The 144,179-nt window shown below is 47.4% G+C and overlaps 1 protein-coding gene across 3 annotated transcripts; it reads left to right on the forward strand.

Moving 5' to 3' along the window:
• Positions 1-26,575: 26,575 nt before the first annotated feature.
• ZBTB40 (zinc finger and BTB domain containing 40) lies at positions 26,576-112,170 on the forward strand. 3 transcript variants are annotated; one of them, XM_077837172.1, is made up of 18 exons: positions 26,576-26,693; positions 45,397-46,203; positions 46,823-46,956; positions 65,288-65,483; positions 66,080-66,222; positions 82,339-82,531; positions 87,408-87,544; positions 88,041-88,239; positions 89,711-89,844; positions 93,448-93,616; positions 97,388-97,804; positions 98,467-98,673; positions 100,790-100,954; positions 101,576-101,790; positions 102,573-102,735; positions 103,377-103,463; positions 106,650-106,876; positions 110,152-112,170. In XM_077837172.1, the coding sequence occupies exons 2-18, from the start codon at positions 45,459-45,461 to the stop codon at positions 110,344-110,346; spliced, it is 3,726 nt and encodes a 1,241-aa protein (XP_077693298.1). In that variant the 5' UTR covers positions 26,576-26,693; positions 45,397-45,458; the 3' UTR covers positions 110,347-112,170. The 3 variants fall into 3 exon arrangements, with proteins under 3 accessions (XP_077693298.1, XP_077693299.1, XP_077693300.1); XM_077837173.1 differs by lacking the exon at positions 103,377-103,463; XM_077837174.1 differs by lacking the exons at positions 103,377-103,463; positions 106,650-106,876 and having other exon boundaries at positions 110,152-110,326.
• The last annotated feature ends 32,009 nt before the right edge of the window (positions 112,171-144,179 follow it).

A 144,179-nucleotide genomic window follows, 5' to 3' on the forward strand; every position in this document is an offset into this window, starting at 1 on the left:
GATTTAACTATCTTAAATAATTTTGTATCATCTGTGAACTTTGCTACTTCACTGTTCACTCCCTTTTCCAGATAGTTTATGAATATATTGGACTGCACAGGTCCCAGTATAGATCCTTGGGGACAGGCCCACTGACAGCAATTCCGGGCCCCAGGGCAGAACAGTCAATTACCCACCTAGAAAGTAGCTGTCCGGCCCCCCTACCCAGGGAATATCCCCATGGTGAGATCTCTGAGCCACTCCTCCCACACAGGATCACCTGGTGCGGGGCCAAGCAAGACGACACTCTGGTAAGCTGCAGCCGAGGAGTAAGAGACTATGCATGGTGTAAGGCAGGAGCGAGGCCAGGGGCAAGGAGGAACTCACCAAAAGGGCCATAAAGCCCCACCCCAACCCAAAATACTCCCAACACAGGGGCCTCTGTGGCAGGTACAGAGCCAGTTATAGCAGCTCTGTGCTTCCCTCACTGGATCCCAGAGACAAGGGAGCAGAACCAGGGTGTTCCGAAGGGGGGCAGGAGGGGAGGTGGTCCAGGTCAGCCTATGTCCTGGCTATTCCCAGCTGCCTCCAGGCCCATGGGGCCACGGCAGCCAGAGCAGAAGAGAGGGCAGTCCTCAGGGCTCCAACCACCAACACTGAGGGCTGAATTGCCGGAAGGGACAGGCATCACCCCTCAGACCCTGCACGGATCTGAAGTGACCCAAAGGACCCGTGTCCCCAAAAGTGGGTGGATCTGAGTCCCAGAGGCTGTACTCCCCACCTGCGCCATAGCAGGTGCCTCTGAGGCTGGAGCGCAGTGCCCCTCCTGCGTAGCGGGTGCTGCTGGCAGACTGTGCCCCCTTCTGCTCCCAGCGGGGAGATGGATAAGTGGAGCCATGATTCAGCGACACGGAATAATGACTGGGACAGAGACAGTGGCTGGGCAGGAACTGGGGCCATGCAAGCAACTGGGAAGGAGGATGGCAGGAAATCCTCATCCACACAATGGCCTGTTTCAGCGCTGGGGTATATACGATGAAGTGAGCTGTAGCTCACGAAAGCTTATGCTCAAATAAATGTGTTAGTCTCTAAGGTGCCACAAGTACTCCTTTTCTTTTTGCGAATACAGACTAACACGGCTGTTACTCTGAAAACTATAGTTAGTAGTACCCTAGCTCGTTCTGGGGACATCACTGCTTAATTTATCAGTTTGTTCCCAAACCTCTTCTACTGACACTTCAATCTGGGCCAGAACTTCCGATTTATTGCTCAGAAACAATAGATCTGATGTGGGTGTGTCCCCAACACCCTCTGCAGCGGAGACTGAAGTACTTGCTCCCTCTTTAATGCCAGCCCCAGTAAACAACACTCCTTAGTTCATAGATGGGTGCGTGTGAGGGTTTATTGGGAACTGGCTACACAGCAGAGGGTCAATAGTTAATTACCCTCTCTGAGACTACAAAGAGGATAGATAGACAGACAGATAGATAGATGGATCTATGTTGTATATAAAAGATAGCTAGATCTGTGTATATGGAGACAGTTCGAATAAAGAGCGCTATCTACAGGCTCGTATGACTGCAGACATGCCAAGTCTGATGAATTGCTTGTGAGAGTCACGATTTTTAGGTAAAGTTAGGCCTGTCTCATGGTAGAACTCTCAAAATGTTGGGATTTTTTTTCCAGACATGGCACATTCTTAAAATGTGTTTCCAGTCAAACAGGGGTTACCCCACCCTAAACAAAGGAATGTGGTTTCTCCATGGGGCAGTGACTTCCAGAGACAATGAGAATTCATTTACATGTCAGATAAACAAAGCTATCAGGCTAACAAGTGGGGAGAGAGGCAGCATAGCTACACCCCAGCAGGGAAGAAAAGCTTCATCTGAGAGGTAAAGAGGTGAGGGAAGGCCAAACCTTAAATAAGCAGTGGAATCAACTGATTGCATACAGTAATACTGTACCATGTAACATAAACAGTGAGTTATATGGGCCCATGGTGCTCGTGCTCCACCAATATTCAGGAATGTGGGCCCAGCTCCACCAATGTTTGGGCTTATATTTAATCAGAGCTGTCCTGTCCATGGGACAGACCGGGACAACTGCCCTGGGCTCCACGCTTCAGGGGGACACGGGGCCAGGGCAGCCTGAGGGGTTAGTGGGGAGTCTGGCGCCGGCAGCAGCGAGCTACCCAGCCCCAGCCTGCCCCGCTCTGCTCTGCCGAACCCTGCCCTGCTTCTTCCCACCCCTGCTCGGCCCCCACCCCACCCCACCCCCACTCCACCCCCTTCCCCCAGTCCCCTCCCTGCCTCTTCCTGCCCCTGCTCCACCCCCATTCCACCCCTTTCCCCAAGCCCCTGCCTGTCTCTTTTTGGCTTCCACCCCCTCCCCCAAGTGACACTGGGAGCCGGCGGGGTGGGATGGGGCTGGGTCTCTCACTGCTGCTGACGCCAGACCCCCCGCTAACCGCTCAGGCTGCCCTGGACCCCGTGTCCCCATGAAGCATGGGGCCCGGGGCGGTTCCCTGCCAGTCTGGGAAATGGGAGAGAGGGGACTCCACTGCAGCCCCCCAGGCCTGGGGAGGGTGAATCATAGAATCATAGAATATCAGGGTTGGAAGGGACCTCAGGAGGTCATCTAGTCCCACCCCCTGCTCAAAAGCAGGACCCATCCCCAATTAAATCATCCCAGCCAGGGCTTTGTCAAGCCTGACCTTAAAAACTTCTAAGGAAGGAGATTCCACCACCTCCCTAGGCAACGCATTCCAGTGTTTCACCACCCTCCTAGTGAAAAAGTTTTTCCTAATATCCAACCTAAACCTCCCCCACTGCAACTTGAGACCATTACTCCTTGTCCTGTCCTCTTCCACCACTGAGAATAGTCTAGAACCATCCTCTCTGGAACCACCTCTCAGGTAGTTGAAAGCAGCTATCAAATCCCCCCTCATTCTTCTCTTCCGCAGACTAAACAATCCCTGTTCCCTCAGCCTCTCCTCATAAGTCATGTGTTCCAGACCCCTAATCATTTTTGTTGCCCTTCGCTGGACTCTCTCCAATTTATCCACATCCTTCTTGTAGTGTGGGGCCCAAAACTGGACACAGTACTCCAGATGAGGCCTCACCAATGTCGAATAGAGGGGGACGATCACGTCCCTCGATCTGCTCGCTATGCCCCTACTTATACATCCCAAAATGCCATTGGCCTTCTTGGCAACAAGGGCACACTGCTGACTCATATCCAGCTTCTCATCCACTGTCCACCCCTAGGTCCTTTTCCGCAGAACTGCTGCCTAGCCATTCGGCCCCTAGTCTGTAGCTGTGCATTGGGTTCTTCCGTCCTAAGTGCAGGACCCTGCACTTATCCTTATTGAACCTCATCAGATTTCTTTTGGCCCAATCCTCCAATTTGTCTAGGTCCCTCTGTATCCTATCCCTGCCCTCCAGCGTATCTACCACTCCTCCCAGTTTAGTATCATCCGCAAATTTGCTGAAAGTGCAATCCACACCATCCTCCAGATCATTTATGAAGATATTGAACAAAACCGGCCCCAGGACCGACCCCTGGGGCACTCCACTTGACACCGGCTGCCAACTAGACATGGAGCCATTGATCACTACCCGTTGACCCCGACAATCTAGCCAACTTTCTACCCACCTTATAGTGCATTCATCCAGCCCATACTTCTTTAACTTGCTGACAAGAATACTTGAAGAACCCTACGGAGCTGAGGTGAAGCTGTGGGCTGCAGTGGGGCTGAAATGAGGAGGGTGAAGGCTGATGGGGTGGGGGGGCTGTATTGATGGTGGGTTGTGAGCAGATGGGGCTGTGCTGGGAGGGTGAACTGAGGGCGGTGGGAGTCGATGGGGTGGTGATGATGGGGGCTGGGGGACTGAACTGAGGGGCAGCTGAATTGAGGGGGGTTGGGTGGGGAGAGATGGGGACCTTGGGGGACAGGGTTAATTGCTGGGAAGGAGAGGACCACATATGGGGGTGAGAGTCCCTGCAGCAGGGGGCAAAATCACCTTACCCAGTACATGTGGGAGAGTGGGCAGCACCAAATGTAACTTGCCCACTCCAGGAGATGGGCAGGGGAAGTCCAAATATCAAACGACTGACCGAAAAAACACACTATGAACTTTTCACATGTTGTGAGTTTAGGGCCAGTCACATGATGGCTGGGGGAGGGGTCCGACTCCTGATTGTTGATCTCTTGAAGCTGGCAATCCTGTGACTGTGTAGCATTGTTCATAGATGTGTAGGTTCAATAAACTTGCTGTGTATTGTAAGTGCAACTCTTAGCAATCTAGGGAGTGGGTTTTAAGTGCTGTCCTGGTCAGATGAACAACCCGCTCACTGGCCCATCCGGAGGGGTCCAATGCTCTGATCCCTTTCTACCCCTCCTTTGTCTGTCTCCCTCTGCATTCCCCAGTCCCATGTGTGCACAGGGGCTGGTGGTTCCTGAAGTATCAGCCCCGTGAGCCGGTGGGAGAAGTTGTTCCAGGGGCTGTGATTACCCAGGATAACACACACACCAGTCCAGGGCACACAGGGCAGGCCAGCCCAGAGGCACTAACACAGGCTGCTTACACAGCTGGGGGTGGGCAGTGGCGTGTATTCAGGGAATGCCCCTTTCACTGAGCGGTGAACTCAGCAGGCCAGGCAGAAACACTTTCCTTTCCTTTCAATGGGCTCCTGTGAGAGACGGACTCTTTCCAGGTCCCTGCCCAGAGAGACCCCAGAATAAATATCCCAGCGGCGTGGAACAGCTGCTGAGACACTGGCGGAGTGAGGAAGAGTTGCCAGGAGCCGGGCACTGGCTCACACGCGCCAGCCCCACACACAGGCCATTCACACAGATCCACACTGTTGACAGAGCCAAAAATAACTCAAGCAGCTCCATTGAAAAACCCTCCCTCGCTGAAAGGGGGAGCTTCCCCGAGGACAATATCAATATTGATAAACGCTGTGACTTCCGTGACCCCGTGATTTATACGGGAACTAGGCTGTCAGGCTAATTCCTGCAGAGTCCGCCCGGTAGCTATTAATAACCTCAGTCAGGCTTGCTGCCTGCAGGGGCGGTCTGCTGGGCATTGGTGGGGAATGGGGCTCTGCAAAGGCTGACGCTCGGGTGCGGGGGCAGCAAGGGAGGGAGGGGAGTCACAAGCCAGCTGTGATTCCGTACTGGGAGGCAGGCAGGAGCTGCACTCACACACTGGCCTCCTCAGCTTGCAGGTGTCTTGCCACTGGCCTCTGGGCACAGGCTGGAAAGAAGGCAGGACAAGGACGATGCCTGACTAATCGAATCGCCTTCTACGACGAGATAACTGGCTCTGTGGGTGAGGGGAAAGCGGTGGACGTGTTGTTCCTTGACTTTAGCAAAGCTTTTGACACGGTCTCTCACAGTATTCTTGCCAGCAAGTTAAAGAAGTATGGGCTGGATGAATGCACTATAAGGTGGATAGAAAGCTGGCTAGATTGTCGGGCTCAACGGGTAGTGATCAATGGCTCCGTGTCTCGTTGGCAGCCGGTATCAAGTGAAGTGTCCCAAGGGTTGGTCCTCGGGCCGGTTTTGTTCAATATCTTCATTAATGATCTGGAGGATGGCGTGGATTGCACCCTCAGCAAGTCTGCAGATGACGCTAAACTGGGAGGAGAGGTAGATACGCTGGAGGGTAGGGATAGGATACAGAGGGCCCTAGATAGATTAGAGGATTGGGCCTAAAGAAATCTGATGAGGTTCAACAAGGACAAGTGCAGAGTCCTGCACTTGGGACGGAAGAATCCCATGCACCGCTACAGACTAGGGACTGAATGGCTAGATAGCAGTTCTGCAGAAAAGGACCTAGGGGTTACAGTGGACAAGAAGCTGGATGTGAATCAACAGTGTGCCCTTGTTGCCAAGAAGGCCAATGGCATTTTGGGATGTATAAGTAGGGGCATTGCCAGCAGATCGAGGGACGTGATCATTCCCCTCTATTCGACATTGGTGGGGCCTCATCTGGAGTACTGTGTCCAGTTTTGGGCCCTACACTACAAGAAGGATGTGGAAAAATTGGAAAACGTCCAGCAGAGGGCAACAAAAATGATTAGGGGACTGGAACACATGACTTACCAGGAGAGGCTGAGGGAACTGGGATTGTTTAGTCTGCGGAAGAGAAGAATGAAAGGGGATTTGATAGCTGCTTTCAACTACCTGAAAGGGAGTTCCAAAGAGGATGGATCTAGACTGTTCTCAGTGGGAGCAGATGACAGAACGAGGAGTAATGGTCTCAAGTTGCAGTGGGGGAGGTTTAGGTTGGATATTAGGAAAAACTTTTTCACTAGGAGAGTGGTGAAGCACTGGAATGCGTTACCTAGGGAGGTGGTGGAATCTCCTTCCTTAGCAGTTTTTAAGGTCAGGCTTGACAAAGTCCTGGCTGGGGTGATTTCGTTGGGGAATTGGTCCTGCTTTGAGCAGGAGGTTGGACTAGATGACCTCCTGAGGTCCCTTCCAACGCTGAGATTCTATGATTCTATGATTGCTGGGTGCTCTGCCTCCTGTTCTGCTGGACCGAGCCTGCAAGATGGAGGTGTTGAGTGTGCTCCACTCCCATTGGGACTGGGCACTGTGCCGGGCCAGGAGGGCATCTCCTCACATCCTCAGGTCTCCCTCCCACTCCTGAACTGTCTTCGAAGAAACTCACATCACAAACATGCGCACCATCCACAGCCAAGAACCTTGCTCTGTGTGGTGTTATTTCACAGAATTCTGGAGCCTTTGTGGGTACATTCTCGGAGCAATTGAACAGCCCATGGGACCTTTTCTGCACAGGGAGCTGTCTGTTGCTCAGCCCTGGTCGCTGTGTGTGGTTAGTTATTTGTCAGCTGGATCCTTGGCCCACCCTCTGGCTGCTCTGCACCAACAGGGCGGCTGGAACATCCCCAGCACAGAAAGGGTCAGGGCGGGGTGGGAGGTGACTGGGATAAAGACAGTTGCCCAGGTGTTCCTGACTGGTTGAGCAGCCTCTAGGGCAGTGTTCCCTGTACTTTTCACTATCCCTGTCTGCCCCCCTACCCCGGAGGCAGGAGCGTGGTCGTGGCTCGGGGTCGGGGGGGAGTGGCTCAGACATGAGTAAGGCGGAGGAGGCTGGGGCCAGAGCTGTGGCTGGGTTGGGAGCCAGGGTGGGTGCGGGTCTGAGGCCAGGATTGGGGCTGGGGCAGGAGCGGAGCTGCGGTCAGGGGCCGAGGCTGGGCGTGGGTCTGAGGCCAGGATGAGGGCTGGGCCAGGAGCGGAGCTGCAGTCAGGGGCCGAGGCTGGGCGCGGGTCTGAGACCAGGATGGGGGCTGGGCCAGGAGCGGAGCTGCGGTCAGGGGCCGAGGCTGGGCGCGGGTCTGAGGCCAGGATGGGGGCTGGGCCAGGAGCGGAGCTGCAGTTAGGGGCCGAGGCTGGGGGGGTGCTGGGGCCGGGAGCAAAGCTACAGCCAGGCTGTGGTTGGGGCCAGCATCCATGGCCACAGTCAGGGGTCAGGGTCGAAGCAGTGCTGGGGACAGAGCAGGGATGGGTGGCGCTCCCTCTCTGCCCCTCGTGGGGGCTGGCCTGGGCCCCCCCAGGCTCCACCGCATGTTCCTCCATGCCCCTATAGGGGGGCATGCCCCACAGTTTGGGGACCGCTGCTCTAGTGGACTGTTCCTGACAATGTAATTTAGTTACACTTGAGGCTGGAATGGCCCTTGGCCAGGATTGGGAAAGAACAGCTAAGCCAGACTCAAGGATCTGGCCCCAAGGAAGCAAATGTTGGCTGTGACTATTCACTATTTTTAATGTGAAATTTCTCACCCAAGTCACATGATATTGCTTCTACTCCCTCATTGGATGACTGAGGCATTTAAATGCTGAGTGGCGATAGCGAAGAACGCACGCATCATCAGTTAGACTCAAACACATGGATCTCTTGGGATCAGTGACAAATTTCAAGCACACCCCCAGTATGAACAACAAACAACATGAGCCAGCAAGTACCGGGGAGAGAGCTTGCTATGTGGGCAGTCACAAAGCATGCTTCCTATTCACTGACTAGCTCTAGTTATACCCACACAGCAGTGCCTGCAGGGTGAGCTCTAAAGAGGTGACTTGGCTCAAGCCTTTGGCCTCTTGAGAGCTGGGATCCATGTAGCAACCTGCATGGAACTTGGAGGGAGGAGCACAGGTTGCAGGAGAGCAGAGTTTGGTGGAGGCCCCACGAAGTCAGCCTGTGTGCATGTGGCTGGAATGCTAGCTGCAGTTGCAGCATCTCTGTCAACAATTCTCTTAATAAAGAGCCAATTTAGTTTTAAAAACATGGAATTGTCTCATGTTATTACCCATCACATAGTACATGAAACATGGAAGCAGTAGCCAGTCAAGTCAGTAGTGTAGTCAAGGGTAAACTTTTTATTTGGGGAGTTAGGACTTTAGGTTAAGTTAATTTACCCACTTCTTTTTTTTTTTTTTTTACCTCTACAATCCTGAATCTAGTGAGACCCACAGCCAGGAAGAGAGCGGGATTAACAGGCAAAAAAGCAGCAGCTAGAAACAGAACAAACAGGCAGTAAGGATGACCCAGACCACCAGGAACAGACAAAAAAGCCCTGCCCAAGCATGGAAGCAAGAACTGTGTCTGGCTACAGAGCTGACAATGGGGGATAGAGATAAGAAAATGAAGATAATTTTCTTTTACTATCCATTGAGAGAAAAGGACAAGAAATGAGTGAGACGCAGTTGCCAGGAATAATGCCCCAAACCCTGGAACAGCTAATAAACGTGTCTCTCGAGAACTGTGACCCCAGAAACAATGAGATTGTAGAGACAGTCTGGTTTCTTCCCCGCCCAACCCAAGAAGCAGGTATTCTACCAGAAAAGAAGGACATACTTCTAGGACATGGACAGCTGGAGGCCAAGCTGAAGTTAGAAACAGACCCCAGGTGCAGCCCAGGAGATGAGTGACACACAAATTCTACATTACATTAAAGAGATGAGAGCTCTGGCAACCACATGTAGCTTTGGAGACACTGAAGATTCTTTAGTAAGAGGCTCGTTTGTGGGACCCAAGATTCCAGCTTACAAGTGAGATTGTTGAGAGAAACAGTTCTAACCCTAAAGAAATGCCTCCAAACGGCAACAGTCGCTGAACTGTCCAAAAAAACCCCCAATGAGGAGTCACTACCCATCGGTCACTACAAAAAGTAATTTTCCCTCTGCTGATACTCACACCTTCTTGTCAACTGTTGGAAATGGGCCATCCTGATTGCATTGGCCTCATTAGCACTACAAAAGTAATTTTCCCTCCTTTGGTAGTCACCCCTTCTTGTCAACTGTTGAGAATAGACCACTTCCACCTTAACTGGATTGGCTTGTTAGCACTGACCCCCCCACTTGGTAAGGTAACTCCCATCTTTTCATGTGCTATGATATATTCTGCTTACTGTATTTTTCACTCCATGCATCTGATTAAGTAGGTTTTAGCCTACGAAAGCTTATGCCCAAATAAATATGTTAGTCTCTAGCGTGCCACAAGGACTCCTTGTTGTTTTTGCTGATACAGACTAACATGGGTACCACTCTGAAACCTGGCCAAGGAAAGAGCAAACCAATGACAACCATTGATGCCTACAAGTACACAGGGTACAACTAAAAAAACCCAGGTGGCAGGATAGAGACAGATTGACCGAGAATGCGGGCTTCATGGTCCAAGGTATGTGCCGTGGGAAGTGACAGGAAAGATCGAAAAAAATGCCCAGCCTATGTGTGAGGGACGTGGGTAACAGAACCACTTTACGTCCCATTGCCATGACTACCTGGAAAGAAAAAAGGAGCAGAACATGCTGTGACTGAGGATGTAGAGACTTGCACTGAGGAGGAGGATATCTGCAGATCCAAAGACTCTCTGTGTACACACACTGCAGACGAAGGCTGCCAGCCATTCAACTGCTGGTTTTGCAACTCTGTTATTAGATCAATTGCAGCTGCACTGTGGAACCAGCTCCAACGTAATCCCAGCAACACGGATAAGCAACAATGTTAGACTGGAGAAATGTGACCACATGCTGGTGATGTACAATAAAACCATTCTGAGGCCACTGGACAAATACAGAACATTGAAAAGAAATCCATGAAAAAAGAGATGTAATCACTTGGAGTTTAGAGCAGCTGACACACGGGAGAACCAACAACTGCTGAGTAGCTGCAGTGCAAGTCATAGATTTGATCACAGCTCAACACCAGAATATCCTCAACAAGAGAGAGGAGGGAGAAGAGTCACCGTGGGCCTAATCCAGCATTCTGCCAGAATAGAAGGACATACTGCAAAGAGATGGACACCTGGAGGCCAAGCTGAAGTTAGAAACAGACCCCCACATGCAGCCCAGGAGACGAGTGACACACACAGTTCAATTAGCCCTGACGGAGCCGCTGAAGGAACTGGCAAGCCTGACATTCTTATTGCAGGAGAAGGAGATGTCTCGGAAGAGGCAATGCAGGACTCAGAGACGTTAAGGACAGAAGGAACCATCATGATCATGCCAAGCTGCAGCAACTCTGAAACTGTTGCTGGGAGAGGAATATTAGGCTGAATGTAGACGAGCTGAAGCTGAGAAAGACCGTGGTCCCTTGCATTGAATATCTGTTGACTTCACAGGGACTCCAGCCAGATCCTGAGGCACAGAAAGGGGATATGCTCAGGCAAGAGCTCCTGGCTGGGCTCTTTGGAACAGAATGATGCCATCGGCTCTCTCTGGGCACCAGCTTGACGTGCATTCTGAACACAAGCCATTAGAAAACAGCATGAAGAAGTCGCTACTTTGGTGCACCCAGCAGCTACAACACATCCTTGCAGCTCTGGTGCAATGAGAGGAGGATAAGGCACAGCCCTGGAAAGTCACTGCTGGTGGCAGATACCCGGAGCAGGCCAGGCCTTCCTGAGTCCAACACAGAGGGCTCTGCAGGACCAGAGATAGAGTCAGTCAACATCCTGCAATACCACTGCATCTCTGCTAGGAAGCTCCAGGAATCCAGCCAAGCCCCACACAGGATAGGGTGCCATGGACAGTGGACAATTCACACTGCAGGGCCAGCCAGATCACAAGAAGCAAGTGCCCCAGGAGGTTCCCCCTACTGCCAGGGGAGGGATGAAGTGTGTGCACAAGATGGGGTTTTGTTTCAAGGGGACTGAGCAGTAAGCTGACTAGAAACGGATACATGCCTCACACCTGGGGACAGAGCCTGCCTGAGACCAGCCAGGGAGCATATCTACTGGCCAGACATGACAGCCCAATTGAGAGTGTATATGGAAGAGAGCGAGGGGTGCCAAGAGTGTAGGGATAGACAGAAAACTTTACAGCCCCATGAAATTCCAGCCTGATCTGGGAAAAGATCAGAACAGATCTATTCACTTTTAGTGTCAGGAACTATCTGGTCCCAATGCATCACTGCTCCAGCTTCCAGGTGGTGGACTATCTGGAGGACACTTAGGCAAGATCTGTGATCAGGAAACTGAAGGCACATTTTGCTGGCATACCTGACACACTCTGCTCAGATAATGGACACAGTATATAGCAGCAGAATTCAATGATTCGATGGCACATGGGGATCTGAGGAAGTTGTCCCTGGGGAACTCACAAAGCAACAGGAAGTCAGAATCAGCAGTAGAGACAGCCAAGAAACCGATGGCAAAGTAGACAGGAAGAGATCCCTACCCAGCAATGTTGGACCATCAACAGTAGCCCAGCACAGGGACTGATGGACTTGAGAACCAAGACTCTGCTTCCCAGGAGGGGTAATCTACTGCAGCCCAGGTGAGGAACAACAGACAGCATACAGAAGGAGCTAAGAGAACACCAGCTACAACAAAGGAGGGAAGGACCTGAGGCCACTCTGCACAGGTAAGCAAGTCGGGTTCCAATCACCAAATAGTCACACAAAGCAATGGCAAAAAGCAACAGCCCCAGCTGCAGTGGGACACAGCTCAGAAGTGGTAGCGACAGACTCAGGACAGCAATGGAGATGAAACCAAATACAACTGTGGAATAGCGGCAGACAGCCGGCACTCCCGGGCAGACGGGGCGATGGTCAGGACCAGAAGGACTTAGAAAGAGCCTCAGCATCAGCTGGCCCAATGTAGGACAGTCAAAGACACCAGGTATATGAGCAACACAAAGGGCCAACAGAACACCACCCAAATAGAATGAAGGCAGCGACTGGGTGGAAGCAAGTCACTCTCCACACAGCGATAACACAAACAAGAAGTGGGAGACGGGTTCGAAGTCCAGCACACTTAAAGGATTATAAGGCCTAACAGGACCCACTTGACGGGCAGCACAGGCCATGTCCCTAGAGTGGGCCTTAAACTAGTAACCTCTGGCCTGCCCTCCAGCAAATCAGCAAATGCTGGCACTGCATGGAACTTGGAGAGAGGAGCACAGATTGCAGAAGGGAAATGTTTAGAGGAGGCACCTGGAAGTTGGTCTGTGTGCACATGGCTGGAATGTGAGCTGCAGTTGTAGCATCTCTGTAAATAGTTTTCTTAATAAAGAGCCAGTGGGGTTTTAGAAATGTGGCATCTTCACATATTATTACATAGCACATGGTACGTGGAACAATCCAAACCAGTTAAGTTCACAAATGAAAATAAAGGTAATGGTCCCAGATCCCTTCGTATGAATGGTTTCAGAGTAGCAGCTGTGTTAGTCTGTATTCGCAAAAAGATAAATTGGTTAGTCTCTAAGGTGCCACAAATACTCCTTTTCTTTCTTCGTATGAATATTTGTCCATCCCACAAACTACCTCATAGCTTAGCACTGATTGAAACCTTTGCTCAGCAGAATGCCAGCGCTGGACTAAATGGGCTGCTGTGGGCCAAGACTGAGACCCGTAAGCACAGCTTGAGAGAGCGGTGGCAGGCAAGGGCAGAGCCAGGGATGCTGCAGGTTGGGTTTGGGGGGCATTGGCCAGATTTGAGAGTGCAGGGAGGCAGAACTAGAGAAAAACAAGTGGTGATGCAGAATTATTACGCATAAGGCAAGCTGCCAAAGCAGGGGTAATATGGGCTAGAGCTGAGGTCCGTGATGCAATGCTCTCAACCCTCTGTTCTTAGGAATCACGCTTTGATTGTTTTGATCCTAAATCAGATCGCTGGGGCTGGAGATGAAAATGTCACAGACCTGGAAGGGGAGTCTGCTTCTAGTCCATTAGCAGAGGTGTGAGTGACTAAATCTGGATTTTGGTACATGGAGAAGCATGGAACATGCACTTTACTTGGCAACCCAGAGTGTCTCTTTGGATCCATTTGGAGGGCTTGTTCCTGGTGTTCCACTCCATTAGTAGTTGTGTTATGCCAGCGCATGTAAATAATTATTCTGGCACTGCTTCCCCAATGGAGTGTTGTGTGAGAATCTTTCTGCGCTGTCGCAGAACTGACCTTAGAGCAGCCTGCACTGCTCCCCTGCTTCAAGCGGAGTCTGTTCTCAGCACTGCTGATGTACTAATTCCCCAGGGCTACTGGCTTTGCTGCCCCATGGGAACTACACTGAGACAGATTGCTGGGTGTTCTCAGAAAAAGCACATTTCCAAGAGACCAAGCATGGGGCCTTTTCAGATCTGACCCCCAAGAAACTGATAGTGGAAAAAAAATCTGAATCTCATGAAACTCCTCTTTTTTGTCTGAAAAATGGAGACACTTTGAAAACAAACAAACCAGTGTCACTGAGATTTTCTTTGCAGAGATTTGCGTAAGAATGAATGCTCATGTCTGCGCCATAAACCCTTGGAAACAGAGAGGTTTACAGTGGAAAGCTGAACCATTAAAAGGCTGAATGTCCCCCAGAATATGGGGCTGCATAACCTGTGTGGTATAAATGAAACAGACCTCTCACAAAGTCATAGAAATACCCAATTTGTTCAAACTCCAACAGTGCCCTCCAGCGTTGCAAATGGGGTATTACAACCTAGTGATGGGTTTCAGAGATGGGAATTATGTGTGCGGGATGAGCTAGCTGGACCCAGCAGTCACCCAGATCCTCACTTAGCGTATGTATATGCTTTGAGCTGGGGGCACGACTCCCAACTGGAGGAGACATACCCTCGCTAGCTGAGGTCAAGCTACTGCACTAAAAATAGCAGTGCATCCACAGTGAAGCTAGGGGCTAACCGCCCCAAGTACAGACCTAGTGTGTTGAACAGAATCGTACTCAGGTGACTAGCCCTCCCATTTCTTGCTCTGAAATAGCGACACTATTTTCAGCACACTAGCTCGATCAGAGCTAGCTCGGGCATCTACTGAGATGTGAGCTTCAGTGTAGACAAATCCTTAGCGTGATGATCTGACAGAATGTTGCAGTGACCAAAGCCTCTGCTGGGTGAAATGTATATCCGTGCCAGCAGAGCAGTAGTCAAAACAGGAATGCTCTAAAGGCATGAATGTAGAAAGCTTGACACAACAGGGCCAGCTCCAGTCATTCAAACATCCTGCGTCTGCCCCGCTAAAATCTTGAGATTGGCTTAATGTCATGAGAGTTCAACAAATCATGCATTTGAGGGGTTTTTTATTTTCCTTCTGGGTTCTGAGTCTTCAAGGTGTACTTGTGTCTTACCTGAAACCATAAGGGTACAAGGAAAGCTCAAATTCCCATACCACCGTGTGAGTCCAGGAGCTGGGGCTTCAAGAAGATAAGCTTTCTGTGCTTATCAACACCTAGGAGATTATCTGAACCTCTAGGACCTGGATAATGGGGCAGGAATGATACAAGATCAGCTATGCCCCCCATGCCTCGCCGGACTCCAACAAAACAGGGGCAGGGGGCTAGGACGAGAGCAGGCTCACATCCCCAGACCTACTTTCTGAGTCGCCCTGTGGCCTGTGTACATGCTAAGCTCTGCAGGCAAAGCCTGCCAGGGCCAGCAAGAAGGTGGGTAGGGTGTCAGTGGGGAAGGGCATTGCCTGCATCTGGATCTTGGGGGAGGAGGGAGATCCTGAGAGAATGGGGCGGGGATGGAGAAGGGGAGTCCCGGGGGAATGGGATAGATCATGAAGTGGTGGGGGGACAGGTAGTTCCCGAGGAAGGGTGGAGATGCTGAGGTCTCATGTCTGGCTGCACCAGGCCCCGTGGAGGGTGAGGGGGTGCGTCATGGGGAGGGCCCCTGCTGTGGTGAACAAGAGCCAATGGGTCACAGCAGGGAGCTGGGTCCAGCCCTGCAGGACAGGAGCCGCCACCAGAGGGTGATTGTGGGGCAGGCTCAGTGCCCCTAGGAATGTTTCACCAGCTGCCTGTGCCCAGCAGCGAGTGAAAAGTGTCCTGGTTAGAGTCTGGTAAGAGCTTGGGGCAAAGGGTCTGGTTTCAGCACAACCAGTTCAGACCAATCTCTGGGCCTGCTCCTGCTCCCAGGGACAGCAGCAGAATCTGGCTGGGGCAAGTGGTTTCCAGCTTGTCTATTTTGTGTGATACAATAGTGACACCTAGTGGTCAATCTGCAAATACATCCTTATAAATGGCTACACTGAAAACTGGTCCCATTTTCTTAGCTGGGCGGCCTGAAAGCTCCCAGCATGGAGCAGCAGGTGGGTCTCTGGCATTACCAAATCTGCAAGTTCTAAACTCCTGTGACAGGTCCAAAGGCTCAAGAGAGTGACATATACAGCAGATGTATTTAAAATGTCGCGGCCCCTTGTGGGTCCATCTTCTGATGGTCTAACTCTCTGACCTAAGCCCCCACCCTTGTGCGTGTGTGTGTTTTCCCAGCGGATACACAGACTGAAATGCATGCATCATGCCCCTCTTCCCCCTGGTGGTGAGTGGGGGACCTCTTCCTCCTCCCTCAGCATCCTTCTAGGCACTGCAGGTTCCCTCAAAGCAGTGTCCCCTATCTTGCCTGGATATGTTCCCATCTGCTTCTTCCAACCACCGTCCCCTGAACCCCTCCCCATGGGCCATTGCCCCTGGTGTTCACGGGAACTACCTTCGGCCCCCTATGCACAGTCCAGCAGTTGTAGGGGGCAAAGCGCATCTGGGCTGGCAGAGAGCTACTCCTCTAAAGTCTGGAGAAGCAGGGAGATTTAGGAATGATGGAGCTGGGAGACTGGATCTGGGAGCAGGGTGAGACTAAGACTTCCTGACCAAGGAGACTGGGAATAGACTGAGAAATCTGAGGAGTGGAAACTGGGACTGGCTACGTGAGGAAAATGAGACTGGAACAAGGAACTGGAGTGGGGAAGAGTCAGGACTGGGGCAGGGACAGGTTGGAGCTAGTGCATGGGGTCCTGCTGACAAAACAGCCTGTGATCATGTAATTAAATATGGTATCATAATGCAGATATGCAAGGGGGCAGAATTAGGATCGCACAGGCAACCTTAATTCTGGCATTTCCTAACTTTTCAATGCTTGACTTTGCAACCTTAGTAATGTTCTTTTAACATTGTTTTATGCAAGAATATAAGAATGGCCATAATGGCTTCCAGTGGTTCTCAAAATAATTTGATTGGGCCCCCTTTTTTGTGTCTGTAGTCATTTATGCCCCCACCCCCAAGTACCTACACTGCCGCCCAGCTCTGAAGGCAGAGCGGAGAGCAACGACTGCTGGCTGGGCGCCCAGCTCTGAAGACAGAGCGGAGAGCAGCGACTGCTGGCTGGGCGCCCAGCTCTGAAGGCAGAGCGGAGAGCAGCGACTGCTGGCTGGGCGCCCAGCTCTGAAGGCAGAGCGGAGAGCAGCGACTGCTGGCTGGGCACCCAGCTCTGAAGGCAGAGCGGAGAGCAGCGACTGCTGGCTGGGCGCCCAGCTCTGAAGGCAGAGCGGAGAGCAGCGACTGCTGGCTGGACGCCCAGCTCTGAAGGCAGAGCGGAGAGCAGCGACTGCTGGCTGGGCGCCCAGCTCTGAAGGCAGAGCGGAGAGCAGCGACTGCTGGCTGGGCGCCCAGCTCTGAAGGCAGAGCGGAGAGCAGCGACTGCTGGCTGGGCGCCCAGCTCTGAAGGCAGCGCTGTGCCAACAGCAGTGCAGAAGTAAGGGTGGCAATGTGAAAAGTGATATTTGAGATGGCAGTGCTGCAATCCAAACCTCTTGTGGCAAAGATGGTGGCAGGGTGTTGGAAAGGAGGGGACTACGCTCAAAAGAAAGAAGATTAAATAAGGGGAAGTTCAGTAGAGAAATTTGTGCCAGCAGCACAGGATAAGTGTCTGTAAATAGATTTGGCATGAGCTGATGAGAGTGGAGAGAAGGCCAGCCAAAATAGATTTGTGGATGGTGCAGATGGATAAACTGTATGTGAAAGAAAGCATAGAGTCAAATATAGTAAACATCTTAAATGAATCACATGGTACTATAGAATCTGTATGGATAGAAATTCCACGCTTGACTAATAAGAGTCTAGCAGTAGGAATATGCTACCAACCACCTGACCAGGATGGTGACAATGACTGTGAAATGCTTAGGGAGATTAGAGAGGCTACAAAAAACTGAAAACCCAATAATAATAGGGGATCTCAACTATCCCCATATTGACCGGGACCATGTCACCTCAGGACGGGATGCATGGATAAAATTTCTAGAAACAATTAATAACTGCTTCTTGGAACAGCTAGTCCTGGAACCCACAACAGGAAAGGCAATTCTTGATTTAGTCCTAAGTGGCGCACAGGATCTGGTCCAAGAGGGGAATAGAGCTGAACTGCTCAGTAATAGCGACCAAAATGTAGTTAAATGTTACATCCTTCTGGGGGGGAATACCAAAGAAACCAACCCAAGTAGCATTTAACTTAAAAAAAGGAACTATACAAAAATGAGGAGGCTAGTTCAATGGAAATTGAAAGGAACAGTCACAGAAGTGCAATGCCTGCAAGCTGCACGGAAACTATTTAAAATCCATAATAGAGGCTCAAATTAAATGCATACCCCCCCCCCCAAATACAGTAAGAGGACCAAAAACAAAAAATGCCACCATGGCTAAACCGCAGAGTAATAGAGGCTGTTAGAAACACAAAGGCAAACTTTAAAAACTGGAAATCAGATCCTACTGTGGAATATAAACTCTGGCAAGTCAAGTGTAAAAGGATAATTAGTCAGGTCAAAAAAGAAGTTGAAGAGCACCAACTAGCAAAAGACACAAAAACTAACAGCATTTAAAAAAAAATACATCAGAAGCAAGAAGCTGCCTAACTATCAGCGGGGCCACTGGATGATTGAGGTGCTAAAGGAGCACTCAGGGAAAACAAGGCCATTGCAGAGAAGCTAAATGAATTCTTTGCATCCGTTTTCACTGCAGAGGATGTGAGGAAGATTCCCATATCTAAGCCATTCTTTTTAGGTGACAAATCTGAGGAATTGTCCCAGATTGAGGTGTCAATAGAGGAGGTTTTGGAAAAATGGATAAATTAAACAGTAATAAAGCACCAGGACTTATTCACCCAAGAGTTCTGAAGGAACTCATATATGAAATTACAGAAATACTAACTGTGGTACATATACAGAGGCTGATTTAAGCGATAGGTGTAGATGGCTAAAGGTAGCTAATGTGACACCAATTTTTAAAAAAGACTCCAGATGCGATCATGGTAATTACAAGCCAGGAACACATGCCTGGCTGTTACTTGTTGGGGTCACTATGTCTCAAACTCATTTTGAACCTGTTACATCCAAAAGGGGCTTCTGGGTATGAGACAGGAGATACACCTGTGTGACCACAACCAGAGCACGTCAGAGATGGCTCGACAAAGCCAAATCATTCCATGGAGATGGTCTGATTAAGTTTGAGGGGAAGACTGTCTCCTGCCCTATTACAGGAGTCTAGAGTTTAGTCAGGAGGAGAGGATGGAAGAGGCTAAAGTATGGGCCAGATCAGATGAGAAATATTCACATAAAAAAGAATCTGACACATCAGAAAAGGGAAGACAAATAAACGGTGATAAGTTTTTGAAGTGCTTGTACACAAATGATAGAAGTCTAAATAATAAGAGGGGTGAACTGAAGTGCCTTGTGTTAAAGGAGGATATTGACATAATAGGCATCACAGAAACCTGGTGGAGTGAGGACAATCAATAGGGCACAATCATTCCAGGGTATAAAATATATCGGAAGGACAGAACAGTCGTTTTAGTGGCACTATATGTGAAAGAAAATGTAGAATCGAATGAAGTAAAAATCTTAAATGAATCCACATGTTCCATAGAATCTCTATGGATAGTAATTCCATGCTCTAATAAGAATATAACAGTAGGGATCTATTATCGACCATCTGACCAGGACGGTGATAGTGACAATGAAATGCTAAGGGAGATTAGAGAGGTCATCAAAACAAAAAACTCAATAACAGTGAAAAGAAAAGGAGTAATTGTGGCACCTTACAGACTAACAAATTTATTTGAGCATAAGCTTTCGTGAGCTACTGATGAAGTGAGCTGTAGCTCACGAAAGCTTATGCTCAAATAATTTTGTTAGTCTCTAAGGTCCACAAGGACTCCTTTTCTTTTTGCGGATACAGACTAACACGGCTGCTACTCTGAAACCTGTCAATAATAGTGGGGGATTTCAATTATCCCCATATTGGTTGGGTACATGTCACCTCAGGACGAAATGCAGAGACAAAATTTCTCGATACTTTAAATGATTGCTTCTTGGAGCAGCTGGTTCAGGAACCCACAAGGGGAGAGGCAACTCTCGATCTAGTCCTGAGCGGAGTGCAGGACCTGGTCCAAGAGGTAACTATAACGGGATCGCTTGGAAATAGTGACCAAAATATAATAACATTTAACATTCCTGTGGTGGGAAGAACACCTCAGCAGCCCAACACTGTGGCATTTAATTTCAGAAAGGGGAACTATGCAAAAATGAGGAGGTTAGTTAAACAGAAGTTAAAAGGTACAGTGACTAGAGTGAAATCCCTGCAAGCTGCATGGACACTTTTCAAAGACACCATAATAGAGGCCCAACTTAAATGTATACCCCAAATTAAAAAACACAGTAAAAGAACTAAAAAAGAGCCACTGTGGCTTAACAACCATGTAAAAGAAGCAGTGAGAGATAAAAAGACATCTTTTAAAAAGTGGAAGTCAAATCCTAGTGAGGTAAATAGAAAGGAGCATAAACACTGTCAAATTAAGTGTAAAAATGTAATAAGAAAAGCCAAAAAGGAGTTTGAAGAACAGCTACCCAAAAACTCAAAAGGTAATACCAAAATGTGTTTTAAGTACATCAGAAGCAGGAAGCCTGCTGAACAACCAGTGGGGTCCCTGGACAATCGAGATACAAAAGGAGCACCTAAAGACGACAAAGTCATTGAGGAGAAACTAAATTAATTCTTTGCTTCAGTCTTCACAGCTGAGGATGTTAGGGAGATTCCCAAACCTGAGCCATCCTTTGTAGGTGACAAATCTGAGGAATTGTCACAGATTGATGTGTCATTAGAGGAGGTTTTGGAATTAATTGAGAAACTTAACAGTAGCAAGTCACCGGGACCAGATGGCATTCACCCAAGAGTTCTGAAAGAACTCACATGTGAAATTGCGGAACTATTAACTATGATTTGTAACCTGTCCTTTAAATCAGCTTCTGTACCCAATGACTGGAAGATAGCTAATGTAACGCCAATATTTAAGAAGGGCTCTAGAGGTGATCCTGGCAATTACAGACCTGTAAGTCTAACGTCAGTATCGAGCAAATTAGTTGAAACAATAGTAAAGAATAAACTTGTCAGACACACAGAAGAACATAAATTGCTGCGCAAAAGTCAACATGGTTTCTGTAAAGGGAAATCATGTCTTACTAATCTATTAGAGTTCTTTGAAAGGGTCAACAAACATGTGGACAAGGGGGATCCAGTGGACATAGAGTACTTAGATTTCCAGAAAGCCTTAGACAAGGTCCCTTACCAAAGGCTCTTACATAAATTAAGTTGTCATGGGATAAGAGGGAGGATCCTTTCATGGATTGAGAACTGGTTAAAAGACAGGGAACAAAGGGTAGGAATAAATGGTAAATTTTCAGAATGGAGAGGGGTAACTAGTGGTGTTCCCCAAGGGTCTGTCCTAGGACCAATCCTAGTCAACTTATTCATAAATGATCTGGAGAAAGGGGTAAACTGTGAGGTGGCAAAGTTTGCAGATGATACTAAACTGCTCAAGATAGTTAAGACCAAAGCAGACTGTGAAGAACTTCAAAAAGATCTCACAAAACTAAGTGATTGGGCAACAAAATGGAAATGAAATTTTATGTGGATAAATGTAAAGTAATGCACATTGGAAAAAATAACCCCAAGCATACATACAATATGATGGGGGCTAATTTAGCTACAACTAATCAGGAAAGAGATCTTGGCATCATCGTGGATAGTTGTCTGAAGACGTCCACACAGTGTTCAGCGGCAGTCAAAAAAGTGAATAGGATGTTAGGAATCATTAAAAAAGGGATAGAGAATAAGATGGAGAATATCTTCTTGCCCTTATATAAATCCATGGTACGCCCACATCTTGAATACTGCGTACAGATGTGGTCTCCTCATCTCAAAAAGGATATATTGGCATTAGAAAAGGTTCAGAGAAGGGCAACTAAAATGATTAGGGGTTTGGAATGGGTCCCATATGAGGAGAGATTAAAGAGAATAGGACTTTTCAGCTTGGAAAAGAGGAGACTAAGGGGGGATATGATAGAGGTCTATAAAATCATGAGTGGTGTGGAGAAAGTGAATAAGGAAAAGTTATTTACTGGTTCCCATAATATAAGAACTAGGGGCCACCAAATGAAATTAATGGGTAGCAGGTTTAAAACAAATAAAAGGAAGGTCTTCTTCACATGGTGCACAGTCAACCTGTGGAACTCCTGGCCTGAGGAGTTTGTGAAGGCTAGGACTATAACAGGGTTTAAAAGAGAACTAGATAAATTCATGGAGGTTAAGTCCATAAATGACTATTAGCCAGGATGGGTAAGGAATGGTGTCCCTAGCCTGTTTGTCAGAGGGTGGAGATGGATGGCAGGAAAGAGATCTGTATCATAGAATATCAGGGGTGGAAGGGACCTCTTGATCTCTGTTAGGTTCACTCTGTCTGGGGCACCTGGCATTGGCCACTGTCAGTAGACAGGATACTGGGCTGGATGGACCTTTGGTCTGACCCATTATGGCCGTTCTTATGGCACTACAGAATATTTTGATTAAAAGACTAGAATGATATAAAGTCAACATTACATACATTAAATGGATTAAAAACTGGTTAAATGACAGGTCTCAAAATGTAATTGTAAATGGGGAATCGTCACTAAGCAGATGTGTTTCTAGTGGGATCCTGCAGCAATCAGTTCTTGGCCCTACACTGTTTAACTGTATTTGCACTGTATTTTTATCAATGACCTGGAAATAAATATAAAATCATCACTGATAAAGTTTGCAGGTGACACATAGATTGGAGGAGTGGTACATAATGAAGAGGACAGGTCACTGATACAGAGCAATATGTATCATTTGGTAAGATGGACTCAGGAAAACAATATGTGTTTTAATACAACCAAATGTAAGGTCATACATCTAGAAACAAAGAATGTAGGCCATGCTCACAGGATAGGGACTCAAGGGTCACGATGGAGCTCCCAGTGTGACATGGAGGCCAAAAGGGCTCATGTGATCCTTGGATGTATTTGGCACTGGTGCAACTGCTGCTGGAATTCTGTGACCAGTTCTGGTTGACAAATTGGAGAGGGTTCAGAGAAGAGCCACAAGAATGATTAAAAAACTGAAAAACATGCCTTATAGGGAAAGACTCAAGGATCTTAATCTAGTTATCTTATCAAAGAGAAGGTTAAGGGGTGACTTGACCACAGTCTGTAAGTATCTACAGGGGGAACAGAAATTTGATGATAAAGGGCTCTTTAATCTAGCAGAGAAAGTTACACAATGAACTAATGGCTGGAAGTTGGAATTAATCAAATTCTAACTAGAAATAAGGTATGCACTTTTAATGGCCAGGGTAACTAATCATGGGAAGAATTTACCAAGGGTTGTGGTGGATTCTCTATCACTGGCAATTTAAGATTGGATGTTTTTCTAAAAGATCTGCTCTGGTTTGATCCCAGCTATGCGACTTGAAGCAGGAATTAATTCAGGGAAGTTCCGTGGCCTGTGCTATGCAGGAGGTCCGACCAGACAATCAAAATAGTCCCTTCTGGCCTTAAAATTTATGAATTCTCATTCAAAGCCAACAGCCTGAGAGATTTCCCAACATCCTGGCCAGACTCCCTCACAGGGTCTTGCTTCCCACTCAGGCTGTCAAGAGAGCAGGTCATTTGGTGAGATGGGGGGGGCCAAGTGAGATCCAGGGTATAGCTCAGCTCCAGCAGTGGTAGTAGGGTAGACAGCATCATCCATTGGGAAGAGAGTGGAGAAATTGTAGGGAGATAAGGCTGCACCCAAGGCCAGATCATGACCTACATGAGGTGGGGATGGCATGACCCATTGGGAGGAACGTGAGGGATGCTGAGGCTCCATTCCTGTCCTGGGTGATCCGTTCAGATGCACATAAGATGGCGAAAGAGGCCAGAGGGTGCATTGGGAAGTTGGAATGGTACAAAGGAGGGTGGTTAAGCACTGGAATGGGTTACCTAGTGAGGTGGTGGAATCTCCATCTGTCAGGGTTCCCTCCCCACTCTGAACTCTAGGGTACAGATGTGGGGACCCGCATGAAAGACCCCCTAAGCCTACTTCTACCAGCTTAGGTTAAAAACTTCCCCAAGGCACAAATTATTCCTTGTCCTTGGACAATATCGCTGCCACCACCAAGTGAGTTAGACAAAGATTTAGGAAAAGGACCACTTGGAGTTCCTGTTTCCCCAAAATATCCCCCCAAGCCCCTTCACCCCCTTTCCTGGGGAGGCTTGAGAGTAAACAAGGTGAACACAGACCAGACCCTTGAGTTTTTAGGACACTAAAACCCCAATCAGATTCTTAAAAACAGAACTTTATTATAAAGAAAAAAAAAGTAAAAGAAGCACCTCTGTAAAATCAGGATGGAAGGTAATTTTACAGGGTAATAAGATTTAAAACACAGAAGATTCCCTTCTAGGCAAAACTTTAAAGTTACAAAAAAGAGGGCTAAATCTTCTTCTTAGCATAGGAAAAATTCACAAACTAAAATAAAAGATATTCGAACACATTTCCTTGCTATTACTTACTATTTCTGTAATTTTAGATGTATCATTCAGTAGGAGCTGGATTACTTGCTTGGTCTCTCTCTTTGTCTTGGAGAGAACAACAAAGAGAGCACAAACAAAAACCTTTCCCCCCCAGATTTGAAAGTATCTTCTTTCCCCATTGGTCCTTCTGGTCAGGTGCCAAGTAGCTTAATGGAACTGATTAACCCTTTACAGGTAAAGGAGGGATTTTATGCTACCCTTAGCTGTATGTTTATGACACCATCGTTAGAGGTTTTTAAGGTCTAGCTTGACAAAGCCCTGACTGGGATGATTTAGTTGGGGTTGATCCTGCTTTGAGCAGGAGGTTGGACTAGATGACCTCCTGAGGTCTCTTCCAACCCTAATCGTCTATGATTCTATGAAAGTGGCAGAGCCCTTCATACAGAGGGCCGTACAGAGACACTAGAGGTTGCATTGCTCAGCTGCATCTGAGGAACCAGCAGAGCCCTTGGGAAGAAGGGAGTCGGATGTTTGGGTGTGTAGGTTGAGGGACTTCATCAGAAAGCAGGAGTGTTTAAAACAGGTAGGGATGAGGGGAAGTTCATGGAGATGCCCAGGTAATGCAGGGTATGTGTGAGGCAGGAGATGTAAAAAGATGACATGTACAACCCCCAGAGGTAGTTTGGTGAGGGCATATGGGATGTTCCAGGTAGTGGCAGCGTACTTGGCCTGTCAAGTGGTGTCCTCATGAGCCTAAACTGCAGGAATGAGGGGGTTTGAATTGCTTCCATAGTGTGGGGATGGATGTGGAAGAGCAGAGATGTAATTATAAATCATGTATACAGCATCAGAAATACACATGGTGCTTTACAGGACACAGGCACCTACAGGCTAAGAGCAGGCAAACAAACATTCAATAAAAAGGAGTACTTGTGGCACCTTAGAGACTAACAAATTTATTTGAGCATAAGCTTTCGTGAGCTACAGCTCACTTCATCCGATGAAGTAGCTCACTGTAGCTCATTACATCTCTGCTCTTCCACATCCATCCCCACACTATGGAAGCAATTAGTTCTTTTACTGAGCCATGGGGTTTACAGGTGGTCTCCATTCTCTCTCTGGGTCACTATACAGAATCACACCAGTACGAAGTGTGAGTAAAATGCTACCATTTCATGCTGCCTACTAGACAGTATGTTTGATTGAAGTGTTTGGGAAATTTCACTTGAGACAAGAAGGCGGGTGCATAAACATTATTTTTTGCTTGAATGTCAGACTTCATATGAACTTGGGCTACACAGTGAAAAAACTAGGAAGTACAAGACACATATCTCTGGGGTAGAAATCTGGAACTAGAAAACTTGCTGGCATTGCTCTGCAGTTTAATTCTTGAGTGTCTAGCGATAGCACTCAATACTGTATACTTGCGGGCAAATTACATGTGAGAGGCTGGGTGTGGGTGGAACCTGGAGGGGTGGCTGTTCACCAGCAAAGCACTATAAAAGGTGTCTCAGGCTGGAGAGCTGACAGGACACAGCTGTTTTGTACCCTGGGGAATGTCACAACCCTACCTACTTTTTTTTTATTCTATAAACATCAAGGTCTAATCTTCAACTGCAAACAAAAACTAATTTCTAGAAAGTTAAAGGGAAGTGATGAAAACATCAAGGTCTTTGTCACGCCTATTACTCCTAGCAGACAACAATAAGCATAAGCTTTAGTTTTATTTTGGAAGTGTAGATTTAGTGCTGGTGAAAAATATTAACCTATTTGACTTTCCATGGGCTTAATTTGGCCCTTGAGCATATGACTTAATTTACAGTTTTTAAATCTGACTGTTATATGCAATGTTGTAGCTGTGTTGTTCCCAGGATATTAGAGAGACAAACTCCTTTATCCCAGATGGCCTGTCACCAATGTGTGAACACAATCCCAAACCACTTCCACTTGGGCTAACCTAGTAACAGCAGGAGGCTGTCAGTCCATGGGGAGGTGGACTAACCCCTGGGGAAAATCTGACCCACACTTTGCCAGTGGGTTACACACATGTTGCTGGACCATAGCTCCAGCCTAAGCCATAGGCCTGGGCCCCACGCCCCAGCTCCCGGAGTCAGGCGATCACACAAGAGTCCCAGCGCTCATTCACTGGACAGGAAGGGTCCAGTCCTCCCGACTGCAGGAACTCACTGAAAACGCGAACCAAGCAACACAGCTGCGAGCCAGGCTCAAGCCTGCAGCCGCCCAGGCCCCGCGCCCCGCGCCCCGGGCTAGCAGCCCCGCCCCGCCCCGCCCAGTCCCCGGGGACAGGCCAACCCACCACCCCACCTGCCCAGGCCCAACCCCGGGGGGTTTCTCGTGTACTCCCCTCGTCACGTGATATGGGAGCCTACTGGACATGTATCACGTGACCGGACCAGCCGCTTCCGCGGTGGTACCCGCCAGACCCGCTCTCGCCACGTGACATAGGCGGCCGTGCGGGGGCGGGGGGGGGGGGAAGCTGTGGCTTCAAGATGGCGGCGCGCAGGCCGGGGCCCGGCACCGCCGGGGGGAGCCTGTTGTTGAAGCTTTATTGTTCCTGCTGCTGCCGCGCCGCTCCCAATAAAGGTAACCATGGAAACGGCCGGGCCGGGCAGTAACAGCCACAGGGAGCCGGGCGGGGCCTCAGGGGAACGGGGCATTCCCGCCGCCTTTCTCCCCGGCCGCGGCCTGAGGGCTCCACCCCACGAGCCGAGGGACCCCCCCCACGCCCCTGCTCCTCGAGCCGCTGTGGGGGCGGGGTTGTCCCTTATCACCCTCCCGCTCCCCGCGTGCCGGCTGAGGAGAGCCCCGGCGGGTGTGGGGCCCTCTGGCAGGCGATGTCCTGCTGCAGTGAGAGCGAGCCGGGCCTTGCCTTGGAGGGGCCGCAGTGCTCGGGGGACTCTTTCCCCGCTCCTCCCCGCCCGCGCAGCGGCGTCCCCGGGGCCAGGCCGTGGCCCTCCGCCGTGAGGCGGGGCGCGCCGGAGGCTCGGCTTCCAACCCAGACGCCGTTCCATGCCCGGAGGCGCTTTTGCGCTGCCCCGGTGCGCTCTGGGCCTTGGTGCCGGGTCTGGACCGCCCAGGTCTCTGGGGGACTCTGTTGAGAAGGTCCCTAGCGATTTTTCACATTTTAACTGAGAAAAATTGGATGGACATAATTAGCAAGGATCGGATTTTGTCATGGTTGTTTCTAGTAAAAGTCAGGAAGCCGTGACCTGTCTGTGACTTTTGCTGCTGTGGCTCCCTGGTTCCCCCACCACCGTGGTGGCTGGGAGCTGTGGGGTTCCCGCTCTGCCCATGGCAGCTGGAGCTGTAGGGTGACCATATTTCCCCAAGAGAAAATGGGACACCCTAACCGCTCCCCCTTTGCGAGCCTGTCACCGTCCCTGGAACCCTGAGGAGGGCCCCCTTAGGAATCTGTCACATGTCCCAGGAACTTTGCAGGGGCCCCCTGTTGCTGCTTGTCACTCCCTGCCGGGGCCCCACTGGCTGTCAGTCCCAGAGTCCTGCAATCCCTGGGGCTGGAGCAGAGAATGTCAGGGAGGTTTGTGGAAGTCAGGGATTCAGTGACTTCCATGACCTCTGTGACATAAACATAGCCTTAATAATTAGGGACATTCCCAGATCTCTTACTCTGGGCCCACGGCCCTGTCTGCTCTTCTAAAATGTTGAAAACCAGATTGTCGTATTTGTCTCATCTGACAACATGAACTGGCTTAAAAATTGCTGCACTGGTTGCTGGGCTTATAAAAATATTTTAAAACTACTTAGTGGGGTAGGAATTAAAATCCCAGTTGCTGTATGTGTGGAGTTCTTCCAAGGATTCCAATTCTTAGAATGCTATTAGGGTTCAGAATTATGCTGTACACTTTATTATGATGATCTCCTCATTCTTGAACATATATATAAGGCACACTTAAGAAAGCTGAAAAGCCTGTCCTGCGCAGTCAGGTGTGCCCAACTAATGAGTGTTACTCAGATTCTTTCTTTGCAAGATGGGGAGAGAGGTCACTTTATTTAGATTGTTAAATACAATGTTTATTTAAGCAAATAAATTAGAATGTAAATTTATGAAGAAAAAAACTAAATATCTTCTTTAGTTACTTTTCAAGTATAATTTAATTCATGATCAAGGACCCAACTTATACTTGCATTAGGATGATGTATTTTATTTTAAAAATGTTATAGATATTTTCTCCTTTCTTTATGCATTTCTTTCATAGATTCCCACCCTTGGGTTTCAGAGTAACAGCCGTGTTAGTCTGTATTCGCAAAAAGAAAAGGAGTACTTGTGGCATCTTAGAGACTAACCAATTTATTTGAGCATGAGCTTTCGTGAGCTACAGCTCACTTCATTGGATGCATACCGTGGAAACTGCAGCAGAGATTATATACACACAGAGATCATGAAACAATACCTCCTCCCACCCCACTGTCCTGCTGGTAATAGCTTATCTAAAGTGATCATCAAGTTGGGCCATTTCCAGCACAAATCCAGGTTCTCTCACCCTCCGCCCCCCTCCCCCCCCCCACAAACTCACTCTCCTGCTGGTAATAGCCCATCCAAAGTGACCACTGTCTTCACAATGTGTATGATAATCAAGGTGGGCCATTTCCAGCACACATCCAGGTTCTCCGTGAGGGGGTGAGAGAACCTGGATTTGTGCTGGAAATGGCCCAACTTGATATCACTTTAGATAAGCTATTACCAGCAGGACAGTGGGGTGGGAGGAGGTATTGTTTCATGATCTGTGTGTATATAATGTCTGCTGCAGTTTCCACGGTATGCATCCGATGAAGTGAGCTGTAGCTCATGAAAGCTCATGCTCAAATAAATTGGTTAGTCTCTAAGGTGCCACAGGTACTCCTTTTCTTTTCACCCTTGGGTTGTACATATCCCTCCCCATATAAGCTTGTGATCTGGAAAGCAGTAGCCAGTAGCGACTGCATTTATGCCTTCATATCTCGGGTGTTACAAAAATAAAAAATGAGGGTTTATAAAGAGCCATGGTCCTTAACCATCTCCCAGTTCTTTTTGCGTACCATAAAATCAGAACCCTTGCTAATCCCAATAATCTCTGCTTTATTAGCCATCTTTAGTGCTGTTTTAGCTAGTGGGAGGAAGGAATGGGCTTACGTTTAAGGCACTAGACTGGGATGCCACAGGCTTCATGTGTGACTTTGGGGATGTCACATGGGGCAGATTTTGTGGGGAAAAAAAAAAAAGTTCAGCATCCAAAAGCTTCCATTTGGACACTCAGATAAATGGCCAGATTTTCAGAAAGAGTTAATTTCCCATTTAGGCACTGTTCTCAAAGGGAGCTGATGAATATGAAGTATTTTTGGAAATTTGGCCCTTAATTGCTCTGTGCTTCAGCTTCCTGTTTGTAAAATGGAAATAGTAGTATTTCCAACTACAGAGGGGAATTGTGAGGATACATTCATTAATGACTGTGATGGTGGCCTTGTCAGTACCTAAAGAGAGAGATTTTAGGGTATAAAATCTTAGAAAATGTCTCCATGGCCAATGCAGAGAAGACAACCAGCTGTGAATCCTCTGAGGCCAAGATGCTTCTCTTGGGGATAAGTACTCCTGGGGGAATTCTGCAACAAAAAATTAAAAATTCTGCTCACAATATTTCAAAATTCAGCATATTTTTTTGTCAAAATAACACAATATAATCACAGGTTTCAGAGTAACAGCCGTGTTAGTCTGTATTCGCAAAAAGAAAAGGAGTACTTGTGGCACCTTAGAGACTAACCAGTTTATTTGAGCATGAGCTTTCGTGAGCTACAGCTCACTTCATCAGATACATACCGTGGAAACTGCAGCAGACTTTATATATACACAGAGAATATGAAACAATACCTCCTCCCACCCCACTGTCCTGCTGGTAATAGCTTATCTAAAGTAATCGTCAGGTTAGGCCATTTCCAGCACAAATCCAGGTTTTCTCACCCTCCACCCCCCCACACAAATTCACTCTCCTGCTGGTGATAGCCCATCCAAAGTGACAACTCTTTACACAATGTGCATGATAATGAAGTTAGGCCATTTCCTGCACAAATCCAGGTTCTCTCACTCCCTCACCCCCCTCCAAAAACCCACCCCCATACACACACAGACTCACTCTCCTGCTGGTAATAGCTCGTCCAAACTGACCACTCTCCAAGTTTAAATCCAAGTTAAACCAGAACATCTGGGGGGGGGGGGGGGAGGAAAAAACAAGAGGAAATAGGCTACCTTGCATAATGACTTAGCCACTCCCAGTCTCTATTTAAGCCTAAATTAATAGTATCCAGTTTGCAAATGAATTCCAATTCAGCAGTTTCTCGCTGGAGTCTGGATTTGAAGTTTTTTTGTTTTAAGATAGCGACCTTCATGTCTGTGATTGCGTGACCAGAGAGATTGAAGTGTTCTCCGACTGGTTTATGAATGTTATAATTCTTGACATCTGATTTGTGTCCATTTATTCTTTTACGTAGAGACTGTCCAGTTTGACCAATGTACATGGCAGAGGGGCATTGCTGGCACATGATGGCATAAATCACATTGGTGGATGTGCAGGTGAACGAGCCTCTGATAGTGTGGCTGATGTTATTAGGCCCTGTGATGGTGTCCCCTGAATAGATATGTGGGCACAATTGGCAACGGGCTTTGTTGCAAGGATAAGTTCCTGGGTTAGTGGTTCTGTTGTGTGGTATGTGGTTGTTGGTGAGTATTTGCTTCAGGTTGCGGGGCTGTCTGTAGGCAAGGACTGGCCTGTCTCCCAAGATTTGTGAGAGTGTTGGGTCATCCTTTAGGATAGGTTGTAGATCCTTAATAATGCGTTGGAGGGGTTTTAGTTGGGGGCTGAAGGTGACGGCTAGTGGCGTTCTGTTATTTTCTTTGTTAGGCCTGTCCTGTAGTAGGTAACTTCTGGGAACTCTTCTGGCTCTATCAATCTGTTTCTTTACTTCCGCAGGTGGGTATTGTAGTTGTAAGAAAGCTTGACAGAGATCTTGTAGGTGTTTGTCTCTGTCTGAGGGGTTGGAGCAAATGCGGTTGTATCGCAGAGCTTGGCTGTAGACGATGGATCGTGTGGTGTGGTCAGGGTGAAAGCTGGAGGCATGCAGGTAGGAATAGCGGTCAGTAGGTTTCCGGTATAGGGTGGTGTTTATGTGACCATTGTTTATTAGCACTGTAGTGTCCAGGAAGTGGATCTCTTGTGTGGACTGGACCAGGCTGAGGTTGATGGTGGGATGGAAATTGTTGAAATCATGGTGGAATTCCTCAAGGGCTTCTTTTCCATGGGTCCAGATGATGAAGATGTCATCAATATAGCGCAAGTAGAGTAGGGGCTTTAGGGGACGAGAGCTGAGGAAGCGTTGTTCTAAATCAGCCATAAAAATGTTGGCATACTGTGGGGCCATGCGGGTACCCATAGCAGTGCCGCTGATCTGAAGGTATACATTGTCCCCAAATGTGAAATAGTTATGGGTAAGGACAAAGTCACAAAGTTCAGCCACCAGGTTAGCCGTGACATTATCGGGGATAGTGTTCCTGACGGCTTGTAGTCCATCTTTGTGTGGAATGTTGGTGTAGAGGGCTTCTACATCCATAGTGGCCAGGATGGTGTTATCAGGAAGATCACCGATGGATTGAAGTTTCCTCAGGAAGTCAGTGGTGTCTCGAAGGTAGCTGGGAGTGCTGGTAGCGTAGGGCCTGAGGAGGGAGTCTACATAGCCAGACAATCCTGCTGTCAGGGTGCCAATGCCTGAAATGATGGGGCGCCCAGGAGTTCCAGGTTTATGGATCTTGGGTAGTAGATAGAATATCCCAGGTCGGGGTTCCAGGGGTGTGTCTGTGCGGATTTGATCTTGTGCTTTTTCAGGAAGTTTCTTGAGCATATGCTGTAGTTGCTTTTGGTAACTCTCAGTGGGATCATAGGGTAATGGCTTGTAGAAACTCGTGTTGGAGAGCTGCCGAGCAGCCTCTTGTTCATATTCCAACCTATTCATGATGACAACAGCACCTCCTTTGTCAGCCTTTTTGATTATGATGTCAGAGTTGTTTCTGAGGCTGTGGATGGCATTGCGTTCCGCATGGCTGAGGTTATGGGGCAAGTGATGCTGCTTTTCCACAATTTCAGCCCGCGCACGTCGGCGGAAGCACTCTATGTAGAAGTCCAGCCTGCTGTTTCGACCTTCAGGAGGAGTCCACCTAGAATCCTTCTTTCTGTAGTGTTGGTAGGGAGACCTCTGTGGATTAGTATGTTGTTCAGAGGTATTTTGGAAATATTCCTTGAGTCGGAGACGTCGAAAATAGGATTCTAGGTCACCACAGAACTGTATCATGTTCATGGGGGTGGAGGGGCAGAAGGAGAGGCCCCGAGATAGAACAGCTGCTTCTGCTGGGCTGAGAGTATAGTTGGATAGGTTAACAATATTGCTAGGTGGGTTGAGGGAGCCATTGCTGTGGCCCCTTGTAGCATGTAGTAGTTTAGAAAGTTTAGTGTCCTTTTTCTTTTGTAGAGAAGCAAAGTGTGCGTTGTAAATGGCTTGTCTAGTTTTAGTAAAATCCAGCCACGAGGAAGTTTGTGTGGAAGGTTGTTTTTTTATGAGAGTATCCAGTTCTGAGAGCTCTTTCTTAATCTTTCCCTGTTTGCTGTAGAGGATGTTGATCAGGTGATTCCGCAGTTTCTTTGAGAGCGTGTGGCACAAGCTGTCAGCATAGTCTGTGTGGTATGTAGATTGTAATGGATTCTTTACCTTCAGTCCTTTTGGTACGATGTCCATCTGTTTGCATTTGGAAAGGAAGATGATGTCTGTCTGTATCTGTGCAAGTTTTTTCATGCAGTTGATAGATTTCCACTCCATACGGCTAAATGCAGTGCCTTGCATAATGACAGGTTTCAGAGTAACAGCCGTGTTAGTCTGTATTCGCAAAAAGAAAAGGAGTACTTGTGGCACCTTAGAGACTAACCAGTTTATTTGAGCATGAGCTTTCGTGAGCTACAGCTCACTTCATCAGATACATACCGTGGAAACTGCAGCAGACTTTATATATACACAGAGAATATGAAACAATACCTCCTCCCACCCCACTGTCCTGCTGGTAATAGCTTATCTAAAGTAATCGTCAGGTTAGGCCATTTCCAGCACAAATCCAGGTTTTCTCACCCTCCACCCCCCCACACAAATTCACTCTCCTGCTGGTGATAGCCCATCCAAAGTGACAACTCTTTACACAATGTGCATGATAATGAAGTTAGGCCATTTCCTGCACAAATCCAGGTTCTCTCACTCCCTCACCCCCCTCCAAAAACCCACCCCCATACACACACAGACTCACTCTCCTGCTGGTAATAGCTCGTCCAAACTGACCACTCTCCAAGTTTAAATCCAAGTTAAACCAGAACATCTGGGGGGGGGGGGGAGGAAAAAACAAGAGGAAATAGGCTACCTTGCATAATGACTTAGCCACTCCCAGTCTCTATTTAAGCCTAAATTAATAGTATCCAGTTTGCAAATGAATTCCAATTCAGCAGTTTCTCGCTGGAGTCTGGATTTGAAGTTTTTTTGTTTTAAGATAGCGACCTTCATGTCTGTGATTGCGTGACCAGAGAGATTGAAGTGTTCTCCGACTGGTTTATGAATGTTATAATTCTTGACATCTGATTTGTGTCCATTTATTCTTTTACGTAGAGACTGTCCAGTTTGACCAATGTACATGGCAGAGGGGCATTGCTGGCACATGATGGCATAAATCACATTGGTGGATGTGCAGGTGAACGAGCCTCTGATAGTGTGGCTGATGTTATTAGGCCCTGTGATAAACTTTCTAAACTACTACATGCTACAAGGGGCCACAGCAATGGCTCCCTCAACCCACCTAGCAATATTGTTAACCTATCCAACTATACTCTCAGCCCAGCAGAAGCAGCTGTTCTATCTCGGGGCCTCTCCTTCTGCCCCTCCACCCCCATGAACATGATACAGTTCTGTGGTGACCTAGAATCCTATTTTCGACGTCTCCGACTCAAGGAATATTTCCAAAATACCTCTGAACAACATACTAATCCACAGAGGTCTCCCTACCAACACTACAGAAAGAAGGATTCTAGGTGGACTCCTCCTGAAGGTCGAAACAGCAGGCTGGACTTCTACATAGAGTGCTTCCGCCGACGTGCGCGGGCTGAAATTGTGGAAAAGCAGCATCACTTGCCCCATAACCTCAGCCATGCGGAACGCAATGCCATCCACAGCCTCAGAAACAACTCTGACATCATAATCAAAAAGGCTGACAAAGGAGGTGCTGTTGTCATCATGAATAGGTTGGAATATGAACAAGAGGCTGCTCGGCAGCTCTCCAACACGAGTTTCTACAAGCCATTACCCTATGATCCCACTGAGAGTTACCAAAAGCAACTACAGCATATGCTCAAGAAACTTCCTGAAAAAGCACAAGATCAAATCCGCACAGACACACCCCTGGAACCCCGACCTGGGATATTCTATCTACTACCCAAGATCCATAAACCTGGAACTCCTGGGCGCCCCATCATTTCAGGCATTGGCACCCTGACAGCAGGATTGTCTGGCTATGTAGACTCCCTCCTCAGGCCCTACGCTACCAGCACTCCCAGCTACCTTCGAGACACCACTGACTTCCTGAGGAAACTTCAATCCATCGGTGATCTTCCTGATAACACCATCCTGGCCACTATGGATGTAGAAGCCCTCTACACCAACATTCCACACAAAGATGGACTACAAGCCGTCAGGAACACTATCCCCGATAATGTCACGGCTAACCTGGTGGCTGAACTTTGTGACTTTGTCCTTACCCATAACTATTTCACATTTGGGGACAATGTATACCTTCAGATCAGCGGCACTGCTATGGGTACCCGCATGGCCCCACAGTATGCCAACATTTTTATGGCTGATTTAGAACAACGCTTCCTCAGCTCTCGTCCCCTAAAGCCCCTACTCTACTTGCGCTATATTGATGACATCTTCATCATCTGGACCCATGGAAAAGAAGCCCTTGAGGAATTCCACCATGATTTCAACAATTTCCATCCCACCATCAACCTCAGCCTGGTCCAGTCCACACAAGAGATCCACTTCCTGGACACTACAGTGCTAATAAACAATGGTCACATAAACACCACCCTATACCGGAAACCTACTGACTGCTATTCCTACCTGCATGCCTCCAGCTTTCACCCTGACCACACCACACGATCCATCGTCTACAGCCAAGCTCTGCGATACAACCGCATTTGCTCCAACCCCTCAGACAGAGACAAACACCTACAAGATCTCTGTCAAGCTTTCTTACAACTACAATACCCACCTGCGGAAGTAAAGAAACAGATTGATAGAGCCAGAAGAGTTCCCAGAAGTTACCTACTACAGGACAGGCCTAACAAAGAAAATAACAGAACGCCACTAGCCGTCACCTTCAGCCCCCAACTAAAACCCCTCCAACGCATTATTAAGGATCTACAACCTATCCTAAAGGATGACCCAACACTCTCACAAATCTTGGGAGACAGGCCAGTCCTTGCCTACAGACAGCCCCGCAACCTGAAGCAAATACTCACCAACAACCACATACCACACAACAGAACCACTAACCCAGGAACTTATCCTTGCAACAAAGCCCGTTGCCAATTGTGCCCACATATCTATTCAGGGGACACCATCACAGGGCCTAATAACATCAGCCACACTATCAGAGGCTCGTTCACCTGCACATCCACCAATGTGATTTATGCCATCATGTGCCAGCAATGCCCCTCTGCCATGTACATTGGTCAAACTGGACAGTCTCTACGTAAAAGAATAAATGGACACAAATCAGATGTCAAGAATTATAACATTCATAAACCAGTCGGAGAACACTTCAATCTCTCTGGTCACGCAATCACAGACATGAAGGTCGCTATCTTAAAACAAAAAAACTTCAAATCCAGACTCCAGCGAGAAACTGCTGAATTGGAATTCATTTGCAAACTGGATACTATTAATTTAGGCTTAAATAGAGACTGGGAGTGGCTAAGTCATTATGCAAGGTAGCCTATTTCCTCTTGTTTTTTCCTCCCCCCCCCCCCCCCCCAGATGTTCTGGTTTAACTTGGATTTAAACTTGGAGAGTGGTCAGTTTGGACGAGCTATTACCAGCAGGAGAGTGAGTCTGTGTGTGTATGGGGGTGGGTTTTTGGAGGGGGGTGAGGGAGTGAGAGAACCTGGATTTGTGCAGGAAATGGCCTAACTTCATTATCATGCACATTGTGTAAAGAGTTGTCACTTTGGATGGGCTATCACCAGCAGGAGAGTGAATTTGTGTGGGGGGGTGGAGGGTGAGAAAACCTGGATTTGTGCTGGAAATGGCCTAACCTGACGATTACTTTAGATAAGCTATTACCAGCAGGACAGTGGGGTGGGAGGAGGTATTGTTTCATATTCTCTGTGTATATATAAAGTCTGCTGCAGTTTCCACGGTATGTATCTGATGAAGTGAGCTGTAGCTCACGAAAGCTCATGCTCAAATAAACTGGTTAGTCTCTAAGGTGCCACAAGTACTCCTTTTCTTTTTACAATATAATCACACCACTTTCAATTATTTTTGGTCATTTATTTCAAAATACCTGTCAGCAAGTATGTCTGTAACGATACAGACAACAACAAAGATTCAGGAAATGTTTTCTGACAAATAGATTCCTTACTAGACATATTAATACAGAACTCTCAGTAATAATTCATTTAAACTACAATACAGAATCGTATTTCCCGCACTCCTCAGAAGCAGTGTAAAGGCTTGGGGGAGTCAGGGGTAACAGAGGAGCTGAGGGAGATGGAAGTAAATTGCTGGGAAGGAGCCTGAATGTGAACTTGGAGGGTTGCTGGGTATAGGTGGGAAAAGTATGGAACAGGTTTTTTGGGGGGTGGGGAGGGATTGTTAGGGAGTTCTGCCATGCAGACCCTGGGTGATCCCTAGCTTCTCTCATTCAGTCAAGAACATCTGCCCCCTGTCCAAATGTGTCCCTCCGCCCCCTGTCCAAATGTGTCCCTGCACCCTCACTCAGACACCCACTTCCCCATCCCCATGTGGTCCTGCACCCCTCCCCCCTGACCCTGTGTGGCTCTATACCCCTTCCCCCCATCACCATGTGTCTCTGTGCCCCCACCCAGACACTCCCCTGTCCCTATGTGTCCCTGTACCCCTCCTCCTGTTCCCATGTATCTCTGTGCCTCCACTCAGCCACCCCCATCCCTACATAGCTCTGCACCTCCCTCCCCACTGTGGACCTGTGCCTCCACTCCCATTCAGCTCCTGCCCCAGTCTTTCTTCCCCCACTAGCCCTTATGAGCCCCTGTCTGATCCCTCTCCCCCCACCCCCCGCACCCTAAGCTGTCTGTCTCCCCATAGCCCCTGTCTCCTGACGTGGCCTGACAGGCGCTGCAAAGAAGGCAGGTTCTTTCTCTTCCCTAGCTGGCCTGGAGCTGCTGCTTTGTTCTATCACCACAGCGCCCTCTGGTGGGCAAAAGGCAGAACTGAAGCAACATTTTGGGAGAAGCTTTTTTCTGCGCAATAAATTAAAAATATGCATGTCTCAATAATTATGCACACACACAGTAGCACAGAATTCCCCCAGGAGTAGATAAGGGAGTCTCACGTTCTGATCCATCTGGTCCCGTACCACTTCTCTTCTATTAGCTGGACATGCTGGTTGTTGTGAAGTTGCTTATGAGAGCAGAGCAGCTGGTATTGCTTTTATAGAACAGTACTGAGGGATTTGTTTTGGAATAGAATAATTCTATGGACTTTACAAACAAATTTGAGGAAAATAGGCACCATTTTGGGCTGACCATTCTTACACCATGTCCTTCCAAAAGGTTTTCCTTTAGAAGACTTTCAGTGAGGATCATTATGGACTGCTTCATGCCCTGTCTGTATCCGTCTCTGTCAAGGCTAATTCCCCACTCTGGCACTTGGAGTGCAGAAGATGCGGGGGCCTGCAAGGATTCTAAAAATTAATACTGGCCATTCCAGGCTTGTATTAAACTCCCAAGGTTACAGCTTTTCTCTGACCTTGGATTGGTAGATGCTGCCACCATCCAAGTGCAGAACCCCTTTGAGAACCAAGGAAGGCGCACTCGAGAATTCCTTCCAGTGGGGTACCCTAAAGCCCTTTCACACATACACCCCCCTCCAGGAAAGAGCTGAGAAAGAAAGAAAGAAAAAAGGGAATCAGCTGTTGCCACCAGCTAATTAAACAATGTGTACACAAACCTCTTAAGACACAAAAATCCAATTCTGTTCTTAAAAAAGGTAAATTTTATTAATAAGAAAGAAAATACATCTGGAAACTTAAGCTACTGCTAGATTTTAAAAGAGCAACTACAAGAATTAAGCACCAAGAATCGCTTTCTTGAGGTCCAGCTTAAAGGTTATAGGCAAAACAAAAACACTTGGGGTTAGCACAGAGTTGTCCACAAGCCATAACAAAATAAATAGGATAAACCAAATTGCGTCTTCCTAGACATTTCCTGACCTACTTACATATCTGGGGTTTTAAATGAGTAGTTTCTAGGTATGATACTGATGATTTTTTCATACCTGGCCCAAGCTTCTTATAGCATAGCTGTTGCCCTGTCTTTCTCTCCCCGGGGGAACAACAACAGACGGACAAAAGGGGAGTTTTTTTTCAATTTTAAAAAGTTCTAGTCTTCCCATTGGCTCTTTTGGCCAGGTGCCCACTCACTTCCTTTTACCTATCCATAGCAGTGAGACTTTTTAACCCTTTACAGGTAGAGCAATTAGAAAACAGCTACTAAGAGGGATTTTATAGCTACTAGCTGGCTGGGTGCCCATAAAAGAGAGCTACTCCCACCCCCTTTCATTTATCACAGTCTCACTGGAAGAGTATGTTCTGTGCTTTATTGAAAGCAGACTGGCACAAAGGAGCTGGTCAAAACAGTGTAAACACCACAGTGAATTACAATGTGGAATCTATATGTGTGACGTAAACATGAACAGAAATTGAAATCTGCAACTGGCATCATGTATGTATTGCAGGTGTTACTGAAAACCTGTATAATCTCAGTATTTCTCTCAGCATTTTTGGGCACAATGAGGCATGCTAGGAACAGAGTTTCAAAGCAGACTTTCTTTCAGAGTAGCAGTCGTGTTAGTCTGTATCCGCAAAAAGAAAAGGAGTACTTGTGGCACCTTAAAGACTAACAAATTTATTTGAACATAAGCTTTCGTGAGCGACAGCTCCGATGAACTGAGCTGTAGCTCACGAAAGCTTATGCTCAAATAAATTTGTTAGTCTCTAAGGTGCCACAAGTATTCCTTTTCTTAAAGCAGACTGTGACTTTGTTTTTTGTTTTTTAGATTTCGACAGGACTTCCATGATTGTAATTTTGTACTTTGATTAGGGCTACAGTGTTCCAAGTAGGATAGATGGCAACCCTTGCTTCAAAGGATAATGGAAAACTCACTGTGAAGAGCTGGGACATACCAATTTGTTTTTCAATCTATTTTATTTCCATTCAAAGCATCAGTGCAGACAGCCTAGGAAAACAAGCAATGCTTTGGCTGTATTCTGCCACGTTTAGAGATTGAGGAAGACTGAATATAGTCAAAGTGTTGCTTGTTTTCCTCTATCTGTCTGCACTGATGCTTTGAACTGAAATAAAAATAGACTGAAAAACAAATTGGTATGCTCTGGCTCATCATACTGAGTTTTGCATTATCCTCTGGGAGCATTGCCTGCTCCTGCACTTTGGATCACCCAAGAGGAAGGTAATGACCCCTCAGTTTCTTTCAACTCTTCAAAAGACTGTCACTTTTGGTGGGAGAGGAAAGATAATCCATTCATGTATGTGATGTTCTGGCTTTCCAATAACCCTTTTTCTAAGGTCATCATCTTGATAACAAGAAGACAGGAAACTGGTAACATGCACACAAAAAAGTATTTAAATTCTGAGTTAAGACAGTCACTCTGTCCTTAACTCTCACATTTACACAGCATTTGATATGGAGCCTCGCTCACTTTTCAGAGACTGCTGCAATGGCCAAGGGACAGCACAGTGAAAGAATGTGACAGAACGAACGTCGCCTTTATGTTCACTTGTGTTTATTGGTTTAGATGAGAACCTTTAAAAACATGATTTGAGCAGGTGCAACATGGGCATTGACAAGGCAAGCTCACTTCTCACTGAGAGCGGTCATCTTAGGAGAGAGAAGGACGTTTGCCCCAATGACTAATTCAGGGCTTAGCTACTGTAAGCAGAGTGCAAACAAGGGGGCCCAACTAGTGACGACAGTGATAAGATATTTCATGATGCAGGCTTTAGACTCATCAGCTGTCAGACCGAAGTGACTTTTATTTATAGCTGGCAGGCTGGATTATTCTCTTTGCTGATCAGTACACCTTCATTTTATATACTTTGCATGCTTTGTAATTTCCTATAAGCTTGAATATAAAATATTTTCCCCTAATGTTCTTACACTCAGAGTGTTTAACAGCATTCCCTTGTTTAGCCCCTTATTAGGCAGTATTATCTTCTTTTGCACATTGCTTTTATCACAAGTGTCTGCATTGTCCAGGTCTGGCAATAGCATTTGTTAGCAAAGTTCTGTCAGCGGGGGGAGCCCACAACTGTGAATCTGTAGATTGTTAGTCACTTTGGTTCTAATAATCTTTAAACACAATGTTTAAAGCAGGTTTTGGTATTTTTATCGGTATCAGCAGAGGTGTTGGTCAGAACTTTATATATGTTAGCTATGGCAGTGCCAAGGATATGAGATCTTCATGAGTGCAATGGCACTGGCCCTCTGACAATCCCTGATGTTAACAGCTTTCTAATGGCATGAGAGCACTAGGTACTCCTGAGGGAATTCTGTGCCAAAAAATTAAAAAATCTGTGCACAATATTTTAAAATTATGCAAAATTCTGCAGATTTTATTGGTCAGTAAATGAACATGGAGGCTCCAGCAGTGGGGAGCACAGGCCATTGGCTGCCTGGAGGTGGGAGATCACCCTGTAGTTCCCCCTCTCCACTCCAGAAGGATGGGGACTTGGCAATGAGGCCGTACCTGACCCTGACACAGCACAAGGTCCTGCCCATTCACGCCAGGTGTACCAGGTATGGGCAGGCAGGCTTAGCCCAGCAGGATCCAAATGTAGAGGGACGTAGTGGGGGGGATCCAGGTGTACGGTGAGAGGGTTCTGTGTGGAGAAATCTGGGTGTGGAAGGCTTGGCGACAGGTCCAGGGGGGATCTGGATGCACAGGGGCTTGGTGAGAGGTTCCAGATGCAGGGGCAATGGGACTCTGCCGGGGGGTCTAGGTGAAGGTGGTTGGGGCTCGGCAGGAGGGGGTCAGGGTTTGGGGGGCTCTAGGTGTAGGGGTTCACTGTAGGGAGGGGGTCCGGGTACTGGGGGAGTGGGGCTTGGTGGGGTGGGGAAGTTCTATATGCTTGTGTTATACAGAATGTCAGACTGGATGATTGCATTTGTCCCTTTTGGCCTTGGAATCTGTGAAAATGGTCCTCAGTTCCCCTCCAAGGCAGCAAGCTCCCTGGATGAGAAGGCATGAAATGGCCTGCTTTTCCTCATATGGTTCTTCCTCTCTTGATCCGTGAAGAAAGATTATAATTGGGGGGCTAACTCAGTTCAGCAAGTGTCTTGGCCTTCTCTCCAGGAGACTCCCTCGCACAGCCCCTTCTTTTGTTTAGATTGCCATGGAGTAGCATTGAAAATGAACAGAGGCAGCTTTCTGATCAGAAGAGGAACAATGTTCAGATGGCTCCCATGCCCCAGAGGAACCAACAACTGCACAGCTAAGCTGTGCTGTACAGAGGGTTTGAAATCCCTAAAGAAGTGAGCTCTCAAATCCTTGAGCTTGGCTCAGAAGTGGCCTCAGCGATTCAGGCTGAAAAAACAATAAAATTGCCTTTTCCTTTCAAGCAGGGATGGCAAGAGGCACAAAGAGAACATGCTGTCAGTGCTTAGTAGATAAATAACAAGTAATAATGATGACCTGAAAATATTCCCTGTACATCCCAGGCAGTAAGCCAGCTTTCCCAAAAGTCATCCATAAAGTGTCTAGAAGCTGAAGCCAGACAAATTCAAATTAGGATGAAGACACACATTTTAACAGTGAGTGTAATTAACCATTGGAAAAAACTACCTAAGGAAGAGGTAGATTCTCCATCTCTTGATGTCCTTAAGTCAAAACTAGACACCTTTCTGGAAGATATGCTTTATCCAAACATAAGTTATTGGGCTCAATCCAGAGGTAGCTGAGTGAAATTTAATGGCCTGTGATATACAGGTCAGACTAGATGATATAATGGTCCCCTTTGGCCTTAAACGTTATGAATAAAAGATATGTAATCTGCCCAGGGAGCTTATGCATCTTGGACAACAGTCCTGAGGTTGAACATAGCAGTCACCTTTAGTGTAAAGAAAATGTCCATTCTCTTTGGGATCTCAGTGGCTCTTTAGGACTCTGCAAGTGGATGACTGCAAAAGGGGCTATGACTTAGTGGCTCAGAAGCACTGGCAGCCATGGTCTATGACCCTCTGCTTCAATGTTGTCTGTCTTGGAGAAGGGGCAGGGGCCTCTGAGGCTGGTCTTGGATTTCTTGTATAATGTCTTGACCCTGCAACCTTATCTTCACTACTCCTGACCATTAGCATGGTGGGAAGAAGACTCTGACTTCAGCCTTGGCACTGTGACGTTTAAGCAAACAGGTGGAGGAGACTGACACTTTGGAAAAGATTTTGAGGATGGGGCTGAGTAGAGAAGTCTTCTTCCAGGACATAGATGCTTCCTATTCTCCTTTCACAGGGAATATCCCTTCTTTTATTCCGCACCAATCATGATCAAATCCCATTTCAGATACTAGAGATTCTTCAGCTCTAGGCAAGCAGCAGCTGGGGAAATGCTGCTGATACATTGAATCTGGGAAGAAAAATGCGCCTCCTTCTCCTCTCACATACGCCAGTGTAATTCCACTGGTGTGAGTTGTTACTCCTGATTTACAGTATTGTGGGAGGATAATTGAGCACATATGTTTAGTAAACCTGAGCCTAGATAGCCGATCTGGCACTTCCCACGCAATGGAGAAGAGTTACAGACAACCAGTGGTAATAGTGACACACCTAAGCCATGTCTACCTTTGATCCAGGGAACCAGAAGGTTGAGCTGTTCAGTGTTCAGATTTATACATATTCAGGGAAAGGAGCCTCTATGCTGTACTCTGGGCATTCCTTGACGCATTTTGAAAATGCATTTATTTCCCCGGCCCTCCTGCATCTTGTGTAGCTCAAAAGCTTGTCTCTCTCACCAACCGAAGTTGGTCCAACAAAAGATATTACCTCCCCTACCCTGTCTCTCTACTATCCTGGGAGCAACACAGCTACAACAGAACTGCAGACAACTCTGTCAGTGAATCATGCTGAACCCTAAAATGTCTGAGTCAATGAGAAGCGATGGAAACCACTACAAGCATGGTTGAGAGCTCTCCAATCATCACTACGATTCGGCGTCTGTTCTCATATGTACTGGTATACTGAGGCACATGACATTATGAATTGCACCCGTTTGACAGAATGGGCGTTCATCACCAGGCAACTGAAGACATCGGTGTGGGGTCCACAATGGGAGTTAGGTGCCTAGAAAATCACAGGAACAACACTGCAATCCACAAAGCCTGAGTTCTCACTACAAAGAATGGGGAGAGCTGGGCGCTTAATAATGTGATCCACAAAAGCCAGCACACTAGGCAGGGAGCCACGTAAGCTAGCCAGTGGAAGATGATGAGCAGAGGAGTGTGTCCTAAGCCCTTCCCCAAGTCTGGGCTACAGAGATGTGCCTATTTCTGAGAGCAATATACAAATGGGAGCTCCTCTGCTGGAGTCAGGTGGCTTAGGCACCTAATGGGTTTCTTGTGGGAATGAGTTAGATGCCAGACTTGCTCCACAGAAAACAGGGTGGGAGTGTAGCTGCTGCCCACCATATAACTTTTAGCCTAGTGATTAGAACACTTACCTGAGATATGGGAGATCCATGCTCAATTTCCCCTCTGCCAGAGGAGAAGAAAGGATTTGAATAGGGGACTTCCACCTCTCAGGAGTGTGTGTTAACCACTGAGATATAGGATATTCTGATATGGGGCTCCCTTGGTGCCTCCTGTTGAAGCTGCTCCACTGTGTATCAATAATTAAAGAATCATTGGGCCAAAAAGTAAGAGAGATATTGACTTTATAGTCAAATGGTAGGGCACTCACCTTGGAGGTGGGAGATCCAGGGTCTAGTCCCTCTGCTTCAATAATGTTTTAATTATTTGTCCAAAATGGAATGCTTCTCTTCCCCAGTATGTGGATCTCTCTGGGGTTTAGGCAGGAAATAGGCATCTGGATGCCTACAATGAGGCAGTAATGCACATGCTCACAGGCAGAAACATAGGCATCTAGGGAACTTTTACAGTGGAAGTTTAGGTGCTGAGACAGTTTAGGTGCCTGCAGTTGTTCAGTGGGAGTTTTGTGGACCACAGTGAAGCCTAAAATTGAGATTTGGGTGCTAAAGTACCTTTGTGAATCTGGGCCATAGTTTATATCTTTACAGTGTCAAAGATGCTGCACAACAGGCCTCCCACTTGCATTTCTTATCAAGGAGGCAGTAGCTAACACTAGACTCCTCACACCTTAATAATTCTGTGACTTCTGAGCCCCTTTACACTGTTGGTAAGTATTTCATAGGTGTGCTTTTCAGGAGTGAAATTCACCTGTGTGGAGTGGCCCAGCATCATGTCATGTATGCCTTCAGGCTTGCTTGAGCTCCCAAGACAAGATTTAATGGGACTCGGGTGGTGCATAGGTTTTGTGTGGGCCCTCTGCATGTGGCTAACTTCACCCTATGAGAAGATCCCTGCAAGATGTCGTGTGTAATGTTCAGATGATGGGCATAACCAGTTTTCACTAGAACTCTCTTCTCTGCACTTGTGCTATTTCTCTGCCAAATTTAAACTCTGAGCAGTTATGAGTTAAAAGCAGATTTAAAAAAGAAGTCACAGGACTGTTTTTATGTTGGGGAAAAATATGATTTTGTTTGTATTGTCTGTTCATTCTCCCCATTCTTAAATATACCTTAATTATGGTGGCCATTCCTTAGAAAATTAATGAAAATTTTAAACAAAAACAGGAAGTTTTTTTAGCTGTTTCTTTCCACCTTGCTATTGGCTGAGTAAAGTGCTAACAAGGTATTTTGTTTTATCTGTAGCTGGTTCGCATTAAAGCAGTGTGGCATCTGAAGGAGGAAGAGGCCAGTAGACCACTGGAGCAATGGAGCTTCCCAATTACAGCAGGCAGTTTCTACAGCAGCTTTACACGCTCTGCAAAGAGCAGCAGTTCTGTGACTGCACCATCTTCATTGGGACTGTGCACTTCAGAGCACACAAGCTTGTGCTGGCTGCTGCCAGTCTGCTCTTTAAGTCCTTGCTGGATAGCACAGACACCATCTCCATTGATGCTTCTGTGGTGGCTCCTGATGAGTTTGCTCTTCTGCTAGAAATGGTGTATACCGGCAAGCTACCACTTGGCAAACATAACTTTACCAAAGTTATCTCTGTGGCTGACAGTCTGCAGATGTTTGATGTGGCTGTTAGTTGCAAAAACCTTCTCAGTGACCTCATCAACTGCTCCACTCAGAATCAGGTAGTGAGGGACAGCTCCATTCAGACAGTAGATTCATCCAGAAACAATATTGACGCTAATGAGCTACCCCAGACTGAAAACCCTCCTGCTGAAGATGCTACAGATGCTCAGCTTCCTGAAAAGGCTTCAACTTCTGTTGGCTCTGAAGAACCTGAAATGGAGACAGTCACCTCCACCACAGCACAAGAAATTACTGTGACTCACGCCTTGGGCCATGAGGAGATTCTGGAGGAGGAAACCCCAATGGATTCAAAATCCCCCAACGAGGATTCAAATGCCCATGCTGACCACCATTCCCCTTCCAGGCAGGACAGCTGTGAGGAAGGGGAGGTTACTGAGCCCGTGAAGAAGAAAGGAAAAATTGGTGATCCAGGTGAGCAGTTGGGACTCCAGTCACAACCCTGTCTTTCAGCAATTTGCAACTGAGCTCCTTAATTGGTTCCTTGTGTCTGGGTGGGTGGGTGGGGTTAGTTTGTCATGTGTTCCCCTGCTAATGCCTAACTCTGAAACAAGGGTCCCCTTCTAAGAATTCAGTGGATGCCCTCTTCTCCTTTGAACCCAAACAGATCCCTTCTTGCCTTGGGCGTTACAAAGTCTGCTTCCTGATGTACTGTTATTTCACCTGAGCTGCTGTGAGCAAAGCCTGTTCTGCCTATATGTGGACTTCTGCATCTGACATACAGTAGAATCCATTTTTGGTGCAGAGGAAGGGAGGTGGCTAATAGTACTTTTAGCCTTTAAACTTCTGTTCACCATGGGAGGAAATAAAGGTTGCATTTTAAGTAAATGGTTCTAACTAGTGTTAAACACTTTCTCCCCTGCAGGCTGGATGACCTGTAAAAGGAATCTGTGAGTCAGTTTTTCCCTATTATATCAGAGGTGATATAAACCCTGTGTAAAGTGCTAGTTATAAACTGATGATTGTCCATCGTCTTATACTTTCCATGAATCCTTTCAATAAATGAGTAACTCGGCTCACTTCTTACATGCAGAAGCAGAGAGCAAAACCTGTAAACTGGATTTCCTGCTTCAGTATGAAGGTGTTTTCTCAGAGGCCTTTTCTGATACCAAGACCGTGCTGAAGAGACTGGATGAGTGCAGGGGAATTGAAGGGTCTCAGAGAGAGGTAGGTGGTTTGCCGGACAAGCAAGAGGCTTTTCCCCTTCCCTCACCCTTTTAATGGTCTCTGTGTAGGAAATCCCTTCCTGAAGTTTGCCAGAAATTCTAGTAAGTCAGGTGTATGTGTCTGTGTTCCTGAAAATTTTTGACCGCTGGTAGGCATCAGCCATAAGCTTTTGATTCCAAGATCCTCTCTCAGTAAAGTATGCTTGTTCTTCAGATGGACAACACAAAGCAACAGATCTACAAAACCAAACAGCAGGGAGATTGGAGTGGGCCTTTTGGAAACAGATTCTTGTGTCATGTTGCTTGAAGGACAACGCCCTTGAGAGAACGATGCCTGTGAGAGAAGCATGTGTGAAAGCAAGCTTGCTGGGGCATGTAATCCAGAGATTTAAATTTATGCCTGAAGGCACTTTCGTTTGTACCCTAGTCAGGGGTGAAAGTAAGTCCAGTCACTTACCGGTACTCTGGCGCCAGCTCTGGCCCCCGGAAGGGGCGGGGTTAAGGGGGTCAGAGCCAGCCCCAGCCCACCCTGTGAGGTAGGTGCCCCCCCCCCAGGGTAGCAGCAGCAGCCCAGGGCTCCGGGGGCTATTTAAAAGGCCTGGGGCTCCCCTCTTCTACCGCCCTGGTCCCTTAAATAGCCGCCGGAGCCCTGGGGAAGCGGCGGGGCTTCAGCGGCTATTTAAAGGACTGGGACGGTAGAAGCAGGGGAGCTGCGGGCCCTTTAAATAGCCCATGGAGTCCTGGGGTAGGGGGGACTCCAGGGGCTATTTAAAGGGTCGGGGCTCCAGCTGCCTCTGCCGCCCCAGTCCTTTAAATAGCCACTGGAGCCCTGGAGTAGTGGCAGCGGGGCTCTAGCAGCTATTTAAAGGGCCCGGGCGGTAGAAGCAGGGGAACCCCAGGCCCTTTAAATAGCTGCCGGAGCTCTGCAGCCACTACCCCAGGGCTCCAGCAGCGGGGCCCTGGAGGCAATTTAAAGGGCCTGGGGCTCCAGCCACTACTGGGAGCCCCAGGCCTTTTAAATTGCCCCCTGGGGAAGCTGGGCTGCCCTAGTACGGTGCACCGGCTCTTACCGGTACACCATACCGGGGCGAACCGGCTTACTTTCACCTCTGACTCTAGTCCTCACTAGTACTGGCTGCTTGCCTCCTGTTTGTGGTGTTCTCTTCAGGAACAGTATCAGTTTATTATTGTAAAGGACTGATATATGAAATGGGAAAATTAAACTTGGTATGATGGGGTATACAGACTCCTCACTTGCCAAGAAAGAGTTCATGAGAGCCTGTGGGCCCAGTCATCCTCACCCCTTTATACATGTGCAAGGTGTCAAGCCTGGAGGGAGGAGATAAAAGAGGAAAAGTCCAACTCAGTGGTGGGTGATTGGGAGAGGGAGTAGACCACTGGACAGGACTGGCAAGTCCCTGCAGAAAAACTAGTTTAGGACAGGACATTGGTAAATACTACTTTAAACTGGGGAAAATAAAATTGTTGTTTCAGTATACTAATGAAAATTACTGAAAAATGTTTAGGATTTTGATAATAGTTTTGCAATAATGTGGGGTGTTTAATTTTATAAATAAAATAAAAAAGAGCCTTAACCTAAAGTGTATGCTATTGCCTTGGCTACTTCAAACAGAAACAAAAACTTTTTAATCTAAGAATTCCTCTTCTTTGTTTAGCAATGAATATTACATGTTTGTTTAGCAAACAAAGAAGGGGAATTCCCAGATTTAGAAGTTTCAGTTTCTGTTTGAAGTAAACTGCCAAACTAACTGTCTAGTCAAGGACTCCATGTCTTAATCTGGCTGGCTGGAGTTCAACTGCTCCCATTGGACTCAGTGAGTACGGTGACTCAAGTCAAAATATTTCAGCATGAGCAAAGATGGAAACCACTTTATAGAATCATAGAATATTAGCGTTGGAAGGGATCTCAGGAGATCATCTAGTCCAACCCCCTGCTCAAAGCAGGATCAATCCCCAACTAAATCATCCCAGCCAGGGCTTTGTCAAGCCTGACCTTAAAAACCTCAAAGGAAGGAGATTCCACCACCTCCCTAGGTAACGCATTCCAGTGCTTCATCACCCTCCTCGTAAAAAAGATTTTCCTAATATCCAACCTAAACCTCCCCCACCGCAACTTGAGACCATTACTCCTCGTTCTGTCATCTGCTACCACTGAGAACAGTCTAGCTCCATCCTCTTTGGAACCCCCTTTCAGGTAGTTGAAAGCAGCTATCAAATTCCCCCTCATTCTTCTCTTCCGCAGACTAAACAATCCCAGTTCCCTCAGCTTCTCCTCATAAGTCATGTGTTCCAGTCCCCTAATCATTTTTGTTGTCCTCCGCTGGACGCTTTCCAATTTTTCTACATCCTTCCTGTAGCGTGGGGTCCAAAACTGGACACAGTACTCCAGATGAGGCCTCACCAATGTCGAATAGAGGGGAACGATCACGTCCCTCAATCTGCTGGCAATGCCCCTATGTATACATCCCAAAATGCCATTGGCCTTCTTGGCAACAAGGGCACACTGTTGACCCATATCCAACTTCTCGTCCACTGTAACTCCTAGGTCCTTTTCTGCAGAACTGCTGCCAAGCCATTCGGTCCCTAGTCTGTAGCGGTGCATGGGATTCTTCCATCCTAAGTGCAGGACTCTGCACTTGTCCTTGTTGAACCTCATCAGATTTCTTTTGTTCCAATCCTCTAATTTGTCTAGGGCGCTCTGTATCCTATCCCTACCCTCCAGCGTATCTACCTCTCCTCCCAATTTAGTGTCATCTGCAAACTTGCTGAGGGTGCAATCCACACCATCCTCCAGATCATTAATGAAGATATTGAACAAAACCGGCCCGAGGACCGATCCATGGGGCACTCCACTTGATACAGGCTGCCAACTAGACATGGAGCCATTGATCACTACCCGTTGAGCCCGATGATCTAGCCAGTTTTCTGTCCACCTTATAGTCCATTCATCCAGCCCATACTTCTTTAACTTGCTGGCAAGAATACTGTGGGAGACAGTGTCAAAAGCTTTGCTAAAGTCAAGGAACAACACGTCCACTGCTTTCCCCTCATCCACAAAGCCAGTTATCTCGTCATAGAAGGCAATTAGATTAGTCAGGCATGACTTGCCCTTGGTGAATCCATGCTGACTGTTCCTGATCACTTTCCTCTTCTCTAAGTGCTTCAGAATTGATTCCTTGAGGATCTGCTCCATGATTTTTCCAGGGACTGAGGTGAGGCTGACTGGCCTGTAGTTCCCAGAATCCTCCTTCTTCCCTTTTTTAAAGATGGGCACTACATTAGCCTTTTTCCAGTCGTCCGGGACCTCCCCGATCGCCATGAGTTTTCAAAGATAATGGCCAATGGCTCTGCAATCACATCCGCCAACTCCTTTAGCACGCTCGGATGCAGCGCATCCGGCCCCATGGACTTGTGCTCATCCAGTTTTTCTAAATAGTCCTGAGCACTTCTTTCTCCACAGAGGGCTGGTCACCTCCTCCCCATGCTGTGCTGTCCAGTGCTTGACCCAATTCAGGGCTATTCTGAGAAAGTTCACAAAGATAGCAAAGAGAGTCTTAGGTGCAGAAATTGCAAAGAAAAAGTGAGTGTAAAGGCAGACTGTATGAGGAAACATTTTGCAAAATGCAGTGGAAAGAACAAAGACACCAGAACTACTGACTTTGGCTAAACGTATGGGAGTTAGAATCAGACTCTGAGGATGAAAGTATTGATATTACTGCATTGTTATTGCCAAGAATATTTAAAAAAAAAGCCAGGGCCAGGGCCATATCCAGGGCTATGTGTGGTTTGCTATCAGGGACCAGGAAAGCATTGAAGGACCTCCTGGCTGGTTGCTAGGACTGACTAGGGACCAAGCCTGGCGAGGGCTGCGGCAAGATAGTGTCTCCAGGGAGGAAGCCCTGGGGATACAGCCCCATACAAGGGCTGGACTACTTAAACACCACAGCCCAGGGAGGGCTAGAGAGACATGCCCAACCAGAAGGGGGCACTCATGAGAGGTGGGTGCCAGCCCCGTTATGCCCCCTATGCCATGCCCAGCTGAGAGGGGGTGCGCCTGTGTGGAGCAGACTTTCATATTTCGCTGTGCTCAGTGAAGCCTCACAGTGGAACAGCTGCTCAGTTCTCTGCATCACGGATTTGTCCTGAGTCATGTTAGACTGTTATAGATGTGCATTACTCTGGCTGGTCGTTCCTGAGTACTTCTAACAAAGAAAGTTCCATTCTAAAAACAGTGGCTGTTGGTGACTTTGCTCGATGCTCCTTTTGTGTGAAAGGACGTTTCATGTCCTGAACAGCGGCAGCCGAGCACCAGCCGCCATGTGAACTCAAAAAGCCACTGAACAAACTGTGAGGTCAGTTCTAAAACAACAATACTATTATTTTCAAATATGTATCTTTCTGTTTAGCTTTTCTTTCAAATTCATTTCCTTACTGTGGGCCCAGATGTGTTTCCAATGGAGCAGTTGCTAAGACAGTTTGTCCTGTTGCATAAAGTGTCCTCTTTACATTTTCCCATGTATGAGAGTAGGAGTCTTAACTATTTTTTAACAAGGATTACTTTTTCTGCTATGCATTCCACTGGCCTCAGTGACATTCTGCCTTTCAATATGTGGCCACAGACCCACCCACCCATCCCAAATTTCCTGAGATGCTCCAGACTGCAATATTGTTCTCTTTCACATCCTGCAGGGTTGCTCTATGTAAACCTCATTACTTCCCCCCACATATGATGGAATAAGGTATCACTGTGACAGTATGACATGCTGTCCTGTGACAGTGTGACATAGCATCCTGTTATTAGGGCAGATTTCCCCCTTTTTAAAACCCAAACCAACGTGTTTACTCATTGGAAAAATCTACATTACTGAGATACTAGGGAGAAGACCTTAACAGCTCAAAAGTCAGGATATTCAAAGTTCTTCTCCAAAGATCTCGGAGCGTTCTCAATCACAGGACTGTTGCCCTCAAATGCCTCGAATTCTGGAACTCTGTGAAAAGCAGTGCTTGTTGCAGCTGCACAAGTGCTATCTGGTGGCACTGAACATTCAGCATCCCAAGTTAGAGGAAAGAAGTGAAGCTCCCATTTCTTCTCTGCAGGAGAGAGCCCAGGAACCTGCCTGTTGCACCCCCTTAGGCCATGTTGCACCCCCTGAGCACCTTCTCTCATGAAGTTTCTTGTACAGTTAGTTTCTATAGATTAGTTTGGTTTTCTAGATTCTTTCTGATTTTGGTCAGTTTTAGATTGTTTTACACACTCTGATGCCTTGCAGCTCGGCTCAGGGCCTGCACCGTGACTGGAGCAAAGTCTAATAAAGGCTTTAATGCATGTTCCTCCTGTCCTCCCTTGTGCCTGATGTGCTTGTTTGATGCCTCATCTGTGTGAAGGAGGCTCATTCATCAGTTCAGTGTTCTAAATGCTGGACTTTCATTCCTCAGATCGGCTTAGGCTTGAAGCCTGCCTTATAGTGGAGGTATTTAAGGCCAAAGCACAGCCTTCGAAGAGCACTTGGGCCACCATTCTGTGACGGACCGTGAACAGACATCCTTGGCATTAGACCTGTCACTTCCCTGTGGACTAAATCACTGGCTCCACCTTCAGCTTCTGCACTGTCGTTGAAGAGAGACCTTGTCAAGTTTCCTTCCCCACTCTGAACTCTAGGGTACAGATGTGGGGACCTGCATGAAAGACCCCCTAAGCTTATTCTTACCAGCTTAGGTTAAAAACTTCTCCAAGATATAAACTTTGCCTTGTCCTTGAACTGTATGTTGCCACCACCAAGCGTTTTAAACAAAGAACAGGGAAAGAGCCCACTTGGAGACGTCTTCCCCCATAATATCCCACCCAAGCCCTATACCCCTTTCCTGGGGAAGGCTTGATAAGCATCCTCACCAATTTGTACAGGTGAACACAGACCCAAACCGTTGCATTTTTGGAATAATGAAAAATCAATCAGGTTCTTAAAAGAATTTTAATTAAAGAAAAGGTAAAAGAATCACCTCTGTAAAATCAGGATGATAAATATTTTACAGGGTAATCAGATTCAAAACATAGAGAATCCCTCTAGGCAAAACCTTAAGTTACAAAAAGACACAAAAACTGGAATCTACATTCCACCCAGCACAGCTTATTTTACCAGCCATTAAACAAAAGGAAATCTAACGCATTTCTGGCTAGATTATTTACTAGCTTAACAGGAGTTGTAAGGCTGCATTCCTGATCTGTTCCCGCCAAATGCATCACACAGACAGACAAACCCTTTGTCCCCCTGTCCCCCCCTCCAGATTTGAAAGTATCTTGTCCCCTCGTTGGTCATTTTGGGTCAGGTGCCAGCGAGGTTATTTTAGCTTCTTAACCCTTTACAGGTGAAAGGGTTTTGCCTCTGGCCAGGAGGGATTTTATAGCACTGTATACAGAAAGGTGGTTACCCTTCCCTTTATATTTATGACAGGCCTAATTACTAGGTTTTCTAAATCTTGGGCCCTTACTAGTGCTGAATCAATGAAGAAGCCAAAAGCATTCATCTTGGTGCCTCAGCCCAGGACTTCAGTTCTTACATGAATGTCTGGTACCTTAGTGCCAAAACCTTCAAACTGGGCCTCCGCTTAGTGCAGAATTGCCCAAAAATATCCGGGGAAAGGATTACAAGCAAGGTACTGGATCACAAAGAAAGAAGTGGATCTGAGAAGTCAAAGCAGGTTCATTAATTCCTTCATCCTCACCTGTCTTGAGGAGACTGGAACATGGCTCTTGAGCTCAAGGATGCTTACATGCATGGAGCCATCACAGGAAGCCGATGTTCTGTGGGGAAGAGGCAGGGTCAGGGCAGAGTGTTGATTTTTAGTCTATCCTAGAATATCAGGGTTGGAAGGGACCTTAGGAGGTCATCTAGTCCAACCCCCTGCTCAAAGCAGGACCAATCCCCAACTAAATCATCCCAGCCAGGGCTTTGTCAAGCCTGATCTTAAAAACTTCAAAGGAAGGAGATTCCACCACCTCCCTAGGTAACACACTGATGGTGTTTGCCTCAATTCTCTGCTGCATGGACATAGTGGAGAGCTGCAGCTGCAGAGAGCCAGTTGCAGCTCCCTGTTCCTTGGCTGCTTGGCCCTAAAGGATGTTGGAGCAGCAGGGGACCTACTCGAACTTCACACTGGTGTAACGTCTGTAATAGAGCGTATGCCAGTGGAGGATCAAGCATGGTGGATCTTGGCTCTACCACATCCCCCAGCACACCTAGCCCACCTCCAGCATGCCCTCTCCTCCAACTGTCCCAGGACATTACACCATCCCTGTGGGCTGTGTCCTGCCTTCATTTTCTCTGACTTTGTAACTCTGCTCCTTTTATTTTTCAAACAAGGTGAAGTTTGCATTCCTTTGATCCTACTGTGAGTTGGTGCGCGTGGACCCCTGAGCCCATGTAGGGCCCTTTTGACTTCACTGGGGCTCCTGCAGGCACAGAATTCTGCCTGCACCAGATCAGTTTGAAATCCGCATTATTTTTTAGCTGTCTGACTGCACAACGGCACTTGGACAATTTTTCAGCAGCTATATATAAATGCCAAATAAATGAGAAATGGATTTTCTTCAAACCTTCCAGAAAATCATTTCTGGGCTGTGAACAAGCATGAAAAATTTCTGTCCCAAAGGTAATTGTGGAGGAGGAGGAACCTCAACCCATTGTAACTGAGGGCTTAGACTAAAACTCCCCACTCAGCCAGAACTATCCATTTCCTGAGCTTCCTGCTGGGATAAACAGGCTCTGTAGGCACCTACTCCAAATCCACACTTTATTTCCAGGGAGGGAGTCCTGGTGTCGTCTTCAGGGAAACATAGTGCTGTGTTTTGAAGTGATGCTTAAAGTGCAAGTTCACCTCAGAGAAATCCAGCTCAGGACATATAATTAAGGCTGTAATTGTGTCAGTGGTAGGATTGAAAGAGTTTTCTTTCCTTGGTGTTATTTTGCCAGTTGCTTGTTGGAATCTTTCATATATGCCTTCTGGCAGCAGTGGAAAACCTGGGAAACTTCTGGATTTCTATGAATATTGTGTGCCTCAGTTTGCCCACTTGTATTGCTATCTACTTGGGGCATGTCTACACTACAGCAGCTACAGTGGCACACCTATGGCTGTGCCATTACAGTACTGTGGTATAAATGCTCCCTACATTGACAGAAGGGGTTTTTCCATCAATGTGTTAATCCATCTCTGAGAGGTGATGGCTAGGTTGTGGAAGAATTCTGTCGACCTAGCCATGTCTACACTGGGATTAGGTCAACCTAATTATGGCACTGAGGGCTCAAATTTTTTCACAGTCCTGTACGATGAAGCTAAGTCGGTCTAATTTTTAAGTGTAGCCCAGGCTTTGGTTTCAAGGGGTACATCTACACTGCAAAAAACAAACACCCCACCTTGCAGCAGCAAGTCTGAAAGCCTGAGTCTATAGAGCCCTAGTCTACAATCTGTAGCTCAGGCTGAAGGTTGGGCTCTGAAACCCTTGGGCTATTTTTAGTACTGTAGCACGAGCCCTGCGAGCCCGAGTCCTGGGCTCTGAGACTCACTTGCACTCCTTATTTTATTGCCGTAGTCATACCCAAGGAATTAACATCTTTCCAGAGACACTCCTTGTGCTAAAGAGACAGGGAGGGGTGCCTGAGTCTGTACTTCTGAATCAGACAGTCCTTAAGAACTATAGCCAAGTGACTAAACTGGTCCTGGCAGAACAAAGGGGTAACTGCAACCTAGGTGAAACCAGCCCTCCAAATCTCTAGAGGAGGAAGAGTGGAAAACAGAGACAGCAGTGTTCCTAAAGGTCTTAAAACCACAGAGACTGAGATGTTGAAGAGAAAGGAAGAAAGGGACATGCTTCCTGAGTGAAGAGGAAATCTTTTTTGGTCTGGTCTACATGATAGAGATAGGTCAATGCAAGGCAGCTTATGTCAACCTAACTGTGGAAGTGTCTACATTTAAATTTCACTCCCGCAAATGTAACTACCTGGCTATGCCAACTTAATAACTCCACCTCCACGAGCAGCGTAAAGTAAAGCATGATGTAGTTAGGCCGCTGCAGTGTCAGTGTAGTCCAGTGGAGATAAGGGAAGTATTAAAGCCATTGTACAAGGCATTGGTACGACCTCATCTGGAATACTGTGTATGATTTTGCTCACCTGTGTTCAAGAAAGAATGAATTCAAACTGCAACAGGACAGAGAATGGAGAGCCTGTCTTAAGAGAGAAGTCTGAAAGAGCTTGGCTTGTTTAGCCTAGCAGCAGGGCCGGCTCTAGGAGGTGCGGGGCCTGGGATAAATCAGCCTCCCTGCTAGTCTCCTTTCCATCCGGCAGCATCTGCCTGACCGCCGCTCTTCTCCTCACTGCCGCCCAACCGCCTGCCTTCTCACCTCCCCACCTGCTGCTCGCTTCCCTGTTCATCTCCTCACCCCGCCCTCCCGCCTCACCTTCCCACCTGCCTCCTCACCTGACTATCGGGACAAATGGCGTCCCTATTATACATCAGTCGGGATGCAGGACAAAGGGCTAAATATTGGGACAGTCCCGATTTTATCAAACTGCGGGGTCCCTCAAAGTGCAGAGCCTAGGGCAGTCGCCCCAAATCACCCTACCCAAGGGACAGCTCTGCCTACCAGAAAGAAGACTGAGAGGGGATCTGATCGTTTTTTATAAATACATTGGGGGAAGACACCAGTAAGGTAGAGACCTATTTAAGCTAAAGGAAGTTGTTCACACGAAAACAAATGGGGATAAACTGGCCATGAATAAATTTAGGCTGGACATCATAAGAAGATTTCTAACCATCAGAGGTGTGGGGCTCAGAAACAGCCTCCCAATAGAATCATAGCATTGTAGGACTGGAAGGGACCTCGAGAGGTCATCCAGTCCAATCCTCTACACTTGTAAGTATTTTCTTACTAAGTATTTTCTAGACCATCCCTGACAGGTGTTTGTCTAACCTGCTCTTAAAAATCTCCAGTGATGGAGATTCCTCAACCTCCTTAGGCAGCTTATTCCAGCGCTTAACTATCCTGACAGGCAGGAAGCTTTTCCTAATGTCCAACCTAAATCTCCCTTTCTGCAATTTAAGCCTATTGTTTCTTGTCCTATCTTCAGAGGTTAACGAGAGCAATTTACCTCTCCTTGTAATACCATTTTTTTTGTACTTGAAAACTTATGTCCCCCCTCAGTTTTCTCTTCAGACTAAACAAAGCCATTTTTTTTCAGTTTTCTCTCATAGGTCATGTTTTCTAGACCTTTAATCATTTTTGTTGCTCTTCTCTGGACTCTCTCCACATCTTTGCTGAAATGTGGCACCCAGAACTGGACACGGTACTCCAGTTGAGGCCTAATCAGCTCAGAGTAGAGTGAAAGAATTACTTCTTGTGTCTTCGCAAAAAGAAAAGGAGTACTTGTGGCACCTTAGAGACTAGTACTCCTTTTCTTTTTGCGAATACAAACTAACATGGCTGCTACTCTGAAACCTGTTCTTGTGTCTTGCTTATAACACTCCTGCTAATACATCCCAGAATGATGTTTGCTTTTTTTTTTTTTGCAACAGCGTTACACTGTTGACTCATATTTAGCTTGTGATCCATTATGGCCCCAGATCCCTTTCTGCAGTACTCCTTCCTAACCAGTCGTTTCCCATTTGGTATGTGTGCAACTGATTGTTCTTTCCTAAGTGGAGTACTTTGTATTTGTCCTTATTGAACTTCATCCTATTTACTTCAGACCATTTCTCCAGTTTGTCCAGATCATTTTGAATTTTAATCTTATCCTCCAAAGTACGTGCAACCCCTCCCAGCTTGGTATCATTCACAAACTTTATAAATGTACTCTCTATGCCAAGTAGTGGTGACAAACAACCTAGTTAGTTTTAAGATAGTGTTTGATAAATTTATGAGTGGGATTGTTTGACATGGTTGCCTTCTATGATGCGGGGCGAAGGTGGGGGGCAAGGCTTGATGGCCCAAGGGATCCTTTCTGGCCCAGTCTCTTATGTCCTGAATCTCATGCTTCAGGCCTTCAGCTAGTTTCCCCTAATGGTCAGGAAGGAAACTTTTCCCTCCCTGAGATAATCTTATTTTATTTTTCTCTTTTTCATCTGAAGATTTAGAGATGGCTGTGGCTGGAGATGGGATGCTGTATGGTGTGGGCCAGTGCTCTGAATTGGTACAGAGTATTCTTTCTCAGCTGCATGGTGGTGGGTCTTGCTCACATGTTCAGGGTAAAACTGATTTCCATTCTGGGAGCTGGGAAGGAATTTTCTCCCAGGTCAGATTAGCAGGGACCTTTGAGCACAAGAAGTGGGGGTGTTTCTCCTTTCTCTGCAGCATGTAGTGCAGGTCATTTGCTAGGTTTACCTGGGTATATCTCACCAAATTAATTCCCTGCCAGTCCTGGGGCCTCAGTCATTGGTGTACTTTGGTCCCACCTGTTCTCTGCCTGTGGCATATAATAGTTTAGTCTCCAGAGGGCTGTAATAATTTGGTCCAGTCTGCATTGTTGGGCTTGGTGTGGGGATGGCTAGGTGGGATTTGATGACATGTGCCATGCAGGAGGTCAGACTACATGATCTTCTGGCCTTGAACTCTATGACTCTAAGGCCACGTCTACACTATCCGCCGAATCGGTGGGTAGTGATCGATCTATCGGGGATCGATTTATCGCATCTAGTGTAGACGCGATAAATCAATCCCTGATCGCTCTGCTGTCGACTCCGGAACTCCACCAGGGCGAGAGGTGGAAGCGGAGTCGATGGGGGAGCAGCGGCCGTCAATCCCGTGCTGTGAGGATGTGAAGTAAGTGATTCTAAGTTGATCTAAGATATGTCGACTTCAGCTACGCTATTCTCGTAGCTGAAGTTACATATCTTAGATCGATTTCGCCCCCCGCCCCCCCCCCCCCCCCATAGTGTAGACCAGGCTTAAGTGGCTGCAGAGGTCTGAGGGGAGACTGATTCAGAGGAGAAACCATGAGCTGGAGGTCCAAGAGAGGAGACTTGGAATCCTGGAAGGACTCTGTCCCACATAACACAGACCACTCAAGAATGTTGAGGAAACTGAGGCAGGGAATGGCATACATATTTTGAATGGCTCTGTATATCTCTTGTACTGTCGAAAGTGAAGAGTGATTGTTTTAGATATCCTTCACAAAGACTGTCTCTTTACTTCAATTATCATGTGTCTTTGAAAGGGTAAACTCTCTAAACCAGAGCGCTCACAAGGGTGGAGTTCTGGGAAGGGTGAGAGAGGTGTGACGGGTTCAAAACTGGTCTTGGGTCCTACAGCAGCTTCCATGAAGAGTCTGTGCCCAGGGAGTAAGTCCGGAGGCTAAAGAAGAAGAGGGTCTGGAGCCTACTCAGACCAAAGGGGATCTTTAAAAAGCACCTGGGCCCAGCATGTGGGTCCTAAAACACCAGCTGGATGAGTGTCCAGCAAGGGAGCATGACCAGGGCAGTGATAGCAGGTAATAGCCATTTTGGAGCCACTGGAGCATACTCGGAGAAGAGCAGTAACCAGGTGTGCAGGGAGCGCCTCTTTCTGCTTCACACTGCTTCATGCTAGCTACTGCTGTTAAGTCCTCCGGTCTAGGGGAGCTTTCCAACTTTTCAGAGCCGTCTTTCTCTGCTAGTGCCTCTTTTGTGAGTAACTCTTCTCTGCTGGCAAGTGAAATATGTGTATTTTTAATAACGTGTCAAGAGAGGGCAAGCAGACTCTGTACCATAGCTGGTAATTTTATGGCGATTTTGCAAGGATGCCCATTAAATCGTAGGCAACCCTGGCTTTTCAGCTCCTCAGGTTTCAGCAGTGGTTTGCCTTGGACATGGCCGGCAATTTCTCTGTTCCTTAAGCATTTCGTATTCTTTAGCTTTTTGGACCTTTTCCTCATCCATGAAGGGGTACCTGGTTCTTTACAGTGGACACATGGCACTTCTAGGAAGGTGGCTACACTATGCTCACATTTTCCCTCTGTGGTACCACTTCATTATTTCCTGGCACATCCAGTTAAGGTGTATAAAGACACAGGGTTTCTTCCTTAAGTAATCTTTTGGCTCATGGCTCAGTGGACCCATTCTCTTAAATCCATGAGAAATCTTAGGCCAGGTCTACATTAATACTTATTTTGGTATAACTTACATTGCTCAGGGGTGTGAATAAGCCACCCCCAAGCTACATAAGTTACACTGACCTGAGAGTCAGCATAGAGCGTCTTCACTAGACACACTACAGTGTCTGCGCTGATGTAGCACTTCTAGTGTAGACTAGCCCTTAGTTTCTCCAGTTTTGACTCTACAGTCTCTGCTTCTGGGGATGGAAAATATAGACATGCCCTTGATGAGTTACTTTTCTCTTTAGGGCAGAGGTGGGCCAAGTTTTTGGCCTCAGGGCCACATCTGGGTATAAAAATTGTATGGCGGGCAATGAATGCTAACGAAATTGGGGTGTCGGGGGGTGGGAGGGGGTGCGGGATCTGGGGTGGCACCAGAAAGGATGAGTTCAGGATGTGTGAGGGCACTCTGGGGTGCGGGGGGGTGGGGTGTGAGGGCTCTGGCTGGGGGTGTGGGCTCTGGGGTAGGGCTGGGGTTTGGGGTGCAGGAGGGTGCTTTGGGCTGGGACTGAGGGGTTCGGAGGGCAGGAGGGGGATTAGGGCTGGGGCAGGGGGTTGGGACGCAGGGGGGTGGGGGCTCAAGAGTGCAGGCTCCTGGCAGCGCTTACCTCAAGCAGCTCCCAGAAGCAACAGCATGTCCCTCCTCTGGCTCCTATGCCAATGGTTCCCAGCCAATGGGAAATGCGGGGTGCGGTGCTTGGGGGAGGGGCAGCATGCAAAGAGCCCCCTGGCTGGCCCTACATGTCGGAGCTGGAGGGGGGACATCATGCCGCTGCTTCTGGGAGCTGTGCAGCAAGCTTCCAATCCTGCTCCCCGGCTGGCGTGCCGGAGTGGGGCAAGCCCTTGACCCTGCTCCCCAGTGGGAGCTCAAGGGCCAGCTTAAAAGACCTGACAGGCTGGATGCGGTCTGTGGGCCGTAGTTTGTCCACCCTTGATTTAGGGAGATCTGAGGTTTTTTGGTTAGAATCTCTCTGTGTACCTCTCGTATAAACTATTCCTATATAATTTGGTTCTGGGCTTGCTGAAAACTGCTTGGAAATGAGAAGGAGACTAAAATTGCAGTAATTTGGGGAAGCATGGAAGAGCTTTGCTGGTGTCAAATCTTATCTTCCTGTGCTGTCTTAGAGAAACTCAATTCAAATTATTGCACAGCTCATTTGTTCCATTTACTGCTAGGTTCAGATGAAGCGAAAGGAGTGTTGATTTTTCCATGTAGAGTAAATGTCACTGTGCTTGTGGATCATTTCCATTATATATGAGCCTGCCCAGTTATTGCTCTCTTTTTGCAAAAGCAGGAATTTTTGAACAAAGTTATGAGGGAGTAAACTCCTTTATCCTCTGCATCCTGAATATTGGGCAATTGGCTGAAACTTTACTTTCTTTACTAAAGGCAGTGCTAGAGAAATGCTCTCTGTTGCTGGAAAAAGGATCCTGAAGTTCTGGTCTATGACAAGGCCTTTGTCCCTGGTTTTAGTTTGTCAGTTGATTGACATTTTGTGGGCTGAGGTTGAGATGGGACTTCTCTAGCGACATCACCGTTGTTTAAGGATCCACTTGTCAGTTGTCCATGAGAATGCATGTTAGAAAAACAAAAAGACCTCTGGTATCTGAATTGGCAGCATTGGAATCGGAGTGCAGATTTTCTCTATGACTTCTGTGTGCATCATGACATTTTGATTAACTTTATAATTTGGTTATAACCTGCTTGTTTTTTCTATGGTTCAGATATGTAAAACTAGTTCCTGTGCCATCCATGCTGATAACAATTCTGTCTGTATTGAGAGGGGAAGGTTCTGTGAGTCTTTTACTTTTGCTTCAGTGTGTGCACTTCAAAAATTGCTCACTAAAAAAACAACTTCCTTTCACAGAGGATTGATCATTATGTCTCTGAATTTTCCCAGCAGAAACCTTCCTTTTATAGATGGTAAGCCTTGTGTTGCAGGAGACTTTACAGCAATGCTCAGCTAGAACTCTGTGTACAGCCTGTCTCTGAGAGAATATAAATGGGATTGAATTATGGAATCAGCAACTACCTTGTTTAGGGAGACTTTGTTAACCAAGTTTCAGAGTAACAGCCGTGTTAGTCTGTATTCGCAAAAAGAAAAGGAGTACTTGTGGCACCTTAGAGACTAACCAATTTATTTGAGCATGAGCTTTCGTGAGCTACAGCTCACTTCATGAAGTGAGCTGTAGCTCACGAAAGCTCATGCTCAAATAAATTGGTTAGTCTCTAAGGTGCCACAAGTACTCCTTTTCTTTTTGTTAACCAAATATACCTTGGAGGGGGTGTGGTAGAGTGTGATGGGGGAAGTTCTACATTGAGCATGACCCTTATATCTTGTAGTTTTCCTGAGTTCCAAGGATCCATTCTGCTGTCCCTCAGATAATCACTTTCTCTGTGAAAGTGCTGTGCAGGAGCAAATCACGCAGTAATGGAGTCACGTGAGTTGCTCTGTAGCTAAGGTGTGCTTGGTATCCTGTTCTAAACTCTGGTGTGTGGTTTTTTGGGGTTTTTTGTTTTTATCACATCTCATCATAACTTTTGAGAAAATGCCCTTTTGACTTTCATTAGGTTAAGTAATCAAGCCATTTTGCAGATAGTGCAGCTGATTTTAGAGAGTACTGCTTACTGCCCCAGCTAACTCTCATAAATGTGTCAGGATTTGTCTTTCAGGAGAAGTACACGCAACCTGACTAATAACAAGACTCGGTTTAAAACCAAGGAAGTTATTAATGTTGATGCATGTTGTTGCTGTAGTACTAGTTACTAGCTGACCAAATTCAGATTTAAATAGGAATTCCAGCAGCACTTGTAAGGAATTCCTAGGGAATTTATAAGTTCTGCAGTTTCTCTTGCATGAGTTTCTGTTAAAACTCACTGGACCAACTGTTGTGTGCAGTGTTGTTTGTCATATTGGTCCCAGGAGAAGGGTTTTATGAGCATTCTAAACAATGCTGGAAAAGCACCAACTCTCTGATGCAGATGGGGTGTTTGGGAACTTAGTGTTTTATTCAGAAAAATTGGTTTGATGTGTTCAAGGCTCTTTACAATGAAAAGGGTTTAAAACGTTAATTTATAATAAGTGAAAGCTTAGATTCCATCTAAATGTGATATTTCTTAAGCTTTTCCAGGACCTGAGGCATTTTTAAAGTTTCATAGCCAATAATTGTAAGATGCACTATTGAGTCTTCCCCCAAAGTGCTGGAAGGTTCTAGTTCTCATGGAGGGCTGTGTCTGAGGGAGGCTGTTCTAGAAACACTGAGAACAGTGGGATTCTTCATCTTCAGAACACCCATCCTAACAAGTCCCAAACAAATTGGAAAAACATTCATCAATATAGAGACAAGGTGGGTGAGATAATATCTTTTATTGAACCAATTTCTGTTGGTGAGAGATAGAAGCTTTCGAGCCACACCTTGACCAGTTCCTTAGCATATGTGCTAACTACTTATGCTAAACAATCTGTTGTATCTTGCATTTTTCTGTGATGCTTGGAGTACCTTTCCCAGATCTGTGACTCAAAATCTTGTCTCTCTCACCAACAGAAACTGGTCCAATAAAAGATATTACCTGGCCCACCTTGTCTGTCTGATATCCTGGGACCTACACAGCTACAAGTGCACTGCATTCACCAAAGTAGTCCATTGAGAAAGACCTGCAATCGGGAGCTTGGGTTAGCTATTCTGTTTACCTTTTAAAAAAAAATTACGAACAATGCTACTTACTTTCTCATATAAGCAGTGAAAGTCTGATCCTGGGAAAGTGTTGAGCACTCTCAACTCCCATTCACTTAAGTGGAAGTTGAATGTGCTCTGCATCTCACAGCATCAGGCCCTTAAAGAAAGGGGCCGGGTGTGCAAAACCAGAGAATTTACTAGGTCTGGTTATCAACTTTTTATTCCAAAATGCTCTTCACATTAAAGATCTTTAAGTCAATACTCCAAACATGTCTGCATCACCATTCTTCCCACAGGTCCTTTATAACGGAACCCTTGATGTCCATGTTCCTCTCTTTGGCAGTAAAAATGCCATTAGAAGGGTAAGAGCTGGGGCTCATGCAGCTCTCCCTCTGTGGATACTCTTTGCAATAGCTCATTGCATTGTCACACAGTACTAATACATGAGCATTTATACCTGTTACAAAAAGCAAGTACACCATCCCCGATGGGGCCTAAAGCAGTTATCTTCAGTCTTTTTACCATAGAAATGAAAGTGACGATGATAGCAGAAAATGGCCATTCTCCCTGGAGCTGGGCTATGCGCTCAACTTCAAAGGTACTTTTGTAACATCCCTGGAGTCTTTAATAAAGGATGCAAAAAGAAAAGGAGTACTTGTGGCACCTTAGAGACTAACCAAAGGATGCCTGCTCTGAAGGGATGCCTTCTCTCCTTGAGAGTGAGACAGCTTGTGTCTTAAGGGGCGGTATTTACAACATTAATGGGCTCTAAGGAATGGCCATGAGAGCTCCAACTTATTTTTTTCCCCTGTTATATCCCTGATTAATAGGTTCCCTAGCAGCACAAGCACATCCACCCTATTGTGCTGGTGTGGGACATAGTGATAGACTTTAGAACCCTACATTCTGATCTTACCACTACCAGCTGAAGCTCTGTGTGCTTGGCATTGCTGAACATCAGGCACCAAACCTTTTTCGGTGTGGTGTGCCTGGTTTTCTGACTTGAGGTCAAAGGTTCCCAGATAGTCTTGCTTAAAAAAAACTTCCCTCTCTCCATGCACATAAGTGACCTCCTTGTTTTGCAGTGAAACCTAGTATTCCCCACTCCGGCCTTGAGTTGTCAAAACTGCTTTGAATGTGTTTTATTAGGTACCTCAGCACTGTTGGAATCTGGCTCATGCACAGGCTCCTGAAGAGATGTATTCAGGCCTGAAATAGGGCCACTTGCCAGCTGCAATTGTTGGACTGACAATAAATATGAAAGCTGGTCAAGTAGGCTTGTCGTTCTCCTTCCTGAAGGCTTATGGGTGAATTTAAAAAAGTGTTCTTGTAGCTGATACAGAATTTGATGTGGTTGGAGAGATGAACGTGCCCCTCCACTGGGCATCTCACCAGTCGGTGGGCTGAAGGACTCTGCTGAGCTAGGGGCTGTGGGTGGCTGACCTTTGTGTGCGTCCGCACAGGGCAGTTAACTGTGTTACTAACCCCGGCTAGCGTTTTCCTGTTGTCTTACAGATGCTAGTGGCATGCTTGGAAGACACCAAAGAGCAGTCAGCGTTCAAGAGCTTGCTCAGCAAGGTGAGGGATGAGCAGAGTCTGGATGCTGAGACTGTTGTGTCTGTACTGGAGCTGTTCCGAAACACACATGCCAAGAGAAAAGCAGCACTGCTAGAGAGAGAGCAGGACAGTGGAGAGACCCTGCAGCAAACAGGTAGGAGGGCAGGCACACCCATGGGCAGGAGAACAGCTCTTCACCGGGTCCTCCAAACCCTTCTGCCGCTCTCCCGGCACTCTTTATTCAGGCATGCGGATTTCCTTTCACTCAGGCCCTAGCTCTCTGTTGTGTGTGATATAGCCACAAACGCTAACCGAGATCTCCACGCTTTTCGGAGCAGGATTTTGCATTTCCACTCTGACTGCCTGCAGTGGAGCAATCTCAGAAATTTCTTTGCCCTTCACTCACTTTAGGTCTAAATCAATGGCTAGGTGGCCAGCGTGGGCCAGTTCTCTGACTGTGCCTCAGGATTGACTGTGCCTTTCTTATTTGAGTTTGACACAAAGCAGTGGCCTCGCAAACCTGTCATTAACCTCCAGTTTGCTTTGCGGCTTTGTGCTCTGTTAGATAAGTGAGACATTTTTCTTTCATAGAGTTTAAAGAGAATAGTGAAGTGTTTTTCTCTGCTACTTATGCTCAGGATAAGCTTTACTATTCACTTAGATCTTTCTCTCACTGGAAAATCTCTTGCTGTCACTTTTTTCAAACGTGACTTATTTTTTCTCTTGCATTTCCAAATCTTTCTTCCTCAGGGAGCACAGAAGAGGGAAAGACCCTGTCTGCTCTATTACTGGAATACAGGGAAGAGCTGATTCAGAGCGTAACACAGCTGAGCCCCATCATAGAGTTCCTAGAAACAGGAGAGGAGGGATTCCTGACTGGCTTGGAGAAGCAGGTAACAAATCTGAAATAAGGAAAGCTCTGTATGTGTGAGGTGTACATGTGGTTCCACAGCACTTATCACATGATTTGCCAGGTCACAGTTGCTTCCCTGGGCTGGTAACTACCTTATTTACCCTGCATAGCATGGAATAGAAATAGTTCAGGTCCTCCCATTAGCTTTCTAATTGAACCATGTGAATATGAGAGCTGAATTGCAAAGGCTCATCACTGAGATGAGCACTCCCAGTCCCAGGTCTATGTACCGAATGCCCCACTGGCCAAGCTGGGGGCAACTAGTGTTCTTTATAAGTTCTGTGAAAGTCCACTGTAGTGAACCCAGAGAGCAATGCACTACCACAGGGCTGTGAAGGTCAGGTCAGGAAATTAAAACACCAGTGTTGAATACCCACACCCCAGCCTAATTAGTAGGCATGTCATTCTGTATATGTTTGTCTCAGTTGTTAAGTTATCTTTCAGGTAACTCTCCAGAGCTTTTGGTTTACTTAAACTGGAAAAACAGTTGTTCATACGTGTAAAACATCACCATATGCAGAACATCCTCTTCTCAATTTTTGATATTCAGTGTTAGGGTATAGATATTCAGGCCTGTCTGCAAAGGCCTGTACTTTAAGAATTTAGGGGTATTCTTATCACTTGGCTAGTTCTAGAGGTATAAAAGAAAGAATCAAAATCACTGTCTGCTGGTGTAAGGGCCTTCTCTTACTGTGACAGTCTGAGGCCCTGTTCTTAGGCTAAGGCCTTTGGCTAAGCAGCAGAGGCAGCCATAAGCTAGGAAGCGACCAGTCACATCCTCACATTCCAAACTAGTCACATTGAAATAAGGTGCTATTGGGCTGTCAGGCGCTATCAGGACAGGATTGTATCCTATCACCTCCAGAGAAAGGGAAGTGCCTAGAAAATGTAAAAGGAAACTTAGTTTGATAGCATCCTGTCTGGCAAGAACTCACTTATCAATAGCTAAGATGTGAAATCCTCACTTCTGTATTGTTTTGTCATTATAGTTCCCACTTTGCTATTGTTTATTGGCATGGTCTCTGTCTGGTTCTGTGATTGTTTCTGTCTGCTGTATAATTAATTTTGCTGGGTGTAAACTAATTAAGGTGGTGGGATATAATTGGTTAGCTAATCATGTTACAATATGTTAGGATTGGTTAGTTAAATTTCAGTAGAATGATTGGTTAAGGTATAGCTAAGAATATTACTATATAAATTAGGGGCAAACAGGAAGTAAGTTGGGATTCGAAAATAAGGAAAAAGGAACTTGTATTTTAGCTTGCTGGAAGTTCACCCCAATAAACATCGAATTGTTTGCACCTTCGGACTTCGGGTATTGTTGCTCTCTGTTCATGCGAGAAGGACCAGGGAAGTGGGAGAGTGAAGGAATAAGCTCTCTAACATTCAGCATAGTTGAAATTTACTAATTGCAACTCTTAGTATTTCCTGGTGGATTAGCAGTGCTCACCTGTGAGTGACTGCATTGTGCACACAGACTAGCCTAGCCTAAAGGACCTTCTGTTTTATACAGTTTAGCACTTTCTGCATTGTTTGGGGAAGGCTGTTTACAATCCATCTACGTACACCAAAACTCTGAATTCTCTTGTGTGTGACCTGTGATATATTTGGTAAAGGTGCCTGCAACCTCATTTCTGTTGCAGTTAGTTGGGCCTGTTTGTTGCCCTATGACACAGTATTGCAATGAATAGAGAGTATCCGTGAGGCCATTGGTGTGAATGAAGCCTGCTTTCTGTGTGAGTGGGTTTGACTTGAGGCCACAGCACCTGAGTTGAGAATCTCTGTTCTTACCTATGATAGTCTCTTAAATTACTGTTTGTTACAGGCTCCTTTTATTAACTGCTCCCAGCAAAATGTCTCTGAGCATGAACTGTGCTGCCAGCCATTCTAGAAGGCCAGAGAAGGTGCTATTATCAGAATCCCAAGTTTACCCCTCCTGGCTTTAGAGATTAGCCCAATGTTTGGTAAACTTCCTCCATTGAAGGAGACATGATTAAATGGGAGTGGGTACATGAGAAGGAAGGGTCACACAAAGCAGTGAGCATCCACCACAGGTATTACAAAGCCTGAGGCACAGATGCTCCAAGAGGTTGCATGGATCTGAGCTCTTGGTCCTTGATGCTGCATCAGGAGTGTAGATCTGTATGCATTAAGAGCAAGTCGAGCTAGCTGAAATTTTTCAATTTTTTTTTTTTTTTGAAAAACCATCTTTTTTTGAAATCTTAAGTACTCCCCCAAAAATTCTATTGTTTTTTTTTCTTTGTAGTGGTGTTTTATTTATGAAATTGTGAAATGTAATGCAGACGACTTCGTTGAGTGATGTCCCTATGAGTGCCCCGAGCTATAATTGGAGATTTATGTTAGCAGTGCCTAGTTGGGTTGCACATATGCGGTCCCCGTCTTGTGCTGCTTTAGGCAGTCAACTGGCGTTGTGCGACCAACTGCCCTTAGTTCCTTCTTTACTGCCATTGTCTGTGAGTCAGTGCGCTTAGCAGTGCCTCAGAGCTTATTTAGTGTAGAATAACCCCAGTTAGTTCTAATACTATTAGAAATAGTCAACCTGTTTTCATTTGTTTTGTCCCTGTTTATTCCCCCTCCCTCCCCAAAATCCTATTTCCTGACTAGAAGTAGGTTTTCGTTGAACCTTTACTCCCAGTTCTTCCTTCATGGGGGGACGAAGCTCTCCTCTCAGGGGCATGCCCTGTTCCCCTGGCTTTAAACGCTGCCTCACCTGTAAGGCTATCGATACCAGTGTTGGACAGAACACATCCCTCAAAAGTGTTCGCACTGCCATAAGTTAACAACCAGGACCAGGAAAGCCAGGAACTTGTAACTAAAATTACTCCTAATGGAGAAGTCCCTCAGGCCAGCATCTGAGCTGGAAGCAAGGACACCCACCCCCTGCCTTCCCCCCCCACACACCCCCCAGACACAAATCACCTATGGCAACCTCTGACAGAGGCTCTTCTACAAAGGCTCAGACAACAGACCACTCAACTGTAAAGGCGGCTAAAAAGCATCCTGCGGCTTCGCCAACTTGGGAAACGGCCAAGAAAAGGCGTTCCCCGCACCAGCATGCTCAGACTGTACCGACCACACCATAAGCCTCTACAGCTGAGGTAGCAGCACCCTCCGGTTCCATGGATACAGCGAGAGCTAAGGACTCTAAATGAGTCAGCTCTGACACAGTAGTAAGGAGAAAATGAAACCCCATGCTTCTGCACCGCCGAAGCCAACCTGGCACCCAGCAGTTCCCCGCTAATGCAAGCCATGCTGCTACCTACTGGTGATATACTGCAGCTGGCGTGCATGCCCGTCCCGACACAATCAGCAGCACCAACCGCTACGGCCCCCGTGGCACCGCCACAGTCGGTACTGAGTCAGTTCTAGCTACAAAAGGATTTGACGGTCTCTTCAATGCCTGAATTACCCATCTTCGGCACCAGCGGTCCCCCAGCTCGCTCAGTACCAAGTCACCTTTCCACTACGCCTCAGTCAGCTCCTCCCCCCTTTCAAGCGACGATGATGATGATAATGGAGAGATTTATTTCTCCCAATACTCTTTTCCCATTCACGATCCGGCAGGGCATGCCCCATCACACAGAGGATATCATGCCGAGGCCAAAGAACCTCAGTGTTACAAGTACCCATGGATGACACCCATGCCACCTCCACCACAATGGTCATATTGGACACCACGAATGACACATCCCTCTTACCACTGCAAACCTCCCAGTCCATGGTACCGGAACCATCTCAGCCCCCTGAGGAGGTGCCTGCAGAACAGGATGAACCCTGTGACTAGGATGTTGAACCTACCCTCCACTTTTCTTCATCTTCTCCTGATGACACCATCATCCCCTCCGCCTGCCTCTTCCCCCCAAAAAAAACATTGGGGACGACTTTAAACAATTTTGAAGACCTCTATAGGAGGGTCGCAAGCTCCTTGGACATCTCACTGGAAGAAATCCAAGAAACACAACACAAACTTCTTGACATTCTATAGATGTCTACCTCATCTAAAATCTCCCTACCCATGAATGAATCCATCATGGAACCAGTTAGACTGATTTGGCAGACTCCTCCAGCAACCATTCCACCAACTTGTAAGAGCTCTGACAGAAAATATTATGTGCCATTGAAGGGCACAGAATTCCATTTTTCCCACCCCACATCAAATTCTTTGGTTGTTGATGCAGTCAACAAACAGGGCAGACAACCATTCCCCAAAAATACATCATATGACAAGGACTGGAAGAGGCTTGACCTCTTCGGCCGCAAGGCTTATTCTTTTGTGACTCTCCGTCTTCAAATTGCCAACTATGAAGCACTACTTGGAAAATATGACCACACAAATTATGTAAAATTAGCAGACTGTATTGAATTTCTCCCCGAGGAGAAAAAAGAACAATTTAGATCACTCACCTCTGAAGGACAGCTGATTGCCAGAATGGCTTTGCAGGCTGCTTTGGACTCTGCAGATATGGCAGCCCGGTCTACAGCTACTGTGATAGTCAGGAGGAGAGCTTCTTGGTTGCATCTCTCTGGGGAAGCCAGAGAGGTGCAATTGACACTGAAGATTTTCCATTAATAGACCTAAATTCTTTGCGGCCAAAACTGATGAGTCTTTACATACTCTCAAGGGCAACTCTCAAATCCCTGGGTATTTATACCCCTAGGAACACGAGAAGACAGAGCAAATATTACAATCCACAAAAGTTCCAATCTACACCATATACACAATCAAACAGGCAGTACGAACCTCAGGGTTGTAAACAAAGGTCTTTAAGGAGACAACAGTCTCCACCACAAGCTGCCACGTCCACCAACCATCCTCTAGACAGCAAGTTCGATGTGTTGGTCGAGGGCCCGAGAATGCTACGTCTTTCAACGCTGGAACCCTTTCCCATCTCAGACCTTCTCAGACCGTCTTATCCCATACTACCCAGACTTGCAGTCCATCACAACAGACGGATGTGTATTGGAGATAATCAAGATCAGATACTCCATCCCATTCACTTCCATCCACCCTCCCTCTCTATCCTCCTTAAGGGACTCCTCTCACAAACATCTACTGTAACAAGAGGTTGCCCATCTCTTGCATCTAGGAGCAGTAGAACTGGTACCATCAAAATAGCAAGGGAAGGGTTTCTATTCATGTTGTTTTCTCTCTCAGAAAAAAAAGAGGATGGAGACTCATTCTCGATCTCAGACTTCTCAACAATTTCGTAAAAACCCAACACTTCAAGATGGTCACGCTAGCCTCCATAATCCCGGCCTTAGAAAAGGGGGACTGGTCCTCTAGGATGTGTATTTTCATAAAATCATCCATACCTCATGTCGGCAGTTTCTTTGGTTGGCAATAGGACAGGATCACTTCCAATACAAGTTCCTTCCTTTTGGCCTATCCACTGCCCCTCGAGTTTCTTCAAAGGTCCTTGCTGTTGTGGCTGCCTGCCTATGCAGAAAAGGAATTATGATATTCCCATACTTGGACGATTGTCTGCTCAAAGCACTGACACAACAAGCGGCACTAGATGCCACAGCTGTAGCTCACGAAAGCTCATGCTCAAATAAATTGGTTAGTCTCTAAGGTGCCACAAGTACTCCTTTTCTTTTTGCGAATACAGACTAACACGGCTGTAACTCTGAGAACAGACATTCACGCTCTTTACGAGGTTAGGCCTCCAGATAAATGCACAAAAGTCTACACTGAAACCAGTGCAAGAAATTAAGTTCATTGGAGCGTACCTCAATTCTCCCGAGGCGATGGCCTCTCTACCACAACAACAATTCCTCACCTTAACCCACCTGATTTCCATGGTACAAATCAGTCCTCAAGTCACTGCCAAGACATGCCTGCAACTACTAGGCCACATGGCCTCCACAACGTATGTCGTCAGGCATGCAAGACTCCACATGAGATGCCCACAAGCCTGGTTCCAATTGGCTTATGTCCTCCACAGATACAATATAAACAAGTGCCTCACAATATCAAGCAAGGTAAAAGAGTCTCTACTCTGGTGGACTCAACCAGACAATGTCTGCCTAGGTATGCCATTCACACAAACTCCCCCAATGATGACCATCACGACAGATTCTTCACTTCTGGGCTGGGGAGCACATTTACACCCTCATTCTATCCAGGGCCACTGGTCCCCAATGCAAATTCTTCTGCACATAAATCTTCTAGAACGAAGAAGTGTTCGCAATGCTTGCACCAGTTCTTATTGATCATCAAAGGCAAGACCATACAGATCCTCACGGACAATGTGGCTTGCATGTTTTATATAAACAGACAAGGGGGAGCACAATCACACTCCCTCTGTGTAGAAGCCATAAGACTCTGGCAGTGGTGCATCAGACACAATATCCACATTACAGCACAATATCTACCTGGCTGCCAGAACACTATGGCAGATACATGAAGCAGGAATTTCTTCCAGGACCACAAGTGGGAACTGGACACACATGTTCTCCAGAACATCTTCAAGAATTGGGGATTCCCTATGATAGACCTGATTACAATGGCACAAAACACCAAATGCCCACTGTTCTGCTCCAGGGCAGGACTCGGTCACCGCTTTCTGGGTAACGCTTCCTTGTGAAGTGGAAAGCTCCTCTCCTTTACATAATTTGATAACATGATTTTGGCAATTAATTGATCTTTAACTATTCATGATAAATAGGACCAATGGCCTGTGATGGGATGTTAGAAGGGGTGGAATCTGAGTTACTACAGAGAATTCTTTCTTGGGTATCTGGCTGGTGAATCTTGCCCACATGCTCAGGGTTCAGCTGATCGCCATATTTGGGGTTGGGAAGGAATTTTCCTTCAGGGCAGATTGGAAGAGGCCCTGGGGGTTTTTCGCCTTCCTCTGCAGTATGGGGCACAGGTCACTTGCTGGAGGATTCTCTGCACCTTGAAGTCCTTAAACCATGATTTGAGGACTTCAGTAGCTCAGACATAGGTGAGCGGTTTATTGCAGGAGTGGGTGGGTGGGATTTGGTGGCCTGCATTGTGGAGGAGGTCAGACTAGATTATCATAATTGTCCCTTCTGACCTTAATATCTATGAATCGACACGCGTTTCCCCCAGCCCTCCTCCTAACCCCGGTGAGCCACAAGATCAGACATGAAAACACCAGGGTAATTCTGATTAGCCCGCATATGGCCTTGCCAAACTTTGTACCCTTACCTTCTCAAACTCTCGGTATGCCCATCACAGACACTCCCGCTTCTGCCTCGTCTTCTGTCTCAGAACACAGGTCACATTCTTCATCCGGATCCCCAAAGACTCCATCTCAAAGCGTGGCTACTCAGTGGCTGAAGGGATCTGAAATAAGGTGTTTGAATGAAGTACAAAACACTTCGCTACATATCTGCAGAATAAACACCCGCACCACCTACCTATACAAATGGAAACAATTTGATGCATGGCGCCAACAAAAATGAACTGCAGCAATTTCAGCCCCTTTGCCACTAATACTGGACTACTTATTACAACTTAAAAAGTTGGTTCTTTCCATGAGCTTGATTGCAGTGCATCTCTCCGCTATCACAGCGTTTCACGACAAGGTAGACGAATTATCTATATTTGCTCACCCGCTCACCAAAAGGTTCCTCAAAGGCCTCAACAACTTCTACCCTGAAGTAAGAAAAGTTACCCCACAATGGGCCCTTAATCTAATCTAGTCCTTCAAATACTCACCTGCCCTCCATTTGAACGCAGGATGACATGCTTTTTGTTGCATCTTTTCTTATGGCGATTACATCTGCTAAATGGATGGGAGAATTGGGCGCTCTCATGGCAGACCCACCATACACAGTCTTTTTCAAAGATAAAGTTTCCCTCGTAAGATTTTGCCTAAAATTGCCTCATCTTTTCACCTCAATCAACCTATCCACCTACCGATATTCTACCCCAAGCCCCACGAGGCTAGATGGCAGTCCAGACTACATACCTTGGATGTACGCAGGGCAATAGCCTTCTACGTAGACAAAACAAAAGCCTTTTGTAAGTCTCCAAAACTGTTTATTTCAATCACTGAACGATCGAAAGGGAATGCCATATCCACACAGAGGCTATCCAAATGGATTTCGAATTGCATAAAACTGTTACCATCAGCATGTCCAACAACCCCATTTGGAGATTCGCATGCATTCCACCATGGCCTTATCAACCCCCAGAGCATTCCTTAACAATGTTCCCATTACAGAAATCTGTAAGACTACAACCTGGGCCTCAGTCCATGCATTTACTCAACATTATGCTTTAGAACAACATGCAACCTCCGCTACCCTGTTTGGACTCTCTGTACTCTCATCTGCTATGACTTCAACTCTGAAGCCCCTTCCACCTATCGGAGGGCAGAAGAAGAAGAAGAGAAAGTTACTCACCTTGTGCAGTAACATAAGTTCTTCGAGATGTGTCCCCCTGTGGGTGCTCCACTACCCTCCCTCTTCCCCTGTACTTCGGAGTTTCACACTAGTGCTCTGTAGTAGAGAAGGAACAGAGAGGGGGTTGGTCGCATGGCGCCAATTAGCCTTCTGAAGTGGTGCGAGATGGGGACCACGCATGTGTGACTCAACCGGGCACTGCTACCATAAATCTCCAATTATGAGGTCGGGGCGCACAAACACCTAAAGTGGAGCACCCACACGGACACAGATCTCAAAGAACCTATGTTTATGCAAAAGGTGAGTAACTCTCTCTTCTTTTTTTTTTCTCCCCACAATGCTGATTCACCCCAAGAGCAGTTCCATCCTGTACATTGAATGAGGCAGGGGTCCCATGCAAACAATAGTATGTGATCTTGTAATTAAAAGCTATTGTTAGAGGGCTTATTCCTTCACCCACTTACTTCCCTGGTCCTTCTCGCATGAACAGAGAGCAACAATACCCGAAGTCCAAAGGTGCAAACAATTCGATGTTTATTGGGGTGAACTTCCAGCAAGCATGATTCCAGTTTCCTTCCTTAGTATCCTCCTTCCCAGCTCTGACACCACAGAGCCTTACACCTGTGTCCCTGTTCCCATTCCTACCCTTAGCTAAACATGATTCCAACTTCCTTACTCCCATTCCCTGTTCCCATTTCCCCCTTTAGCAAAACATGATTCCAATTTTCTTACCCCCATTCCCTGTTCCCATCTCACACACCCACACCCAGTCACTTCCTCATTGACTACAGATTATATAGTAAAACTTGACTTCTGCTTAGCTATACCTTAACCAATCATTTTCCTGAAATTTAACTAACCAATCCTAACATATTGTAACATGATTATGTAACCAATTATATCCCACCACCTCAATTAGTTTACACCCAGCAAAATTAATTATACAGCAGACAGGAACAATCACAGAACCAGACAGAGATTATACAGACAAACAACAGCAAAGTGGGAACTATAATGACAAAACAATACAGAAGTGAGGATTTCACATCCCAGCTATTGATAAGTGAGTTCTTGCCAGACAGGATGCTATCAAACTAAGTTTCCTTTTACATTGTCTAGGCACTTCCCTTTCTCTGGAGGTGATAGGAACTATCCTGTCCTGATAGTGCCTAACAGCCCAATAGCACCTTATTTCAGTGTGACTAGTTTGGAATGTGAGGATGTGACCGTTCGCTTCCCAGCTTATGGCTGCCTCTGCTGCTTAGCCAAAGGCCTGAGCCTAAGCACAGGGCCACAAACTGTCACAGTAAGAGAAGGCCCTTACACTGGCAGACAGTGGTTTTGATTCTTTCTTTTATACCTCTATCACTAGCCAAGTGATAAGAATACACCTAAATTCTTAGAGTATAGGCCTTTACAGACAGGCCTGAATATCTATATCCTAACACTCCACCCCTTTTTTTTTTCTTTTTCTTTTGGGATCCTCCTGCCCAGGTATCCCTGGAAAAGCATAGGACATATGGCGACACATTTCCTGATAGGGCCAGGCATCAAGGTGGAAGGTGTCGATATTCCATTTGTCCCACTGCCCCTTGTGTAGTATTGTGCCCTGCACCTTCTCTCGCACGGGCATACCACACCTATTCCAATTAGTGTTCCAGACTTCCCATTAGAGTGGGCCCGAGAAGGTTGGGTCCGGGTTGTCTAGTACACTGCAGGGTTTGGAGGGCTTACTACATTGCTTATAGATTATCTCCATATGCAACGTAACATAAGTACAGTTAACAATACAAAATCCACAGCAACACCGAGTCCTGACCACTGCAGTATGGTCCAACATCCGAGACACCCCCAAAATACTGCCTCTCCTCCTTCGATGGGGTCACGATCTTGTGTCCAGTTGCTGGCAGTTGCAACAAGCTGCTCCTGCAAGTTTTGTATGCTTTTGTCCATATCACAAGTCCATTGAATGTTCACAGAGAAATGGGATATTGTCCAAACCAGCTTGACCACTTGGTATGGAATCAGGCAGTAGGCACTGGCTTATTCACAGCAATAAGATTCACAGATCCATTTGTGCACCAAAGTCCATATAGCAGCATGTAGATGGGTGTAGTTTGGTTATGGGCCGGTGTAATTGTGCCCCCAGTAATATGTACATTCCCAGCAAAACACCTTATACACAGTACACCTAATTGTCCACCCCTTGCATAGGCCATTGATCCTGCTCCTCTATAGTCATAGGAGAGGGGCACATCCAAACATCTTCTATTGATTTACACTATTTTACACACCCCTCCGTTAATTCCCAGTGAGCTCCTCCCCTTTTCATTATTTCCATAGGGCTTGTGGGGGCCACCTTAGTTGCCATTCCATTTCCAGGTACCACGGTAGCTATTACACAGGTCCTGGCCTCCTAGTTGAGAATTTGCATTCCCATACACATCTTCCCCCCCCAAGGCCAGCCTTTTGAAGCCACCCCCCACCCATATCATGAGGTTTTCTGTTCATTAAAACACAACAATGCTAGCAACAAGACAAACACCACAGACAAACAACACAAAACATAGATCCATGGTATTCTGGGTTATTTTTCCCGCTGGCGCCAGCTTGCTTGTAGAGTGTCTGAAAAACAAAAGAAACAATTTCCTTCCCCATGGTGGGGACAGATTATTGCTTAATAATAATACCACTTTCTTTTACAAATGTCCTTGCTACTTGCAGGAAAAACAGAAGAATTACCTCCAGACTGTCCTTATTTTGTTCTATAGTCAGGCTAGTGAATTACCTCACTCACTGGTCATTTATGAAATTCATGAGATGGTGTACCTCAGTTTCCCCTCTTGTACAACAGACCGAGTTTGCAATAGTTTCTCTGCTGTACCAATCTTTAAGTTTATTCTCAGGTAATAGCTGAGACACAGCTTCAGATTTTAGCACCGTACACACACACACACACACACACACACACACACACACACACACACACACACACACCCCCTTAAGGTTAACCTGTCCCCCTTATTTTCAGGCTTGACTTGTTTTTTTCACCTCCCTTTCCTGAAGGGCCATAATCTGAGTCTTCTAGTAGCTTGTTTGCTGACCAGATGTATTCAGTTATTTGCAGCTCCTTTGTGCCCATCAGCTAGGTAATTTGCATTTACACACAGAGGCTTACTAGCTTGCTTCTGGATCCAAAGCTGTTAGCAGCTCAGACACTGTCTTAAAAGGGAAGCATTTTACTTCCACCAGAGTTCTGATTACTTTCCACTTTCATCTCCTGCTCCAAAACACACAGATCTGAAAAAGAAAGCACAACCTATTGTGGCTCCTTTTGGAGCCCTATTAGGATTTTAATGAAGTACCATGTTTTATTTGCATTTCTTTTACTCCTTTTCCAATATACACTGCACATGTCCTGGGAAAATGCAAATTCCTTCCATATAGTTTAACCTCCATAACATCATATTAGCCAAATTAATTTTACACAAGGTATAACTGCCTCCCCCATGCCTACAGAGTTTTCATGCAGAACCCACCAAAGCAACAATCTGATCCCCCAGAGCCATCCCAAGGCTCAGTGTTCCCATCATTCCTCCCCTTTTCCTTTTCTTTTACCTGTGCACACACACACACAATTCTGTTTTGCCTAACATCCCTTGCACTGTGATTACTCTTTTTTACACAACTGTACCCTGATTACACTTCCATCTTGTACAACTAGACACAACTAGGGGCAGCCAAGTTAAGTTCCAAAAGAAACCTCTTCCATCCTTTAGTGATTTTGATTACATTACCCAATAGTCAAATAATTTTGCTCAGATTCTCTCTCTGCCTGCAGCAGTCCCTTATAGACCATTTCTGTGGGAAAAGGGCCCATTTTCCCTCAGAATAGCTATAAAGGCTTCTGGGGACAGAAGCGTAGTGGTGGTAGTAGCCACTCGACCTGACCCCCTTGGATAATCTAATTACCAAGCTTCCATCCAATGTGACTGCCCAGAGTTGCACATACAGTTACATTTATATAACTGGGTTTTATCATTAAACAAAAACTTCCTTCTTGACATCTCACATAAGTATCCAAAGTACCCTCCATTAAAACTTCAGAAAAACAAAAGAGTGTGGAAAGGCAGGTTGCACTTTGAAACTTTTTTTTTTTTTTTTCTCCACTCCCCCAGGACCAAGTCTCAGATCCAGTCTCTAAAGGTGGTCTGTTAACTCTGCTTTTGACCTTAAACCCTTTTGTGCCAAATCATCTTTCACTACCCCTAACTAATTTACAACCCTTCAGCAGCCCTTGCTGAAGCAGCACCAAACTTGAAAGATTACTGGCAGCTTCCCATAATGCTGCCCTTACTTCAAACCTCTCAAGCAGACTGAAGTGCCTCTTTTCCCTGGGAGGCATTCAGTCCCCATGGGCAGGGACCTTCTTCCCCTACCCATATACCAAGGAGGGTGGGCTCCTCAGCCACCCCCCATACCTCTGGGTCCCCTAACACTTCCTCCATTTCCTTTTTAATCTTATCCCAGGTTGACCCCTGTACCTGGTATGGGCCCTGGTCCTCCCTTATCCATTCATCCAAAAAATCCTTTACCCTGGCTTGCCAGAACCCGCAACTACCATCACGAGAGTTCGCGATACCCCCTCCAAGCAGCTGCGCGGACTGTTGGGGAGGGGGACTTACAGGCTGCCACTCACCTATCCAATGCGATGCATCCGAGTCACTGGCACCAAGATGTTAGAGGGCTTATTCCTTCACCCACTTACTTCCCTGGTCCTTCTCGCATGAACAGAGAGCAACAATACCCGAAGTCCAAAGGTGCAAACAATTCGATGTTTATTGGGGTGAACTTCCAGCAAGCATGATTCCAGTTTCCTTCCTTAGTATCCTCCTTCCCAGCTCTGACACCACAGAGCCTTACACCTGTGTCCCTGTTCCCATTCCTACCCTTAGCTAAACATGATTCCAACTTCCTTACTCCCATTCCCTGTTCCCATTTCCCCCTTTAGCAAAACATGATTCCAATTTTCTTACCCCCATTCCCTGTTCCCATCTCACACACCCACATGCCCACCCCCACCCACACCCAGTCACTTCCTCATTGACTACAGATTATATAGTAAAACTTGACTTCTGCTTAGCTATACCTTAACCAATCATTTTCCTGAAATTTAACTAACCAATCCTAACATATTGTAACATGATTATGTAACCAATTATATCCCACCACCTCAATTAGTTTACACCCAGCAAAATTAATTATACAGCAGACAGGAACAATCACAGAACCAGACAGAGATTATACAGACAAACAACAGCAAAGTGGGAACTATAATGACAAAACAATACAGAAGTGAGGATTTCACATCCCAGCTATTGATAAGTGAGTTCTTGCCAGACAGGATGCTATCAAACTAAGTTTCCTTTTACATTGTCTAGGCACTTCCCTTTCTCTGGAGGTGATAGGAACTATCCTGTCCTGATAGTGCCTAACAGCCCAATAGCACCTTATTTCAGTGTGACTAGTTTGGAATGTGAGGATGTGACCGTTCGCTTCCCAGCTTATGGCTGCCTCTGCTGCTTAGCCAAAGGCCTGAGCCTAAGCACAGGGCCACAAACTGTCACAGTAAGAGAAGGCCCTTACACTGGCAGACAGTGGTTTTGATTCTTTCTTTTATACCTCTATCACTAGCCAAGTGATAAGAATACACCTAAATTCTTAGAGTATAGGCCTTTACAGACAGGCCTGAATATCTATATCCTAACAGCTATCATAATGCATACAGACAAGGGGGCTGGATTAAGGTTGCATGTGCAACCTTAACTGTGGCATTTCCTAGCTTGTGAGAGCTTGACTTTTCAATCCTAATATTCTTTTAACGTAACTTTTTGATGCAGTTTCCTAATTTAAAAAACAGATTGAAAAAATGCAAATTCCATCATGTAGAACCATGCTGACCCCCAGGCTGTGTCATTAGCAGGGTCTGGACCCTTTACAGTCACAGCACAGATCTACAACTTGAGCTAACAGAGTAATTGGTAGCAGTAGCAGAAGGAGATGAAACACACTTTTCCAGTGGGTTTCACAACTATTTGCTGACAGCAGAGCAATGTAGAGTCTGCTGTTTTTGTAAAGGGTTTTCTTGCATAGTGTCCATGCTAACCTGTGTTTGGAATGTGGTATCTGTTATTCCTTGTGAAAAGACCATCTCTTCTGCTACTGCCTGTATTTGAGAAGTGCAATCTTGTATTCAGAGTGTGTTTTTAATCTTGTGCTAAGTATTTGTTATACCATGCATAAGGGATGGTCCATGGCTGGGTCATATAAATAAATCACTGTTAACAAATAAGATATTTATTAAAATAATAAGTTTTTTCTCTCCCTTCCACCCATTTTCCAGGAGCAAAAAAAAGAAAAAAAACTGAAAAAACAAACAAAAAAAACTAAAACCAAAAAAATTTTTAAAAGGAAATTTATTTTGAATAAATCAACAATCTTTTTGGAACCTGCAGAATGAAAATAACATTGAAATTCTTTGTCAAAAATGTTTTTTCCATTTTTTGACCAACTCTAAGTGCCAGGTTCAGTGGGAAAACATAATCCCACTGAGGGGAGGGATAGCTCAGTGGTTTGAGCATTGGCCTGCTAAACCTAGGGTTGTGAGTTCAATCCTTGAGGGGGGCCACTTAGGGATCTGGGGCAAAATTTGGGGATTGGTCCTGCTTTGAGCAGGGGGTTGGACTAGATGACCTCCTGAGGTCCCTTCCAACCCTGATATTTTATGATTCTATGATCTGACCTTGTGCATAGAGGGAGGTCAATAAACTACATATACCTATGTGACGGGTTCCCCGAGGTGCCATCTGGTACTGGGTGCCACTGAGCAGTCTGTGCCACCAACCGGGGCTCCCTCTCATACTGTGATGCTGTGACAAGCTGCAAACCTTTCCAGGTACTGCACTTACACAACAGCAGTAGAGAGACTCCAGCCAATTCCCCGCAGCTTCCCAGCCTGACGCCCCAGGGCTGTACCATCTTGCCCTGGTCAGAAGCCTGAACAATGTAAGTTTATTACTCAATCTGCCACTTCCACAAAGGAAAGTGGACGTCCACCAGCCCTTACAATCTGAGCGGATTTCCTAAGCTCTTCAACCAAAAAGCACTGTTTTAGGTAATATATAAAACAGGTTTATTAACTATAGAAAGACAGATTGTAAGTGATTATAAATAATAAAGCGTACAGATCAAAGTTGGTTACATAAGAAATAAAAGTAAAATTGCAATCTGAGTTCTATAAACTAGACAGGATTTGAATCAAGCAGTGTCTCATCCTAATAGGTTACAGATCTTCCATACACAGGTTGGAAGTCTCTTTCAGCCAGAGACCACCTTCCCCAGTTCAGTCTTTATCCTCCATACGTGTTTCTTCACAACCTATTTTTCTGGTTGATGTCAGTCCACATATAGTGTGCTTATAAACCAAAGTTACAGGCACCTTATAAATACTTCAGAGTATGATGTGAAATACTGAAGCAATGGATACAGTAGGTGCAATACTAGAAAAAGTGTAAAAAGATTATACAAAACTAATAGAGCATTGTGTAATCTTATGCCATTTTAGGCCATCTTGAGTCATTCAGACATAAAAGTCATTAAGAATTTCTCATAACTGGTTGTTTGCTTGTTCCTTCAGGTGATTCTGGATTGCTGTGAAGGCAGCTCCCACAGGGAGGCAATGGAGAGTCTGCTCAGGAAGGTGGTGGAAGAGAAGACCCTGAAAGCTGAGAGCTTGGTAAAACTCCTTGGGGCTGTAAAAGCATCATTCCCTGATCTGCACCTTCTGCTAGACAATTTGGTGGCAGCAGCAGTTGTGTCTGATGGCACAGGTATTAATGGATTTAGCTCAACAAAGAAAAGCTAAGGGGTGACTTGATCACAGTCTATAAGTACCTACATGGGGAGCAAATATTTGATAATGGCTTCTGCAATCTGTCAGAGAAGGGTATAACACAATCCAGTGCCTGGAAGTTGAAGTTAGACAAAATGAGACTGGAAATAAGAGATGTAAATTTTTAACAGTGAGGGAATTAGCCACTGGAACAATTTACCAAGGCAAATTCTCATCACTGGCAATTTTTAACTCAAGATTGGATGTTATCCTAGAAGATCTGCTCTAGGAATTATTGTGGGGCAGTTCTGTGGCTTGTGTTACACAGGAGATCAGACTGGATGATCACAGTGACCCCTTCTTCCCTTAGAATCCATGAGTCTGTGAAATCTTCAAAGTGTTCAGATAATGGCCAGAAAGTTTGGATGTTTGTCTGGACTTCAGTGCACTTCTGAAAGCTTACTTTTATAAAAGCAGAAATGGAGACTATTTTCACAAAACACCAGATGAGTGAAAGAACAATGGGATAAGAGGACCTTGCCAGTGACAATGGTCTGTCCCTCCCCAGGCCCATGTTATGATACAGAGCAAGTGTTACCATATGCAAGCCCATAACTGCTTCTTGGTGAAATTTAAATATAATGATTTAAAGCTAATCTGTTAAATACAAGAGTGTTTCTGTCCACTATCTAATTACAAATAAGCTTTTCAGTTAATCACATGAACATAACAGCACTGGTATCTGCGACAAACCTAAGGTTGCATACAGTGTTCCTTTTATAGGCAAAATTGCCAAACTCCACTGTTCGATGCACTGATGTATTAGTGGCATATTTGGCTGCTGGTACAGGTGCCCCCTTATGTGAGAAAAGCAGATACCAAAATCTCGCAGATACCAAAGCATTCAAGCACAAACATCGCCTTTCATGCCCAGTATTTCATGTTAGCCAATCTCACTGCTGAGGAAAATGAGTCTCTCTCCAGAGCGCAGGATGTGACTAGCTTTCTTTTAGAAGGCTGGTTTTGAGTGCCTTTCCCCATGGCTTGGGACTCATGTGGAGATTGTGGGCTAGATTTTCAGTTTGTGTATATCCATTGAAATCAGATGCCAGCTGAGAATCTGACCCACTAAATTCCACAGGAGTCTCTTTGGTTCTGCAGAACATATAAGCCCTACAGTCTCCCAGAGCTGATGGGTGTCCCTGAGATCTCTCTCAGGATCTTACAAGGTTTTATCAGAGAGCTAGATATAATTTACAGGACTAAGGAGAGAACCAGAGCTGGAGAGTGGGCAAAGCTATAACCTCTGCAGCAGATGGGACACTTAAACAGTTACACCTTCCACATCATGAATGACCATATGAAATATAGGTTCCCACACTGAATCCAGGCCCTCCCTTGGAGCTCTTTCCGTTAATGGCTGCAATCCTGCAGTGTTTAGTTGGCATTTATACAGTTTGTTTTGTAAATTTATAATGTAGCCCTATGAAAATCCAGCTCTAATAATCTAATCTAGAATTGGTGTTTGGCCTTACCCAGGAGGGTCCCACAGATGTGTCACAGAGCAAGTTAAAAGGGAGGGGCTTTCCTGTGTCACAGGTAAATGTCGATATAGTAACATGGGAGAGTCAGTAGTTCTTTCCCAGGGACAGGACATAGGGCTGTCACATAGACTGGCACTGTTACTGTGTTTAAGCATAGTGTGTGGTAGTAATGAGACCTTTGAAGCAGTCCCTATGTGATGGCTGCTGCCGGAGTCCTTGAGTCTGCATTAATATCTGTTGAATGCAAAGTCCTTGAGTAATTGTGCTGCTGTGTTTTGCCACAGCTGCAGTTTGGAGTAGGTTGCTGGGCAGTGTCAAAGTGTAATTGCAGCTCGAGACCACGAAAGTATGGATCACCACAGCATTGGGGAGAAAAGAGTGTAACTCCCAAATAACCACTATGAATGCATTTATAGTCATTTCTGTGAAAGATTTCAGGCTCCAAATTTCAGAGTAACAGCCGTGTTAGTCTGTATTCGCAAAAAGAAAAGGAGTACTTGTGGCACCTTAGAGACTAACCAATTTATTTGAGCATGAGCTTTCGTGAGCTACAGCTCACTTCATGAGATGCATACCATGGAAACTGCAGCAGACTTTATATATACACAGAGAATATGAAACAATACCTCCTCCCACCCCACTGTCCTGCTGGTAATAGCCTATCTAAAGTAATCATCAGGCTCCAAGGCATTCAATCCCACACAGGAGACCCTGGCAGATGCCTACCTCCAGTGTGCCCAGTGCAGCCCCTATTCTGGCTCCTCTATAACCTCCAGCTGAGGTTCTGGTTGCACCTTCTCTATTTAGGCACTCCCTGTCCATGGCTGCACTGAGTCACCGCACCTCCTCCTCAGCAATGTTCCATCTAATTTCTTAGATCCATGTGTGAAATGAATTTTTTGTTATGTGCACCAATATGGAGGAGATGTGTGGCGGGGTGGGGTCGAGGGGTTCAGAGTGTGGGAGGGGGCTCAAGGTGCGGCAGAGGGTTGGGGTACAGTGGGGTAGGGGAATTGGGGTACAGGAGGGGGCTCAAGGCTAGGGCAGAGGGTTGGGGTGTAGGGGGGGCGAGGGCTGTGGCTGGCGTTGAAGGCTCTGGGGGGGGCAGGGATGAGGGGTTTGGGATGCAGGGTTTGGGATGCAGGTTGCAGCGGGGAGAGAGGACTTCCCCCAGTCCGCTCTCACTGCAGCAGCTCAGGGCTGGGGGAAGGGTGCCTCTCCCTGGCCACAGCAGCTCTGTTTTTTGAGCTCTGAGGACCATCCCTCATTTGAGTGGGGTTGGACCTTCTATCCTGTGTGGGCCTAGGTCCTCCCTCCTGGACTTCAAACAGGCCAGCATCTTTCATCAGTGCTGAAGCCACTTAAAAATTAAAAACTAAATTGAAATGCAGTGAAATGTAAATGAAAGTTTAATAGAAAGCAAATTTGTGCTCATAATACCGAGAAATCCCTCTGTGACAAACATTCCAAGTAGACAGTTTGCCTCATCATTTGTTGAGCACCATTGCTTCCCTTGATACATCAGACTACGAATATGGTTAATTATCTAATGGTAATACCCATTCCAGCAAGGAGCATTCCTTCATTACATGAGTTGCATATTCTGGAATTGAAATTGGAATAAATAGAAGCACAGTTCTTTACCATGGAAATAAAGAGCGTGGGAGAGTCCACTGATACCGTACTGCACTGTGTGTCAAATTGAACAGCTCTGGATTTGGTAGACTATTACTGTGATGTGAAATGTACCTTATTGCTATGAACAGAGTTTAAGTGACTCATACTAAGTGTGCATGCATTTTCAGGGCTAGACATGATTACAAGATTTGGAATCAATTCTAAGAATTAATGTTTGTTTAATGAAATCTTAAACATTAAATATGAGAAAAAAACCTACTAGTTCTTAGCCCAGCTCCCTGCTCAGTGCAGGATTGTTCCTTACAGCTCCAGGATGCTACATTTAACGCTAGATTGGGCAATGAGGCTTTCACGGCTTCGCTTGGGAGACCAGGCCACTGTCTCATTTAATTCACTGGCAGGAAGTTTTTTCTGATGTTCACTCTGAATCTTCCTTTTCTTAATTTCATCCATTAATTCCCATTGCCCCCTTTCACCACCCTAAAGAGTTGTGCTCTCTCTTTACAGTGTGTACATTTCCAATTCTTTGAGACTCTCTATCTATTCCCCAAAAGCCCAATAGCTCTGTAATTGTAACTCATTCCTTCCTTCAGCATCTGAATCTCATTGGTGCTCTTTCCTGATTCACTCAAGTTTTCAACTATGTTCTGGTGTTGCTGTGCCTACAGTGGAATGTGGCATTCTAGGTTCCTCATTTCTCAGGTCTTCAGAAGAGGCATTGGGGTTTTTTTGTTTGTTTGTTTTTTGGCTGCTGTTTTGCAATCCACAATTTGCTTTACTTTCCCCTAAATATTCTCATCAAAGATAACCCCGCCTACCCTGACCCAGATTATCTTGGCCATGTGGTTGTTTGGGAAATGGTGTAGTGTATTTAATATATTACTTGTACACACCTGAAGAGTTACTCACAGTCTGTGACTTATAGACCATAGGCGCCCTCAATGTAACGACAACTAAAAGTCAGCAATGGAACCTTCTAACTACAGGGGAATCGAAAGGAGAAACTGTGAAGGATCGTCTCACAATATTGTCTTCATATGCTGGACTATAAGGTCTGTTTAAGAAGCTGAGCCTTTGATCTTCTGAACTAGGAGGACTGTGACTGATGCTTTGAATAGACTAGGAATATCTATCTGCAGCCAGGAGACTTTTATGTGTATACACACACTGTACAGTTTATAATGTCTCCTTTTATATGGATAAGTTTAGAGCTCAGACAACTGAATGGCTAATAGCCTTTGGCTAGACCTCACTAAAGGGCAGGTGGACACTGCAAACTTCTGTTACACAGCTCAGCCAGTGCAGTGCACCTCACACCTGCTGCCGTCCATTCCTTCTGATCCCTGGGGCTCTGCCAGTAACACTCCATCCTGACTGGAGTATCTAACTCTGATTTTCATAGCACAGTACTACCAAGACACCTCAGACCTGTCCTGCAACCCCCTGGCCTCCAAGGCTCTTGTGAGGAGAATCTGTGCTTCCTTCAATTTTCAGTTTACAGATCCTTAGTGATTAGAACTGAAACCTATTTTTACCTTGCATCCTGTGCTTGGATTTGGACCCAGGTCTTCCAAATGAAAGGCTACTGCAGTAACCTAGTGTGCCAGTGTGGTCCCCTGTCTGCTTTATCCCCTTAGCTCTGAGCATCAGAAAGGCACAACATATTGAACTGTTGTTTTCATTTGCATTCAGCCAGAAGGACCCCAGAGGATTATGGGACCCAGTTACTGAAACGATACCAAGAAAACTTTGCAGAGCTCTTCATGGACACACAGATGCTGCTGCGAGGGATCTCAGCTGCACAAAACTTAGCTCCTGGAGAAAGAGAGGTGAGAGGATTGTCTGTCTTCATATTTGACTAGAGTATGGTGTCCTAAACCCTGATTTGTATGTGGAAGGCTAAAGAGGACCTGATTATTTCATTCATCAGTGCAACACGGTGTGGGTTTTTTTATTGCAGAAGTTGGGTTAATGTCTTGTTAGCTTTCACCAGGTGCAGCAAAACACAGCAAAAGATGGATTCATGGAGCTAAAAGTTGCCAAATAGCAACTACTCACTCCACAGCCAAGGGAATGGCTTCAGTTTCTCTTGGTACTGGCATGTCTCATCGCACACTGGTACTCCTGTAAGTACCCAGTCTGGCTGCACATTAGCTGCTGCATGGCTCAAGCATTTTGGTCACATGACACATATTCCTGGTATAGGTCGCAGCAGGGCAGTATCAAAATGCGCGTCCAGATCTCCAGCAGGCAGATGGCTAGTTGGCTAGTCTGTGGCAGATGCATAGAAGTTCCTCTTAGTGTCTTGGTGCCTGTTTCTTGAAGGTAATGGAACAGATTGTGAAGAGGGAGACTGACTCGAGTGGTTTCAGCTCACTCGTATCTGCAGCACTGGAAGAACAAACTGTGTCGGTGACTGCTGTTTGGCAGCTGCTACTGGCAGTGCGAGAGGCAGAGCTTCCTCTGAAACTACTCATTGAGGAAATCCGGAAGGAACCCGATGCAGAGTTTTTCTTCCAAACAGGTAGTGATGTTGTATTCTGGACAAAGATGCTTTCCTTCTAGATCCCACCAGATCCTCCCTGAGGTGCCTTTCTCATTGTTCCCACCCATCCGTCTCCCCCTCATCCCCGCAGACATCAGAAATGGATTATCTACAGAGCCTCCTTCCCTCAGTCAACAACAAATCTCACTCAGTCTACTTTCCTCCTATGCTTTAGAGGTGCTTTCCTCTCAGATCCCACCAGATCTTCTCACTTCCTGCACTCCCCCCTGCTGCAGATGTAGAGATGTACAACAGTTCTCACCACAATCCTGTGAAGTGGTGACTAAATGCTTCAGAGCTCAGATAAGCATCTAGAGGTTTGGCTGTGTGTCTGAATCCCTTGGGTCACCCCCCAACGTGGCTGGAAAAATGGTGAAAGCCATCTTTCTTGTATGACTTCCAGCACCCACTCTTTATAGTTGGAGCCGGAAACACCAGAACAGCTTTTCATGTGGTGTTATGCATTGCTAGAATCATGTAGCATATTGCTCATTGAAATGAGAAATAAGGGGACACAGCAGGACTGGAGAACTGATATTTACTAAACTCTTTCAAACAGCGCAGCATTTGTCTCTAGAAATCAGCAAAGTTTTTGGGGCCTGGGGAGGGTGTTTGTCTTTCCCTGACTCAGTCCCCCCTCCCTGGTGTCCTGCCAGGTAACGAAAATGCAAGTCTGTCACCTCCCTGCACCTGGTTAGCACCTTCAGTAAAAAACTGATTTGAAAGAATTCAAGAGGTACCATCAAACTGAAACCCTATCAGTTTGAAAACATAAGCTAATGGTAACTCCAAGGCCACAGCTGGTACAGGTCCACTGCCTGACCCTCTAGAACTTATTTCTGCCTCAGAGTTTCCCTGCCAACTATAATTACATTTTTCTACTTTAAAATGCTTTTCTTTCCCCACTTACTGAATAATAATCTCACACAAACAAGAGTGGCACTCAGCTGGCTGACTCGCAATGTTGGGAAAGAGTGAAGCTGACTGTACACAAACTGCTGTTAAATGTACCAGGTAAACACACTGGAAAAACTAGAGAAAATATATTTATCCTCTAATTTGTTCCACTACAGCAATCTTAGGCACTGCTGGTTACAAAAGCAGGCAGGATGCACTCAAAGAGAAGTGTGATGATTGTTTAAGTTGACTGTTTCTTTAAAGAAATTCCTTCAAAAGAATCACGAAACCTGTTCTTCTCACCCCACGCTCCAAAGTGGACAAGCATTGAACACTGTTACTCCTGCTTTATTTCTAATTGGATTAGTTGTTGAATGGTGTTTTCACAGCCATAACTAATGCCACCAAAGTCTTCACCTTAGTCCTTGACCCTCCCCCAGCTCTCAAAGGGAAGCGTTCCCACTGAGGGGAGGTGCCCCTATCTGAAATGGGGTGAATAGAGATAAAAGCCTGCAGGAACCCCCTCCATTTTTAATATATTCTTTTCCTTCAGTGGCCACCAGTGAAAGTACAGCCATCGAGATAATACTGAGACACAGCAAGCTGATCACGGAGGCCATCAAGCAGAGAGCTGGACTGGAGGGCTTGGCTCCAGGAGAAGTGGGCCTCACAGAGGCAGTGAAAGAGGTACTGATGGGGTGGTAAGGTGGCCCACAGCTGTCCTCTGCTTTAATGCAATGTACATTCCATGATATTGACGGCTCCTAGCTTGAAATGTTCCATCCTGATTCAAGTTGAAACCACTTAGATCAGAGTAGAACATGGCATACTGGCATCTGTGTTCTCGGAGCTACCCTTCTCTGAGAATGAGGGGTTGACAGACATTTTATGCAAGGTATGCATGCAGCTCTGGCTCCTGGAAGTTACCAGTAGGCCCTCATTTGAGCAAAATGTGGGTGCCCTGCCGTACAGTACCAGCTCATCTCTGCAAAGTGGCATAGATGCCTTAGGGAAAGCACAGCTATCAACTAGCATGGTGTGGACTGTCCTGTAGGTCAGCAGCCTCCAGACTGCCTGTCAAACAAGTGAAGTATTCATAGGGGACATGCTGAGAATGATATGGCTGTTGCTATGACTTGGTGGATTTTAGCTGTCTTGTAATGTTGGCGAGCCCACCTTGGCATTCACCTCTAGGAAAGGGAGACTAGGCCACATCGAGCCTGTAGAACTAAAAGAGGCAAAAGCATCTGCTGGGCTCCTCAGTGGCTGGCTGGTGGGTGAAATTTATTCACAGAGCAGCCTTCAGCTGATCAGCTCTGCTCTTCTAATTGGTGTTGCAGCCTCTCTGAGGATTTGGTGTTATTTAGACTGACTGTAAATATTTGTTAAAATGGAAAGTTCTCTCAAGCCTTGACCTGATGCAAACTCCCTAGTAACATCCTCAACTCTTCCCATGCTGTTGCTTATCTCATACACAGTTAATGCTTCTATGGCCAAGAAGAGCTACAGTGGGTATAGTGGCATGGGGTCAGAGTTGAAGGGGAGGGAAACACCCAAAGGCCATCGGAATTATGACTTTAATGTCCTATAAATCACAGCACATCAATGCTATCTCCCAATGAAAGGCTGGAGTTACCAGTTAGCTAACAATGTCATTACCCTCAAGGAAAGTGAGCTATTGGGGATTGAAATGGTCCCCACTTCCTTGGAGCAGCAGTGCTAGGTTGGCTCAGTCCAAAAGCAGCAAATTGAAATCAAGTAACCTTTTCTTTTTTTAAATCCCCAGAAGCCCTTTCAGCTGGTGCAGAGTTATAAACTAAGTAAAACACAATATGTGCCAAAGGAAAGTCAGCAATAGAGGAGGTTTTGGAACAAATTAATAAATTTAACAGTAATAAGTCACCAGGACCAGATGGTATTCACCCAAAAGTTTTGAAGGAACTCAAATATGAAATTGCAAAACTACTAACTGTGGTATGTAACCTATCATTGAAATCAGCCTCTGTTCCAGATGACTGGAGGATAGCTAATGTAACACCTATTTTTAAAAAAGGCTTCAGGGGCAATCCTGGCAATTACAGGCCAGGGAGCCTGACTTCTGTACCAGACAAATTGATTAAAACGATAGTAAAGAACAGAATTATTGGACGCGCCAATGAACACAATATGTGGGAAAGCGGGAACGTGGCTTTTGTAAAGGGAAATCATGCTTCACCAATCAATTAGAATTATTTGAGGGAGTCAACAAGCATGTACATAAGGCTGATACAGTGGATGTAGTGTAGTTTGATTTTCAGAAAGCCTTTGACAAGGACCCTCACCAAAGGCTCTTAAGCAAAGTAAGCCGTCATGCGATAAGAGGGAAGGTTTGGATCAGTAACTGGTTAAAAAATAGGAAGCCAAGAGTAGAAATAAATGGGCAGTTTTCACAATGAAGAGAGGTAAATAGCAGGGTACTCCAAGGATCATAGAATCATAGAATATCAGGGTTGGAAGGGATCTCAGGAGGTCATCTAGTCCCACCCCCTGCTCAAAGCAGGACCAATCCCCAACTAAATCATCCCAGCCAGGGCTTTGTCAAGCCTGACCTTAAAAACCTCCAAGGAAGGAGATTCCACCACCTCCCTATGTAACGCATTCCAGTGCTTCACCACCCTCCTAGTGAAAAAGTTTTTCGTAATATCCAGCCTAAACCTCCCCCCCTGCAACTTGAGACCATTACTCCTCGTTCTGTCATCTACTACCACTGAGAACAGTCTAGCTCCATCCTCTTTGGAACCCCCTTTCAGGTAGTTGAAAGCAGCTATCAAATCCCCCCTCATTCGTCTCTTCCGCAGACTAAACAATCCCAGTTCCCTCAGCCTCTCCTCAGAAGTCATGTGTTCCAGTCCCCTAATCATTTTTGTTGCCCTCCGCTGGACGCTTTCCAATTTCTTCACATCCTTCTTGTGGCGTGGGGCCCAAAACTGGATACAGTACTCCAGATGGGGCCTCACCAATGTCGAATACAGGGGAACGATCATGTCCCTCGATCTGCTGGCAATGCCCCTACTTATACATCCCAAAATGCCATTGGTCTTCTTGGCAACAAGGATCTGTACTGACACATGCTATTCAGCATATTCATAAATGATGTGGAAAAAGGGCTGAACAAAATTTGCAGACAATACTAAACTACTGAAGATAGTTAAGTCCAAAGCTGACTGCAAAGAGTTACAAAGGGATCTCACTTGACTGGGTGACAAAATGGCAGATGAAATTCAGTGTTGGAAAGTGCAAAGTAATTGGAAAAAAATAATCCAAACTATACATACGAAATGATGGGGTCTAACTTAGCTGTTACCACTCAAGAAAGCAATCTTGGAGTCATCGTGGATAGTTCTCTGAAAACGTCTGCTCAATATGCAGCGACAGTCAAAAAAGCGAACGCTGTTCGGAACCATTAGGAAAGAGACAGATAATAAGAAAGAAAACATAATAATGCCACTGTATAAATTCATGGTACACACGCATCTTGAATATTGTGTGCAGTTCTTGTTGTCTCGCCTCAAAAAAGATAAATTAGAATTGGAAAAGCAGAGAAGGGCTATGAAAACGATGAGGGGTGCGGAACAGCTTCCATAGGAGGAGAGATTAAAAAGACTGGGACTGCTCATTTTAGAAAAGAGACGACTGAGGGATCTGATAGAAGTCTATAAAATCATGAATGGTCTGGAGAAAGGGTTGTTATTTCAAGTATTCTTTACCCCTTCACATAACACAACTTAGGGTCACTGAATGAAATGAATAGGCAGCAGGTTTAAAACAAACAAGAGAAGGTACTTCTTCACACAACTCACTGTCATGCTGTAGAACTTGTTGCCTGGAGATGATGTTATGAAGGCCAAAAGTATAACTGGGTTCAAAAAAGAATTACAGAAGTTCATGCATGATAGGTCTATTGATGGCTATTAGCCAAGATGGTCAGGGATGCAACCCCATGCTCTGTGCATCCCCAAATTTTCAGTTTCCCGAAGCTGGGACTGGATGACTGGATGGATCACTCAAAATTGGCCTGGCTTGTTCATTCCCTCTGAAGTATCTGGCGCTTGCTGCTGTCAGAAATGAGTTACTGGGCTAGATGGACCATTGGTCTGACCCAGTATGACTGTTCTTATGTTCTGAGCTCTGTGGCGAAAGGCATGTTCTTCTGTTTCTCATACAGGGGTCTAAACCAAGCTAAAGCAATTACAGGAATGAAAAAAACATTGTCTGCCATGTGACTACTTCTTCTCTCTTGTGTTTCTTTAGCTACTGAGTATTTCTTCTCAGAAGGAGAGTTCAGAGGCCTCCTTGAAAGCAGCTCTGAGCGCTGCACAGGAGAAGTCTGTACCTGCCATCAAGATCTGTCAGCTGTTATGCACTGTTCATGAGTCTTTCCCAGGCCTACAACCAGTGATGCAGGAGCTGGGGCATGTGGGTAAGAAACCTGCAGGTACCACTCCAGTTCGCTTACACCAGTCTCTGGTAATTGGAGCTGTGTGTGGTTTAATGTGAGATCACAGCATGGAATTGTTGCCTGCCCAACCCCTGTATTGTACTATTAGAATGGGGCATTCACTAAAGGTGTGCTTGGGATCCTAGTGGATTCATGCATGTCCCCTAGTACTAGGAAATGTACTGTAAGGTCATTCCTACATTAGCAGGGACATGGATTGGTTGGCTTAATAGGTGTTGACCATCTCTAACTTCAGTGATTCACCCACTACCTTTATATGTGATTTCATGGGCTAGGCTTTTGCTCAGGAAACACTCAGGCTGTTTGTTAGCTGCATTGCATGTTCACTGATTTACTTTCATGTGGAGCTATCTCAGCCCTGGCTGTTCACATGATACTGGATCCATGTACGTTTCTGTGTTCATATTGTAAATATGTTAGCCATCTCATAGGTTGACCTAAGATAACGGTATTGTCCAGCACAAGTCTGTAGTGATATTACAACCCTATAGCACAAGGACTATGCAGTTTAGTGGTTGTTTGAACATTCAGGCTGTTTTTCCCAGTGTATTCTTAATTTGGCCCTATTGTACGTATGCTTACCCTCTAGTTCCATTGATTCAAAGTGAGCAGGCTGCATACAGCCAGAATGATCATGGTAGTGCCAGCATGGCTGAGGCTGTTCTGATTCTCAGACCCATCCAAACTCCAATACAGATATGATATCTCAAACAGATGGACAGATCCTCCATCCAGATTCACATTCCCTGTCTGTCATAGCATGGATACTGGCTGGCATACATCAGCACAGAGAATCTCTTCAGCTGAGATACAAAATGTTCTCCTCCACAGTAGAAAGGACTCTGAGACTTACTCTGCCAAGTGTAAAAGATTCACTATCTCGACACAATAATGCCAGTTATTGCCATCTCTGCTTCTGATACCAGGCATCCTGCAGTCCTACTGTCATTGATAAGCTCTCTGAGAGTCCACCTAGCAACCATCTCACCTTTCCACCCTACAGTTCAGGGGTATTCCACCTTTTCAGACCCTACGGTGACTAGGTGTTCCTAAAAGGCCGTATGAGGGTATAGCCTCCATACAGAAAACTTTCCCATGCTAGGGATCTAATTATTATACTGGCAGGGTTATGGGCCCACCTTCTGAGCCACCAGCTATATGTTTCCTGTTTCATCTTTCTACCAGAACAGATGTTCTAGTAGCAATAACATCAGAAGGTAAGGATGATAAAAGTACTAATGACAGGGCCCCCACATATGATTTTTAATAATGACAGGGTGTCCTCAAGACATCATCCAAAATTTATACCGAACATAGTTTCTGACTTCCACCTAAACCAGGTTATACATGACCTGTGTTTTCCCCAAAACCACATTCAAACAAAGGCAAACCTAAGTGTCACACCCTAGCTGTTCGCAGAGTGCTCCTTTTACACTGATAAAACTAAGGCATTGAGGGTATTCCCCAGTCTGTTCATAGCTTATGCAGATGAAAGGTCAGGCCATTTCAACACAGAGACTTCCTAACTGGATTTCTACTTATTCTTAGCCCACATAGACCCACCAGTGAGAGTGACAGTGCGCTCTGCTAGAGCACACGCAGCTTCTGTTGCTTCTTTGAGCAGTGTTCTGATACTAGAAATATGTCCGGCAGCAACCAGCTTTACTCAATAGTGGAAGCACCAAGATCTGATGCTCGTTCTGGTTGGTCTATCCTGTAATCATTGTTGAGGTATCTGGGTGTGGGGTTGCTCAGAGCACCTCAGAAAACAGGGGGGTTTCCTGCTTAGCTTACAGCCATGGTGGTTCTTTGAGATGTGTTGTTCACATCTATTCCAGTGTTTGGTGCAATCGAATTCAGCACCTGTTGGCCAAAGGTGGCTGTTGGGGGACTAAGTGTCCAGGTGCTCCCAACCAAGGGCAAAAGGGCAGGGTGACCCCACCTGCCCCTCAGTTCCTTCACCAGTACAGAGTCCAGGCTTAATCAGACCTCGCAGTAGCAGGAAGAAGGGCAGGTTATGGAATATATTTGAACAACCATTCTTGAGGAACTACAGTTCCTGTAATTTGAGTAATCATTTCTTCTTCATTGAGTGCTTGTCTATATACATTCGACTGCTGGTGTCTTACAAGCAGTGACCTAGATTACAGGAGGTGGGCTCTAAGAGTCTTCCTTACGCACCTGCCTCATATACACATCCTGTGCATTCTTTGGGTAGTTTATGTACTATAATAAGTATTGCAGCTCAATGGCAAGTTCAATTCAGGGGGTGAAATCCTGGTCACAGTGAAGTCAATGGCAAAACTCCCACTGACTTCAGTAGGGTCAGGATTTTCACCCAGGATGCCGTATCAGTCAGCCAGGGCCTGGGACCATCTTAAGTCCCAAGTTCCTTGCTGCTCATATCTTAGAGAATGTTCTCTGTAGCATATCCAAAAGAGTGTGTATTGTCTAATCACAAAAACCTATTTAAGATGATTTAAGGTGCTGAAGGCTACAGGGAGCCTCAATGCTGTGAGTGGGAAAAGCTTCCTGTGCTGGTGTCAGGGGAGTAGATTTGGTCTGTGGGAGGGGAGTAGAGTGGAACTTTAGTGGGGCTGAAATGGAAGAGGTGAGATATGGATGGTGCTGTCTTGGCAAGGGAGGGTGAACTGGAGGCTTATCTTAGAGTTTATTTTACACTCTCTACATTTTCAGTATGCCACAGAGTGACATCTTTAGGTTTCAGAGTTAATGATGCATTAAAATACATGGGTATTTAACATCCCTCAGCTGTTTTTCAGGCTGCCTACAAACTCAGGGTGACAACACTGCATTGATTACACTCAGTTTACATTTGCAAGGTTCACTCCATAACCACAAAAGTTAGAAACATACTTTCAAAAATGCAGCCTGGAGTTCCTGAGAACCGTGCTGTGGCAAGGGCTGAATTCTGCACTAGTTTCCATGGCCACAGATTTGCAGAATTCTACCTATAATGAAGAAGCCAAATAACTGTTTATATTTGTATTGCCTCCCCCACACTGATTACCACGGGGGGGGTTCCTGTAGGCTGGAGTCTGGTGTACATTTTCCAGTTTGTGCCTTTTGGGATTGTGCTGTTGCTGGTGCTTGAAAAATTGTTAGAATCTCTGGAAAGGGGGCACTAATGAGTGATTTTAAATCCAGTAGCGGTCTTCCCAGAAGAGCATGAAGCACCCCAGAGCGTTAGTGTGTCCTCTTAGAAACAGGCTATGATGGAGAGGGATTCCTGGGACTTACCCTGTTCAATTAAGGGATCTGTATTCACTTTAAATGGAAAATTCAATGCTGCCTTATCTCTGGTGCCACTAGGGTGCCATCATAACAAAGGCCTCAAACCTGCATATCTTTACCCACACAGTAATTTCACTCATGTGAGTAGGAGGCAGTTTCAGAAGTGCTGAGTTTCCTGCAGCTCTGGTTATTCTCATTGGTGCTGAAATGAGAGCTGAGTTCTTTTGAAATTCTGCCCAGGTGCTCTGTCGCTTTATCCAACCCTCTGTAGATATTGGCATTTTTGACAGAGAAATTCAGGCCTGATGCTCCACTTCCTTGCACCTGATATTGTCATTGCGACCTTCACAAAGTGAATGTGAAGTGCTGCCATTCAGATGTGACCATGTTCTGTACACATTCAGGCATCCATTCACACCTCTTAGTAGGAGAACCTGGAATTGTCAGTAAGCACTGAAATTGGAGTTGTGCACACAGGGCTCCTGACCGAGGGAAGTGGGGAGAAGGCTGGAATCAGGAAATGGAAGGTGAACAGTGAATCCCAGATTGAAGCTATGGACAAGGAGGAGGAGAAGGCTGGGGGTGCAAGCGCCAAGGAGCAGAAGGAGCCGCAAGAGAAAGCTCCCTCCAAGAAGAACTTTGTCTGCAAGGCCTGTGATAAGAGCTTCCATTTCTACTGCCGTCTGAAGGTGCACATAAAGCGGTGTCGTGTGGCCAAGGGGAAGCAAGTGCAGTGTAAAGAGTGCAGTGAGATCAAGACCTCCAAGAAGGAGCTGGAAAAGCATCAGCTGGAAGCCCACGGAGGGCCTGGAGCTGCAGGGACAGCCAAAAAGAAGAAGAAGCGGCTCCCAGTGACATGTGACATCTGTGGAAGAGAATTTGCTCATGCCTCAGGTAGGATTAGACCTGGGAGAGATTCCACAAGCAGCCAGGGAAGAGGTGCTTAGATACCAGGGTAATGGCCATAATGACAACACATTAAATAGCCTGAAATCAGAGCCCCTTCCCTCACTTATGCACTGGGGACTCTAGGGGAGATTGAGAAGCTCTGAACTGCACTGTGGAGAGGGAAATGCAGTTCAATTCATTTCACCTGCCCTGCTGATTGCCCCAGCTTCTTGCGTGATTGTTTTTTCCACCATTGCATGAAGCTTATGTCGGAAAAGTGGGGCTGCTGGCAATTTAAAAAGGCCTCCAGAAATAATTGCACTGCAAGATGGCCTGTTCAGTTCTTCAGCTGGTGGTAAGAAAAGGGCCAAAGCTTCTCAATGCTCTGGGTTCTTTTTCCCCTTACCCTAAGCCTCCCTGCTCTCAGCGTGGTGGATGGGGTAACACTGCTCTATGGGCAGAAGGAGTTCACTGCCATGCCATTCTTTCCTCTTATCAGCAAGTGGCAGCTAGGGAAGCAGTTTGGGACTGCTGGCTGCTAAGAAAATCAGCTCCTTGGATGTGAAGTTAGGCAGTCACCTGGTGTCACGGCTGGGATGGGGTATTGCTTTTGTACAAAATACCTTTGTGCCGGGCATTAACTGCTGCCCTTGGTCTCCTACCCCCAGGAATGCAGTACCATAAGCTAACGGAGCACTTTGACGAGAAGCCCTTCTCCTGTGAAGAGTGTGGTGCCAAGTTTGCGGCCAACTCCACCCTGAAGAACCATCTGCGGCTGCACACCGGAGACCGCCCCTTCATGTGCAAGCACTGCCTCATGACCTTTACACAGGCCTCCGCCCTGGCCTATCACACGAAGAAGAAGCACTCTGAGGGTGAGCCTGCTGGAGTCATTGTGTCCCTGTTGTGCCCCAGGGCCTGTGTGCCTTTGTGTATGCTTAGAGGAGGAGCATGGCCTGGCAGTTAAAGCACATGGCCGCACTATAGGTGCCCTGGCTGCAGAATGGGATATTAGTATTTACATATGAGGGGTCATGGCTTCATCCATCCACGCCTGGCTACCTCTACTGCTCCTGCCTTGCTGGTGGGTTGTTCCCTCAGCCTCCCTGGTAATGGCTCCTCTGCTTTTGTCCTTGGCTGGTGCCTGTCTCCCTGACTGCCTGCCTTTCTCTAACCTTATCTGCTGACAATGGTTTCAGCTACTCACATTAGCAGTTGATGCAGATCATTCCCCAGCTCCAGCTGCCTCTAACATCACCCTGTCACTGCCCAGCTGCCATCTCACTCTGTCTCTGAAACAGACCTTCCTGTGTTCCCTCTCTCTGCCTTTGTTCTCTGTGTCCACTGCCCTTCCTGTCTTCTGGGCCCACAGCTCCAGTGTCTATTGACTCCTCCCCTCAGCCCTACATTGAGTCCTTCGCTGAATCAATGCTCCTCCCTGTCTGGTAAACCTGCCCTTTCCTCTCCATCCCCACTGCTGAAACCCCAATCCCCACCCGGGTCATCTCTTGCCTTGATTATTGCTGGCTGTCCTGCTTCTCTAGTCTGTCCTAGCCACAGCTGTGAAACTCCTCTGACCTCAGTACCCACTCCTGGAATCCCTGGGTTGGCATTCTGACTTCTACAGTCTCCCATACAAGCTCCAAGACCTTGCCTGGAAGGCAGCACATACTGTTGTCCCCACCTAGTCCCTGTCTCTTTCTCCTCCTCCACTACACACCCCCCCCCCCCCATTCTCGTCCCAGGCCTCTGCCCCTCTCTTCCCCTTTTGTCTCTTCCTCCTTTTCTGAGCTTTATACCTTCTAAGCACTTCCATCTCTGCCTGGAACAGCCCTGCTGTCCTTGCCTGCCTGATGCCCTCTCTGCCTCCAATCTCACTGTTTCAAACACGATTGAATTCATGGAAGTTCTATGGCCCATGCTTTGCAGGAGGTCAGACTAGTATAGTTATCTCTTCTGGCCTCATCTATGAAAGCAGCCTGCCTTCCCCTCTTCTCTGCAATAGATTTTCCCATGGTACATTTTGATAACAAATCCAAACACAACACGTTTCCATTTTGGTTTTCGAAAACTGAAAAAGTTCCTGCTTTTAAAAAAAAAAAAAAAATTATTCCTTTTTTCTCTGTCTCTCTTCTTAAAAAAAACAAACCAAAAAGCTTCCTTCCTCTTTTTCCCTTCTGGAAAAAAGGTACAAAAAGTAGGAAATGGGGAGAAGGTGAGGGGAACCCCAAAATCAAAACCCATTTTTGGAAGGTTTTGAAAAATTAAATTAAATGAAAAAATTTTGCTTCATTTTAATTTTTGTCACTGAAAAATATAAAAATCAAACTGTTTTTCCAAAACATTTAAATTTCAAGGAAATTGCACGTTAGACTGGAAAATGTTTCAGTAGAAATATTCTACCTCACTCTACTCATCAATGCTTCCTACATCCTCCCTCACAGAATCATAGAATCATAGGACTGGAAGGGACCTCGAGCAGTCATCTAATCCAGTCCCCTGCATTCATGGCAGGACTAAGTATTTTCTAGACCATCCCTGACAGACTGCTGCCTTGGGTGTGTTTCCTTGTCTCGTGGAAGCTTGTAAGCTCCTCTGAGCAGAGAACGTGTTGCTATGTTTGTAAAGCACATTGCAAACTTGTGGCACAGCATAGATGTTTTACAATAATAAAACTGTGTCTATAGAACAGCTAGTAGTTAAACGGTCTGCATTGTAGCTGCATGTATGGTATTGTCTGTGTTTATAGTCAGAGAGAGCTCACCTTTTGCACACAAGGTTTTGTGGTTCTGATGCCAGCGTCTTTGGGAAGGACTGCTTTTGTCTGGAAGTTTGTCTTGGAACCGACACCTTGCTCACATGAGAGCTTTTGTGTTCCGTAACCTCCGGCCTCCTTTCCTGAGAAGTGAGCTTATGATGTCCAGAAATCCTGTCCCCCTTGTCAGGGCCAGCTGGAGAAGTTCCAGCCTCTGATCTTGGCTCTCACTGCAGGGAAGATGTATGCCTGCCAGTACTGTGATGCGGTATTCGCCCAGTCCATTGAGCTGTCTCGTCATGTGAGGACTCACACCGGAGATAAGCCATATGTCTGCAGGGAGTGTGGGAAAGGATTCAGGCAGGCTAATGGGCTCTCCATCCATCTGCGCACCTTCCACAGTGAGTATCTGAGTCCTGCCATGCCTCAAATAGAGTCCTTCCCATAAGGCAGAACAGAGCTGTTGGAGCTCCTTAAACAAATGGCCATCAGAATGTGACTGAGAGGCAGAGATGAAGGGGCAATGCCATGTTCAAGTGCTTGATGTTCCAGACCACAGCAGTCCTTGCTCTGCCAGGCAATGCAAGGGGCAGTCCTGGTGTCCTGGAGCTTCATGGGCGCTATGAAGGACTGCAGTCTGGTCTTTCACTGGTGCTTCCATGGTGGTACTTTCCCTCCTGGAAAGGAAAAGGCTGTTAAACTTTACATGGTGGAGGTAGGGGTGGGATCTTCTCAAGGAAACAACAGCACCGTCTAACAGCACAGGCCAAGGGAAAGTGGGGCTACAAAGAACCAACTGGGAATCTTCATCACTGTAAGTGACGGGGGAAGAAAGAGGGGAATAGTACTTACCTGCAAAGATCCTAAAACTCAAATGTTTGCTATTGCCTGGAAATAACTAGCATTTCTTTTCCTCTCTTGCTCCCCTCTTTCTTCTGCCTCTTCTCATTTCTTTTCTTCTTGATCTGTCTGTCTTCCTCTCTCCTCCCCCCCGGCTTTTCACCACCTCTTTGTGGGAGCAGATATTGAGGATCCGTATGATTGTAAGAAATGTCGGATGAGCTTCCCCACCCTGCAGGAGCATCGCAAGCACATTCATGAGGCCCACTCCAGGGAGTACCATCCCTGCACTACCTGTGGGAAAGTCTTCAGTGCTCCATCCCTCCTGGAGCGCCACATGGTGACCCATGTTGGAGGAAAGCCATTCAGCTGTGAGATTTGTGACAAAGCCTATCAGGTGGGCTGGGCTTAGTGCACATGTTACCCCAACATCCCAAGTACCCTAATGCACGTGTTATCCCACCCCTCCAGCATACCCCATTGCATGTTGCTTTTCAGAGAAACCACTCACTGACAGTGTGCAATTAGACACTCACACAGGGCAATGCCTCCATTGCAAAAGGAACAAGACGACTCGTTGTTCAGAGCAGGGGTAGTCTTGTGACCAGTAGAAAGAAAGGAGGCGTACAAACAAGGACAATAGAAATCTGTAGGCTCTGAAAATGTGCCAGTTGCAAAGATCTAGATAAACTCCTGCCCTGGACTCCCCAGAATCTGAGCTTTGGCTTCAATATAAAGTTTCTAGCCTTCTTGGCTGCTAAGATCCGTTAGAATAGAATTCCCCATTTTGCAAATGGCTCCCTAGTGAATCAGCAGGTATGAAAATTTAGCGCCAAATGGGCCTGTAGTGAGGAGGATGGGAGAGAACGAGTAGTGCTGAGCTTTTCAGAGGCTGTGGGATGAATTTTGTTAGTAGAGCTCACATGCTTTCTAAGCCCCACTCAGGATGCTGTACTGCTGATGTAAATGAGTTACAGTAACACAAGCAAAGTATCAACTGTACTGAGTGGCACAGGGTGGGTTGGGATCAGATCAGATGAGCAGTACAGTTTGCTGTGTCTCTTCCCGTGGCGCACAGCTGCTGTATCCATGTGGCCTTATTACCACAGCCTGTTGCTGTCACATTACCCTGTGGAACAGCTTTGCCATTGTAACATGGTTTGCTTTATATCTTTACAGCAATTGTCAGGGTTATGGTATCACAACCGCACCCATCACCCTGATGTCTTTGCAGCTCAGAATCACCGCTCTTCCAAGTTCTCCTCACTGCAGTGCAGCTCCTGTGACAAAACCTTCTCCAGCACTACTGCTCACAAGAAGCACGTCAAGGCAGAACATGCAGGTAAGAATCCAGCACTGTGTGCTCTGGGGAGCCAGTGCTGTGGAGTTCGAAGTGAGCTGCATGAATAGCCCTAACCTGGCAGGATTGTGCACAGCAGTCTCCTGAGACAGCACTAAAATTCACTATATCCCATCAAACCAGTCTCCTCCAGTGAGTCCCCTCTCTAGGAATGTCTACACTATAATTAAACACCCGCAGCTGGCCCGTGTTAGGTAATTCAGGCTTGCAGGGCTCGGGTTACGGGACTGTTTAATTGCAGGGTAGACATTCGGGCTTGGGCTGGAGCTAGGGCCTCATGAGCAGGGAGGGTCCCAGAGCCTGGGCTCCAGATCAGGTCTGGACATCTACACCACAGTTAAACAGCTCCACAGCCCGAGCCCAAGTCAGCTGACACAGGCAAGCCGTGGATGTTTAATTGCAGTGTAGACATACCTTCTGTGTGATTAACTCGTTCTGTAACAACTTCCCTTTGCTAAGTCATCTCTCCTAAGATGCTTCTTGTTACTGTAGTGAGATGGGCTCTTGCTGCCATGGCCCCTTGAGAAATGGTGTCTGTCTAGGTCGGGAGCCCTGGTCCACAGTGACTGTCTGATCTGGAAGGAACTTTGAGCCCACACCTCTCCCCATGCTCTTCTTTTCAGATGTGAAGTTCCATGAGTGTGAGAAGTGTAATGAGCTTTTCCCCACGCTGGCTCTGCTGCAGGTCCATGTCAAGTGCAGGCACTCAGGTCTTTTTTTATTGTTATTTGTATTCCCATAGCACCTAGGGAACCTGTGTCATGGACCAGGCCCCCATTGTGCTAGGTACTGTACAAACCCAGAACAAATAGCCCTTGCCCCAGAGCGCTTGCAATCTAAATATAAGACAACAGATGGCTACTGAACAGAAGGGGGAGTACAAGGAAACAGTCAGACACTACTGGTCAGCACCAGCGGACTCAGCTCACCAGCAGCCTAACTGTTGTCGAGTGTTTTGTAGGCATCATGGCAAAGGCGAGTTTGAAGGAGGGATGTGAAGAAGGCTAATGAAGTGGCTTTGTTGGTGTTTATGGGGAGCGCCTCCCAGACATGAGGGGCAGTGTAGGAGAAAGCACAAAGGTTCTTGTTTGAAAATTTAACAAGTGGGTGATGGAGGCTGGCATCACGAGCCAATTAGAGGTGGGAGTCAACATCTCAATAGTGAATGAGAGATGATAGGTAGAGTGGGGATAGGCTGTGAAGGGTCTCGAAAGTGAATACAAATAGCTTATGTATGGTACGGTAGAGAAGAGGGAGCCCGTGGAGGGACCCAAAAGGCAGGGGGGATGTCATGGTCCGTGTAGCGAGCTAAGAGAATGATCCTTGCAGCAGCATTCTGAATGGATAGGAGTGAGGCAAGGTTGCCTTTGTCAAGGCCCAAGAGAGAAGCATCTTGCAGTAATCAAGACATGAGATGAGAGCCCGGAGGAGAGATGTAGCTGTGTGGATGGATAGGAAAGGCCGTATCTTAAGGATGTGATGGAAGAAGAATCTGCAAGATTTAGACATAGCTTGGATGTGAGGCCCTAGAGTGCATTCAAAGTCACAGATGATGCCCAAGTTATGGGCCTGTGTGACAAGCTAGGTTGGATAGTTGTCCACAGTAATCAAGAAAGGAGGTAGGGGAAAGGTTTGGAGGGCTGGGGAGATTAAGAGCTCTGTTTGAGCCTCAGTTAATGGCTAGACATCCATAAGGGGATGTAAGAGAGGCAGGCCAAGATTTTAGTTAGGACAGAAGGAGACCGGTCTGGAGTAGCGAAGTAGATCTGTGAGCCCTCAACATAGAGATGGTAGTTGAATTTGTGTTTGCAGATGAGATTATCCACAGATGAGTTGTAAAGGGAGAGGAGAAGGGGATAAAGACAGAGCCTTGTGATAGCACCACAAGACAGCTGGGGTGGGGTATGAGGAGGATCCTCCTAGGACATGCTGAAGGAGGAATTAGAGAAGTACAAGGAGAACCAGGAGAGGACAGTCAGGGAAGCCAAGGGAGAAGATGATTTCAAGAAGAATAGCATGGTCAGTGGTGTCAAAGGTAACTGGCAGGTCAGGGAGGATGAGGATAGAGGACTGGTTCTGAGATTTGGCTAAAAGGGGGACACTGGAGACTTTGATGAGAGCAGTTTCAGTAGAGCTGAAGGGGAGGAAGCTACTGTGGAGAGGTTCTGGAGTGGAGTTCCACTTTTCCAGTTCCATACAGTGATTGTAGAGAGCAAGGAGGGAGATGGGGCACTAGTTTGTGAGGTAGGTGGGATCAAGGGTGTGTTTTTAAGATGGGAGAAACTAAAGCATGTTTGTCTTGTGAGGGGAATGAGAGAGGAGAATGAGAGTTTAAGGAGAAGAATAAGGGAGGGTGTGAGGGAGATCAGGAAATGGGATGGAGTCAGTGGGGCAAGTCGAGGGGTTGGAGGAGGAGAGCAGATGAGAAACTTCTGTGTCTGTGAGCAGAGGAGGAGAATGTTGTAGTTGGGGAGGCGGGAAGGGAAGGCAAGCTGAGGGGAGGGGGAAGGTCACTGTCATATTTTGTCAATTTTCTCATGGAAGAAATCAGCAAGTTCCCATGTAGAAACTGAAGTGGAGGCAGGACAAGGAGGGAGGAATGAGTCAAAGGTGACAGAAAACGCGGCTGGGATAGAGGACATGGTGTTCAGTTAGGTTGGAGAAGGAATGTGTTTAGCTAGGAAGATGGCGGAATTGACGGAGGAGAGAACAAATATGTAGTGGAGAAAGTCACTTTGGTTGCAGGAATTTGGCCCAAGACACGCTGGAGCAGAAGTGGAGGAAGCAGATGTTGGGGGTGAGCTGGGGCTGAGCGTTGTGAAGGCAGATCTTGCAATGGTCTTTTTAAATCAAAATTGGAAGTTTTTTCTAAGTGATCTGCTCTAGTTCAAACAGGAATTAATTCAGGGCAGTCCTATGGCCCGTGTTGTGCAGGAGGTCAGACTACCTGATCACAGTGGTCCCTTCTGGCCCTATGTTCTATGAATGTATGAGTTGAGATTGGAGAGGAAGGCTGGTAGATCATAGATGACAGCAGCGTGGCAGGGGAGAGGAGAGAAGGGTCGGATGCAGGACTGCTCAAATGAGGAGAAGGAGTGAGGAGGGAGAGGTTGGCAGCAGTAGTAATGGGAGAGGAGAAGCCCAACAGCCCCACCACAGTCTGATACAGGGCAAGGAGTATGAGAGAAAGAGGGCAGCTGTAGAGGCAGTATCAAGTTGAAGGGATCCAGGTCTGTGTGAGAGCCAGGAGCTGGAGAGAGCGAGGTAAAAAGAGGTCATGGATGGCTGAGATCTTGGTGGAGTTGGAGTGGGTGTTCCAGAGACAGCAAGAGAAGGGGGAAAGCGAGAGATGGGTATGAGGGGTGGAGGTGGTGGCAGGGATGGGGTTGGCAGGTAGAGAGGTTGGGGGATGGAGGGAGGGCCAAGTTTGGGGCAAATATCTCCCGAGGTGAGAAGGGGAGTGTGGATATAGGATCTGGATTTGAACTGGTGGAAGGAGATGGGAAGAGAAGGCGGGAGCTGGTGGGAGCTGTAGAGGGGTGAGGGTAACAGGAAGAGGCAATTGAATCAGTGCAGGGGAGAGCGGGATGGAGGCTGTGATGCAGAAGGGGGTGGAGAGAGCTGTGGGTGAGAGGCAGATGGGCAAGATAAAACCAAACCCCCACAACAATCCACGCCTTAGTGCATCACAAAGTGCGGGCAGGATCCCTCACCATCGTATTCAGTGTCCCACCCCTGCACACACCACTGTGCGGCTCATTGCAGAGCCTCTCACACACTGCTCCTCATTGTCTCCAGCATCACACTCCTTCCTCCCATGCCTACCCCAGCCCTGGCTCTCTGCTCCTCCAGTATGTTCCACTCAGAGTGATGCTTTCTCCATGTCTCTTACACAGGGACCCAGCCATTTCGCTGCTTGTACTGCATGGCCTCCTTCCGCTTCCCGGGGGCCCTGCAGCACCATATCACCACAGAGCACTTTAAGCAGATAGAGAGCACCTTCACTTGTGGGCTGTGTGGGGAGCTTTTCACTACTCGGGAGCAGCTGCAGAGTCATTACAGCGCTGAGCACCCAAAGGTGACGTTCACGGAATGCCAGGCCACCACTGCCCAGCTTGTGCAGGTAACTGATTCCTCCAGTCACTGGCAGTCACCATGAGTGCCAGGCAAACCTCATGTAGGGGAGGCTGGAATAAGCTCCCAAAGTTGAAATGCCTCTGTTGATAGAATCATAGAATATCAGGGTTGGAAGGGACCTCGGGAGGTCATCTAGTCCAACCCCCTGCTCAAAGCAGGATCAATCCCCAACTAAATCATCCCAGCCAGGGCTTTGTCAAGCCTGACCTTAAAAATATCTAAGGAAGGAGATTCCACCACCTCCCTAGGTAACGCATTCCAGTGTTTCACCATCCTTCTAGTGAAAAAGTTTTTCCCAATATCCAACCTAAACCTCCCCCACTGCAACTTGAGACCATTACTCCTTGTTCTGTCATCTGCTACCACTGAGAACAGTTTAGATCCATCCTCTTTGGAACCCCCTTTCAGGTAGTTGAAAGCAGCTATCAAATCCCCTCTCATTCTTCTCTTCTGCAGACTAAACAATCCCAGTTCCCTCAGCCTCTCCTCATAACTCATGTGTTCCAGTCCCCTAATCATTTTTGTTGTCCTCCGCTGGACTTTTTCCAATTTTTCCACATCCTTCTTGTAGTGTGGGGCCCAGAACTGGACACAGTACTCCAGATGTGGCCTCACCAATGTCGAATACAGGGGAACGATCACGTCCCTCAATCTGCTGGCAATGCCCCTACATATACATCCCAAAATGCCATTGGCCTTCTTGGCAACAAGGGCGCACTGTTGACTCATATCCAGCTTCGTGTCCACTGTAACCCCTAGGTCCTTTTCTGCAGAACAGCTGCCGAGCCATTCGGTCTTTAGTTTGTAGCGGTGCATGGGATTCTTCCATCCTAAGTGCAGGACTCTGCGCTTGTCCTTGTTGAACCTCATCAGATTTCCTTTGGCCCAATCCTCCAATTTGTCTAGGGCCCTCTGTACCCTGTCCCTAGCCTCCAGCATATCTACCTCTCCTCCCAGTTTAGGGTCATCTGAAAACTTGCTGAGAGTGCAATCCACACCATCCTCCAGATCATTTATGAAGATATTGATCAAAACCAGCCCCAGGACCGACCCCTGGGGCACTCCACTTGATACTGGCTGCCAACTAGACTTGGAGCCATTGATCACTACCCGTTGAGCCCGACAATCTAGCCAGCTTTCTATCCACCTTATAGTCCATTCATCCAGCCCATACTTCTTTAACTTGCTGGTAAGAATACTGTGGGAGACCGTGTCAAAAGCTTTGCTAAAGTCAAGGAACAACATGTCCACCGCTTTCCCCTCATCCACAGAGCCAATTATCTCGTCATAGAAGGCAATTAGATTAGTCAGGCATGACTTGCACTTGGTGAATCCATGCTGACTATTCCTGATCACTTTCCTCTCCTCTAAGTGCTTCAGGATTGATTCCTTGAGGACCTGCTCCATGATTTTTCCAGGGATTGAGGTGAGGCTGACTGGCCTGTAGTTCCCAGGATCCTCCTCCTTCCCTTTTTTAAAGATGGGCACTACATTAGCCTTTTTCCAGTCGTCCGGGACTTCCCCCGATCGCCATGAGTTTTCAAAGATAATGGCCAATGGCTCTGCAATCACATCCGCCAACTCCCTCAGCACCCTCTGATGCAGCGCATCCAGCCCCATGGACTTGTGCTCGTCCAGCTTTTCTAAATAGTCCCGAACCACTTCTTTCTCCACAGAGGGCTGGTCACCTACTCCCCATGCTGTGTTGCCCAGCGCAGCAGTCTGGGAGCTGACCTTGTTCGTGAAGACAGAGGCAAAAAAAGCATTGAATACATTAGCTTTTTCCACATCCTCTGTCACTAGGTTGCCTCCCTCATTCATCAAGGGGCCCACACTTTCCTTGACTTTCTTCTTGTTGCTAACATACCTGAAGAAACCCTTCTTGTTACTCTTAACATCTCTTACTAGCTACAACTTCAGGTGTGATTTGGCCTTCCTAATTTCACTCCTGCATCCCCGAGCAATATCTTTATACTCTTCCCTGGTCATTTGTCCAATCTTCCACTTATTGTAATCTTTTTTTGTGTTCAAGATCAGCAAGGATTTCACTGTTAAGCCAAGCTGGTCGCCTGCCATATTTACTATTCTTTTGACACATCGGGATGGTTTGTCCCTGTAACCTCAATATGGCTTCTTTAAAATACAGCCAGCTCTCCTGGACTCCTTTCCCCCTCCTGTTATTCTCCCAGGGGATCCTGCCCATCAGTTCCCTGAGGGAGTCAGAGTCTGCTTTTCTGAAGTCCAGGGTCCGTATTCTGCTGCTCTTCTTTCTTCCTTGTGTTAGGATCCTGAACTCGACCATCTCCTGGTCACTGCCTCCCAGGTTCCCATCCACTTCAGCTTCCCCTACTAAGGGTTGAGGGGTCCATCCCTCTCCTTCCTCCCCTGCCTCCTCCTAGCCCCATTATTCTCTGCATTGGTGGGCATCCCCAGCTCCCCTACTTCCACTCCTGCTCCACAGCTCCCCCGCAAAAAAGCGTGACTCCAGTGAGCCCCATGTCTGATAGGTCCTTAGGCTGCTTGGAGCTCCCTGGGCTCTGGTATGCAAAACACAGGGGTGTGACTGGTTTGGTGGGGAGGAAGGAGGGAGCCCTGTCAGTATATTAATACTTTAACATCAGTCAGGGTTTGGGTAAGCAGAAAGTGCTGAGGCTTTGTTCAAACTGAATTGGTTCCCCATCATGAACAGCCCTTTACCTCCACGCTTTCCATTCCACAGACCCAGACTCCCATTCTCACCCATGCTCTCGGGGAACTCAGACAGAGGTGTTGGCGAGATGTGTGGAGCAGACTGATTACTCAAAGGAAGAATCTATTGGAATCCAGATGACATTCCCCGTTAGATTATAACTATTTTGTAGAAGGCCAAATTAAGCCTGGAACCCCATACTGTCCCTTTAATATTGACGCTATCAGTAGAGAATAACTCTTTGGATGTGGGAGCCCGGTGTGTGAGATTCCCTGGGATGGTGTTCCACTCGTGTGTTATCATAGAATCTTTATGATCCAAGACTGCATATGGTGCTAAATTATAGCAGCTTTGTGAAGAGAAATATTGAAATTGCTTGCCTGACTTCTCTTTTGCATCACTGGTGCGTGCAGCTTGGAGTTTCCCATTAGGCTCATGCGTATTGTAATTGCAGTCCTCTGGCGTGAAAGTAAATGTTATCATTAGAGCTTGGGCCGAGAATGAATGATGCAGACGTTGGAGCAATTTAGAGGAAAGCATGCTCTAAGTGTCTCCTTGACTCTCTCATTCAGGTGATTCAGACATCGGAGCAAGGAGAAGCAGCTGAGCAGATGATCACCTTGGATGAAGCCCAGCTTGCTGACTCCCAATTCTTTGTGACATTGCCAGATCCCCAAACTAACCAAGCTGGCTCGGAGCTGGTGGCAGTGACTATGGAGGACTTGTTTGATGACAAAGTAACTCTGATTTGTGAAGAGGCTAAGTGAGGCATGGCTGAGAGCACTTGGAGGGGAAACCACCAAGCTGGCTTATCGGCTGTACGTACCAAGGTGTGCTGCTCTGGCAGTGAAATTCTGGTTTTTTGCAGCAAAAAACTGGGATATATGAGACTGGCAAAAGAAGTGACACACACTGCAGGCCCAGCACGTGTGAGAATGTGAGAGATTGGCAGTACTCACCCTGCTTGGAAGTCATGGATCCAGGATGGCGTCCTTCCCTAGCAGGGGCGGTGGGCAGCAGCTTTTGGTTCTGAGGGAGCGGGCCACATGTCCCTTCCAGCCCAGGTTTGAGTAATAGGAAAAGAGAGATGGAGCACAGCTAAGCAAAGGCTCTGCACAAGCATGTGTGGGGAGCAGAAGAGGGAGATGGAGGGAATTTCATTCAGTCATAGAAAGAGTTAGGGGCTGCCCGTTCAATAATCAAGAACCAGACTGAGCGCTGCTCTCAGCTATGTTGGGGTGCTGGTGACAGATGCTTATGGAGAAATCAGAGAGTATAAAGGCTGTACATGGACACACACGATATTTGCGAGAGCATAGATCTGTGTGGATAAGGCAGCTTCTGGTACACTGCTTCATTTCTTCTCTTGCCCCCTCTCACATGCTACACTGCTCTTGAGGCCTCTGATGTGTCTACACTGCATTTTAAACCCCTGGCAGCAAGTCTTAGAGCCTGGGTCTACAGACTCAAGGTCACAGGGTTCACTCTACAGCACTAAGAACAACCGTGTACATGACTGGGCTTGAGCTCTGATGCCCAGACATACTCATAGAAAATTTGGCTGCAGCTGGGCCCTCCCCTTGGATCTCTGCTCAAGCTGAAGTTTCAGGGGCATTGCCCTAAGTGTCTGTCTTAACCTGACAAAGGGAAATCCAAAGCTTAGTCATGGGAATGAAAATAAGGTGTCTGGGGCTGGCAGCTGTAGGGTCTCAGGATCAAGCACGTGGGACAAACCATTGTGCACAGTTACAGGATGTTGGGTTACCTCTCTCAGCAGATGTAGCATATCTAATTAGCTGTCTGTTATTCAGAAAGTGGCTGCTAAGCAGGTGGGAATGGCCCAGCCTCATTCTCTCCTTTAGTCAGGACCGTTAAGCACCAATCTTGCTAACTTGGGGACTACTTGGAGCCTTGTAGGATTTCAGCAAGTGGCCCTTGCCTTTCTCAGGCCGAGTCCTCCTAGGAAAGCTGGCTGTCCATCCATCCCACATCTTGCATCCCCCTCAGCATTGCACAACTTTTAAAATGGTATACAGGAAGCTCTAACCCAAAGTCAAAAAACACTAGCCTCCGATAGCCCCTAATATCTGCAGCTGGCTCCATTAACCTGTCTCCAGCAAGGGTTAGCAATGCCTTGTGTAGGCAGAGCCTAATCCTGGCCAAATCACTTCCAAGGCTATCAGAACAGTTCATGCCCTACACTAAGTAGTAGGGTCAGACCCACAGCTGGACAGCTACAGCTTGTAGCCTCTTTGTAAGATGACAAAGCCGCAAGATCTCCCTGCCTCCTCTAGTGCAGGTGAAGCTGCAGTGTTTGAAGAGAGAAGCAGCTAATCTGAGTGCTGTGGCCCATCATTTCTCAGGCGTTTAATACTATTACCGATGAATTGGCGCTCATGCAAATATTTCTCTTTGAGCACATAATGGTTGCCAGAATTGTACACAGCCATTCCCCTGCAGCACACAATACATGGCTTTGTGAAACGCTTTCAGATACCTTGCATAAAGCTCGCTGTCTGTGCCAGCACAATGCAAAACCTTCATTGCTGTGTAATGGCCCCTTTAAGAATAAATTTCACAAAGCGTTCTTATCTGCAGTTTCCTAAAATATAATCTGATAATTAATGGTTTGCTGAACCCATTACGAAGTGCGAGTAGATGGATGCGGGGTTCCTGCAGCTCAGAGGGAAGTAGTAGCATTTATCTTTCTTTTCCTCATGCCAGAAGGTTGAACTCTGCCACTGCACCATTTACATACTGAACAGTGATCCTCATGGGCCGAGCCCCCACGGTGAGCTATACCCATGTAATCATACTGCCCAGAGCCACACAAGAGCAGAAGATGAACAGATCCTGGCTTTTCAACAGCATCCTGTGCTGGTTCCTTGCAACCACTAGCCTGAGACTGTTGTTAAATAGTCCAAGCTTTCCTTGCCAATCACCTTGCTTGATGCCCCTATTTCAACTTGAAGGATGTGAGCAAATGGCCAAGATGCCATTTTCCTTGCTGAGAGCAAAGGCCCAGAGAAGCAGATATTCTGCAGCATGAGTTTGTGGGTGACGGATGATGATGTCGCTGAAATGCTGCACAGTGTAGTGATGTGCTCCTACCTCTGAATCTCTCCCTCAGGCATGCACATGCTCAGGCTGTCTGTCCCTGGGGATTTTAAGTCAGAAGCAAATCGAAGACCCTTAAATTAACCCTGAATCCAAGCAAATCGAAGACCCTTAAATTAACCCTGAATCCAAGAATGGCCAGGAGATGGTGCTCAAGGTCTTGGGAGGTCATTGCAGTGGAAAGGCCTCTGCTAACTTTTGCTGAAGCTCTCCTTGGACATTTCCAAACCTTCTCTCGCTGCTGGGCTCTTGGGCCTCTTGAGAATTTGACCTAGCACCCCAAGAGTTAAAGCACCACTCTGTTAACACAGCATGAAACTGGTTTGATGAGGCTTAGGGCCAACCCCCTCTCCCTAGGGAGGGTAAAAATGCTGCTGCTTACTGCTAGCAGCAATGAAATGGTCCAGGAACAATTCCTCCTTCGAACAAGAACAGTGAAGAAAATAGCATTGATACTTATCATATCTAAATATGATCGTCTTTCCTTTGCAGGATGCTCATGAAATTGGGAGTAGGGAGGTGGGAGGGGGTGCAGGCTCTGGGGTGGGGTCAGAAATGAGTGCAGGGTGTGGGAGGGGGCTCCAGGTTGGAGTGTGGGGGCGGATGAGGGCTCGGGTGTGACGGGAATGAGGGGTTTGAGGTGCAGGAGGGGGCTTCAGGCTGGGACCAAGGGGTTCAGAGGGCAGGAGTGGGATCAGGGATGGGGCAGGCTGATGGGGGAGGGCTCTGGCTAGGGGTGCAGGTTCTGGGGTGGGGCTGAGGATGAGGGGCTTGGGATACAACCGGGGCTCTGGGCTGGGATCGAGGGCTTCGGAAGGCAGGATTGGGATCAGGGCTGTGGCAGGGGATTGAGGCACGGTGGGGGCTTGAGTGCAGGCTCTGGGCGGCGCTTACTGTAAGCAGCTCCCGGAAGTGTGTCCCCCTCTGGCTCCAAGGCGTGGCCAGGCAGCTCTGCACGCTGTCCCGACTGCAGGTACCACCCCTGCAGCTCCCATTGGCTGCAATTCCTGGCCAATGGGCACTGTGGGGGCGGCGCCTACAGACGGGGCGGCGCGCAGAGCCGCCTGGCCACCCCTCTGTGTACTATGTAGGAGCTGGAGGCTGGGTCATGCCAGCTGCTTACTGAGAGCAGGGCAAGCCCCCGACCCCACTCCCTGGCTGGAGCGCCGGAACAGGGCAAACCCCCCACCCCACTCCCCGGCGGGAGCCGAGTCCGGATTAAATGGTTTGACTGGCCGGATGTGGCTCGCGGGCCATAGTTTGCCTACCCCTGATCTAGTTAGTAGTACCCTTCATGTTAGAGAAGTGTTCGTTGTAGTAGTTTGTTTCCCTCGGTGGTGTCCTCACTGGGGTTTAAACATAGCCCTGTCATGTGGGAGAGCAATCCCCACACACGATGCTTGCTCAATCTCAGCAAGGCCCACATCAAAGAGCATTGTACGCGTGATGAGTCCCCCCCGTCGTCTTCCCCCCCGGGGTGCAACCTGGAACTGTGATGCCACTGAGACCTCTGATTCACCAGCTTGGGTTCCCTCTCACACTGTGTTGCTGTGACAAGCTGTAGACTGCTCCTGGTCCTACACTTCCACCAGCATTCACACAGGCAGGACTACACCCAGCTGCAGTTACATGTAGGCTCTAGCCAGCCACTGCATGAACCAACAATAGAGAGGCTACAGCCAAAATACCCCCCACTTCCCAGCCTAGGACCCCAGAACTGTACTGTCCTGCTCTGGTCAAAAACCCGATCGGTATGAATTTATTACCTAGTTCACTTGTCCCTTGATGTGGAGAGGTCAATGCATACCAGCCCTTGTTAACTGAGCTGAGATTTTCCCAGATACTTCACTCAAAACCACACTGGTTAAGATAAAACAAGTTTACTAACTACAGAAAGACAGATTTTAAGTGATTATAAGTGATAACAAACAGATCAAAGCTGGTTACCTAGGAAATTAAACAAAAATGCAAACTAAGCCTAATATACTAATAGGATTTGAATCAGCAATATCTCACCCTGACTGATGATACAAGCAGTCCACCAAGTTTCCATATACAGGCTAGAAATCCCTTTAACCCAAGACCAGCACTTCCCCCAGTTTAGTCTTTGTTCCTCAGGCATTTCCAGGTGTTCTCTTGTGTGGGGAATGAGGCCCCAAAACATAAACGCTGACTGCATGGGTGCTCCAGGGCTGGAGCACCTACGGGGAAAAATTAGCGGGTGCTCCAAACCCACCGGCAGCCAAGCTCCCTCTTCCTCACCTCCTTTCCCCCGCCCCCTGCGAGCATGCCACATCCCCACTCTCTCCCTCGCAGCGCTTCCCACCCCCCTGCCACTTAACAGCTGTTTGGCAGAGCTTAGGACTTTGCGGGAGGGAGGGGAAGGAGCAGGGATGTGGCGCACTCAGGGGAGGAGGTGGAGAAGAGGCAGGGCAGGGGTGGGGATTTGGGGGAAAGGGGTGGGAAGGGGGGCGTGGCTGGAGTGGGAAAAGGCGGGGTGGGGCAGGGACTTTGGGGAAAGGTGGAATGGGGGTGGGGTGAGGGCGGTGCAGGGGTGGGAAGAAGCAGGGCAGGGGTGGGGCCAGGTATGGGGGGCTGTCGAGCATTCACTGGGCAGAGAGGAAGTTGGCGCCTATGCCCCGAAAAGATGTCACTCCCTATCTTTTATAGTCTCTCCATAGGGCTGGAACCCCTTTGTCCTAAGCCAAGTTCCCAGCCCAGTTTGTGGAAAAATACAGGTACCAAAATGGAATTCAGTATCATGTGGTCTGGTTGCATGCTTTGCTGACTCATAGCAGCCATTAATCATAGGCTGGCTGAAGCATTCCCAGATGAGGACAAGCCTTTTCCATAGTCCATTGTCTTTGTTGATGGGCCATTAGCACTGTCTCTAGCTTCTTGTTGTTGTACCTGAAAGGCTAGTTGTGGGTGTTACCCAGAGGAAGCACATTTGAAATACAGATACATAGTCAATATTCATAATTTCAGATACAAAAATGATACATGCACACATAGGATAATCATAGTCAGCAAATCATAACTTTTCAATAGACACCTCACTTGATACACTTTGTACAAGGTGCATCATAATTGTCATGATCATAACATAATTATACCACTATGAGGAATATGGGATGCAGTGTAACAGTACAATCTGCAGATTGTTTAGATCACCCTTGGGTTCCAAGAGCGCTGCCGCCTCACGTTCTGGAGCAGGTGCCTCTCTGAAAAAACAGAGGAGCTATTCCCTGTTGACTGCACTCCACAGCATCTCCCCACTCTCACTCCCCACCCCTCTTCAGGGATCCCTCTCATGAAATACCACTCTTCAAGCATGTCTGTCTTTTGCTGGCTTTTGGAGCGGTGGAGGAGATTCCACTGGAACACCAGGGTCATGGCTTCTACTCCCAGTACTTCCTGATACCCAAATCCAAAGAAGGGGTAAGACAAATCCTTGACCTTCGCAGCCTCAACAAATATATCAGGTACATGAGGTTCTGAATGGTCACTCTATCAACTATTTTCCCTATGTTGTCTCAGAATGATTGGTTTGATGCTCTGGACCTTCAAGATCTCCACTTTCATGTGGCAATTTTGCTGAGCCACAGAAAGTTCCTTCAATTTATTGTGACAGAACACCACCTTGAGTACACAGTGCTTCCATCCAGCCTCTCCTCTGCCCCCTGGGTTTTTCCCAAATGTGTGGTCGTTGTATCTCAGGAAGAAGGGAATTCACATTTTCCCTTATCTGGAATACTGGTTACTGAGGAGAAGATTCAGAGAAGTTCTTGCTGGTGTCAGCACAACACTGCATTTGTTTAACAGTCTGGGTCTCGTTCTAAACACTGGAAAGTCAACCTTGGCTCTCACTCAAAAAATCGAGGTCACTGGAACCCTGTTATATTCCCTGACATTGAGAGTGTTTCTGCCAACCAACCGTTTTTAGATAACTAGCCATCTTTGCCTCAGTCTGCAATCTCAGTCCTCCATGATAGTTCGGACATGTCTGAGGCTCTTGGACCACATGTCTGCATGTGCATTGGTAGTCCATTTTACAAAGATGTGCCTTCACCCCCTTCAAATGTGTCTCAGGATGATCTACCATCCTACTCTTCATTCTCTAGACCAGCGTTTCTCAAATGTGGCCTCCAACAGCCACCAGCGGCTGTTTTTGCGGCCACGACCACTTCCTGAGCTGTGATTGGGAGACTGGGGGACAAAGCAGCAGCCCCTCCCCTCCCTGTTGCTCCTGGATGCGCCGACTTTGTGTTTGCTGGCGCCGCCAGCATGGAGCGGTGCCTTGCAGCACCTCTGGAGCCACTTGGGGCACAGTGCCAGGGGAGCCTTGGACTCTGCAGGCAGCTGGTGAGTTCCCAACCCACCTTCCTAGGGGCAGCAGGGCTCGGGCTCCGGCATGGCAGGGCTTCAGGCTTGGGCCCCAGGGCTCCAGCAGCGGTGCTTTGGGCAGTGGCAGATTACTGCATGGGCCGACAGGGCCCGTGCCTAGGGGCCCCGGACAATTTGCTCCTTCTTTCCCTGCCCCGGGCTCCTCCTCACTGCTCCTCCTCTTCCCCCTGAGGCCCTGCCCCCTGGCCTGGCTGGAAGATGGAACCTGTGGTAAGGTGAGTCTATTCCCCCTGCCCCCACATAGAGCTGGCTGAGCTGCACACCAGAGCCCCTCTCCCTTTGTTCCCCCATGCAGAGCAGAGCTGGCCCGAGGGTCATCCCTCCTCCATGCTGAGCTGAGCTGGCCCTAGCCCCTCCATACCTCTGTGCAGGGCTGGCCTGAGCCACTTGTCCAAGTCTCCCTCCTCTGCCACGCAGGGAGTCCAAAGACCTGCCATCCCGGGGCCAGAGCCTGAGCCCAAGCCCTGCTGCCCTGGTGATCAGTTGCCAAGAGCAAACTGGACAAATGCCCAGTTTTACCAAAAAAGTTGGGATATCTGGGGCCAAAATGGGACATATGGTCACCCTAGGCTGGGGTCCCCAAACTTTTTTTGGTTATGCCCCTCCCCCCTTACCCAGTCCGTGCCACCCTGGGAGCCGGGCCAGGAGCAGGGCTGGATTTGGGGGCCAGGAGTGGGGCCGCAGCTGGGAACAGGATTGGAGCTGCAGCTGGGGCTGCAGCCAGGAGCAGAGTCACAGCAGGGGCGGGTCAGGGCCCCACCATGCCCCCCCGAACATTTCTCTGTGCCCGCCTAGGAGGCGTGCCCTACAGTTTTAGGGACCCACTGCCCTAGGCTGTGGTCAGAGCTGCCCAGGGAGCCTGGGCTGCTGTGGGGAGCCCTGGACCCACCACCTGCCCTGGGCAGCATGCCTTGGGGGTCAGGGACATGTGCCAGGGGCTGCTCTTGGGGAGGAGCAGGGGGCAGGGCCCATCGCGGGGGAAAGGGAATGTGGGGGGCCCAAATGTTTGTGCCCAGGGCCCCAATAAATCTTAATCCACCTCTGGCTTTGGGTTCAGGCTCCAGCCCCAGGGTGGCAGGACTCACCACTTACCCACCCCCACATCGTCCCTGACCCCCAACTTCCTCCCTGGGCTTCTCTCCCATCCCATCATTCATGTCCCCCGCTGCCTCTCCAGTGTCCCCACCCCTCCCATTGCCACTGGCCCCCACTGCCTCCCCGGACTCCCCCCAGCCAATCGCTCACAGGCCTGGCTGCCTCCCTCTCTCCCCCATTGCCATGGACTCTCTTCTGCTGCCTCACAACCCAGTCCCCACCCTCCCCTGCTCCTCACCTCTTGACCACGGCCCCCCATCTGGCAGTGGCACCCTGGGAGGTCACCCACATCTCCCTCCTGAAAGACCAGCCCTGGTTAAATCTGCCATGCCTGCCCCCCCTATTCCCCAATACAGACATCAAACCATGGTGTTTAGGTCCACTAAAGAACAGAGACAACTGTGCATTATTTTTATTACTGAGTCTGCAAAAAAATAAACCTACATAAATACATTGCAATGATTTGGGTGTGTATATGTGCATAGTTATTTGTTTTTTCTAAAATTAATTAATTTATTTTATGAAAAAGTGTCAGAGCAGCCACCAGCAGTAACTCTGAGCACGACAAATTTTGTTGTGCGAACCCCTGCTCTAGACAGACCAGTTCATCTTCCTCCAGGGTTCCTGGACTCCTTGTAGTAGTGGATGTGTCCAGAGAACATTTGCCAAGGTGTTCCCTTTGTCCATCCCTTGCCAACCAGGTTGGTTGTTACCAATCCCTCCCTGATGGCTTGGGGGGCACACCTGGGTGCTGAAAGTAGGGGGATTGTGGTCAGAGCAGGAGGCCTCACAACATGGTGGAGATGTAGAGCGTCTACAGTGCATGTCACACTTTTTGGGATCGTATCAGAGACTCGTAGTTCATATGCTTATCAACAATACCACTGTGATATATTATGTGAACAAACAAGGGGGAGCATGCTCCAGGTTGCTCTGCCTGTGGAAGCAACAGGCTGTGGAAGTTCTTCCTCTGGCTGTGGAAGTTTTGCCCTGAGGAGAACATTACTCCAATAAGTGTTCACTTGCCTGGGGTTTGGAATCATCTTGCGGACCATCTCAGCAGGTATTTTTCCCTGAGTCACAGATGGTCCCTAAAGACAAGTGTTCTCCAGGTCATCTTCAAAGCTTGGGGCATCCCAACAATCAACCAGTTTGCTGGAAGGGACAACAGGAAATGTCGTTTCTGCTATTGGGGGGGCCTCAGTCCAAGCTCCCTGTCTGATGCTTTCCACCTCAGCTGGCAGTCGGCTCTCCTATATACCTTTCTCCTGATCATCCCTCAGGTCATCCTCAAGCTTAAGGTGGATTGGGCCTAGCTTATTCTTGTTGCCCCAGCATGGCCCAGTAAGTTCTGGTTCTCCAACCTTCTCACACTGTCTATTCAACTTCCCATACCGCTTCCTCTCCATCCTGACTTACTCACTCTGAACCAAAGCTGCACCTTTCATCCTGCGCTTAGCTCCCTGCATCTCATGGCATGGCTGCTGCTTGGCTAAATCTTCGGCGGCTGTCCAGCAGGTGCTCCTCAACAGTAGAAAACCTTCCACCAGATGGCCTATTCAGCTAAATGGAAGCGATTTTCAGTGTGGTCATCAGCTCACGGAATCCAACTAACACTGGCCTCTATCCAGGACATTTTGGAGTAGCTACTGCACCGTCAGTCGTTGGGGCTTGTGTTTAGTTCGTTAGAATTGTATCTGGCAGCGATATCAGCATTTCATCCCCCCATTCAAGGAAGATCAGTCTTCTCCAATGCCATGGCAGCAAGATTCTTAAAAGGTCTCTGTCTACATCCTTGAATCCGAAAGCCAGTTCCTCTGTGGACCCTTAACTCAGTCCTAGCGGTCTTAATGGGACCTCCATTTGAGCCCCTGTCATCTTGTCCCTTTCTGTTTTTGTGTCAGAAAACTGCATTCCCGGTAGCAATAGCATCCACCAGGAGAGTGTATGCATTGCAGGTTCTGATGGCTGGGCCTCTTTATGCACAACTCTCGAAAGACAAAGTGGCTTTACAACAGCGTCCAAAATGTTTGTCTAAAGTGGTTTCTCGGTTTCAGTTGAACCAGGTGATAGATTTGCCTTTGTGTTTTCCTAAGCTGCATCCATCTCAGGAGGGGCAGTGTGTCCACACCCTAGATGTCAGGCGATGTCCTGGACAGGACTAAACCATTTCATGCTTCGCCTCGTTTGTTTGGGTCATGTGCAGATCGCATGAAGGGCCGAGTGGTCTCTTCGCAGATGATCTCCAAATGGATAACATCCTGCATCAAGACTGCTTATGAAATAGCCTTTGCTACCCCCTCTCAGCAGATGCGAGCTCATTCTCCAAGGGCAGAAGCAATGCCTGTAGCATCCCTCAGTGACGTTTCCATATTGGACATTTGCAGGACTTCTACATGGTTGTCAGTACCTACGTTCATGGACCATTATGCCATAACCGTGTCTTCCACGGCAGATGCAAGCTTTGGTAGAGCAGTCCTGCGGTCCTTGTTTAGTTGGACTCCAAGCCCTGCTTCCTGGGGTGAGGGTACTGCTTGTGAGTTGCCTAGGTGGAATACATAGCTGCATCTACTCGAAGAAGAAGAAGAAATGGTCACTGGTTCTTCAAGATGTGAAGCAGACGTGTATTCCTTGACTTACTCTCCGTCCCATCTGCATCAGAGTACTGCCCCTCTGTGAGTACTGCTAGGCAAATTTCTCTGGCTCTGGTGCTCGGGACATGCACGGACATCCAAGTCACATCTTGAAGGACCGCAGTTAGTGAGTAACTCTTTCTGACTGCCATGGATTAGGCCTCAGGCCCCCAGTACTATTGTGCTGTCATCAGCATCTCAGCTGCTAGTTGAGCACTCTTGTTTAATGCCTCAAGCTTCCCTCTACAGTGCGTGAAATTAGGGGCTGGGGCTGGAGCCATGCCTGAGAAATTTGTTACTGCAGTGACTGCTCCTGAGAGGTGGAAACTTATGATAGGCCTGGCCTTTCCAGCCCTGTGCTCGGTGCAGTCACTCACCAGCAGGACAGCCCCAGGCAGCGCTGTTTCCGCTCTTGGTGTTCTCACCCAATCTAACACAAGGTCTGATTTAACCAACAGACTAGCCCACCCATTTAGGGTGTCGGCTTCTTGCATTTGTACGTGGGCTGTTGGAAACAAAATACCCTCCCCTCTGGGGATCCAAACCCCCAGGAGTGTCCATCCTGCAGGATCTGCGATGCTGTGGGTATCTTGAAGGACTCTCATGGCATCTGTTTAATCTACTCAAATTCCCTGTACATTGGGCAGTTATTCAGGAGGAGGTTTGTACCAATAAGCTCTGCTGCTCTCTGCAGACTGTGGCCTGAGGTGTTTAAGCTCCCCGCTCCCACACTCCCCCTCAAGATCCAAAGGTTCCCACTCCCAACATGTTCTTCCCCTATGGAAATCCCTTCCATTGTGCTTTCCTCCCGCCAAGGTCCAGGTCCTGTCCTTGGATCCTTGTGCTGCATGGCAGACTCCTGCTCCCTACAGCAGCAGGCCGAACCTGGTTTTCATAGGAATCCTTGCTGGTGTTCAGAATGGGCAGTGTGATAGCAGAGCCAGTTGTGCTGCTGCAGTCCCCAGAGTAGTGATGTGCCTGCAGGCGTTTCCCCGGAGACGGGGGAAAACAGGTTTGTGCCCAAGGGACAATGTTATCTCAATTCTGTAGGTGTCCTCTGCACTAAGTGGCCCAGAGCCTGACCCTAGAGCTGACATCCCAGATCAGGCCCAGACAGTGCAAGGGGTGAAGAGCTAGCCTTTGGGTCAATGCAGCAGGATGTCTTCACTTCTGAAAGTCTCTGGAGAAGCCAGGGCGGGTGTTAGATGGGAATTCACTGGTGAGCAAGCCTCAGCTAGTGGAGCTGGGTCTTTCAGCTGACAGTAAAGCCTCCTGCTTTTAGATTTGAAGATCCTGGGTTCAATCCCCACTGCTGACGATTCTACCAGAGGTGTCCTACTATGCTTGCAGTGGATCAGAGTGAAAGTGGTCCTAGTAATGGGTAGAAATAAGCAGATTTATCATGGTGAAAAGCTGGGAACTAAGGGCCCTACAAATAGAGTTTGGGTCCGTTTGTAATAAGTTGCTTCTTTAGACTATTCATGGCTAGAGGTAGAGAAGATACCAACAATGGAGGGACGGTGTGGCTGGGTAAGGATGTCCTTATCGAATGTGAGCAAATCATTTTGGGAAGGGGAGTAGCTCTTTGCACGGTTCTGGTTCTGAGCTCCTCCATCACCCTCAGCCAGGAGCCATTCCACTGAAGCAGTGGGGTTGCAACAGCATAAACCCCGTGGAAGACCTGAACGGGGCCCTATGCATGTCTTCCTGGGCACAGCCACATCTCCCTTCCAGACTCCTGCATTGTGCCACTGTGTGCTGCAGCAAGGCCTACCCCAGAAAGGAGATAGAGGATGGCACCAGCACTGTGAACTGTTAGCCAGAGTATTGCCATTGTACAAAGTCCATCAAGCATCTCCTGCGTCATTGCGAGAATAATACTTCAATCCCCCACTTCCAGCTCTTTCTGCAGTGATGCAATATATATGTCAGAGCAAATGGCAACATTAACGGCACCTGCATTCTATCTAGAAAGAAAGTGTATTTTTCAGAGCATATACTAGCATGGAGAAGCATGGAGTATGTACAATGTAAGGTATTGATTGCTAATTTCTTACTTTATGCTGCATTTGTTTTTCTTCTATAAAAATAAAATGTAAAAGATGAAATATGTAACTGCACTGCAAAATGTAAATGAATTGATTGATTGGGAGGAAAATGCGGTTTTAGAAATTGCCTGTATCTGTGATTTTCAACTGCTCTCCCAGCTGTGGGGTAGAAAGTGGGCACCTGGACTTGTGGAGTTCTGTTGTGTCTCTAAAACATTGCGCCATCCTGAAGGCAGCCAGGCGCTGGGCCTAAGTCACGTGCAGCATAGGCTGTGTTGCATAGGAACTGCCAGACCTGAGCAGAACTGGGCCCATCTAGCCCTTTACACGGTCTCCAACAGTGCCCAGTATCAGATGCTTCCAAGAAAGAACCTGCAAAAGAACCTTGTAATGGACAGTCGGGGAATAACGTGGCCATTGGGGAAATTTCTTCCTGACCAGGATCAATTAATGGTTGTTGGCTTATGCCCTGAAGCCGGAAAGTTTATAGCCCTTATTGTGGGGTTGTTTTTTTTAATCTGTTAAAATGATGATGTTTACATTTTAAAGTTGAGTATCTGAAAGTTAGGAAACAACTGTTGCCCATCCCGTTCATGTGTCCATTGTGTGCACTGTGTGAGGCAGGATCCTGTTGAAAAAACAGTCTGTAATCATCTAATTAAAGATTATCTCATAAAGTAGATACCCAAGGGGCCCATAATAAGGTTGCACAGTAATGGTAAAGTGGCATTTCTTAACTTTTGAGTGGTTGACTTTACATTCTAAATAACATTCTTTAGTCTTTTCTAGGAAATTTCCTGTTTTGGGTTGCGTTTTTGTTTTCCTTTTCTTTTCAGGAAGTTTAAAAACTGAATTCTAGTACGTACAGAATACCCATCAGGCATCTCAGCAGAGTTAGAACCTGAACATTCAACATTACAGCACCAACTTAGACCACGTGAGCTTCAGGACTAACTACGTTAGTGGGCAGCAAGAGAACTCTGTGAGCCTGGAGGGTTGGGGGTGGACTCAGTCCTCAGGATGGGCTTGGGGGAGAGCTCAGTCCAGCCTTACTCTCTCTTTTCACCTCCTCCCTGAAGTTGGAGGAGTTCTTGTCCCTTCTGTTGCCTCAAGAGGGGGGGATGTGATGCTGGGTCCATATGGTGGTACCAATGGTGGTAGGAGGGAACCTGGCCTGCTGTGAGGGCTCTCTCTCCACCCTCCTTTGGAGTAGGGGGAGCTCTAGTCACATGTTCAATATCTTCATAAACGATTTGGAGGATGGTGTGGATTGCACCCTCAGCAAGTTTGCAGATGACACTAAACTGGGAGGAGTGGTAGATACGCTGGAGGGTAGGGATAGGATACAGAGGGACCTAGACAAATTGGAGGATTGGGCCAAAAGAAATCTGATGAGGTTCAACAAGGACAAGTGCAGAGTCCTGCACTTAGGACGGAAGAATCCAGTGCACCACTACACACTAGGGACCGAATGGCTCGGCAGCAGTTCTGCAGAAAAGGACCTAGGGGTTACAGTGGACGAGAAGCTGGATATGAGTCAACAGTGTGCCCTTGTTGCCAAGAAGGCCAATGGCATTTTGGGAGGTATAAGTAGGGGCATTGCCAGCAGATCGAGGGACGTGATCATTCCCCTCTATTCGACATTGGTGAGGCCTCATCTGGAGTACTGTGTCCAGTTTTGGACCCCACACTACAAGAAGGATGTGGATAAATTGGAAAGAGTCCAGCGGAGGGCAACAAAAATGATTAGGGGACTGGAACACATGAGTTATGAGGAGAGGCTGAGGGAACTGGGAATGTTTAGTCTTCAGAAGAGAAGAATGAGGGGGGATTTGATAGCTGCTTTCAACTACCTGAAAGGGGGTTCCAAAGAGGATGGCTCTAGACTGTTCTCAGTGGTAGCAGATGACAGAACAAGGAGTAATGGTGTCAAGTTGCAGTTGGGGAGATTTAGGTTGGATATTAGGAAAATCTTTTTCACTAGGAGGGTGGTGAAACACTGGAATGCGTTACCTAGGGAGATGGTGGAATCTCCTTCCCTAGAAGTTTTTAAGGTCAGGCTTGACAAAGCCCTGGCTGGGATGATTTAGTCGGGGATCGGTCCTGCTTTGAGCAGGGGGTTGGACTAGATGATCTCCTGAGGCCCCTTCCAACCCTGATATTCTATGATTCTATGTGGTGGCCCCAAGAGTGAGGGGAGGAAGAAAGGGCCGCTAGGACTCTGTGCCAGCTCGGGAGGACCTCATCCTGGTTCTCTTCCTTTATACCACCCAAAGCTGCTCTAGGAGCTCCCCGATGTTCCTTGTATAGTGGCTGCTGCTGCTTTGGCATATTTACTTATTATTCTGCCAGACTGCCAAAAGTATAAAGAATGCAAGCCAGAGAAAGGAAATGGAGATTTTTAGCAGATTGTCTTAACAGAATTTCATGGGACAAAGAAAAGTCACTTCTGTAGTCCAAAGGCATTCACCTTCCTGAATATCAAATGTCTGCTTCTAACAATGAAGGTGTGAGAGCTTCTCAAAGAAACAGTTGAGTGTTAGAATAAATACAGGGGTCACTACCTGCTGTCCCTAGAATATTTTTTTTACCCTAACTAATGTTTCCATTATCCAAATAAATGGCTAATCCTAATATGCCCCTGACTGCAGTGATACCTTATGGCAATGAGTTCCACAAGTTAATTATGTATTATGTCAAAAAGTGCAAACGGGAGCCCTCACTTTACCTTCTCTAGATGATTTTTTTGGTCTAAAGCTTTGCCTTGTCCCCTCTTTTCTGTGTCCTCTCTAAATTGTCCTAATGTTATCCATTTCCCCACACATAGAAATCTGATTTAAAATGTGCCAGTTTTTAATCCATTTATGATGTGCCATGTTGATTTTGTGTAGCGTTCACTGATAGATTTTAAAATATAATTGTTAACAGGGACTCATCATCAAACGGGGGTCTTTTGGTGGAGCCCTGCCAGGAGCTGGTTCTCAGCCCAGGGTTTTGTCAGTGATCTGAAAGAAAATATAAAGTCATTGCAGATAATATTTGCTCATGACGCAGAGATCAGCTGAGTTATAACAAAGTGATCTAGATTTCTGGGTAAGCCTGGTGCCATTAAACAATGTATATGTTAGTATGGCCAGATGTAAGGTTATAGAGGTTATATGACTAGAAACAAAGTACATCAGCCACTTACATTTACAGAGATATCCTACAAAGCAGTTATGTTGGAAAGGACTTGGCCAAATGAATGTGAACTCCGAGTGATGCTATGGCTAAGACCATACTTGGATACTTTAACAGGGAAATATCAAGTTGGAGTAGGAAAATTGTATTACCTCTGCACTCATCGTAGGTTTGATCATTTGTGAAACTGGAATATTATGCACAATGCTGGTGTCCACATTTTAAAGGGATGTTGGAGAGGGTATAGAGAACAGCTACCAGTATGGTTCAAGATCTGGAAACCTGCCTTACAGTGAGAGACTTAGGGAACTCAATCCATTTAGCGCATCAAAAAGAAGATTAAGGGGTGATTTGATCACAATCTGCAATTCATAGAATCATAGAATATCAGGGTTGGAAGGGACCTCAAGAGGTCATCTAGTCCAACCCCCTGCTCAAAGCAGGACCAATCCCCAATTAAATCATCCCAGCCAGGGCTTTGTCAAGCCTGACCTTAAAAACTTCTAAGGAAGGAGATTCTACCACCTCCCTAGGTAACGCATTCCAGTGTTTCACCACCCTCCGAGTGAAAAAGTTTTTCCTAATATCCAACCTAAACCTCCCCCACTGCAACTTGAGACCATTACTCCTTGTCCTGTCCTCTTCTACCACTGAGAATAGTCTAGAACCATCCTCTCTGGAACCACCTCTCAGGTAGTTGAAAGCAGCTATCAAATCCCCCCTCATTCTTCTCTTCTGCAGACTAAACAATCCCAGTTCCCTCAGCCTCTCCTCATAAGTCATGTGTTCCAGACCCCTAATAATTTTTGTTGCCCTTCGCTGTACTCTTTCCAATTTATCCACATCCTTCTTGTAGCGTGGGGCCCAAAACTGGACACAGTACTCCAGATGAGGCCTCACCAATGTCAAATAGAGGGGGACGATCACGTCCCTCGATCTGCTCGCTATGCCCCTACTTATACCTCCCAAAATGCCATTGGCCTTCTTGGCAACAAGGGCACACTGCTGACTCATATCCAGCTTCTCGCCTACACAGGGAGAATATTTCTGATACTAGAAAGTATTTTCATCTAATAGCCAAAGGCAGAACAAGATCCAATGGCTGAAAATTGAAACTAGAAAAATTCAAACTGGAAATAAGGTGCAATTTTTAAATAGGGTAATTAAGCAGAGGAACTATTTAGAGGGGTGGCGGATTCTCTATCGTTTGAAGTCTTTTAATGGAGATGGGCTGTCTTAAAATCTACAACCTATGAATTGTTTCAGAGTAGCAGTCGTGTTAGTCTGTATTCGCAAAAAGAAAAGGAGTACTTGTGGCACCTTAGAGACTAACCAATTTATTTCGTGAGCTACAGCTCACTTCATCAGATCCGATGAAGTGAGCTGTAGCTCACGAAAGCTTATGCTCAAATAAATTGGTTAGTCTCTAAGGTGCCACAAGTACTCCTTTTCTTTTTACGAACCTATGAATTGTTCCCCATCACTGGTCCTTATCTAGTTCTGTTTTTTTCTGACATAGAGTGGTGTGACGGGGTAACATCTGGCCTTTGCTGTTCCCCACAGGTGGCGAGGCAGTCCTACTACACACTGCCCCAGGAAGCAGCAAAGTGAAGGGGAAGGATTCCTCTAAGTCTGCCTAGAGAAGCCTCACAGAAGCAGCCAATCAGAGCCCAGCAGGCTCAGATCAAAGGCACTGCCAGGCCTTAGCAGGTCAGTTCATGGCTGGGACCTGAGGGGGAACGAATGGTGCTCCTCTCTAGCTATGAAAACTCGAGGGCTAGCCAGAGTCTATTTTCTGGCTGCATTTTGCAAAACTGGATTTGCAAGGAGAAAGAGGATATAAGAACCATACCCCAGTATAAGGGCGAAGCTAAAGGGGCCAGGTAGGAAGAGGCTCAGGGAAGAAGCAGCAGCAATGAATTGGATCGAGCTGTTCGTGGCTGCTGTTTATAGAATCTCTGGGTTGGAACCTGGAGTTCCCACACTGGCCACGTTTAAAGTGGTATAAACCCCAAGAAGAGGAGCAGGCTTAGTTGGAAGCCAGAACAAAGGGCTGAGTTTGAAGGGCCCAGATCTAGGGCTGAAGATCTTAGTGAAGGCAAATAGACTGTCTACTTATTGGACTCCTTACTACCCCAGAGGGGGTTCATTCAGGCAGGAAGGCCAAGTCACTGAATCATAGAATCATAGAATATCAGGGTTGGAAGGGACCCCTGAAGGTCATCTAGTCCAACCCCCTGCTCGAAGCAGGACCAATTCCCAGTTAAATCATCCCAGCCAGGGCTTTGTCAAGCCTGACCTTAAAAACTTCCAAGGAAGGAGATTCCACCACCTCCCTAGGCAACGCATTCCAGTGTTTCACCACCCTCTTAGTGAAAAAGTTTTTCCTAATATCCAATCTAAACCTCCCCCACTGCAACTTGAGGCCATTACTCCTCGTTCTGTCATCTGCTACCATTGAGAACAGTCTAGAGCCATCCTCTTTGGAACCCCCTTTCAGGTAGTTGAAAGCAGCTATCAAATCCCCCCTCATTCTTCTCTTCTGCAGGCTAAACAATCCCAGTTCCCTCAGCCTCTCCTCATAAGTCATGTGTTCTAGACCCCTAATCATTTTTGTTGCCCTTCGCTGGACTCTCTCCAATTTATCCACATCCTTCTTGTAGTGTGGGGCCCAAAACTGGACACAGTACTCCAGATGAGGCCTCACCAATGTCGAATAGAGGGGGACGATCACGTCCCTCGATCTGCTCGCTATGCCCCTACTTATACATCCCAAAATGCCATTGGCCTTCTTGGCAACAAGGGCACACTGCTGACTCATATCCAGCTTCTCGTCCACTGTCACCCCTAGGTCCTTTTCCGCAGAACTGCTGCCTAGCCATTCGGTCCCTAGTCTGTAGCGGTGCATTGGATTCTTCCGTCCTAAGTGCAGGACCCATCAAAGTTGGCCGGTAGCCTGCAGGGCGCACCAGAGGTGAGAAAAGGACTGCGGTACTCCAGTTAGCTGCTTCCAGGAACTCCGGAGGTGAGTGCCCCGTTGTAAGTGGCCACAACTGAAAACAATATCGAAAGTCAGATCATGGCATCAATTTATATTTAACAGCATGGCCATATTCTCATTGTTATTTTCTACTGTCCCATTCTACATACTGCTTTTTTTATTGTCTCTGTGCACTGAGAAGTTATTTTCATTGAACGGCCCACAATAACATCTAGGTCTTTTTCCTGAATGATTACAGTACATTTCAAATTTAGCAGTATGCAAGATCAATTCAAATTGTTCCTTCCAATGTGCATTACCTAGCATTTGTCAACATTACATTTAATCTGCTGTTGTGTTGCCCCCTTTCCTAGCTTTGTTAGCTCCCTCTGAGGTTCCTCACAGATCTTTCTAGTCTCAATTAACCTAAATAATTTTGTGTCATCTGCAAATTTAGCCACCTCACTGTTCCCTTCTCTTGCCAGATAATTAGTCATTCTGTTAAATACACACAAGTCTAGTGCAGTTCCTGGGGGAACCTCACTGTTCATCTTTTGCCATGAAGAGCCAGTTTGTGATCCATGACAAACTTCACCTCCCACCCTGTGATTTCTTGGTTTTTTTAACAATCTCTATTGAGGCTTTTGGAAAGTCCAAATCAATTAAATAAACTAGTTCTTCTTCATCCATTGCTTTATTGACACAAATAATTCTAGTAGCAGATGCATGATTTTCCTTTATGGAAACTATACTACTTGGTTCCTCTGTGTTTTACAATTCTCTTTTTAAATTATTGTTTCAACCCTGGTACAGCTGAGTCTGCTGAGTCATAGAATCTTCTTTGCTTATTTGGAATTGCACTTTTTGTTATTGAAGAGGCATGGGGCGTGCAGTACTTGGATGGTGTGTGCATAGTGATTTACATTTTTATAATGCCTTTAATTCTGAAGAAACCCAGACTGTCTTACCTGCTATATATCCAAAATCTCTTAACCCATATTTCTCTGATTTATGACGCAAACAGTTGTTTAACTGCACAGGGCAATGCTGTATGACAGCATAGCAGAAGAATGCTGAGGACAGCTGAAAATACAGGAGCAATATAGGGAGAATGTAATCACCCAAAGCGGGATGTGTAAGCTCAAAAACTTGTCTGTGTCACCATCAGAACTTGGTCCAGTAAAAGATATTCCCTCACCTATCTTGTCTCTGCCCTGGTCTACACGAGGACTTTAGGTCGAATTTAGCAGCGTTAAATCGATGTAAACCTGCACCCGTCCACACGATGAAGCCCTTTATTTCGACTTAAAGGGCTCTTAAAATCGATTTCCTTACTCCACCCCTGACAAGTGGATTAGCGCTTAAATCGGCCTTGCCAGGTCAAATTTGGGGTACTGTGGACACAATTCGATGGTATTGGCCTCCGGGAGCTATCCCAGAGTGCTCCATTGTGACCGCTCTGGACAGCACTCTCAACTCAGATGCACTGTCCAGGTAGACAGGAAAAGAACCGCGAACTTTTGAATCTCATTTCCTGTTTGGCCAGCGTGGCAAGCTGCAGGTGACCATGCAGAGCTCATCAGCAGAGGTGACCATGATGGAGTCCCAGAATCGCAAAAGAGCTCCAGCATGGACTGAACGGGAGTTACAGGATCTGATCGCTGTATGGGGAGAGGAATCCGTGCTATCAGAACTCCGTTCCAGTTTTCAAAATGCCAAAACCTTTGTCAAAATCTCCCAGGGCATGAAGGACAGAGGCCATAACAGGGACCCGAAGCAGTGCCGCATGAAACTTAAGGAGCTGAGGCAAGCCTACCAGGAAACCAGAGAGGTGAACGGCCGCTCCAGGTCAGAGCCCCAAACATGCCGCTTCTATGATGAGCTGCATGCCATTTTAGGGGTTCAGCCACCACTACCCCAGCTGTGTTGTTTGACTCCTTCAACGGAGATGGAGGCAACACGGAAGCAGTTTTTGGGGACGAAGAAGATGATGATGAGGTTGTAGATAGCTCACAGCAAGCAAGCGGAGAAACCGGTTTTCCCGACAGCCAGGAACTGTTTCTCACCCTGGACCTGGAGCCAGTACCCCCCGAACCCACCCAAGGCTGCCTCCTGGACCCGGCAGGCAGAGAAGGGATCTCCGGTGAGTGTACCTTTTAAAATACTATACATGATTTAAAAGCAAGCATGTGAAAGGATTAATTTGCCCTGGCATTTGCGGCTCTCCTGGATGTACTCCCAACGCCTTTGCAAAAGGTTTCTGGGGAGGGCAGCCTTATTGCGTCCTCCATGGTAGGACACTTTACCACTCCAGGCCAATAACACGTACTCAGGAATCATTACACAACAAAGCATTGCAGCGTATGTTTGCTGTTAGCCACAGGGAGGGGGGAGGGTTGAGGGGGTAGCCACGCGGTGGGGGGAGGCAAAACGCGACCTTATAACGAAAGCACATGTGCTATGTATGTAATGTTAACAGCAAGGTTTACCCTGAAAGAGTGTAGCCACTGTTTTATAAAATGTGTCTTTTTAAATACCACTGTCCCTTTATTTTTTCTCCACCAGCTGCATGTGTTTCAATGATCACAGGATCTTCTCCTTCCCAGAGGCTAGTGAAGATTAGAAAGAAAAAAAAAATGCACTCATGATGAAAAGTTCTCTGAGCTCATGCTGTCCTCCCACACTGACAGAGCACAGACGAATGCGTGGAGGCAAATAATGTCAGAGTGCAGGAAAGCACAAAATGACCAGGAGGAGAGGTGGCGGGCTGAAGAGAGTAAGTGGTGGGCTGAAGACAGGGCTGAAGCTCAAATGTGGCGGCAGCGTGATGAGAGGAGGCAGGATTCAATGCTGAGGCTGCTGGAGGATCAAACCAGTATGCTCCAGTGTATGGGTGAGCTGCAGCAAAGGCAGCTGGAGCAGAGACTGCCACTACAGCCCCTGTGTAACCTACCGCCCTCCTCCTCAAGTTCCATAGCCTGCACACCCAGACGCCCAAGAACGCGGTGGGGGGGCCTCCAGCCAACCAGCCACTCCACCACAGAGGATTGCCCAAAAAACAGAAGGCTGGCATTCAATAAATTTTAAAGTTGTAAACTTTTAAAGTGCTGTGTGGCATTTTCCTTCCCTCCTCCACCACCCCTCCTGGGCTACCTTGGTAGTCATCCCCCTATTTGTGTGATGAATGAATAAAGAATGCATGAATGTGAAGCAACAATGACTTTATTGCTTCTGCAAGCGGTGATCGAAGGGAGGAGGGGAAGGTGGTTAGCTTACAGGGAAGTAGAGTGAACCAAGGGGTGGGGGGTTTCATCAAGGAGAAACAAACAGAACTTTCACACTGTAGCCTGGCCAGTCATGAAACTGGTTTTCAAAGCTTCTCTGATGTGTACCGTGCCCTCCTGTGCTCTTCTAACCGCCCTGGTGTCTGGCTGCGTGTAACCAGCAGCCAGGCGATTTGCCTCAACCTCCCACCCCGCCATAAACGTCTCCCCCTTACTCTCTCAGATATTGTGGCGCGCACAGCAAGCAGTAATAACAGTGGGAATACTGGTGTAAGCAGTGTCAGGATGAGCTCCACCCTGACATCTGGTGGTGAGGTGTGGCAAGTTGTGGAAAAGAACTTCAGGGGCTGATCTTATTTGCATAGGCACACCCACCCTGCCTAGAATGAGGCCATAGCTGCCCAAATGGTCACTTTGGCTGCTGTGGGATCCCCAGTGTCTCTGTTATTGTGGCAGGAAGAATAAATTGTTATTACCCTGATTATGGGAACTATGCTTGGAACTGTACTTGGCCTTTTGTTATGATGGAGGGACTCACCATCAACTAAGTAGCACTCGCTAGGCAAGGGTCATGGGTTCCAAAACTCTGTAAATTGAGAGAGGTTGGGGACAAGTATACTAATTAATACATACTAGGTGGTATGGGCCCCTTGGTGAGGGCCTTACATGCTAATTGCACTTCCTCTTCTCTTCACTGTGGAATATCAGAGCTAATTTTGATTCCATTAGGAGTCTAGTTACAGGCTGCTAAGTCCACTTTGGGCTAATGGTGCACCAGCACTGAGGCTCCCCTACTACAAGCTGAATTCACCTAAGAGCTGAAATCACTGAGCGTTGTGTTAAGTAGTGGGGGAGCCTGAAGATATATCGTGGAGAAGTTTGCGGGATGGCTGGAGTGCCTTGTGGGCAGGCTGGTGGAGCAGTTCATGGGACGGTGGGAGCTGCTGGTGGGACGCGGAGCGGAGCGGAGCTGAGCGAAGCAGTTTGTGGGGCAGCTGGTGGAGCAGAGTGAAGGCCTATGGAGCTGTTGGGCAGTCAGCTTCAGATCATCAGATCAGATCAAAAAAGGTGCCTTTTACCCCCACCCCCATCTCCACCAGGTTGGGAGGTAAAGCTCTGCAGATAAACTTTTGAAATCTGGGGCTGCCCTGACCAGGGACAGAGACTTTTGGGTCATTGGACTTTTGGGACTTTGGGTGATTTGGGGTTGCTGGACTCAAGAACCAAAGGGAAAGGGCATGCCCCAATTTGCTTGGGGTGGGTTTTTTTGCTCATGGGTTGTGTTATGAATCCTGTTGGTGGTGTTTCCCCAACATAATGCCACATTGTTTCTCTCTGTTATTAAAAGGCTTTTTGCTACACTCAGACTAGGTGCTTGCGAGAGAGGAAGTATTGCCTCTGGGAGGCGCCCAGCGGGGGGTGGTATATATTTGTCCCAGGTCACTGGGTGGGGGCTCGAGCCGGTTTGCATTGTGTTATTGGAATGGATCTTCTAGATATTGAACCCGGCCCTTGTTGCTGCCAACTCTGATGGGCAGAAGGGTTACACTGGTTTCGCTGAGGTCTAAGCGAGTCAGTAAACTGCGCCAGCGCGCCTTTAAACATCCAAATGCACATTCTACCACCATTCTGCCCTTGCTCAGCCTGTAGTTGAACAGCTCCTGACTACTGTCCAGGCTGCCTGTGTATGGCTTCATGAGCTATGGCATTAAGGGGAAGGCTGCATCCCCAAGGATAACTATAGGCATTTCAACATCCCCAACGGTTATTTTCTGGTCTGGGAATAAAGTCCCTTCCTGCAGCTTTTGATACAGACCAGAGTTCCTGAAGATGTGAGCGTCATGTACCTTTCCCGGCCATCCCATGTTGATGTTGGTGAAACGTTCCTTGTGATCCACCAGAGCTTGCAGCACTATTGAAAAGTGCCCCTTGTGGTTTATGTACTCGCCGGCTTGGTGCTCTGGTGCCAAGATACGGATATGGGTTCCGTCTATGGCCCCAACACATTTAGGGAATCCCATTTCGGCAAAGCCATCCACTATGACCTACACATTTCCCAGGGTCAGTACCCTTGATATCAGCAGATCTTTGATTGCGTGGGCTACTTGCATCACAGCAGCCCCAACAGTAGATTTGCTCACTCCAAAGTGATTCCCAACTGACCGGTAGCTGTCTGGCATTGCAAGCTTCCACAGGGCTATCGCCACTCGCTTCTCAACTGTGAGGGCTGCTCTCATCTTGGTATTCATGCATTTCAGGGCAGGGGAAAGCAAGTCACAAAGTTCCATGAAAGTGCCCTTCGCAGCCACTGGGAATCGTCCCAGACCTGCAACACTATGCAGTCCCACCAGTCTGTGCTTGTTTCCTGAGCACAGAATCGGCGTTCCACAGCATGAACCTGCCCCATTAGCACCATGATGCATGCATTGGCAGGGCCCATGCTTTCAGAGAAATCTGTGTCCATGTCCTGATCACTCACATGACCGCGCTGACGTCGCCTCCTCGCCCGGTATCGCTCTGCCAGGTTCTGGTGCTGCATATACTGCTGGACAATGCGTGTGGTGTTTAATGTGCTCCTAATTTCCAAAGTGAGCTGAGCGGCCTCCATGCTTGTCTTGGTATGGTGTCCGCACAGAAAAAAGGCGCGGAACGATTGTCTGCTGTTGCTCTGACGGAGGGAGGGGCGACTGACGACATGGCTTACAGGGTTGGCTTATAGGGAATTAAAATCAACAAAGGGGGTGGCTTTACATCAATGAGTATTTCAGGCAGGACTTCACAGAGGGTTCCAATAAGAAATGGTGCACCTAAGTAATTGTTCTTATTGGAAAAAGCAGGTTGGTTTGGCCTCTGATTGATACATGGCTAGATTTACCTCGCTGCACCTTCTCTGTGAGTGACTGCAGTGTGACCTAGAGGAATGAGTCCCCTAGATGGGGGAGGGGGCGAAGCAAATGAGTACAAAACAAATCTGGTTTATTTCTTGTTTTGATCCACTCCATCTATCTTTTACATCTTTGGCTGGCAGCAGACGGTGCAGTAGGACTGCTAGCTGTCCTCATCTCTTACCTGCCTGGCAGAAGATGGTACAGTAGGACTGCTAGCAATCTGTATCGCCTGCCTGCTCACCATAAGATGGTTCAATAGGACTGACTGCAGGACTAAAGAGAATGACCTGGTCAAGTCACTCCAAATTTAGTCCCTGCGCCCATGTCTGGCCAGGAGCACCTCAGACACGACGAGGACGGCTACCAGTCCTACTGCACCGTCTGCTGCCACAAGGCAATGGGTTGATGCTCCTGTGTAGCAATGCAGTACCACGTCTGCCAGCACCCAGGAGACATAGGGTGACGGTTACCTGAGTGGGCTCCATGCTTGCCGTGGTATGGCGTCTGCACAGGTAACTCAAGAAAAAAGGCGCGAAACGATCATCTGCTGCTGCTTTCACGGAGGGAGGGAGGGAACGGGGGCCTGACGATATGGACCCAGAACCACCCGCGACAATGTTTTAGCCCCATCAGGCATTGGGATCTCAACCCAGAATTCCAATGGGCAGCGGAGACTGCGGGAACTGTGGGATAGCTACCCACAGTGCAACGCTCCAGAAGTTGACTCTAGCCTCAGTACTGTGGAAGCACTCCGCCGAGTTAATGCACTTAATGCGCTTAGAGCATTTTCTGTGGGGACACACACACTCGAATAGATAAAACCGATTTCTAAAAAACCGACTTCTATAAATTCAACCTAATTCCGTAGTGTAGACATACCCTCTGAGTGGAATGTGACAACAGTGGGGCTAATGTTTCCTACTCTTGCAGAAAGTGCCATGGCATCCATCACCAGGACTGTGGTTATACATCACATCAGACACGACATCTCCAGCAGCACAGCACCCCCTAGCACCCTAGTGGAGCACTGGCTCAGTGCTGACTCAGGGGATTGTACCACCTACTGAATTGTCAAAACCACTTTCACTGGCACCTAGGCTTTCTCTGGAGCAGTGGTTCTCAACCTTTTTGGGCTCAGGACCTATTTGTAAAAATTTATGGCCTGTTGTGACCCAGTAAATAACCTGGGGATGGAGGCCCTGGGGTGGTTTCGGTTGCATCCCGCTCCCCGGAGGGTTGGGTCCTGCCCAGAAGTCACCCCACAGTGATGGCTCCTTCAGCTCTGTGCTGTGGGGCTGGCTGGGTGAGGCTCTCTGCTCCCGGTGCTGCAGGCTTCAAGGTAGCAGTGCTGCTCAGATTTGGCCCTGTCCTCCTAAGTGGACCAAATTTGTGTGAGTGGAATTGTGACCTGGCTTGTGGGGTTGCAGTGCCACTCACTCAAATTTGGCCTACTCGGACTCCCATTGTCGTGACAGCTGGCCCAAATCTGAGTGGCGCAGAGACCCCAGAAGTTGCCGTGCCTGGAGCAGGGAGGCGAGCCCAGCCAGCCCCATGGAGCAGAAGCCACCATGCAACCCTTTGAAACATTCTGACGACCCAATTTTGGGTCCCAACCCATGGGTTGAGAAACCCTGGAATAGAGACCTCTCATCCAAGTATTAGCCAGTCCCAGCTTTGTGTTGCTTATGGGATTTGACTTGGGAACTTAGCCCGGGCTGGCAGCAAGCTCCCAGCCCCTCGTACACACTGGAATTAGCAGAAATGATGGCATAATAGAGAATGCAGCTGGAGCCTCATTGCTAGTATCTGTCTTGTTCCCCTCATATTGTTACCTGTTGTTTTCCTCTACTCCGGTTCTTCTGGCTGCAAAAGGCTCTACTGCTCTCGCATACCTAATGCTAGACATTGCAGAAAGATGGCCTTGCATTTGACAGGGAATCAGGCGTTGCTGAGTGATCATTCTGAACTTGTCGGAGCAACTCGGCAAAGGAGCAGCAGAGAAGGGTCCCTTGACAGTGTCAGTGCTGTCAGCACCTTTCCTCCAGACTGCCATGTGCCACAACGAATGCAAGCTGGAGCCCTGCCGCTTCCCTTGGCAACTTCAGACTCATCTGTCAGACAACCTGGCACGACAAATTGCTTTCTTTACCTGGTGTGTCAGCTGCTTGTCTCTTCCCCTATTACACCTTGGCTGTGAGCGTGAAGGGTTTAGCCAGAAGGCTCTGGGCAGAGCTGCCGTGCTTCCTCCGTGACCCACACGGTGCTGGGCACTCACCTCACTGCACCGATCGAACCCAATTTCCTTTCCCATGTAACAAGCCTGTTAGCAGCTGGAGAGAACAGAACCAGGGCTGGCAGGTGCTGGCTGAGAGTTTGATTAGACGCATCGGGACAATTGTATACCAAGGAGCAGTCATTTCCCTTCAGGGGAGGTGTACACAGATACGTAATGAGGGGCTAACCTAGGGGTCGTCAGCCTTTCAGAAGTGGTGTGCCGAGTCTTCATTTAATCACTCTAATTTAAGGTTTTGCATGCCAGTGATACATTTTAACGTTTTTAGAAGGTCTCTTTCTATAAGTCTATAATATATAACTAAACTATTGTTGTATGTAAAGTAAATAAGGTTTTTAAAATGTTTAAGAAGCTTCATTTAAAATTAAATTAAATTGCAGAGCCCCCCAGAGCGGTGGCCAGGATCCAGGCAGTGTGAGTGCCACTGAAAATCAGCTCGCATGCCGCCTTTGGCACGCGGGTCATAGGTTGCCGACCCCTGGGCTAACCAGTGTCCGTAAAAGCAGCCTGACTTGTTTGCACTCTGGAGAGCACAAAGGTTCTACCAGCAGCAAAGCCCCCTGCCCAGAGACCAGATCCCGCTGTCGAGTCACAGAGGTCACCCCAGTGTGCTGGTGAGTTCTCAGGGGAATGAGCATCATGCATGGGTGCTTTAGCAACAGATCCCACATGTGAATGGCTGCTCTTGGCCTGGGGAAGATGGAGAGGATGGTGGGTTCAGGGATTCATAGAATATCAGGGTTGGAAGGGACCTCAGGAGGTCATCTAGTCCAACCCCCTGCTCAAAGCAGGACCAATCCCCAACTAATTCATAGAATTGCAGGCCAGAATGGGCCATTGTGATCACCTAGTCCGGCCTCCTGTGTAAGCCAGGCCTGGGAAATTCCCCATAATGCCTAGAGCAGCACTTTTACAAAAACATCCAGTCTTGATTTTAAAATTGTCAACGATGGAGATTCCACCATGACCCTGGGTACATTGTTCCAGTGATTAATTACCCTTACTGTCAAAAACGTACCTGTTATTTCCAGTCTGAATTTGTCTAGCCTCCACTTCCAGCCAGTGGATCATGTTAGACCTGTCTCTGCTAGACTGGAGAGCCTGTTATTAGATATTTATTCTCCATATTGGTATTTACAGACTGTGGTCAAGTCACCCCTTCACCTTCTCTTTGTTAAGCAAAATAGATGGATCTCCTTGAGTCTATCACTATAAGGCAAGTTTTCTAATCCTTGAATTGTAGCGGGTTCAAAGAGCCATGAGAACAATTAATCAACATCCTTGAACTGCGGGCACCAGAACATGGCACAGTATTCCAGCATCGGTCACACCAGGGCCAATGCAAAGTTCTGCTGCTGGATTTGCCAGCTGGCAGGGAGGAAATAGCAGGCTTGTCACATGGGCTAGGGCTGATGCGGGATGTTTCTGGGCTTGTTTCTAGGGAGGGGAGGGGTGGATAGAGGGAGCAGGTTGGCAGGGCTGCAGTGGGGTGGGCTTGTCATACACAGGAAAACAACAGCTTTCTATCACAACTTTACCCCATAGGCGCTTCACCAATGGGTCATTGAGCACTGCAGGGGGAGAGCCTGGCCCCTACCCCTCTCCATAGCAGAGACTGCTTCTACCTGGGGCCTCCACCTACCCCAAGCGTGTGAACTCTGCAGGACCCCCCCCCATCTCAGGGCGGATTGGTACCTTCTGCTCCCTGGTGCCTACCTGGAATTCCCATGAAGATCCTAGAGTGTCCATCCCAGCTCTGGGGATTTGGCCCATCCAGCCTCGTCACAGGTACATGCTCTAGCCTCTTTGTTAGGGCAGCAGTGCTATTGGATCCAGGCTGCCTGAGGACTTTATTCTGAACCTACACTGGCCAGTAGGGGAGGCTTCCCTCATTAGTGAGTCTCCAGCGACGTGCAGGGAAGCATCTGGGAATTAGGGGATAGCTTAATGGCCAGTCAGCCTTCAGGTCCCTTGTCCCCAAGGGAGGCTGACAAGATCTCTTTATTCCCCAGTGAATTGCTTTTCCAGATTAGCCTCAGGATGTGGATCAATAGAAATGGATGCAGATGGTGCAGCTGCCTTCTCTGCCTCCACCGAGCCCTATTTGCACGTGTCCAAGATCCCCCCCTTCCCTACCCTTTCCAACGGGGCCTTTAGCTAAGTGCTCTTGTAGCACAACCTTTCCCTGTCTTTATGAGACCCACATTGAACATGAGCCTAACTGTGCCGCATCCCTGGATTCGCCCCTAGAGTTGGGGGGCCACTCTTAGGTCCAAGCTGCCCTCCTGCCGCAACCCTTGCAATGACAAGGTGGAAACTGAGGGTACAGGTACATAGCTAGATGGCGGGGAGGGGGCTGCTCCACATAGCTAGATGGTGGGGAGGGGGCTGCTCCTCATAGCAGGATGCCACCAGTTAGGAAAGCTGCTCGCTGTGACGTGCATTCCTGCTGCCTCTAGTATGTCCCTTGCTTTTCTTCTGGCTGGTTTCAAGATGGCTGACAGAGAAACCTGGCCCCAGGCCCTCCCCAGCCATCTCAGTGACTTGCACTCCCAACAAAGGTGGAGAACTTGGCTCTTATCCCGACGTGCAGAGATCTAAGCATTGACCAATAGGCCTCTGGGGAAACCTTATCTCTGGTGTCCCAGGTGCTCCTGGAATCCTCTTCAAACCTTTAGGGGATGTAGCCTGAGACTGTACCCCCTCAGGTAGGTGGAAACCACTTTCTCTGAAAGCAGCATGTTCTGTGCCAGTGGCATTAGCCTGCAGAGCGAAAGCATTACACCCACTGAGTTTGTTCTGAATGAGGAGTTGTATGTTAATGAACCAATTGCTTTACCTCGCTGCTGATCTCTCCTTGTTGTCCCTCTCCCTGAGTCAGATGAGTTCTACTTGCAGGTTTACCTCTCCTGTACTCAGAGATTCATAGAGTTTGAGGCCAGCGGGGACCATTAGACCTCGTGTGTAACACAGGCCAGGGAATTTCACCCTGCTACGAGCGCATTGAGCCTAGTAACTTGGGTCTGGCTAACGCCTCTGCCAGAAAAGCAACCAGTCTGGTTATGAAGACATCAAGAGATGGAGAATCCACCACTTCCCCTGGCAGTTTAACCACTGGCACAATCACCTTCACTGGGAAAAGTGTGCGCCTAATTCCTCATTTTAATTTGTCCGGCTTTAACCTCCAGCCATTGGCTCCTTGTTCTGCTTTTCCACAGCAGCTGCAGGGAACGTAGCAGCTTATTCATTTTAAAGAGTGAAACAAGAATGAGAAGCCCCCCTCCACAGTGGCTCTGTGGACTGTGCCCCACTGGTATAGGACCAGGTTGGTATTATTGAGTGGCTCTTGGTAAGAGGTAGGGCAGCCCCCTGGGCTCAGAGGGAAGCAGCAGTTGCCTCTCCAATAAGAGGCAGGCACCTCGTCATGGGGGGAGGGATAGCTCAGTTGTTTCTGCATTGACCTGCTAAACCGTGGGTTGTGAGTTCAATCCCTGAGGGGGCCATTTAGGGATCTGGGGCAAAAATTGGGGATTAGTCTTGCTTTGAGCAGGGGGTTGGACTAGACGAGCTTCTGAGGTCCCTTCCAACCCTGATAGTCTATGATTCTATGTCATCTCATGCCTGGGCCTGGCATTACCCATGGGGTCTCTTGGCACGGAGTGGCTGGTGGGGGTTCCAAGCATCCTTGAAATGCAATCCCATTTGCGTTGGCTCACAGCCTGGGGCACTCTGCAATTGCAGCTGCTGGGTCAGCTGGGAGGAGAGGAACACCGGACACACTGGCTATTCTGGTAAACAGAGTCCCCTCTTCTCCATTGGGGATGTGTGGGAGGGTGTTTGGTTGGAGCGTCTCTTCCCTTCTTCCTTGATCTTTCCAGCTATGACGTTGCTCTGGACATTACTAACGGGAAAGGAAGTGGGCCAACGGATGCTCATGTACTGGCTCCTCTGCGTCCCTGCATCCGCTAGTGGGGCCGCACGGCTGTCGCTGGAGGAGGAGGAGGAGGGTTACAACGAATGGAATTACCAGGGAGTGACGTATGTATTTATGCCCCCTGGTTTTAAACTCTGGTAAAACAGAGCATGTCCAGAGATCTCCTTCCCAGTTCCCCCCAACCTTTTGCTCCAGGACGAAGCATAAGACATTTCAGCACAAAGAATTCGTTCTCAAAGTTGTTAGTGACTGCAAAGAGGGGTTTAGAAGAGAATGACCTTCAGTACAGGCTATAATCTCACTCCCTGATGCTCTAATATGCCCCACTCACACAAATACATATATCCGGCGTCCTCCAGCGAGCATCCCTTTGAGAAAATCAATGAGGAAATAGGATTTGCCAAACCTGATCAGACCACTGGGCCTGCTCCTCCAGTGTCCTGCCTCTGGCCAGGACCAATAGTATACATGTCTCAGGAAAGGGAAACACCCCCCGTTTACCCAGGCACTTACGCTATAATCTAGATGGATAAAATCCTTTCTGGGCTCTGCATGTGACCAGCTCCTGCTTTTAAGTACGAGCTTAAGTTACCCTTGTCTCGGGCCCAATCCTGTTCCCATTTTCTCCTGTGCAAATCCCATGTCACTCCACTGGTTTCAGATGAGTTACACTCACAGAACTGAGCAGTTCTGCAGGCTAACAGCTCCTATTAGAGACTAGAGGGGCACGTGCTTTGTTGCTCATGTGGGCCCATGCTATGTGTTCCTCAGCTTTTTAAGTGCAAATGCTTTTCCAGGTTTAGGGACCACTGGAGAAGGTGTCTGGGGGAAGGATCCTAGCTGGGAGAGCTGAAGCCAGAAGAGTTGTAACAATGAAATTGGGCAGGGAGAGGAAAACTCCCAGGAGATTTGGATGGGAATAAAATAAAGTGTGACAGCAACATGAAAAGGTCCTGACAGAAAAGCATGGACGCTTCCTAGCTTGTGTAGGCTGAGTGCATTGCACCCTGCAGGGGCCCCTTGTATCCCTCCTTCTATTCCCCCACGCCTCCCTCCAATCCCCCTCTATTGAGGGACTCCCTGCACCCTCCCTCATTCCAGGGGCTCTGTGTGCTACCCATCCCCCTCCCTCACCCACCAGGGGTTCTGTGTGCATACAGCTGGTGGCAGGAGACAGGAATTGCCAGTGTGGTTCCTCATTCCTCCTTTTCCCCTGTGTCCCCCTTCTCCACAGTGCCAGGGACTCTGTGTCCCCCCCATTTCTTCCCCATTCCTCCCCCATCAGGGTCCCTTATTCCTCCTCCCACAGGGCTGCAGTGTGCAACTCCTTCTCCACATTCTTTCCCCCGCTCCATTCTCATGTATTTTCTTTCCGTCTGGGAGAGACTTATTTCTGGGTGTCCCCAGGCAGACTCCTTTGGGATGACAGGGTGGAGCTGGGAAGGATGCTGGACGGGGTCGATGACAGATGGGCCATTACAGAGCTGGTTAAAGTTGCTGGCCAGCTGCCAGGGACTCCATGTGTATCTCCCACTTCCCCCTTTTGGTTTTTCCAATTTTCACCCAAATCCACTGGCCCGTGGATTTGGGCCCGTGGCCCGTTCTGGCCCGTGCTGCCGAGACCATTCCTGACCGTCTGGAATTGCTCAGGTGGGTGGGTTACAATCAGAGAAATGCCACCAAGTTAAACATAGACCTTGACTTCACTCCGCCACACCACTGACAAACCGCAGTGTCCCCTGGCCTCCCCCACCCCAGCCCTGTAGTTACCAGTGCCCTTGGCAGACTGGGTGATCTGCACCTGTCCCTGGCACTCCCTCCATCTCCGCTCTCCTCGGCCCTGGCCAACTAACAAGTTTGCTGAGCCACGTTTCAGCTCCGTTGCCTGGTCCAGAAATTGGTTTCTAAGTTACTAGCATCACTAAGTGCCTAGCGTCACTGAGAGCCCCCTCCCTTACCCTTTAACCCTCGACTCTGCTCAGGAGGCAGCTTCTTTTAGCTGCTCGCCTCCTGAAGCCCAGAGCCTTACCTCTGCCCCTGCCCCCACCCCGTCCCTGCCCAATTCCCCTCCTCCTGCAATGCTATTGCCGCCCCTGGGGTTATTTCTTTCCCGCCTTCCGCAGATCCCCCACAGGGAGCAGCCTTTGCACTTTCTAGTTGCGACCCATTAGGAGTTGCAATTTTTCCCCCGCCATCCCCTTCCACCCCAAGGCGTGAAATGGATTTAATAACTCCAGCTTGTCAGACGCCCCGCCGGTGGTCTGCACCCTGCCTACCCGCCTTAGCGGACCACGAGACTGCATTAAGAGCCCCACCAGGGAACACCCCGGAAGTCGTAACCCCACCCCCCCATGAGCTGCGGCATGCACTACGGAAGTTCTTAGAACACACCCATGGCGCCCGCAACAGGGTACAGCTAGCTCTTCAGCTATGGGGGGACTTTGATCAAATTCTTCAGGCCACAAGGGCCCTTATAAAGGAGGGCAGGGGGCAAGGAGAGTGCGGTGCTGCGGCCTACAAGCGGGCCCGCGGCTTCCGAAAAGATTTACTCATCCATGGGATGGGTCACGAGTTGCTGCGCAACCTGCCGGGGGCCCCGAACACCCCCACCAATAAGGAACCCCCACCCCCGCAGCCCTCCACATGACGCCTCTCATTATTGCAACCTTGAACACCAGGGGCTGTAGGATGGCTCTCCGCAGGTCCCAGGTGCTCTCTTACCTTCAGGAAGGGGAGTACTC

This window comes from Eretmochelys imbricata, chromosome 18, assembly GCF_965152235.1.
Source record: "Eretmochelys imbricata isolate rEreImb1 chromosome 18, rEreImb1.hap1, whole genome shotgun sequence".
Taxonomy (NCBI): domain Eukaryota; kingdom Metazoa; phylum Chordata; order Testudines; family Cheloniidae; genus Eretmochelys; species Eretmochelys imbricata.

Coding starts and splice junctions, on each gene's coding strand:
- ZBTB40 (XM_077837172.1), top strand. CDS start 45,459: ATGGAGCTTCCCAATTACAGCAGGCAGTTTCTACAGCAGCTTTACACG. Junction 88,240..89,710: donor AGAGTTTTTCTTCCAAACAG/GTAGTGATGTTG, acceptor CTTTTCCTTCAG/TGGCCACCAGTGAAAGTACA. Junction 93,617..97,387: donor GCAGGAGCTGGGGCATGTGG/GTAAGAAACCTG, acceptor TTGTGCACACAG/GGCTCCTGACCGAGGGAAGT.